Source organism: Cervus canadensis, chromosome 26 (genome assembly GCF_019320065.1).
Source record: "Cervus canadensis isolate Bull #8, Minnesota chromosome 26, ASM1932006v1, whole genome shotgun sequence".
Taxonomy (NCBI): domain Eukaryota; kingdom Metazoa; phylum Chordata; class Mammalia; order Artiodactyla; family Cervidae; genus Cervus; species Cervus canadensis.
The window spans coordinates 4,421,563-4,559,343 of NC_057411.1; the positions used below are offsets into that span (position 1 = coordinate 4,421,563).

Sequence of the window (137,781 nt, forward strand, 5' to 3'; positions counted from 1 at the left end):
CATGAATCAGCCATGGATTTACATGTATTCTCCATCCCGATCCCCCCTCCCACCTCCCTCTCCACCCGATTCCTCTGGGTCTTCCCAGTGCACCAAGCCCAAGCACTTGTCTCATGCATCCAGCCTGGGCTGGTGATCTGTTTCACCCTAGATAATATACATGTTTCAATGCTGTTCTCTCAAAACATCCCACCCTTGCCTTCTCCCAGAGTCCAAAATTCTGTTCTATACATCTGTGTCTCTTTTTCTGTTTTGCATATAGGGTTATTGTTACCATCTTTCTAAATTACATATATATGCGTTAGTATACTGTATTGGTCTTTATCTTTCTGGCTTACTTCACTCTGTATGATGGGCTCCAGTTTCATCCATCTCACTAGAACTGATTCAAATGAATTCTTTTTAATGGCTGAGTAATATTCCATGGTGTATATGTACCACAGCTTCCTTATCCATTTGTCTGCTGATGGGCATCTAGGTTGCTTCCATGTCCTGGCTATTATAAACAGTGCTGCGATGAACATTGGGGTGCACGTGTCTCTTTCAGATCTGGTTTCCTCGGTGTGTATGCCCAGGAGTGGGATTGCTGGGTCATATGGCAGTTCTAATTCCAGTTTTTTAAGAAATCTTGTGGAGAAGTTTTATTGCATCTAAAAACAAATGTTAAGATTCAATGATGTATTTAAGAGACAATACAAATCCTCTCCACAAAACTGTATTTTTTTTCCACTTTCCATTGCAATGAAAGAGCATGAAGATTCAAGTTGTCAGTTTCCTTTCCTATAATAGTTTGAGTGTCGAAGGACACAGTGATTTATGTACCACTAACCAAAGGAGTGGACATTCTTTTGCTCAGACTCCTCAGCTGTAGGGACTTTCTGATGTCCATTATCCTAAAATGAGAGAACTGAATTATCTAAATTTCTCTCCAGCTCTGTAATTTTATTATTTTTAATATTGTATGTTCTACACAATGCCAAGTACAACCAACAGTAACATTTTCTAAAGATCATAAATATTAGAGGAAGGAATCGATAAGCAAGTATATTACATTGTGTAACATTTTCTTTCCCATGCCATCATACCAGTTTTTAAAAGTTGTATAATTCCACTACTCCTTCAATTTTGTACATTTTTAGTACAGTACCTAGAAAAACTGCAAATTTGACAATACAAACACATATTTTTAAAATCCCATGTTGGTATTCCCTTTTTAGATGGAAACTCACGTAAAACAGTAAATCTATAAAATCCATTGTTGCTTGTATAATTCAACTTAATTTTTAAAAAAGCAGTAAACACAATCAAGATTTTTTTTTAAATGGGAGAATATATGGGGATAAGTACAAAGATACCCAAATTTCTTAAGATTTAAACTGATTCTGAACCTGTTGTAGATCATGGTTATGAACATAGGTCTGTCCAGTTAGTTCTAAACATTCACTGAATTTTTGTGCACAATCAGATCTAATGGATCAGATCACATCCCTAGATACTGCAATAGACTTTTATCCTGAGGCCGATCCTTGACTCAGTGAATGGCACCACCCTGTCCACTTGTCCGAGGAAAAGATCTGAAAATCATTCTCGACTCCTCCCCCTTTCCAGTCCCTCTCACATCCGTTCTTCCTGCAGTTACCAGACTGGTCTTTATAAAATGCAAATTTTTATATATGTCCCTCCTTTGCTAAAAACCTTTAATGTCCCTGCTGTCCTGAGGATAAACACCTAACTTCCCTCCATAGACTTCCAAGTCTCTTTCTACTTGCCCCACCACACTTCCCTCTAGGCTCTCCTCTCTTTGCCAAGTCCATCTCTCCATCTCCAGCCATGGCCCTTGCTCAGTTACTCTGACTTCCCCCAGGTACAAGAATGTCTTTTGGCCCACTCCACCTGAAATGCTCTTTTGCCCTTTCTTCCCTGGCTAGCTCCCGCTGTCCCATCAGGCCTCTGATTTGATGACTTCCTCCAAGAAGTCCCACTGGCCCTCATAACACCATATTGTAACCCCACTGCAGCCCTTAGCATACGGTATTGTAATCACTCATTTTCCTCCAGTTGGCCACTAGACTAAGCTTCTCACCTGTGTGTCGTGGAGGAAGCTGTGTGTAGTAAGAGCCCAATCAAGTCAGAAAGACCAGTTCCTGCAAGTATAAGTTGTGTGTACCTCAACAAGTTTTTAACCTGTCTGGGTCTCAGTTTCCTGTCTGTAAAGAAAGAAGACCACTATGAAGATTCATGAGACAACATGTGAAGTATTTGCACACAGCCAAGCACATAACGGGCTTCCCAGGTGGCGCTAGCGGTAAAGAACCCACCTGCCAATGCAGGAAATGTAAGAGACACAGGTTCAATTCCTGTGTTAGGAAGATCCCCTGGAGGAGGGCATGGCAACCCACTCCAGTATTTTCGCCTGGAGAATCCCCTGGACAGAGGAGCCTGGAGGGCTACGGTCCATAGGGGCACAAAGAACCGGACATGACCAAAGCAGCTTAGCATGCACTCATACAAGCACCTAGTAGATACTAAATAAATAGCAGTTACAGATGGTAACAGTTCTGCTGCCAAATCTCCTCCATAAACTGGACTGCTCCAAGAGAATGAACACCCTCTTATCACTACCAAGTAGACATAGATGAAAGAGAAAACTGATTTTTCTGACCCTCTTCCAAAAAGATCCTCATTAGCTGTATATACTTAAGGAGGTTATCTGACTGGTTTTCATGCCTCAGTTTCTTTATTTGAACATGCCTCATGTGATTGATCTAATCATATGATACACATGCAAGTATTTTTAACAAACACAACATCTTGAAATGATACATTGCTTTGCTTATTATCAACTGAAAGAAAATTAATATGGGGGCGGGCAAAATTATTTTGGTTTGTAGGATCTTAGTTCCCCAACCAGGGATTGAACTGGGCCCTCGACAAAGAGAATGCAGAGTCCAAACCACTGGACTGCCAGGGTAATTCCCTCAAAGAAATACGATTTTAAAACATTAAAATATCTCTAATTGTAAGCTAAGAAATCATAAATAATGTAAAGCAGTAAATCCTCACTTTCAGTCATGACCCTTAATATTTTCCTTTCTGTAGTCTTTTTTGCCAGAAAAGAAGTTGTAAAGCAGGTTGTTGGGGATTTCACCATACCTTCTGCCCCATGTACTATGACAGTAGGCAACCAAGCAAGTGAGCAGCTAGTAGAGGAAGCCCCAGTAGTTAGGAAAATCTACATTCTGTGCAGCACAGCCTTGCATAATTGAGATTAGATTCTTTACAATCTATCATCCATCTTAGACTCACAGACTGTTAGAACTAAAAGATACATTAGCATACTGGAGAAAAATGGAAGATCAAGCACATATTATATATTTAATTTCCTTCCCTCCAAATTCTTCCAAAATGACAGTAAAAAGATTGTGTGAAGATACACAAGATAAAAAGGATGAGAGAAGAAGCATAGCAACAAAATACTGCAAGCCTGAAAACAGTGAATGAGTGGTAATTGACTCAGATAGCTCACTGAGACCTAAATCCTGAAGCTGCAGAGGGAAAGCTGAGAAGCAATCCAGTTCCATTACAGAATCCCAGGAAGATCCAGATCAAGGTTGGCAGCACCAGGTGCCTCTGAAATAGGGGCAAATGTAGGACAATTGAGGGAATGACTTGATTTCTGTTTAAGAAGCAATTAGACCCTCAGACCCCTCTCTCCCATTCGATGCAGCAGATCAAGTGTTTCTCCACCACCCCACCCAAATTCTGGAAGCTTACTCTGTGGAGATAGAAAACAAAGCTTCTGGACTCGGGGATGCTCAGCCCAGGGAGAGCACTTCAGTACGCAGAAGTGTTAACAGAATGTATACTGAACGTTGACAGACCCTACACACACCCCTCCCCAGTGTTTTTTCTGAATGAGCTCCAGTTGAAGGGAACCAGGGCTATATCTTTGAAGCAGGAAATTGGAAAATATTTCTCTAGAGAACCTGAGTAGTCCAAAATAATATCTATAGATTTGACAAATTTTTCCAGCCAGGTCATCCTTCGGTGAATCTCTTTTTTTTTTTCCTTTGGTGAATCTCATAGTCAACAAAGAGCTTCCAATCTGCTCAGAGCCCTTAAATATGAGCAGATGACCAAGGATCACCAGAACGCCAAAGGAAAGTCTGTGGCACAAAAGACAGAAACTAAAATAAAGGAAGTGGTTGGGGTGAGCCAACTTGGAAAAAAAAGAGACCATGGAGGCAAAATAATGCCTTAAATAGATGTAGTTAAAGTGCCCAGACAAAGAGGAAAATTTATTTCACCCAAGAAAAAGAACAAGGCACTATCCAACTTCAAGACTTACTATAAATTTACTTAGTAATCACGACAGTAACGTATTGGCAAAAGAATGAGCAAAAAGACCAATGGATCAGAATAGAGAGCCTAGAAATAGACCCTTATAAATACAGTCAACTGATCTCTGAAAAAGGAGTAAAGATGGTCTAATGGAGCAAAGATAGTCACCTCAACAGATGGCGCTGGCACAACTACACATCCACATGCAAAAAAGGAGTATAGACACAGACTTTACACCTTTCACAAAAACTAACTCAAAATGGATCATAACCTAAATGTAAAACACTAAACTATAAAACTCTTAGAAGACAACATAGGAGAAAACCTAAGTGACCTTAGATACAGTGATGTCTCTTTAGATACAACATCAAAGACAAAATCCATGAAAGAAAGAATTGATCATCTGGACTTCATTAAGATTAAAAACTTCTGCTCTGTCAAAGACAGTACCTAGAGAATGAGAAGACAAGCCACAGACTGCAAGAAAATACTTGCAAAAGACACATCTGATAAAGGACTGTTATGCAAAATATATGAAAACTCTTAAAGATCAACAATAAGAAAAAGACCAACTCAATTTAAAAATGGACAAAAGACCTTAACAGACACCCAGCAAAGAAGATATACAAGTGACTCATAAGTGGATGAAAAGATACTCCACATCATATGTCACCGGGGAAGTGCAAGTAAAGAATGAGCTACTACCACACACCTATTAGTGTTGCCGAAATCCACAGCACTGGATGAGGACATGAAATGCGAACAGGAATGTGGAGCAACAGGAGCTCTCATACACTGCGCGTGAGAATGCAAAATGGCACAACCACTTTGGAAGACAGTTTTGTTTTCTTACAAGATTAAACATATTCTTACTCTACAATCCAGCAAGAATTCTCCTTAGTATTTACCCAAAGCAGTTGACAACTTATACCCACACAATCACCTGCATAAGGTGTTTATAGCAGCTTTACTGATAATGGTCAAAATTTGGAATCAACTGTAATGTCCTTCAGTAGGTGAATAAACTGTCTTACATCCAGACAATTGAATACTATTCAGTGCCAAAAAGAAGTGAGCTGTCAAGCCATGGAAAGACATAGAGATAAAGAGTGATCGTAAAATGCATAATACTAAGTGAAAGAAGCCAATCTGAAAAGGCTCTATGATTCCAGCTGTTAATATATGACATTCTAAAAAAGATGAAAATATGAAGGTAATTGATCAGTGGTTTCCAGGGGTAATGGTGGATAGGAGGGGAAATGAATAAGCAGAACACAAAGGATTTTTAGGGCTATGGAAATACTTTGGACAATATTACTGTGATGGGATTTGTCATTTAGCATTAGTCCAAACATAGGGTGTACAACACCACGAGGGAGCCATAATGTAAGTTATGGACTTTGGGTGATTATGATGTTAACGTAGGATTATCCTTGGTTACACCAAGTACCGCTCTCGTAATGCTGATGTTGGGGGATTAGCCTTGGTAACACAAAGTACCACTCTGGTAATGTTGATGTGTAAGGGCAGGGAGTATATGGAAAATCTCAGTACTTCCCTCTCCGTTTTGTTGTAAACTTAAATCTTCTCTAAAAAATAAAGTCTTCTAAAAAAAAGCAATGTTAAAAAAAAATAAGAAGTTCTTTTGAAAAAGAAACATGAAAAAAAAAGAAAAAGAAACATGAATGTTTGATACCATCGACCAAAAGTTCTTGGAAATTACATGTATAATAGCAGAAATTAAAGCTCAGTAGAAAGGCTAGAAGATAAAATTAAGGAACTCTTCCAGAAAGTAGAAAGCAAAATTATACAAAGTGCTCACGTCAGCAGTACATTTATTAAATTGGAATGACATAGAGATCAGTATAGTCCCACACAAGGACAACACACAAATTGGTGACACTTCTAACATTTTTTAAAAAGAAAGGAAGAACAAGTAAGGATGTGGAGAAATTGGAATTCTTGTGCATTGCTGGTAGCAAAGTTAAGTGGTCTAGCCACTATGAAAAACAGGCTGTTAGGTCCTCAAAGAAAATTAAATTTAAGTGTTACTACTTAACACATATGATCCAGCAATTCCACTTTCACATTTATTATACTCAAAAGAATTGAGAACAGGACCTAAACCAGATATTTGTATACTCATGTTCATAGCAATATTATTCACAATAACGAAAAGGTGGAAGCAACCCAAATGTATACTGACAGATGAATGGACAAACAAAACATTGTATATACAAACAATGAAATATTATTCAACCTTAAAAAGGAAGAAAATTCTGACATGTACTACAGCAGGGATAAACCTTGAGGACATGATACCAAGTGAAAGAAGCCAGCCACTAAAGGACAAATATTGTGCGGTTCCACTTATATGGAGTTCCCAGAATGCTCAAATATGTAGAGATGGAAAGCAGAATGGAGATTTTACTAAGGACTGGGGGTCAAGGAAGCTTACACTGTAACAGGTACAGAGTTTCAGTTTGGGATGATGAAAAAAATTCTGGAGATGGGTACTGATAATGATTGCACAACAATGTGAATATACTTAATTAATTTAAAATGGTTAAAATCTCATGTATATTTTACCACAATTTTAAAAATTTTAAAAATGAGAAATTTAAGCATATAACATAGAGACACAGGGGCAAATATTAGAAGAAATAGAAGTTGGAAGTGTTTTCCTTTGAAGATGGGAAGTGGTGGGGGAAGGGATGCTGTTTTCAGACAAGCTTTGTGAAACTATTTATCTTTAAACTATGTGCATGTAAAATTTTGATAATACTTTAAACAACAATCCTAATTAATTTGAAAAAAAATTTTAATCCTTCAATTTTACAGACAACCAAATCACAGAGAGAGTAGAGTCCTTGGCCAAGGTGATCTAAAACAGTGAGTAGCAGATTAAAGAGTTGAACCAACATGTTCTAAATCAAAGTTCAGCATCTCATCATCACAGCACAGTGCTCAGTATTCAGTTATGGCCGACTCTTTGAGACCCTTTGGACCATAGCCCACCAGGCTCCTGGGATTTTTCAGGCAAGAATACTGGAGTGGGTTGCCATTACCTCCTCCAGGGGATCTTCCCAGCCCAGGGATCAAACCGGGGTCTCTTGCATTTCCTGCATTACAGGCAGATTCTTTATCTGCTGAGCTATCGGGAAGCCCATCACAACACGTGGTACCTTATAATAGCATCTTCCTGAATATCTTAAAATAAACTTCTGGGAGTCTTGACTTAAGCCTTCTTAAATTATTTTTCTGCATGTTTTATTGAATGTACAATAATACTATAGATTTCCCTGTTTTTCCTAGCATTATTTGTTAAAAGTGCTTTTTTTTTCTAATCCAAACACACATTTGAAGTACCATACATTTCCAAATTTGCTCCTCTACCCTCATAATTCAAACTGAACAGGATTTTTTGAATCCTGCATTCAGTGTTGTTCTGAATAGCCAGAAAGGCTTTGCTATTGATTAAAAAAAATCATCCTTTTTTGGTACTGAGTCTAAAACTTAACCATGGTGACCTTTATGGAAACAAAACATTTCTACTTCAATAAAACTCAAATCACCTGTTTAATATTAATTTTAATGTTAATTTTTTCATTAGAAAAATGATATAATTAAAAAGAGTAGCTACACTAAGCAACGATACATAATTTACCAGGCTTCATTCAGACTTTAGAATAAAACTCCATGTGGACACTTCTTCCAACAATAATCCATCAGTTATAAGTTGAACACATACTAATGGGTATGTTTAAAATAATTTTTTAAAGAACTGTAAAGACCTGTCATAAGCATGTCCTCCAACACTGACAAAAGTGCCTTTTCCTAGAATAATGTATTTGATAGGTCATCAGTCTTAGAACTCTGTAAATAAAATGTATTATGATTTTAAGGTAACACTCCTTGTTACAGTAGCGTAAATTATTGTGTGTGGTTTCTAATCTTATGTGACTGCCTCAACCAGGTTGGATGGGCCTGAAGGCAAGGTGGCCCAGACTGCATACGTAATAAATGCTCATTAAGCATTTGGAGTGACTAAGTAATGAATCAGAGCATGGAGTCATGGAATGTTAAAGTGGACTGTGTCCCAGGGATCTACAGATCTAACTTCTTCTTTTTACAATTAAGGAAATACTAAAGAAACCCTTGAATGTGTACACTTATGTCACACATTTCATGGGCATTTGCTCATGGCAGCCCCACTAAACAGAGAAGGGAAAACAGTCAGAGAAGTTCAGTAACACGCCCGAAGTCACGCAGGTAGTTAGTGCTAACACTGGGACTCTGACCAAGGTGATGGGAGACCAGAGCATGTGCTTTGATGAAGCCCACAGGCAAATGTCTACTGATTATGGTGATCTTATAGCTTTGAGCTTCCCCACTGGCTCAGAGGCTAAAGCGTCTGTCCACAATGCAGGAGTTCCGGGTTAGATCCCTGGGTTGGGAAGATCCCCTAGAGAAGGAAATGGCAACCCACTCCAGTACTCTTGCTTGGAGAATCCCATGGAGGGAGGAGCCTGGTAGGCTACAGTCCACGGGATCGCAAAGATTCAGACACGACTGAGCCACTTTACTTTACTTTACTTTATAGCTTTGTCAGCAAATTTGGCAAACTCAGCAGTGGCCACAGGACTGGAAAAGGTCAGTTTTCATTCCAATCCCAAAGCAAGGCAATCCCAAAGAAAATTGTGCAAAGTACTGCACAATTGCACTCATCTCACACACTAGTAAAGTAATGCTCAAAATTCTCCAAGCCAGGCTTCAGCAATACGTGAACCGTGAACTTCCAGATGTTCAAGCTGGTTTTAGAAAAGGCAGAGGAACCAGAGATCAAATTGCCAACATCCACTGGATCATTGAAAAAGCAAGAGAGTTCCAGAAAAACATCTATTTCTGCTTCATTGACTATGCCAAAGCCTTTGACTGTGTGGATCACAATAAACTGTGGAAAATTCTTCAAGAAATGGGAATACCAGACCACCTGACCTGCCTCTTGAGAAACCTGTATGCAGGTCAGGAAGCAGCAATTAGAACTGGACATGGAACAACAGACTGGTTCCAAATAGGAAAAGGAGTATGCCAAGGCTGTATATTGTCACCCTGCTTATTTAACTTATATGCAGAGTACATCATGAGAAACGCTGGGCTGGAGGAAGCACAAGCTGGAATCAAGATTGCTGGGGGAAATACCAATAACCTCAGATATGCAGATGACACCACCCTGATGGCAGAAAGTGAAGAGGAACTAAAAAGCCTCTTGATGAAAGTGAAAGAGGAGAGTGAAAAAGTTGGCTTAAAGCTCAACATTCAGAAAACTAAGATCATGGCATCTGGTCCCATCACTTCATGGCAAATAGATGGGGAAACAGTGGAAACAGTGGCTGACTTTATTTCTGGGGGCACCAAAATCACTGCAGATGGTGATTGCAGCCGTGAAATTAAAAGACATTTACTCCTTGGAAGGAAAGTTATGACCAACGTAGACAGCATATTAAAAAGCAGAGACATTACTTTGCCAACAAAAGTCCATCTAGTCAAGGCTATGGTTTTTCCAGTGGTCATGTATGGATGTGAGAGTTGGACTATAAAGAGGGCTGAGCCCAGAGGAATTGGTGCTTTTGAACTGTGGTGGTGGAGAAGACTCTTGAGCATCCCTTGGACTGCAAGGAGATCCAACCAGTCCATCCTAAGGGAAATTGGTCCTGAATGTTCATTGGAAGGACTGATGTTAAGCTGAAACTTCAGTATTTTGGCCACCTGATGCAAAGAGTTGACTCATTTGAAAAGACCCTGATGTTGGGAAAGATTGAAGGCAGGAGGAGAAGGGGACGATAGAGGATGAGATGGTTAGATGGTATCACTGACTCAATGGACATGAGTTTGGGTAAACTCTGGGAGTTGGTGATGGACAGCGAGGCCTGGCGTGCTGCAGTTCATGGGGTCACAAAGAGTCAGACACGACTGAATGACTGAACTGAACTGAACTGATAGCTTTCTGCTGACAGAATCAGGCCTAGAGTCAGATTGGCTGACTGCCCAGGGCAGTAGCTCATTGTCAGATCCATTAGCACATGTATTAAGTTAAAAATGAGCTACTGTCTGGTGATGCTCTTAACTATAATTCCTCATTTTTATATAGTAAAATTTGAGAAGACTGTACGTGTAAATTACTCCTGCAAAATGGTTTCTCTGAAACATATATCTTAGAACTGAAAAGTGTCAGCTTTGATTCTCTTTCATTTCTTAAATAAGGCAACAGAGGTTCAGAGGGAAGAAACAAATTCAAGATCATGCCACAGCTAAGGGAAGACGGGGCAGTGGGATCGGGTCTCCCGTCTCCTGAGGCAGGGCTGCCCTTCCCCTCCACGCCCCTTCCCCAGCACAACACACACTTGCTCCATGTGTTGACAGAGACCTCTGTCTCGCATGCTCTATAAATCCATGTTCCAGACATATGGTCCTGGAACTTTTCATCTCTCCAACTACTTTCATTTGTATTTATAAATATTTCCAACCTCTGATTTACTCCTTACCATTAATAGATGGAAAAGTGGAAACAGTGACAGATTTTATTTTCTTGGGCTCCAAAATCAGAACACACGGTGACTGCAGCCATGGAATTAAAAGATGTTTGCTCCTTGGAAGAAAAGCTTTGACAAACCTAGACAGCATATTAAAAAGCAGAGACATTACTTTGCCAACAGAGGTTCACACAGTCAAAGCTATGGTTTTTCCAGTAGTCATGTAAGGATGTGAGAGTTGGACCATAAAGAAGGCTGAGTGCCAAAGAATTGATGCTTTCAAATTGTGATGCTGGAGAAGACTCTTCAGAGTCCCTTGGACGACAAGGAGACCAAACCAGTCAATCCTAAAGGAAATCAACCCTGAATATTCATTAGAAGGGCTGATGCTGAAGCTGAAGCTCCAATAGTTTGGCCATCTGATGGGAAGAACTGACTCATTGGAAAAGACCCTGATGCTGGGACAGATTGAAGGCAAAAGGAGAAGAAGGTGGCAGAAGATGAGATAGTTATATAGCATCTCTGACTCATTAATAGCAAATTAATAGCACATTAATTTGAGCAAATTCCAGGAGATAGCGAAGGACAGGGAAGCCTGGCGTGCTGCAGTCCATGGGGTCACAAGCAGTCAGACACAGCTTAGTGACTGAACAACCACATTACTTTCTACATCAGATGCAATTTATGTGCATCCTCACCTGGTCTCTTTGCCACTTGTCACTTGAAAAATCTGGCCACCTGCCACCTGCCCCAGCCACCATTGCCTCTCCTCCAAGCACGGCTGAAGTCACATCGTTTTAAGAGGAAGACTGGAGGCTAGTGTGACTTCCATCAGAGCAGAGCCATAGCAGCTTTAACAGACTTACAGAGGCTCTGGGCTGCGAAGCAGGGGATAAAAATTTCCCACTGGATGTCCAATGGGGTCACACAACCAAATGGGGCAAATTTTGACCGATGAGAGCCATAAGGAGGAAACCAACAGATAAATTCACTTCTTTCTCACAAAGAACTGCTTCAACATCCAGGGGCTCCAAAGGGCCCACCTGGAGACAGCTAAAGGGGCCATAGTTTCAGCTGTTTTCTTTTGAAGCCTGTGGCCAGGGCAGTAATGATCCACCCTCCCTCTCTGTCTCACACACCGTTTTCCCTCACTCTTGCCATCCGGGAATTTCACCAGCCTCCCCCAACCCTGCCCCACAATAAAACATTCACATGAATGCTTTGTCTTGGGCCCTGTTTTTCAGCCAACTCATATCATAAGAGTTCAAATTCTGGAGAAGCAAAATTCTAGAAATTAAAAATATCCTCCCTCAATGTCAGCTGGCAATTATTGTGGGTAAATGTTTTCTGCTTTTGCTTTTTTTTTTTCCCCCTGAGATCTCCTAGTGGAGACGCAATGGTGTGGGGGACAGAGGAAACAGAGGAAATAGAAAGTGACTATAATGCTCATCACAGGCCCCCACTTTTGTCTCCAGTTTAAAAAGTGGTTTCACATCTTTGCTATCCACAGACATATGATATTTAGTAATGGACCTAGAATCTAGAAGAGAAAGTCTTCAAGTGAGGTAAGGAGCTGAGTGTGTATATTCTTTTAGGATATCTAGAATACATAAGCAATCACTTCTACTATAGAGTCTTTGAATTGTTACTAAGTTCAGTGAATAGGGCAGAAACTCTCTCCTCTTTGAGAGGTATATGTTAGCTACCCTCTCTGACCCCAAAGGAGGGAGGAGGTTTATAGCTCAGAAAAGCAGCTTGAGGCCCTTGGAACTCAGAAACACCAGCCCAGCTATATTTTTTTTACCATTAAATTATACACTTTATTATTTTTTTGATGGAGATGTGTATTTTTTGGAAGTACAGTTGATTTACAATGTTGTTCTTGTTTCTGGTATACAGCAAAATGATTTAGTTATATGTATTCTCGTTCATATTCGTTTCCATTATGGTTTATTATAGGATATTGAGTATAATTCCCTGTGCTATACAGTAGGACTTTGTTATCTTTTTATACATGGTAGCTTGTATGTGCTAATCCCTAACTCCTAATTTATCCATCTCCCCCCTTCCCCTTAGGTTACCGTAAGTTTGCTTTCCGTATCTATGAGATTGTTTCTGCTTCATAAATAAGCTCATTTCTATTCTATTTTAGATTCCACATATAAGTGATATGATATATGTTGTCTGACTTCCTTCACTCAATACGATTATCTCTAGGCTCACCCATGCTGCTATAAATGGCATTATTTGTTCTTTTTATGGCTGAGTAGTATTCCGTTGTGTTCTGAGATGTACACACCTCTTCTTTGTCCATTCATGGACATTCAGGTTGTTTCTATGCCTTGGCAATTGTAATAGTGCTGCTATTTGAGGTACATATATCTTTTTGAATTAGTTTTCTCTGGATATACATCCAGGAGTGGGATCACAGAATCATGTGGCAACTCTATTTTTAGTTTTTTAAGAAACCTCCATATTATTTTCCATAGTCAGCCCAGTTGTATTAATCATTATTTTTATTTTTTATATTTTATGATGCTTTAACACTGGGGTGAGGGGCTTGCAGACCCCAGAGGACTGCTCTTCCCAGCGTTAGCTAATTTCTAGAGATGGCAAGCAACTTGCCATCAACATACCTTTATATGCAAAGCAACCAATCCAGAGTCCATATCCCAACAACCACCTTTATCAAACTCTCACACCCAAGCCAATATTCCCCCTGCCCCAAATCACTCCAGAGCCAGGACTTGATAGCTAGGAACCACTCCTATAGCCCAGGGCCTGAATAAATTATTCAAACTACTCAATCCTAAACTGTTTAAAGTGCCCTGCCTTGCCTTTCCTAAAGAGACCACAATAAAAGCTTGTGCCCAGGCTTTCTCCTCTTCCTCCTGTCTCCTGACCCACACTGGTGTTCCCTACGTGGCCCTGCATAGGACATTGTGCTGTCTCTTCCCAGACATCTGTAAGTATAAACTTCCTCCTGCGTGAAAATCATTTCTGTCTGCATGTCTTACCATACCCGATTAAAAACAACCCCAGGTACACTTTTCAACACACAAGTCTAAGAGCACCCCTCCTCAGAGACCTGACTTCCAGCTCCAGGGGGCTTCTCCTCTCAGTTTCTAGGTTTTTAATGATTTCAAATTCTTTACTTTGTTCCCCTAGTCCTAGGGTAGCCATTGCTTCCCTGCTGCATCCGTGATGCTGAGTGCTTCCTTTATCTTTCCAGGTAAAGATTCTTTATATCTAGTCAACAGTTGTTCATATTACATTTTTTGCCATCAAAATAACCCGTTGTGTTTTCTGCCTCTTGACTAGACCCTGATGAATACACAGCTTTATGGTTAATCCTGGCACTTCAGTTTGCTTCAGAGCTTAATAATTTATCAATAGCTCATGAGATATTGCCAAGGTTGGAGGGGGGGGCAGGTATGGAATAAACCCAGCCAGTCAAAATTCTGGGAAATCAAAAAGATTCAGATCAACTTACAATATGTTGTTCTCAAGAAAATAATGTTAAATTCCTCATAACTGCCAATTCCTCATCTTAAGCAGAAATGCTATTCTAAGTCTTCACTTTTTACTAGATTGATAATGGAGACATATCAAAGTATCTGTTGTCAATAAAGCTCATGATACATTTCTAATCTTATGAAAATCAAGAGGGTTTCAAAAACACATGTCATTGTCAATTGGGGCCATTATAACAAAATGCCATAAATTAGGTGGCTTATCAACAAGCACTTAACTCTCATCATTCTGGAGGCTGGAAGTCTGAGATCAAGGTGTCATGACGGTCAGTTCTAGTGAGAGCCCTTATCTGGGTTAGAGACAAGTGACTTCTCCTGTGTCCTCAAATGATGGAAAGAGAGTAAGCTAGCTGTTCAGTTCAGTTCAGTTGCTCAGTCATGTCTGACTCTTTGCAACCTCATGGACTGCAGTACACCAGGCTTCCCTATAGCCTCTTTTTATAAAGTCACTAATCCCGTTATAATGGTTCTTCTCTCATGACCCAATTACCTCCCAAAGGCCCTACCTCCTAATAGGATTTAACATCAGAATTTGGGGGCAACATAAACATTCAATCCACAAAAACATCTATAATAGAGAATGAGATCTTGCCCCATGAAAGGACATCCTTGACTCCTAGGATCTAAGAATGACTCAGGAGTGCCAGCTATTACTGTGATGGTAGGTAGTGAGAAGTTCTGGTGGAGCAGGTGGCAAAGTGTCTGGTTCTAATCCAGCTACACTACTTCACACTAACTTGGTGACCTTGGGAAGAGTATTAACCTCCCTAAGTCTCAGTTTTGTTATCCTTCAAATGGGATTATTAGTACAACCTAATCCACATCCCTTACTGGCTTACTCAACTCACTAACTATTTATACATCAACTATAGGCAAGATCTTGTGGCAGGTATTCCAAGATAAACAAAGAGAGGTAAAACATGGTCCCTGACTTCAAGGAAATTATAGCCCACTATTTTTCTATACTGCAGTTCACGGGGTGGCAAAGAGTTGGACACGACTTAGGGACTGAATAACAACAACAAATTCTTCTATGCACTCAACAATACGGAGCACCCGCTACCAGGCACTGTGCTGGGACCTAAGAATGTGTGTTCAGTAACTCGGTAGTGTCTGACTCTTTGTGACCCTTCGGACTGTAGCCCATTAGGCTCCTCTGTCCATGGGATTTTTCAGGCAAGATTGCTGGAGTGGGTTGCCATTTCCTCCTCCAGGGGATCTTCCTGACCCAGGGGTAGAACTCACTTTTCCTGTGGCTCCTGCATTGCAGGTGGATTCTTTACTGGGGAAGCCCAGGAGCTAAGAATACAGAGGTGGTCATGGCTCTCTCCTTCAAGGGGTTCACAGTCTGATAGAGAGCTAAAACAAGGACTCAGATGACTAGAACAAGAGGTTAAATATGCGATTAAACTTGAAAAAAGTCAGTGTGGTGGTTCATAAAAGGGAAGGCCTACACCTAGTTGAGAGGGTCAAGAGAGGCTTTGTGGGTCTGGTGCCATTTGAATTGACCATGAACAAAAGCCTGAAAGAAGGAAAGATGAAGCGGGTGATCAGAAAAGTGAGACTAGGTGATGGTCAGTTAAGAGCCTGAAGTAGAGTGGAGTTGGTAGAACTCAGATAGAAGCAATTAATATAGGCGATATGAGATGAACACTGCTTGGAAATCCGGGGGGATAAATATCTAACAGTAACTGAGTTACTGATAAGGATACAGTGGTGTCTAGGTGGGCATGGCCTCTTTTCCAATGATTAATTAAGACTGGGAACATTTTTAAAAATTCCCCTAATATGGTGTCTGTTTTTAAATATAATATAGAAATAGGACTTTGGAGGTTCAGTAAGATCAGCAGGTCAGGAGATAATTGCCACCAAAGAGACAGTTTGTAATATTCACAGATCTCAAGAGGGGGGTCATGCCATGCCGTGCCACAGGGGACCATTCAGAGAAGCACCGAGCTCTGTCAGGAGGCAGAGGGGGAGGGAAAAACCATGAGCTGGGATGTTTACTATAGCTTCCACAGGAAGGAACAAAATAGGGTAAGCAGGCTTAAGATTGGCTGGCTTGATTACTTTCAGTAGGTGCTGGGGCTAGCAGCTATTTCTGGTGGCTCAGACGGTAAAAAAAATCTGCCTGCAGTGCAGAAGACCTGGGTTTGATCCCTGGGTCGAGAAGATCCCCTGAAGAAGGAAATGGCAACCCATCCCAGTATTCTCACCTGAAGAATTCCATGGACAGAGGAGCCTGGCGGGCTAGTCCATGGGGTCACATTGGACACGACTGAGTGACTAACGCTGAGAGCTGTCCTTAGATGTCTGGTACATGGCCTCAAACGATTGTGACAAGTGGCCCAGAGTATGAGAATCTGATAAGGAAGGTGATGGGGCTGTGGCCCTTCTAGGGTCAGCAAGGCCCCAGATGTCAAACCAAAAGAATACAGAAAATAAAGCATGCAGTTAAAACAGTCTCCTATAAAATGTGGGAGTTTACTTAGTTTTGTGTCCCTAACATCCACCATGATCCTCTGTACATAAAATGCAGAGATACTGTGAAGGTTTGTTAAGTGATCAGGTTAACACATCCCCTCTTTTGACTCTTGAACTTTGTTGGAGTTGGACAACTCCAATATATGATTGTGTGTCATTTGTGGTGGTCACTAAGGAAGGTTCTCAGACTAAGGTAGGTGTCTCTGAGGTGAACACTGCAACGCATGCCACAATCCCCCTTCAGTGAAGAAGGGACCACAGCAGACTCCTTCCAAGTCTGCCTTTGGGAGACTGTGAACAAGAGTTAAATAAGTGATCCTTTTTTAAAAATTAAAGATACTGTTAAAACCAAAAAATAAATGAATGAATGAGTGCTTACTTCTTAAGTGGTAAAACTACTTTCTAAAATAATTAGTGTTCTTTCAATTTCAAGAGACAGAAATCTAATTCAAACTTGCTTAAGAAAAATAAAAGGAATTTACTGATAATAGGACTGGAAAACTGTCTTCAGACAAGGCTGGTTCTAAGAAGTCAAATGACTTCATCAGAATTCTCTCCATCTTCGCTTGTCTCTCACATATATTTATCTCTATGCATGACTTCATCTTTTGTGTGTGTGTGTGTGTGTGTGTGTTTTTAACTCAAAATAGCTTCTCTGCATTTGGGAACCATGGCCTCAAGCTTACTTTGTGCTTACAGCTCTCGATTCTGTAAGGAAAGAACCATCTTTTTTTCCTTAGAATCTCTATGTAAAATTTCAGAGAGGAAACTGATAGACCTTTTCATCAGCCAGTATCCAGTCTGGAGACAGAAACCACACTGGCTATTTGAACAGAGAACAGTTACAAAACAGCAGTTATTAACTTTAGATTAAGGATGGCTGAACAATAAAAGACTAAGGATTACGAAAATTCCCTGGTAGTCCAGTGGTTAGGACTGGCGCTTTCATTGTCAGGGGTGCAGTTCAATCTGTGATCAGGGAACTAAAATCCCAAAAGTCTACCAGGCTCCTCTGTCCATGGGATTCTCCAGGCAAGAACACTGGGCTGGATTGCCATGCCCTCCTCCAGAGTATCTTCCTGACCCAGGGATCAAACCCAAGTCTCCTGCAGCTCCTGCATTGCAGGCAGATTCTTTACCACTGAGCCACCAGAGATCCTGCATTTTAATTCATTTAAGAGACATTTATTAAGCACCTACTATGAGAGGAGCTCATCCTTACTAGTCCTAACATCTTTGTGGACACAGGCTAAATTAAAAAGTCTAAAAATGATAAGGCAGCTGGAAAAAAGGCTGAGACAAGAAAATGGTACTTTTATTTATAGATTAAATGTCCTGAAAGATAGATCTACACCTTCGTAGCAAAGTTTTAAAATACTGCTCATGGGAAAAAAAAGAAATAAAATAAAATAAAATACTGCTCATGGTCAAATCAGAACAAGGCAGCAAGATCCCATGGTTCAGAGGATGAATCTTGAGCACAATTGTAGCCATTCAAATCTAGTCTCATTAAAATGTCACATGAGGCAAGTAAGGGTTACTTGTATGAAAGCTTTCTTAAATGTAAAATTTGAATAACAGTAATACCTACCTCATAGGACTGGTGGGAAGATTACATAAGCTAGCATCTGTAAAGCTCTTAGAATAGATCCTGATGCTGAATAAACAATCAATATGCATGTGTGCTAAGTCGCTTCAGTCGTGTCCAGCTCTTTGGGACGCTATGGACCACAGCCCGCCAGGCTTCTCTGTCCCTGGAATTCTCCAGGCAAGAATTCTGGAGTGAGTTGCCATGCCCTCCTTCAGGGGACCTTCCCACCCAGGGATCAGAACTGTGTCTCTTATGTCTTCTGCATTGGCAGGCAGGTTCTTTACCACTAGCCCCACCTGGGAAGCCCTAGTAATCACTATATGGTAGCTCTTATTATGAAGTTGCTATTACTAGTTGAATATCAAGTAAATGCGACTTTCTCTCTGTTAACTAATTTGAAATTCCTTTATCTCCAAAATTAAAAAAAAAAAATCTTTGGAAGCATCTAACTGCTGTATCTATTTTAGCACTCACAAAAGAGGCCATTCTATAAAAAATAATTTTATTATATTCACTACTTCTGACATTAAAGTAGTCTTTTTATGAACATAAATCATGTGTTTCATGGAACCAAATTTAAACAAAACAAAAACTGGTTCCTCATGTTATTCTATAGCCTATGGAAGAAAATACAAACCTTCCCTTTTTCATCTTTCTTTAAACGTTTGTGAAATTGTATGAAAATACAAACTCTTTCCTGAAAGTGGATTTGTATGTATATCTTGTCAAAAGAAAATTTTTTTCACAGAGTACTTTTAGAACTTCTTTTTCACTTCTAAAAGCAAACTGCCTCTGTAAATCCAATGCTTTATAAAATGACACTAGAGTATTCCGAGCAAGAAATGTACTCCCTCTCTGGCTGAGTCAGAGAAGCCCTCTCCTAATGAAGACTCTGGCACTGGTTGTGAACTGCCAAAGGCTTCCTATTCTAACACATTCTGCAATATTAGTGATAAACCCAAGTCCAAGGCACCAAGACCCTCTGAGAGTCCTCATCACAGACGGTAAGAGGTCAGGGGAGAGTGGGCATGAAAGGAAGGAACAGCATTTCTTTTCCTCTCAGGGACAGAGCTCTGCACTCTAGTGACCCTCACAATAGTCAGAGTTAGGGGACTATGTGGGGTATCCACAGCCAGAAAAAAGCAAACAGAAACAAAAGAAAACATCTTACAAAGTACATCCATTTAGAATCTATCCTAAGTCATCAAAGCACGTACACACACACACACACACACTCATTTAGCCTGTGCAGGCTGCCATAACAATACCACATATTGAACGGCTTAAACAGAAATTTATTTCTCATAGTTCTGGAGGCTGGGAAGTTTAAGTTCAAGCCAACAGATTCAGTGTCTGGTGAGGAACTGCTTCCTGGTTCTTTTCCTGCATCCTCCTCACAGAAAGGGCGAGGGAGCCCTCTGGGGTCTCTTCTTTAAGGACACGAATCAAATTCATGAGAGATCCACTCTCACGACTGAATCACCTCCCAAAGACCTCACTTCCTAATACCTAGTACCTCCTAGTACCATCACACTGGGGGTTAGAGTTTCAGCATATGAATCTGGGGACATAAACACTCCATCCACTGCACAAACTCATATACACACACATGGACACACACATACAATGCTCCTAAACTAGAATTACCAAGCAATACCTTGATTAAAGAGCAAATATTTGCTGGATTAAATAAAATATGATATGGTACAGCAATAGAATTTTTGTGTGTAAAAAAGTTAAATATTTTAGTACCAACATGGTCCTCATTCCTTCAAATAAAAGTTTAAGAAATATAACATAAAAGATTGGCACTTTCCAATCTGGTATATAATCACACAGAAAGGTATCAAGTTCAAGGTATATGAATGCAGATTTAGTTGTAATAACATTTTACTACTAAAGATATTCTTACCAAAGATAGAAGCAATAAATAAGTATGAGACAGAGATGCATCATCTTCCTCATCAAGCTTTGAGGAGGGCTACCATGCTTCCACAGAGCACTCTGCTTCCTAAGAGGAAGACGTGGGGACAATCACACCTCTCTCTTAGCTTTCTTGAAAGGTTAAATGACATATATTGCAAAAGCCAACACACAGAGTCTGACATTTATTCCTGCCAATTAACAGTATTTTGCCTCCTCTCCTGAAGGCTACTCCAAGACCTACTTGTATGAGGATGGACAAAACCGTGACATTTTGCTGAAGCAAAAGGGCGTTGGGACGTGACTCTGACGAAGACAGAGTTAGGGCCCAGCCTGTATCCATGGTATTTACCATGACCTCCTCAGGCACCCACAGAGCAACCCTGAGAAGAGCAGAACTTTCGTCAGTATTCCCCCCACTAGTTCAGGCCTGTAATTCCAGACACCAATGGGTTACCTTAGCCCTGAACTCTGTGGAGACCTACCCTCTTATAATGTGTGAAAGGGAAAAGCCCTGATATCATGTGAACACTGTGATCCTGTTCCTTATGGACAGATAGGCACTTACTCCCTGATTTCTTCAGCAGATAAATAATTCTGTGGTTGCAAGAGAATGTAAAAATTTTAATGACTGTGTTGGGAAGTGATTGAAGCAAGAGTCCACAACTGAAAATTAAAAGAAAAAGAGCTCCTTGGTCTACGAAAATGAATCATAAGAATAAAATAGGTCTGGACAGTTCATAGACTTCGAAATTAGAGTCCACTCTTGTGGGTCTTTTAGAATCCAAGCTACAGTTCCTCAGTTAACACAAAAGTTCCTTAATCTATGAATCTTATAGGCAAAGAAGTCTTTTCTTCTAAGTAATTCGCCTCCCTGTGTCCCCACTGGGTTGTATCTACATGGACACAGCTTCACAACATTCTTCCCACAGAATATGTTCCTCCATTTAAATACTTCCCTCTCCAGATCTTCTACCCATAGCAGTCTCTGATATTCTCCAGGTAAAAATATCTTTTCTATATTCCCTTTCCTCTTGCACCATTTATCACTTTTACATATTTATGACAATTATTTGGTGTGCTCACCTCTTATTAAATTACAAGCTTCTCAAGGATAGGACTTTCAGCCTCCCAAGATACCATGTTTTGCCCCAATAGGCACCTAGGGAATTCTTCTTTGGGAGTAATGAAGTGAATAGTGTTACAGGGAGCCCATTTTAAAAATAATTTGGACCCAGGAATTGATGGTGACTCTCCTGAAACAAAGGTCTGGGTGAATTGCAGAAGGGGAAAGAGAGGAGGGAAAAGACTTGTTGGAAGTGTCAGGAGCGAGCACAGAGGCTTTTTCTCTCACGGATGATAGCAAAGTTCTTAATGGAAGATGATCCCAATCAATAGAGCCAGACAGCTGATTTATATAATGGAATCACACTGAAGGAGTGGTCTTCCCCTGCAGAGCCGTGTGCAGGGGAAAAGGGTTACTAGGCTAGGGAGACCAGGGGACTCCACAAGTGTATCTGCTGGTGTTCATAAATATGTTGCCCATCAACAAACCGCAGGAGAGCTCCAGAGAGCAGCCTCCTTGAGCCTGGAGGCTGGAAAGTGACGGTGGGGCTGGTGCGGCTCCTGCTGCCGCCGCCGCCACTGGGCAGATACCGCAGTGAGGGGTCTGCCCGCGCTGCGTGCTCTCAAGAGCCCGGGTCTGGGAGCGAGAAGTTGAGAGTGAGGGCTGGGAGGTGGGCAGGACTCACCCAGGAGCTGCAAACCAAAATAAGAAATCTAGACAGCAGCAGGAGAAAAGACAGTGAGCTGGAGCCAAGACCTCAGGCCAAGTGGAACTCGAGGAGATGTCATCATTGGTAAAGGAGGACTTGGAGAAGAAACTGTTTAAGCCACTCTCACAGAATCTGTGCGAGTTTATTGAAATAGAGTTCTCGGTCCAGGACAGGTATTACCTCTGTGTATCAGGTAATCTGCTCTTTCTGCTATCATTTCAAAACGTAAATAACCCTGAGAGGCTTAGGTGACAGAGGGGCATTTGGGGGTGTTTACTTTTTACGCATGTATCTTCTTGTGATAGAATTTAACTATGCCAAGATAAAGAATTTGGATTTTACAGCATTTTTGTAAGTGCTAAAATGGAAGACAAAATGTATTGTATTAATATTTTGGTTAATTGTTCAGAAATGAAACTGGGCATGTGCTTTTTCCGATCTGATTAGTCTCCAATCTTTTATTCAAATCACTTGCATGGCAAACAGTTTTATTTGTGTATGAGCTCATTTTTAAAAATTCAACAGAAAGCTCTCTGTATATTTTTAAACATATTGGATAACTGAGTTATACGGCTCTATTTCCAACCAGTCTGGAAAACTAGCGTTCTCTCTTTTCATGCTGGGAAAGAAAAAAAAGACCTAAGATTTCCTTCTGAGGTTTATTTAGACTTCCTGGTGGCTTATTTTGAAAACAGAAATGATCTTTTAAAAATTCTTTCTCATAGTATGCTCACCGAAACAATGTTTTAATAGTAGAAATTAGTTCATGAAGATGGAACTTTAAGGAAATGTTCTCTAAACTATTCAACTAAAATATTTTTCCTCATGTTTTAAACATTCATGAAAATTGTCCAAAGGTAGGTATAAACTTTTTCACTTAATTATGATTTACCTAACCTGTAATTATTGTGCTGAACTTAGAAATGTTTGTGCCACTATTGAATCTAATATACAGCATTTTCTTTTTATAATCCATGATTTTTAATAGTTTTCAGGGGCTTAAGGAAAGAGGTTAGAAAATCTAACTTTCATTGTACACTTTGCTTTTTAAGGCACACAGTTCAACCTTTTCAGAAAGTCTATTATACTTCCCTTCCTGATACTTTGCTTAAAAGAACTTGCAAAAGTTGTGGAGAGAGAGTACTATAACAGAAGTAGAACAACTTTAAAGAAAGTGCTAAGAACTCTTTAAAATCCTGTAATTCCTAACAGGTATACTAATATTTACTTAAGAATAATAAGATTTATCTTATACTTTACCTAGTATATTTTGCCAAATAAAAAGTGTGAGGCTTGGCATATCAGCAAGGTACAAAACTTCCTCAGTCCAGGAAAAAGAAAGTCAAATTATGGAAAAAGATCAAATGAAAAAATTTTAGAAACTGCATTATATTCAAACCATCAGATCACTATATCTTAAAATATTTTGACTTAATGTATTAGAAAAAATGCTTATTCCAACATTAAAATTTAATAGTTAATTTTATTCCTATTGTAATCCTTTATGAAGCTAATTACTCATCACATAACATTTGTATATACACACATTGTTTTAAATCTTATGAAAATAAAGCAATCATAATAATGTTTATGTATTTACCAGGAATTATTTAAATCTAATTTACTAGATGTATCTTAATGCCCCCCTCCAATAATATAATTAGCTAAACTTGTTCTATCTGGCATGGAAAAAAAAAACAATCCTAGAATTAAATTTTTGGAAATGGATGTAATTTTTTTCCCCCAATACCCTCAAGTTCTGAGAAAGACACCGTGGGCTGGGGTCACCTGCTGTCTTTTTTCATAAATGACATGAATCCTTTTAATCAAGATTGGTTAAAAGGTATTGGCATTGTTAACATGTGTGAAGGAAACCTCTTTAGGGGTCACAGTTTTCACCTGGAAAATGATCAAATAAAGTAAATGATCATTTTCATTAGTAAAATTCAATGATTCTCTTATGTAAGAAGTAAGGGAAAAACAAGATTGTCTCAGAGGTGAGGAAGAGGAGATGGTATTGTGCTATTCCAGGTAAAAATTAACATTAAAATTCATTTTCATTCACCAGTTTCATGACTCTCCTCTGTATCACATCCATCAACTTGAGAGCACTTTCCCCAATGTAGCATCTCTTTATGACCATCTCAAATGCATTTAGACAGAACAGTAATTTAAAATAAAGTCAGAGTGATGCTTGCTAGTTCTAAACCTTTGGCTGTGCTTTACTCAGAAAATATCTCCATTGAGAGGAATCAAACAGGCTATATCTCAATTGTGGAGGCAGATAACTCCAGATTTTGAAAGTTGGCCACCTTCTGGGAGTAGAGAGACACATAGTTATGATTTCCTCCTTATAGCCTCTAAGCCAGCAGTTCTAAATTTGTGAGAGCCAAGAGTCTAGAGTCATTAAATCCCACTATACACTTCTCAGATTAAAGAAAATAAGTTTAGGCAGGAGGAGAAGGGGACAACAGAGGATGAGATGGTTGGATGGCATCACCAACTCAATGGACATGGGTTTGGGAGACTCCGGGAGTTGGTGATGGACAGGGAGGCCTGGCGTACTGTGGTTCATGGGGTTGCAAAGAGTCGGACACGACTGAGCGACTGAACTGAACTGAAGACCTTAAAAGAGATCTTATGGTATAGAATAGATAAAGAAATTAGTTCAGTACTATTTTATCTGATTCCATTCAAATATTTCTATTGCACTAAACCTGAAGCAAAGGCTATTGAAACAAGTACAGTATAATACAAAGAGAAAACCTTTGTGTTTTACATATATTATAGACAGTCACATTATTCTGTATAGCACAATCATAAGACATGGAAAAGTAACTCATTCACATCCCTCTTGTACTACATGAAAAGTCAGGAAACAAATTAGAAAGCAGAAAATATGTAGTTATGATATTCATTAATGACGTTTCAAGAATCAGTACAATGATTTGAATATGTTTCTATAATAAAAACAAAAATTTTACTATTGTCAAAAAAAAAAAAGAAGATAAGTTTAAATAAGTTACACTTTCTGTTTATCTGACCTGAGTCTGTCTTTTGCAGGGGTCTCCCAACCAGGTGATTGCAATTTACTGTTACCTGGATACTTGACTTCGTCAAGGTCAAAAAATAAACATTACAAATTCCATCTCCCTCTCTGCAGTTTGCTAGTACTTACCTTGGGAATTTCATGGCACCTCAGGGTTTGCATGGTCATTTTCCCTTGGAATTGCCTTCACCTAACTCAGAATGTCATTATCCTTGGAGTTAAAAGCAGCATCTTCTTATGAAGGAGGGAGGGGCTCTATTATGTACGGGAACAAAAAGAGACAGGTCACTTGTGCAATGATGAGAATGCAAATGAATTAAGGAAATTCTGAAAGACTTGAAATTGCATAGAAAGCATTAGCCATAATTGGATGGGAAGTAGCATCGCATGGTGGGCTAGACCTTGGAATGCTAGGAGTCAGACGGAGCTGGAGTGAAATGACTCAACTTTACCCACCTGCCAGCTATGAAATAGGGGGCAACACTATTACTTATTCAATTTAATATTCAGTTAATATTCAATAACACCTACATTTGCACATGGGCTTTCCTGGTGGCTCAGTGCTATAGGACCCACCTGCAAATGTAGAAGATGGGTTCGATCCCTGGGTTGGGAAGATCCCCTGAAGGAGGAAATGGCAACTCCCTCCAGTATTCTTGGGAAAATCCATGGACAGACAAGCCTGGCAGGCTACAGTTCACAGGGTCACAAAAGAATTGAACACAACAATTAAACAACATTCGCACATAGTGTTCTCTCTTTTTAAAAAATCTATTTTTAATTAGAGGATAATTACTTTACAATGTTGTGTTGGTTTCTGCTGTAAATGATGTGAGTCAGCCGTAAGGATACATGTATCCCCTCCCTTGTGACCCTCCCTCCCGCCCCTCATCCCGCCCCTCTAGGTCCTCACAGAGCGGGAGCTAATGCTCTCTTCTTAAAGCCTAACTAGCAAAAAAGCAAACTTGATAAATTATATTCCAAATAAATAAAAGGTAGGGTTATATTGTTAAAATATATAGAAAAAATGTATTGTGAAAACATATGCTGAGATGTAGAAATATAGTATATACTGTAAATAAATATTTACAATAAAAATAAAATAGTAAATACATAGATATATATTTATGTTATATAATTTATAAATAAATTATATACATATTGCAATACAGATTATTTTTTCAGTATTCACATATATTTTGAAAAATATTCTCCGTAGATAATTAATTTGAAAATAAACAGTATTTGCTAGAATTATGAAAATAGTGTACATAAATTCTCCATACATACTACATTTTGATGCCAAAAAAGAACTTCTCTGTGCATCAGAGAATTGAATAATTTTGTCAAATCATTTATGATATTAACAATAAATGTCAAATAAGAATGTTAACAGGAAAAATAAAATACTAGAGACTAGGTGTTTTATGAAGCACAAACATTAATTTCTCATATTCCTGGAGGCTGGGAAATCCAAGATCATGGTGCTTTCAGATTCAGTGTCTAGTGTGGATCTTTGTCCTCATAGACCACTGTTTCCTCCCTGTGACCTTGCAGGGCAGAAAGGGCAAGAGAGCTCTCTGGGGTCTTTTTACAAGGGTGTTAATCCCGATAATACCTCCCAAAGACCCCACCTCCTAATACCATAAACCTGACTTGAGGGTTAGATCTCAACATAGGAATTAGAGGGAACAAACATTAAATCTGTAGTACCCAGGATTACCCCAAAATCAATCCGATTAAAACATTTCTAGATAAATTATTTGAAAGCTACCTTTTGATTAAATCAATAATAACATTCTCAACAATCCCAAGACATAACTAATACATTGAAACATTTTCAGTGAGGCTTCTTGTCTTTAATATCTCAGGGTAATTTCCCCCTATTACTTAATCTCAATGATGAAAGCAGTTATATAACTCTAGGATTATGAAATGATGGTAGTTTATATGTTTAAAATATTTCTGTGCAGCTTACTTACAAGCTGCTTTTTCCCCTCTTATCTGCCAAATTATATTGGATCATTGGCCAATTTCTTTCCACTTAGCCTCCTGAATGACACTTTTACCATGAGTGACTATTTTACTATGATAATATAGGCAATTATTAACAACAATGTTTATTACAAAATTAAAAGTGAAAATCGATGGCTGGCATGAGGTTAAGATGGTATTTCTGAAAATGCTAACTAAAATAATGACATTGGCGTAGGTTCATTCTGAACTTCCCTGGATCTATAGCTATCACTAAATCATAATTGGGCAGTAATACATCTGATGTCACCAAAACCAACTGTGCAACATTCTAACTATACAAACACATTTCTGTTTTAGGACCATGTGATAAGTTGCCACTTTGCCACTGCATTAATGTGGATATGGCCGCTTAATTTTAGCTGGCAGCAGAGCTCAACATGGAGATGAGGGGTTGGGTCCACTCCAGCCTGAGGAGACTTCAACTCTTGGCTTAAGACAGTTCTTGGAACCTCCTGGACTACAGAGGAGATTGTTTTGCCAAATCAAGGAGGACGTACTGTCTCTCTGCTGCATCATTGTATCAAAAAGTTAACTTTTAAAGCATGATTGCTGTTTTCTTAGTTTGTAGTTAGTGGGACAGTGATCACTGATGTAAGGAAACTTGATAACTAGTAGATCCTACCTTCTTTTCTCTTTCTTCACTCCCTCCCTTCTACCCATCCTTGCAGCGGTCCCCAGCCTTTTGGTCACAAGGGGTCATTTCGTGAAAGACGATTTTTCCCTGGACCGGAGCAAAAGGGGGATGGTTTAGGGATGATTCAAGCACATTATATTTATTGTGCATGTTATTTCTCTTATTATGACATCAGATCCAACCTCACATCATCAGGCATTAGATCCCTGCTTTATACAACTGCTGAAGAAAACTTTCTAAAATGTAAAGTTCAGCTTGACTGTTTACTTAAAGTCCTTTAGTGACAACACACTCCCCTGTAAATCTCCCCACATATATAACTCTCAGGATAATATTTGAACTCCTTAGCCTAGCATTCTAGACCATTCAGGAACCAGGTCCTGCCTTCCCCGTTTCCCATCACCTATTCACCCTACACGTCATGCCAACAATGGTAAATGCCTGTGAGGACTAGAAGATTCAAGTTTCTTATGCTTCTGTGTGCATGCCGTTTCAGAACTCCCCGTACCCCTTTATTCATTCTGCTAACTCCCACGGCCCTTTACAACTCAGAAAACCTGTCAGGAAGTTCTCTCAGGCCCCCAGTGGGATGCAGCTATCCCTTCCCCATGGTCCTATAAGACCTGTTCATTCCTCATTCACAGGACAGTAGTCATGTGTTTTCTTTCTGAAGCCCCACACTCTGTAGTCTCAGTAGGAACATGAATGGTACTGTAGAGGAATACATTTTTTCAATGCCTAGCCCAGGACTTTGTATAAAAGGGGTACTCAGATAGTTATCAAATTAATGAAACAAATCAGTGGGTCTGCAGTTAATGAGCTGGTTATCCTAACAGGTCGATGAGACCATGAATTTGCTTCAAATGACATTTATATACAGTATCCAGTTATTTCTCCCCATCCCCATCCTCTCCCACTTCCTAAGCAGCCAGTGAGACAGCTAGTCAGAACAAGAGCTTTATCATTTGATTCTGAGGTAGAGCCTTTGTCTGGACAGAAAACTGCCTTCTAGTGGAAGCAAACACCTCTGAGAGCTTGTCCTTAGCAAGTATGACAGAGGCTACCATGCCTCCACGTCAACTCACCAACCAAATGGCTTCTTTTCTCCTCTCTTCCTTTCCTCTTCCCAAAGCTAACATCTAGACCGGTGGAAGTAGATCTCTTTTAGGGTTGGATAAGTGCACACGAGCAGAAATCCACCAAGTTTTGCATACAATTTCAGGAGACTCACAGACTTTGAGTCAGTTTTCTTCAGTTCAGTTCAGTTCAGTTGCTCAGTCATGTCCGACTCTTTGCGACCCCATGAATCGCAGCAAGCCAGGCCTCCCTGTCCATCACAAACTCCCGGAGTTTACTCAAACTCATGCCCATCAAGTCGGTGATGCCATCCAGCCATCTCATCCTCTGTCGTCCCCTTCTTCTCCTGCCCCCAACCCCTCCCAGCATCACCGTCTTTTCCAACAAGTCAACTCTTCACATTAGGTGACCAAAGTATTGGAGTTTCAGCGTCAGCATCAGTCCTTCCAATGAACACCTAGGACTTATCTCCTTTAGGATGGACTGGTTGAATCTCCTTGCAGTCCAAGGGACTCTCAAGAGTCTTCTCCAACACCACAGTTCAAAAGCATCAATTCTTCTGCACTCAGCTTTCTTCACAGTCCAACTCTCACACCCATACATGACCACTGGAAAAACCATAGCCTTGACCAGATGGACCTTTGTTGGCAAAGTAATGTCTCTGCTTTTTAATATGCTATCTAGGTTGGTCATAACTTTCCTTCCAAGGTTTTCTTACTCAGGGTTAAAACCTTCCACTTAAAACCTTCCACTCTAGGTCCCCTCAGGACATGCCCCTCAATCACTCCTTTGTCCTCAAAATATGCAATCCCTCCTCTTCCAAACTCTTGGAATATGTGCTGTAAATCATAGTCTTTAGTCTCTTCCTATTTCTTGTTCTAAAGCCTACATAACATAGGAACTGGTACACAGTAGGCACTCAGGGTTAGCCAGTCCATGAAGGAGCCTTCTGCAAGCTGTCTTCTATGCTCCCCGTTATAGAGGAATTGCCCTCAGGGAAGAAATCAATGATCTTCCCCAAGTCAGACTGAATGCCAGGACTGAACTCTGCTTTTTACCCAACAAAGTGACTTCATGGGATTGTCTCCAAATCTTTGAAATTCTCTGTCCTTTTCATTTCTGTAGCATCACACTGTTGGGCTTGTCTCTTTTTTGATGGCTCCTTCTTAGATCTCTCTGCTGGCACCTTTTTTTTTTTACTCTACTCCATCTCACCTTTTTCCTCTGCTTTTTTCCCTGTAAACCTAGTCTTGGAAAACTGACTACACAGAAAAGTCCTAAGTGTATATCTCCATTCCTAACTATCCCCATCTACATATCTCCATCTCCTCCCAGACACTTTATGATGTACAGTCAAAAACTAAACTCACTATTCTGCCCAACCAGTCCACCCTCCACACTTTTGTGTTTTGGTTTCCATCCAGTGTTATTTCCATCAAGTGTTGTCAATGTCTCATTCAAAATCTTATTTAGATTTGCTACTTCTATTTTTACTGCTCACATCTTATGCCTAGAATCCAACAACGTCATGAAACAAAACAAAGACAAAAACAATTACTATAAACTAGACACTATCCTACATCATTTACATACTTTAATCTTTACAGCCTGTGAGTTTGTATCACTCTGAGGTCCACTTTACAACATGAGACAGCTGAGGTTTAATCTCTCTGTGATTAAGTAATATGCTCAGACCACAGTGTAAGAAGTGATGTCATGATTTGAATCCAGAATGTCTAATGCCAGAGCCCACTAAGATTTACTGCCTCTTCTATGGACCTCCAGTTCCTCTTTCTTTTCTTCTTCAGTGTTCTTGGGCATCACTGATTCCAGAAATATACTCCTCTAATGAGGTGCCACTGTATTAGTCTCTTGCTCAAGAAGAAAAGAGACTTACTGAATGTGTGTTACTGTATGACCTTTCACTGAAATCCTGACACAGTGCCCCCTTAGATTTATCAAGCTGCTCAGACTCCCTTCTCTAGGAGACTGAGTTCAGGTCCATTGTGAACTCAAAGCTTAACTGGTTGCCTTAATTTCAGTATCACCTGCACTTTCAGGGGATAACTAATCTCTTCACCAGCCCCAACTCTAGAGCCCCCAGTGTCCAGGCCAGACTCCCATCCTTCCCACCAGAGGGGGGGACTCAACACCACAAGTCCACAATGGTTTCTGTCACTTTGCAGAACATTTTCACAACCTGGTTAACCTTATCCTTCATCATGTCCTAACACCAATCAGTCTATACAATCCACTGTCTCTAATCCTACCTGGTGAAGTTCAGGGTCAATTGTCCTCTCAGTTTGTAATACTGTCCTTCTCCTAGAAATGCCTTCAGTATCATCCCTGTCTTTTGAAACTGGACTAATTTAAAAGCTCCATCTCCAACTCGATCTCTTCCATAATTCTTTCCTTAACTTTTCCAATCCTCTTTCTTCTAAGAACTCCTGTTGAGCATATAGTCTGTTCCAAATTGCTGATCTATTACCGTGACTATATTGTAATACACTGTTTTCATCTTCGTAACTAGGAAGCCATGCCAAAGTGCTACTTTCTAGAACCAAAAGACAGTCTCCCTCAAAGACAAATTCCAGTCTCACTCTGAGGAGACAGAACCAGCCTGCAACACTCCAAGTGACATCAACCATCTTGAAAGCTTAAGATAGTCAATTCCCACTGCCACTCCTCTGTGATATAATTGTGTGCCTTCATAACATATATTTTATATGACATGTCTGTTAGCCTTTTCTCTTCAACAAAACCATAAGTTACCAGAGGGCAGGCAATCATTTACCCCCACTGGCAATCACAACAGTTCTATCCGGCAAACTGTGGATACCTAGGAAATACTCCCTTGATAACTCATTGAGAACTTTCAATTCAGGAGTTCTAACATCAAATGCTGATTCTTCTAGTGTGTTCATATGAGACCAAACTCAATGATTTTAAGGCCAGAAAATTATTTCCTTTGTGTTGTTCACATAAAATAAGCAATGCTTTTCCCCATACACTTCAAAATATAGTACTAAAGTTTTTGTCTCAATAGCGCATTTCAAATACTAGAAGTTTAGATACACTCTGGAGAAGATTAAAAACCTCAAACAAAAACAAATATGTTAGTAAAAGCTGTGTTGCAAGCAGTCCTACATCCAAAATCTCACAGCAACTTTAAAAGAAAGTGTGCATGATATTATTTGCATGCCCTCTCTTCTACAGTTGGTTGCTGGGTGAGCAGAATGGTTTACTTTCCTGACCTCATTTTCCTATATTGTCATAAATTAAAACTCCAACTTGTTCTGGTAAACACTTTGGCAGTGACTGTATGCTCACGCTAAGCCTCTTATTTCCTGCCCTGAGTTGAACCCCATCCTCCACCACAAAGCTCAGAGCTGAAAGCATAGAGCTCAGTGTTCCATCTGGCAGACATTACCGCAGCTGTATGTGACCACAACTGTAGCAAAAATAAAGTTAACACACTGATAGAACAGAGAGCAAATCTGAGGGAACATTCATGAGGCTTCAGATACCTCAGCGTTCACAACTAGGGTGCAGATATAATGTATGTTCAAGTTCATTATATGAAAAGGAGATACAGAAATACAGAAAACTATGACTTGGTGAATAATTTATTATCTTGCAAGAGTCTATGTAAACGAAGTCTTTTTCTGTCCTACAGTGACCAAAAATGAAGAAGTAAAAATAATTATGGTGAAACACTACAGAATAGGTTTAGATGAAAAATATGAAGTAACCAAAAAGTGGTCTTTGAATGACCTGCAGATGATCGATGGAAAAGAAGCAGATACAGTAAGTGTTATATTTTGTAAGGGAGCTATGGAATCAACATGCTGGAGATCTTGGCGGTCAATATCCTACTTCATACATTTTTGACGTATACTGGGTGTTAAGATGACATATTGTTCTTAAGGAGTGCGATTTAATCTACTGGGATGATCTACTGGTTTGTTTTTTCTGTTTCTATGAGTTTAAATTTGAATTTTGTCTATTAGATTTAAAAGCGTCTTTCCCAAGTGCTTCTTAACAGGTAAAACAAAATCTTCTAGTCTGTTCTGAAACTTTAAATGTCTGACACTTTCACACCACTCTCTCCGCATCCCAACTTCCTCCACAAGTTGTGGGAATTCCTTTCCTCACCTTCTTCATATTTTACTGCCGGTTTAGCCGCTTGATCCTCCAGAAGGACTGATAACTCGAGGAAATCCTGCAGCCTCAGTATTGAAAGTAGAGAAAGTGTGTAATCTCTCTCGTGACTACTCGAAAGTGGTTTTCCCAGCCTCTCCTTAACTTCTACTGATGGAACACTCATTACCACATGAAGCAGTCCATTCTGCTTCTGAATTGCCGTCCTTTATCTTTACATGTCCTACTTAGGTTTTATTATTTCTTTATATTTATTTATTTGGCTGTTCCAGGTCTTAGTTGCAGCATGTGGGATCCAGCTCCCTGACCAGGGATGGAACCCAGGCCCCCTGTATTGGGAGCATGGAGTCTTAGCCACTGGACCACCAGGGAAGAAGTCCCTCTGACTTATATTTAACCAAAATCTGCTTCACTATGACATCCACCCATCAGTTCTAGTTTTGCCATTTGGTACAATCAGAACAAACCAAACCCTCCTTTCACATAGCAGCTTTTCCAATATTTAAAGACAATTATAAGGTTCCCTCACGTTTTCTCTTTTCTGGATTAAATGTAACCGTTCATTCTTTAAATGATGTTCATATGAAGATTAAATAAGATAATATGACAGGACCACACAAACGTTGCTACAACCCCTTCCACTATGCTATTTTCTCTCCTCTGAAATGCTTCAGTTTTTCCAGAATTAAATACAATACTTTAGAGTTAGTGTGACCTGTTTATAATTCCTTTGATCTGAATTCTTATTTCTATTAAACACTCAACTGAGCCCTCGGATCTTTTGGGCATGAATTGCCTTTTAACCTGATCTGCCATACCCTCTAAGTACATAGGATAAAATGTAAATAAAGGCCCTTGATCATCTGGCTCCTTTATCTCTGGTCATTCTCCCTAAAACTTTATACAGTGAAAGTACTTAACTATTGACTCTCGGGGCTTAGAGTCCCAGTCACCTCCATCCCTCACCCCATTCTCAGATTCTCCTTGAAGTAAAGTCCTACTCATGTCCCCCAGCCCTACAATCCATTGCATTATGGATGTAAATAATCCAACAAACTGCAGTTGTTGGCTTACTCTGTCTCCCCTCTGAATAAAAAACTGCAACCCTTACTTTTCATCTTTTATTGTAGCCTTCTGCCTAACAGGTATTAGGGACTCAAATGCTTCTGTTATCGTTGGATGAATTAGAATTTAAGCTCATCCTGTTCAATGTCATACTCTTAGTTTGGTCTCTTGTTCCCACCTATAAATCTTCTAATATTTTGATTCGTTAACATTCACAGTAGTATGGTGCAGATTTAGTGTGAACAGCATTTAGCACTTCACCCAAGTCAATAATAAAAATGATGAAGCAGGCAGACCTAAGTATACTTTTGGGTAACTGATAGGTTATCATGACTACTACTATTATTACCATTACTAGTAGTACTGCTACATGCTACCATCTCACACTTAGTAAATGGTTATCAGATGACAAGGACCAAAAAAGCTCTTTCTAGACTTAATTTCATATAATTGTCACAACCCATGAATTAGATTCTAGCATTACTCCTGATCTATAGATGAGGAACATGAGACATAAAGAGATTAATTGACTTGCCCAAGGTCAAAGAACTACTTTAGTGATGGAGGTAGATTTTACCTCCAAATCTATTAATTCATCTTCTTTGGACTTGTTGTTTACCATTTATACAAATTTGTATATTTGTTCATTCACTGAGAATTTATGGTATATTAGGTCTTGCTAGGGTCTGATGATAAGTGGTAAGTTAGATGGACACATGCACTTAATTCTGCCTTATCTAGTGTGAATATCTAAATTTTACCCTTAAGATCTTTACTGAAATCAATATATGTTATCTGCTGTTATCTTCCAGGAATCCTGTTTTTAAAATTTGGTATATTTGACAGGACTTCTTGGTGAAAGTATGCTGGATTTCATTATTTTCTTTCCTAAGTAATCACATAGCATTTTTCTGGCAAGACATTCTACCTAAACATTCAACGCTTTAGGAAATAAATATTTTTGGCATGTCAATATGCTGGAACATTACACGGCCATTAAAAATCATGTTTCCAAAAGAATACCTCAGAACACAATTGTTCATCATTTAATACATTTTGTAAAAGTCACCTGATACAAAACTTTTCTATAGTATTATTTTACATATTTAATCTATCATAGTATCAAAAACTTGAAAGCTGAACCTCAAATTTTAACACAAAATATATAGATGTGTGTATATCCATATATGAAACTAACCAGTACTTTAGCAATAATTATCTCTGTGTGATAAGATTATTATAATTTTTAAATTATTATCTTCTTTATACTTTTATATATTTGCCAAAAGTTCTGTATTGCATTGAATTTTATCAGAAATCAATGTCAATTTCATTAATATGTAGTTTTAGGGATTAACCATTGCCATTTCTTTTTTTTTTTTTTTTACCATTTTCTTCTTTTGTTGTAATTTCTCAAATATTTACTGATGTCATAATTATTTTCTACGAGCTTGGTCAGTGCCCAGGAATGTATTAATCAAGCCTGTCAACTCAGATACACTGGAAGCAGCTAACTCTGCTCTATTTTATCCTCACCTTTCTGGCACTTAATTTCATCTCTATGTTGTTGATTCTTCCCTTTCACATTTGAAGATCATGACCTTTCATAGTGAACTAGATAGATACAGAAGAGAATTTGAGTATTCCTAGTTTTCTCATCTCTTTAGGACCTAAAATACTAAACTGTCAGAAGAAAACCTGTAATATCCAAAGTGTAGTTCTTTTAAATACTTCTTTCCTGTGGATGAAGTAAAAATATCTCAATTGTTCTGGGAATTTCCAGTTCTCTTCCCTCTTGTAATTGAATCCTCAGGAGTCAGCATTTATTATATTTTTCTCAATAGCAATGATACAGTTTTTTTAAAGAGAGCTGTTTCAAGCCAGAAAGTTGTCAGCTTTAAAATGGAGTGGAATTGATACTGAAGTCAATTTATATTGCAGAAATAAAAATGATGGGGGACTTGGAGACTGTTGTGGTGCAACAGGAGAGAGGATGATGTAGCAAGAAATGGGGCTGGGCTGATTGAGAGCTTGGTTCTCACCTTGGCTCTGCCAATAACTACATGTGTGGCCTGGGCTTTAACCCTCTGGAAACTATCATTCACGATTACAGTACATTATATTATAATCTATTATAAACAAGAGATTACAGAATGAACTATGAGATTCCCTTTTAGCCCTATCAAAAGAAAGAAAGAGAGAAAGGGGAAGAGGGAGAGAGGAAGGAAGGAAGCAGGGAAGCAGGAAAGCAAGGGAGGGATGGACAGACGTGTATTCTACGTTCATGCCTGCTTAGGCTTCAATTATTAGACTAAGGGAAAACCTTAATCCTCTCCAAGTATTTCAAAAACATAAGGCATATTTTCTACATGACAAGGAGCAAATGATTCTGTGAGGAAACTACATAAGAAGTGTGATTAGTATCTGGTGATGGAATGGGTGTGATTTCCTTTCATTGAGATTCTCTGCACAAGTGTCTTTCAGCTGGCAATTATGACAGTTACGAAACATTTTGCAAGGTGTGAGTTGGGGAAATGTGCTTAAAATCACATCACTCTTGTACATTCTTTAAATATTGCTTTGTTTTTAAAAAATTGCAAAGCAAGGTGGTATTACCACCAGTATCATAATCTCTGGCGGCAGATCTGGGAAAAGGAACTATCATTCATTAAGCTCCATTCTAGTGTCACAGTTTGTATGATTAACCTCATGTAAACTTCATAGCAACCCTATCTAAAAGGGAAGGCCAAATCTGATAAGGATCTTGCCCGTGGTTATATCAGAGTCAGAACAGTGGTCTAACTTTAAAACCCTTGTTCTTTTTCCTGCCTGCTGCAAGAATTTTCCTATTTAAAAAAAAAAATTGCAATATATAAGTTGTTTATAGACTTTGCACACTATACAGTAACAAATTATTAATACTGTTGTTTGGTTTTGTCTCTCTCTGCCTCCTTATCATTTAGGACAATGTTTACCTCCACTTCCCTTTTTCCCTTGTGGCTCAATTAGTAAAGAATTCACCTGCAATGTGCAAGACCTGGGTTCAATCCCTGGGTTGGGAAGATACCCTGGAGAAGCGAATGGTTACCCAATCTAGTATTCTGGCCTGGAGAATCCCATGGAATGTATGGGGTCCCAAAGAGTTGGACATGACTGAGAGAACTTCACTTTCACTTCACTTTCAGCTCAATTCAACACGTGTTTGTTGAGAATTTCATTGTGGCCATGGATAAGCACCAGGAACACAGAAGATAAATGATTCAAAAACTCTGCCCTCAAGGAGAGTTAGAAGTTAGGCAGATAATTAATTTGAAAACATTTTGTAAATTGAAAAAGCATTTCATAAATGCAAGACATTGTTGTTACTACTACTAGTAACAGTAGCAATTATTATTATTTTACCATGTAGACCTAGATCAGGTATTTGATGCCTACTTTTTCCCAAAACATCTCCACTAGAAGTACAGAGCCTAACTCAATCCAATTAGCCAGTGACAAATTGTCAGTTTCAGTCAAATGATTTAATGATCCTTGTCATTAACTTTAAAAGTAATTCCTTGCTATTAACTTCAAAGCCAACAAGTTGGCAACCTGCCTACCTGCTGTCTGTCTGCTAAATTGCTCCAGTTGTTTTCAACTCTGTGCAATGCTATGGACTGTAGACTGCCAGGCTTCTCCATCCATGGGATTCTCCAGGCAAGAATACTCCAGTGGGCTGCCATTTCCTGCTCCAGAGAATCTTCCTGACCCAGGGATAGAGCCGCATCTCTTGCATCTCCTGCATTCACAGGCGAGCTCTTTACCAGTAGCGCCACCTGGAAAGTTAGAGACTTAGCGAGTATGCATGCATGTATGCCAAATGCTGATTCTGTATTTCCCCCTTCTATCACTGAAATAGCAAAAAGGACCAACTTGCTAGTTGAGAAAAGGTTTCTCCTTTTCTCCCCTGTGGAAGTCTGCTAAGTGGGTTTATTCTTCTCCATCCCCTCCATCCTCTCCAATTCACTACCGTGGGAAGATTTGATAACTACACATTCTAACACACGCTTTATTTGCATATTGAAAAATCAAAGGTGCATCAAAATGATCTTTCTTATTGTTATTCTTTTTAGAAGCAATATGTTTGAACCAGGTAGCTTTGGAAAGCTCATTTCTAGATTTTTGAAATATGTTTGATATCCTACAATCAATAAGCATACAAAAGAATATGAGAGAATCCAGGAAATCTAGCTACTTTCTTAGCTACAAACAAAATCTCGGCTCTCTTTTTCTCCTAGGACAATCCATTCTTTGATCTGCACTTCAAGAAAGTATACAGTTTGGAAGCATATAGTTGTGCTTCGAAATATGCCTTTGCTCGGACTGTAAACAAGCTGAATCATGCATACCTCAAGAAGGACTTACAGATCGTGAACTTTGATTCTACTTACATTAATGATGATTCCATTTGGTCCTCCAACAACAAGGATTGCTTGGTCCTTATGAGAATATGCTTCTATGCCTTCAATCTAGTGTGCCTGTCCCTGTGTCCTCTGCCACTCTGAACACATATCCTATGTTCCTTCATCCGTGTTCTAGGAAAATGGTTCCCTAAGTAAATATTGATAGTCATGATTTTGTTTTTTCCCTTTATCGGTGACTATTATTTATATGAAAATAAAGTGATGCTTTGAGAATTGCCGTGAAATGTGCTTTAATGCAGTCATTCAATATTTGGGACTCTTGCCTGTGTGTTCTTTGGTAACTTTGGAAGGAGTTAGATGGTTTTGCCTAAATTAGTATTCTATGAAAGGGTATCAAGAAGTATCTTGAAAGACCAAAATAAGTAGAAATGCATTCCATGTTCATGGATAGGAAGATTTAATACTGTCAAAATGTCAATATTACCCAAAACAACCTGCAGATCAGTATAATCCCTATAAAAATTCCAATGATTTTTTTTTTTTTTTTGCAGAAATGGAAAAGTCAATCCTCAAATTCATATGGAGTTACAAGGGGCCCAACATATCCAAACAATCTTGAAAAAGAAGTACAAAGTTAAAGGACTTATCTCTCCCAGTTTCAAAACTTGCTACAAAGGTACAGTGATCAAAGCAGTATAGTACTGGCATAAGGACAGATATTTAGGCCAATGGAATAGAATTGAGAGTTCAGAAAAACTCTTACATCCACGGTCAACTGAATTTTGACTAGGGTATCAAGTTCACTCAAAGGAGAAAAAAAAAATCTCTTCAACAAATGGTGCTGGGGCAAAACTAGATATCTACATGCAAAAGAAAGAAACTAAACTCCTACCTCACACTGTAGACATCCCTAAAATGGATTAAAGATTTGACTGTAAAACATGAGAGCATAAAACTTCTAGAAGAAAACATAGGAGTAAAACTTTAGAACCTTGGATTTGGCAATGGATTTTATGACATTGAAATGAAGAACAACAAAAGAAAACAGATAAATTGGACTTCAACAGAGTTCCTTTTGCATTAAAGAACATTATTAAGAAAGTGAAAAACAAACCTACAGAATGAAAGAAAATATTTAGCAATTATATATCTGATAAGGATCTAATACAAAGAACTCCTACAACTCAGTAACAAATAACCCAATTTAAAAATAGACAGGAAACTCCAATAGACATTTCTGCAAAGAGGTTGTACAATAAGCACAAGAAAAGAAACTCAGCATTATTATTCATTAGAGAAATGTAAATAAAAACCAAAATGAGATACCACTTCATTACTACTAGAATGGCTATTAAAAAAAATACACACAGAAAACAAGAAGTGTTGAGAAAGGTGAGGAGAAAATGAAATCCTCTTTCATTGCTTGTGGTAATGTAAAATGCTATAGTCATGGTGGAAAACAATTTGCCTTCTCCTCAAAAAGCAAAACACACAATTACTCAACAACCCAGCAATTTTCCTCCTAGGTATATACTCAGAGGTATCGAAAGCAGGGATTTGAATAGATGTCTATACACCAATGTTCATTGCAGCATCATTCACAGTAGCCAGAAGATGAAAGCTGCCCAAGTATGCATCAACAAATGAATGGATAAACAAAATGTGGTATATTCATACAGTGGAATATTATTTTGCCATACAACATGGATGAATACTGAAAATATGTGAAGTGAAATAAGCCTGTCACAAAATGACAAATATTACATGATTCCACTTATATGAAATACCGAGAATGGGCAAAATTAGAGACAGAAAGTAGATTAGAGATTGTCAGGGGCTGGAAGGAAGAAGGAATGGGATGTTACTGCTGAATAGTTACAGTGTTTCTTTTTGTGATGAAAAAGTTTTGGAGAGAGATGGTGGTAATGGCACACATTGTAAATGTAGTTAATGGTGCTGAATTATACGTTTTAAAATGATTAAAATGGCTAATTTAGTGTTATACTTTAGTTTTTAGAAATAACAATGTAATATGCTAAAAAAATCCAATTATACACTTTAAATGGGTGAGTTGTATGGTGTGTGAATTACACATCAATAAAACTGTTAGAAAAAAAGAACTACTTTAAGTCTACTAGAAGAAAACATGGGTGAATTTTTTTTATAAACTAAGAGTGGGGGAAACTCCTAGCTATCAGTCAAATTCAGAAAAAAGAAAAAAAGAAAAAAATGATTAACCAAATAAATCAAAACCACAATGAGATGTCACTTCCCACCAGTTAGGATGACTACCAAAAAGACATGAAATAGCAAGTGTTGAGGAGGATATGAAGAAAAGGTAACCCTCATGCACTGTTGGTGGGAATGTAAACTGGTGCAAACGTTTTGGAAGTTTCTCAAAAAGCTAAAACTATAACCAACATATGATCCAGAAATTCCACTTCTGGACATTTAAATACCAAGAAAATGAAAACCAATCACAGAAAGATATATATACCCCCATGTTAACTGCAGCATTATTTATAATAGTCAAGATATGAAAGCTATCAATAAATGAATGGATAAAGAAAATGTGATATACATGCACACACACACACAAAAGTGGAATATTATTCACATAAAAAAAGAGATGAAATCTTGCCCTTTGCTACAACATGGATGGTTCTCAAGGGCATTATTCTAAGTGAAATAAATCAGATACAGAAAGACGGATACCAGATGAACTCTCTTATAGGTGGAATCTTAAAAAAGGAAGAAAGAAGATATAGAAAATAGACTGATGGTTGCCAGTGGTGTGGAGTGGCTGATAGTGGGAGAAATGGGTGAAGGGGGTCAAAGGTAAAAAGAAAAAATAAATACAGTAAATAAAAATGAAAAGTTTATAAAATAAGATCAGCTTTCTGAGTCAGGTAAAGGGAAGGAAAACAAAGGGAAAAAATTTAAGGTATGTATGAAAGCGAAAATGTTAGTTGCTGCTTATTTGTGTCCGACTCTTTTGAGACCCCATTTTGTACAATTTCTTGCCTTAATTGACTTTTTCAATTATATGGAAAGCTGTGAAGAAAGGATCTGTCCCAGGCACCTCTCTTTGGCTTGTAGATAGCTGTCTTCTCCTTTACATGATCATCCCTCTTTGCACGTCCCATCCAAATTTCCTCTTTTTATGAAGATAACAGTCATATTGGGTTAGAGCCCATATTAATGACCTCATTTTAATTTGATTACCTCTATGAAGAGTTTGGGCTTCCCTGGTGGCTCAGATGGTAAAGCGTCTGCCCGCAATGCTGGAGACCTGGGTTCGATCCCTGGGTTGGGAAGACCCCCTGGAGAAGGGAATGGCAACCCACTCCAGTATTCTTGCCTGGAAAATCCCAGGGACAGAGGACCCTGGTAGGCTACAGTCCATGGGGTCACAAAGAGTTGGACATGACTGAGTGACTTCACTTATGAAGAGTTTATCTCCAAGTAAGTCACTTTCTGACATGCTGGGGGTTGGAACTTCAACACATGAATTGAAGAAGGGGGCAGCAGGTTGGGGGGAGTCTGGGGCACAATTCAACCCAACTGAGGAGCTGACTGGAAGACACCTAAGGGGACATGACAACTAAATGCAGTGTGGGGTCCTGGATTGGAAACTGCAACAGAAAAAGATTGTTGGTGGGAAAATTGAAGAAAGCTAAATCAGATCTGTAATTTAGTGATATTAAAGTAAAGTACATGTCTTAGTTTTGAAAATTGGCCATGGTTATGCAAGATGTTAGCTTTGGGGAAAAAATGAGCAATGAGTGTATGGAAGTTCTCTCTACTATCTTTGCAATTGCTGTGTAAGATTAATTTTTTTTTAAAAAATCAAGACCTATTTGAGTGGCTTTCTGTGAAATAACTAAAAGATAAAGAAAGTCATCATACAGAGACAGTACCAAACTGGGGGGAAAATGAGTCAGCTGCATCTCACTCCCTGAAACCAACTCACCTGTTAGTTGTGTTTAAAATGGGAAATGCCCTGTAGTTAGGACAACAGGTAAAAATGCCTTTTATCAAAGTAGACAGTTCAAATGATAATATGTTTGAAAATCTCCATCCTATGCCAAGTCTTGCTTTGCCCTCTCCAATTAACAAAAAACTATTAATGTAGCTCATTTGTTTACTTCTCAGGTAAAAAGTTCAGAATGTAGTCAACAAGAGTGACCACTTCCCATATTGGAGTGATCTCTTTAATGATCTCTTTAAAGAGAGACTAAAAACAGTCTTATGTTTGGATTATACACTGGAGGCACTAAAGATTTGTGTATTTATTTTCTTGACATGTTATTCTTACTAAAGAGATCAGACTTCTTAGGTTCAGTTCAGTTCAGTTTCAGTTCAGTTGCTCACTTGTGTCCAACTCTTCGTGACCCATGGACCACAACACGCCAGGCCTCCCTGTCCATCATCAGCTCCCTAAGCCTGCTCAGACTCATCTCCATTCAGTCTGTGATGCCATCCAACCATCTCATCCTTTGTTGTTCCCTTCTCCTCTTGCCGTCAATCTTTCCCAGCGTCAGGGTCTTTTCAAATGAGTCAGCTCTTCACATCAGATGGCCAAAGAATTGGAGTTTCAGCTTCAGCATCAGTCCTTCCAATGAACACTCAGGACTGATTTCATTTGGGATGGGCTGGTTGGATCTCCTTGCAGTCCAAGGGACTCTCAAGAGTCTTCTCCAACACCACAGTTCAAATGCATCAATTTTTCGGCACTCAGCCTTCTTTACAGTCCAACACTCACATCCATACATGACCACTGGAAAAATCATAGCCTTGATGAGGCGGATCTTTGTTGGCAAAGTAATGTCTCTGCTTTTTAATATGCTGTCCAGGTTGGTCATAAGTTTCCTTCCAAGGAGTAAGTGTCTTTTAATTTCATGGCTGCAGTCACCATCTGCAGTGATCTTGGAGCCCAGAAAAATAAAATCAGCCACTGTTTCCACTGTTCCCCCATTTTTTGCCATCAAGTGATGGGACCAGATGCCATGATCTTAATGTTCTGAATGTTGAGCTTTAAGCAAACTTTTTCTCTCTCCTCTTTCACTTTCATCAAGAGGCTCTTTAGTTCTTCTTCACTGTTTGCCATAAGGGTGGTGTCATCTGCATATCTGAGGTTATTGATATTTCTCCTGGCAATCTTGATTCCAGCTTGGGCACCCTCCAGCCAAGCATTTCTCATGATGTACTCTGCATAAAAGTTAAATAAGCAGGGTGACAATATATAGCCTTGATGTAATCCTTTTCCTATTTGGAATCAATCTGTTTTTCCATGTCCAGTTCTAACTTTTGCTTCCTGACCTGCATACAGGTTTCTCAAGAGGCAGATCAGGTGGTCTGGTATTCCCATCTCGAAGAATTTTCCACAGTTTACTGTGATCCACACAGTCAAAGGCTTTGGCATAGTCAATAAAGCAGAAATAGATGCTTTTCTGGAACTCTCTTGCTACTTCAAAGATCCAGTGAATGTTGGCAATTTGATCTCCGGTTCCTCTGCCTTTTTTAAAACCAGCTTGAACATCTGGAAGTTGACGGTTCACATATTGCTGAAGCCTGGCTTGGAGAATTTTGAGCATTACTTTACTAGCATGTGAGATGAGTGCAATTGTGTGGTAGTTTGAGCATTCTTTGGGATTGCCTTTCTTTGGGATTGGAATGAAAACTGACATTTTCTAGTCCTGTGGCCACTGCTAAGTTTTCCAAATTTGCTGGCGTATTGAGTGCAGCACGTTCACAGCATCACCGTTTAGGATTTGAAATAGCTCAACTGGAATTCCATCACCTCCAGTAGCTTTGTTCGTAGTGATGCTTCCTAAGGCCCACTTGACTTCACATTCCAGGATATCTGGCTCTAGGTGAATGATCACACCATCATGATTAACTGGGTTGTGAAGATCTTTTTTGTACAGTTCTTCTGTGTATTCTTGCTACCTCCTTTTAATATCTTCTGCTTCTGTTAGGTCCATACCATATCTGTCCTTTATTGAGCCCATCTTTGCATGAAATGTTCCCTTGGTATCTCTAATTTTTTTGAAAGAGATCTCTAGTCTTTCCCATTCTATTGTTTTCCTCTATTTCTTTGCACTGATCACTGAGGAAGGCTTTCTTATTTCTCCTTGCTATTCTTTGGAACTCTGCATTCAAATGGGTATATCTTTCCTTTCCTCCTTTGCTTTTCGCTTCTTGTCTTTTCACAGCTATTTGTAAGGCCTCCTCAGACAGCCATTTTACTTTTTTGCATTTCTTTTTCTTGGGGATGGTCTTGATCCCTGTCTCCTGTAAAATGTCATGAACCTCTGCCCATAGTTCATCAGGCACTCTGTCTATCAGATCTAGTCCCTTAAACCTATTTCTCACTTCCACTGTATAATTATAAGGGATTTGATTTAGGTCATATCTGAATGGACTAATGGTTTCCCCTGCTTTCTTCATTTTAAGTCTGAATTTGGCAATAAGAAGTTCATGATCTGAGCCATAGTCTTGTTTTTGCTGACTGTGGAAAGCATATCCATCTTCGGCTCCAAAAAATTTAATCAATCTGATTTCAGTGTTGACCATCTGGTGATGTCCATGTGTAGAGTCTTCTCTTGTGTTGTTGGAAGAGGGTGTTTGCTATGACCAGTGTGTTCTCTTGGCGGAACTCTATTAGCCTTTGCCCTGCTTCATTCTACACTCCAAGGCCAAATTTGCCTGTTACTCCAGGTGTTTCTTGACTTCCTACTCTTGCATTCCAGTCCCCTATAATGAAAAGGACATCTTTTTTGGGTGTTAGTTCTCAAAGGTCTTGTAGATCTTCATGCTGCTGCTGCTGCTGCTAAGTCGATTCAGTCGTGTCCGACTCTGTGAGACCCCATGGACGGCAGCCCACCAGGCTCCCACGTCCCCGGCATCCTCCAGGCAAGAACACTGGAGTGGGTTGCCATTTCCTTCTCCAGTAGGTCTTCCTAGAACCATTCAATTTCAGCTTCTTCAGCATTACTGGTCGAGGCATAGACTTGGATTACCGTGATATTGAATGGTTTGCCTTGGAAACGAACAGAGATCATTCTGTCGTTTTTGAATTGCACCCAAGTACTGCATTTCAGACTCTTTTGTTGACTATGATGGCTACTCCATTTCTTCTAAGGGATTCTTGCCCACAGTAGTAGATATAATGGTCATCTGAGTTAAATTCACCCATTCCAGCCCATTTTAGTTCGCTGATTCCTAAAATGTCAATGTTCACTCTTGCCATCTCCTGTTTGACCACTTTCAATTTGCCTTGATTCATGGACCTAACATTCCAGGTTTCTATGCAATATTGCTCTTTACAGCATTGAACCTTGCTTCTATCACTAGTCACATCCACAACTGGGTGTTGTTTTTGCTTTGGCTCCATCCCTTCATTTTTTCTGGAGTTATTTCTCTACTGATCTCCAGTAACATATTGGGCACCTACCGACCTGGGGATTTCATCTTTCAGTGTCCTATCTTTTTGCCTTTTCATACTGTTCATGGGGTTCTCAAGGCAAAAATACTGAAGTGTTTGCCATTCCCTTTTCCTGTGGGCCACATTTTGTCAGAACTCTCCACCATGACCCGTCCGTCTTCGGTGGCCCCACATGGCATGGCTTAGCTTCATTGAGTTAGAGAAGGCTGTGGTCCATGTGATTAGATCAGTTAGTTTTCTGTGATTGTTGTTTCAGTCTGTCTGCCCTCTGAAGCCCTCTCTCAGTGCCTACTGTCTTACTGGGATTTCTCTCACCTTGGACGTGGGGTGTCTCTTCATGGCTGCTCTAGTAACACGCAGCCGCTGCTCATTACCTTGGACGTGGGGTATCTACTCAAAGCTGCCACTACTGACCTTGGACGTGGGGTATCTCCTCTGGGCTGCTCGCCACCTCTTTAGGTACTTACTGAAAATTGGATCACATTACCATTATGTTATGTTTCCTCTCTCTCTGCCTTTGCCTTCTCTTTTTTTCCCCTATTCTTTTAAAGTTTAATTCATCTTCAAGTCAAAATGTCTTTAATTCTCTAGACTCTGTCTTTTATTTTTCTTTATTCCTCTTTTACCTAAGCTACTGCAGTTTGAAATTCCTAGCACCTAGTTGCCAATACTAGCAGAATCACGCATCCAGGCATTCAGGTTGTATACCACACAGGAGGATCATAACTAAAAGATAAACCTTGAAAAAATTAACTGAGATGACAATTTACAGGTGAAATCCATAATTTGAAGTCACTCAGTTGTGGAATGGCTGGGGAGAGCTCCCTCCTTCGTGAACTCCTGTCTGCACTCATGGAGAGTACCAGTGAACTAGCATACACTCTAGCAATTGTCCACACTCCCACTTGACTACAGTCTGAGCGTTTCTTTGTATCAGCTGCCTACTTTCACAAAATGCCATGTAACAAACAACTCTGAGTGGCTCATAAACAACAAGCTTTTAGCTCTTGCTCATATATCTTTAGGTTTGCTGGAATATGGTTGATCTAGGCTGAGCTGGGCTGGACTGGGCTGGGTTAGGCTCCAAGCTTCAGATTGAATTCAGGTTTGCTCCACATCTCTCTTCCACCTTTCACCAGTTACTACTCAAATTCTTCATTCTTATGGTCAAATACAGGAACACAAAGGGCAAATCCAACCGTGCAAGCATATTTCAAACATCTGTCCACATCAGGTTCACTAACAACCCACTGGTCCAAATAAGTCACTACACCAAGTCCAAAGGCAAAGTGCAGGGAAGTAGATTCCATGCACTGTGAAGTCTTATCAAGGATGTGCATATGTATTAGGAACACAAGGGAATGATAGAGACCAACAACTCAGTCTGCTAACAACAAACTCCTCACGTTGCTTTTCTTGCTCTCCTGCTACTCTCAGGAGTCTGAGTCCTCTGACTTTGTCTCCTCACCTAGATGGAGCTGGGAGTTTGGCTGTCTGCCTGGGCTCTGGAAATCTCCCTTAGGGGGAGTTATTCAGGTTGTGTAATAATATACTACCAACTTTTTTTAACTTTAAAAAAGGCATGCTTCTTTAAAATTCATATCAAGGTATTGCATAGGCAAGGAATTGACAGCCCCACAGAGGGGATATGTCCACAGTCACCAGCTTCATTCCAAGGTCCTCAATTGTATATTTACTAGTCAACCATAAAAGAGAATGAAATATTGCCATTTGCAGCAACGTAGATGGACCTAGAGAATACTATACTAAGTAAATTAGACAAAGAAAGACAAATATTATATCACTTGTATGTGTAATCTAAAAAAATAATACAAATGAATCTATGTACAAAACAGAAACAGACTCAGACATAGAAAAAATTTATGGTTAAGGGAAATTAAGGGAAAAGGGAGAAGAGGAGGAATAAATCAGGAGCATGGGACTAACAGAAACAAACTACTGTGCATAAAATAGATTAGCAACAAGGATTTACTGTATAGCACAGGGGACTCTACTCAAAATCTTGTAATAAACTACAATGGGAAATAATCTAAAGATATATATATATATATATATATATATATATATATAAACTTTCATCTTTCAGTCCCTTGTAGCACATACTATAGTACCTGCCCTAATAGATGTCTTAGAAATATAAAGATGAGATGTTTAAAACCACAATGAGGTACCATTACACGCCAGTCAGGTTGGCTGCTATCCAAAAGTCTACAAGCAATAAATGCTGGAGAGGGTGTGGAGAAAAGGGAACCCTCTTACACTGTTGGTGGGAATGCAAACTAGTACAGCCACTATGGAAACCAGTGTGGAGATTTCTTAAAAAACTGGAAATAGAACTGCCATATGACCCAGCAATCCCACTTCTGGGCATACACACTGAGGAAACCAGATCTGAAAGAGACACGTGCACCCCAATGTTCATCGCAGCACTGTTTATAATAGCCAGGACATGGAAGCAACCTAGATGCCCATCAGCAGATGAATGGATAAGGAAGCTGTGGTACATATACACCATGGAATATTACTCAGCCGTTAAAAAGAATTCATTTGAAACCAGTCCTAATGGATGGATGAAGCTGGACGCCCATTATACAGAGTGAAGTACAGCCGAAAGATAAAGAACATTACTGCATACTAACACATATATATGGAATTTAGAAAGGTGATAACGATAACCCTTATAATTGCAAACAGAAAAGAGACACAGAAATACAGAACACGAACTTTTGAACTCTGTGGGAGAATGTGAAGGGTGGGATATTTCAAAGAAAGCTTATACTGTCTATGTGAACAAGATCACCAGCCCAGTGGATGCCTGAGACAGTGCTCGCCTGGTGCATGGAAGACCAGAGGAAATCGGTGGAGAGGGAGGTGGGAGGGGGGATCGGGATTGGGAATACATGTAAATCCATGGCTGATTCATATCAATGTATGACAAAACCCACTGGAAAAAAATAAAAAAATAAAAAAAAAAAATAAAAGAACATTGAAAAAAAAAAAAAAAAAGATGAGATGTTTAGCAGACCAGATTTTTTTTGTAACAAAGAGAACTTTTAAGCAAGTAGCAAATGTGTCTATGATCCTATAAGCCCACTGACTCGTTGACCATGAAGTCTGGTTGTGGGAGAAGCTTACAAGCTTGCAACCTGGGGGTAAGCAGAGCCCAATACTGACAAAGGAGAACTGATGGAACACAGACTAATTTTTTTCCCACAACCTCTGAGAAAAGCTTATTCATGAGCCGAGAGCAACCATTTGTCCCTTCTTGGGGAAATTTGAGCCAAGCAATTATAAATTCATTATTTCCCAGATACTATAGGGATGCTTAAAAACAAGTTTTAAAAATCTTATGTAATATCTTTTAATCATCTCATTCTCTACCCCTAAAATCCTACTTAAAGAAAACTTCACTGCAAGTAGCATGGTGATTGTCAGGGACTGGGAGAGGGAAAATGAGGATTTATTGTTGAACGAGTTTCAGTTTTGCAAGTTTTAATATTTTGCCTGAAGATTCTAGAGAAAAACAGGTAACAGGCTTATTGCAGAAGTACCAGAGTTAATGCACAATTCTAGGGGGAAAAATAATCTTGGGGACTCTCCTAGAAAGCCCTTGACACTCAAAGACCTTCATCACTGGTACAAATTACTTATCTATACTGCTTGTCACTAAGTAACAATAACACCAACAAAACCTTATCTTTGTACAGTCTAAATGCCACTTATCAGAAAGTTACTTACTGACTGGTATTTAAACATTGATTTTCCATAAAAACAAACACAGTCAAGCTATTTAGTATTTATCTTGATTTGCTTAACACTTGTAGGGTACATGTCTAGGCTTGCCAACAGCATTGCTGCTAAATTCCTCAAGTGCAGAGAGGAGAGAAATATTGTGTCCAGGACCTGACCTGAGTATTAACGTAGTCACCCTGAGCATCATTAACCTCTACTTCAAGCCAAAACATGGTGGTGTATTTTTGTCCATAAAAGTGGTCAATTCCCAGAAGAGATTCCAAATTAGATGAGAGATATCTCTGCACTTCTGAGAGAATCTCTGTGAATGTAAATAGGGAGCTTAGCCCTGTGCCTTTTATTTTAATATCACCCTATAATACATACATTGAATAAGGCAACTGCATAAAAAAAAGCTTGATGATACAATGTGATTCTGCAAGCCAACTTCTGCCTTCCTTATGGTATTTGTATGTCTTTTTTTATTATTTTTCTATCTTGTTCAAATGTGCATCTATATCTGCTTAATACCTATTTTTAGTATTTATTTAATGAATAGCAATACAGATACCTACCATCCTCATTTAGTGTCTACCTGACTTCCTTCTACAAGGCTGTAAAGAAGTGGAAAGTATCCTGTGGGGATAATTACATCTGTTTCTAATAAAAAAAACAAAACAAGCGCTGACTGCTTTTTGTGTGTTCCAGCAGAAGCTCTTCTCTCACGCTGTCACTGTTGAGGCCATTGATAAAGAAAGAATCTGGAAAGTGGAGTGCTAGAATCCTCATTGCCCCCAAATAATTTTCTTGGTATTCTTTGTGTTAATACTAATGGTCCGACATCTCTGAAAAATTGTTTTTCCTTCATTAGACAGGTATGTGCATAATGAGCTATAAGAAAACAAAGCTAAGAAATAGAAAAGAGAAATATCAAAGTAACAGATGTAATAAAAAGTCCCCAAAATTAGGAATAAGAAAAAAATGAAATTACATAAACCCATATGATTTCTTCAAATGTATAAAGACTCCTTGACCTACTACCCAAAGTCAATAACTCAAATTAAGGGTCAGTTAGGACTGCAAAAATGTATTATCCCTCAATCTGCTTCTGTGAGATCTACGGAGTTTTCCACCAAAGTCCACAAAGCCCACCCATTTGTACTTCACCAGGCAGAGTCCTGGATTTAGCAGGACATGTCTTTCCTTCTTCCTCAGGGCTCACAACCTGAGAAAAAGGGGCTCCCCCTCTCCCACCAAAAGGGGTGAAATGAGTGTGGGTTACTCTGAGGGCTCTGAAATCAAGTCTCCACAAGCTTCATACCTCTGCTTTACTGGTGCAGATATTGAGAGTGATTTCTCTGAGGAAACGATTAAGTTTCTGCCAATATTATTAGGTAATTTTGCCTATACTGTTCAAATATCAATATTCACTTTTCTCAGAGACTTCCCTAGGAGTGCAGTGGCCAAGACTCTGTGTTCCTAATGCAGGGGTCCCAGGCTCCATCCCTGGTCAGGAACTAGAACCTGCATGCTACAACAAAGATTGATGTTTCTGCATGCTATAACTAAGACCAGGTGCTGCCAAATAAATAAATACTTTTTAAAAAAAGAAAATGAACTTGTTAAAAATATTTGCTACTCTTGGTCATTTATAAAAAACTTTTCCCTTGGAATTCATTAACAACGAAAAGTTTATTTCATGCTATCCAAATACAAGATTGCATCCTACATGATCATGTTAATATATGTGGCCTTTGGCCTATGAAAGGGAAACAGGACCTCAGGGCCTGAGGGACTATTTTACGTCTTTTGAGAACATAAATCTACCCAATTTAATTTTCTAAACAACCCGCATGTAACTACCATTTGTTATGTGCCAAGTAAAGTGCAAGAGCTTCACATGAAATATATCTCAGCAAATTGTAGGACAGTCCCAAAAGATGGTGATTATTATCTTAAACTTACAGATAGTAAACTAAAGCTCAGAAGAGTTATTTGTCTGTTGTCATTGAACTAATAAAGACCAGATTGGAACCCAGGTCTGCATGACCCCAGCGACCGTATACTTTCCACTATCTCACGCTGCTTCCCCAGTCTACTTTATGCAGAGGACTACAGTAATACGAAGAGAATATGAATAGTATTCATATTTATATGAAGAGTAATATGAAGAGAATATGAATATTCACTGAAATATTACTATGTGTCCTTGGGCTAAATAATTAAACTTTGTCTTCATTTTCTAATCTTTAAAATAAGGATAATAAAGATTCCTACCTCATTAATTATTACTAGTTATTACATGTAAAGTGAGATGAGTGCAATTGTGCAGTAGTTTGAGCAGTCTTTGAGATTGCCTTTCTTTGGGTTTGGAATGAAAACTGAGCTTTTCTAGTCCTGTGGTCACTGCTAAGTTTTCCAAATTTGCTGGCATATTGAGTGCAGCACGTTCACAGCATCACCTTTTAGGATTTGAAATAGCTCAACTGGAATTCCATCATCTCCACTGGCTTTGTTTACAAAGCCAGTGTTTACAAATCACTACAGTGATTCTTCCTAAGGCACACTTGACTTCACATTCCAGGATGTCTGGCTCTAGGTGAATGATCACACCATCATGATTAACTGGGTTGTGAAGATCTTTTTTGTATAGTTCTTCTGTGTATTCTTGCCACCTCATCTTAATATCTTCTGCTTTGGTTAGGTCCATACCATATCTGTCCTTTATTGAGCCCATCTTTGCATGAAATGTTCCCTTCGTATCTCTAATTTTCTTCAAGAGATCTCTAGTCTTTCCCATTCTGTTGTTTTCCTCTATTTACAGATTTCTCAAAAGGTAGGTCAGGTGGTCTGTTACTCCCATCTCTGTCAGAATTTTCCATAGTTTATTGTGATCCACACAGTCAACGGCTTCGGCATAGTCAATAAAGCAAAAATAGATGCTTTTCTGGAACTCTCTTGCTTCTTCAATGATCCAGTGAATGTTGGCAATTTGATCTCTGGTTCCTCTGCCTTTTCTAAAACCAGCTTGAACATCTGGAAGTTCACGGTTCACATATTGTTGAAGCCTGGCTTGGAGAATTTTGAACACTACTTTACTAGCGTGTGAGATAAGTGCAAGAGAACTCACTGGTTATAACAAACACCCTCTTCCAACAACACTTGAGAATACTCTACACATGGACATCACCAGATGGCCAACACTGAAATCAGATTGATTAAATTCTTTGGAGCCAAAGATGGATAAGCTCTCTACAGTCAGCAAAAAACAAGACTGGGAGCTGACCGTGACTCAGATCATGAACTCCTTATTGCCAAATTTAGACTTAAATTGAAGAAAGCAGAGAAAACCACTAGTCCATTCAGGTATGACCTAAATCAAATCCCTTATAATTATACAGTGGAAGTGAGAAATAGATTTAAGGGGCTAGATCTGATAGACAGAGTGCCTGATGAACCATGAGCGGAGGTTCGTGACATTGTACAGGAGACAGGGATCAAGACCATCCCCAAGAAAAAGAAATGCAAGAAAGCAAAATGGCTGTCTGAGGAGGCCTTACAAATAGTTGTGAAAAGAAGAGAAGTGAAAAGCAAAGGAGAAAAGGAAAGATATACCCATTTGAATGCAGAGTTCCAAAGAATAGCCAGGAGAGATAAGAAAGCCTTCCTCAGTGATCAGTGCAAAGAAATAGAGGAAAACAACAGAATGGGACAGACTAGAGATCTCTTCAAGAAAATTAGAGAATTCTGAGACACGTTTCATAAGGATTCTCAGAAAGTTCCACAGTATCAATCAACACATGGCATTTGTTAACTCAATAATGCATCCTTGTATTGACTTTTTGTGCCTTCTTTATTTTGTTTCCCCTGAGCCCTTTATTCTATTCCCTGGACTCATATTCTCAAACCAACCACCAACACATAAGCCTTTGTTTGGGGCTCTGCTTTCAGGGGAGAGCTTCCCTGTGGCTCAGCTGGTAAAGAATCTGCCTGCAATGCGGGACACCTGGGTTTGATCCCTGGGTTGGGAAGATCCCCTGGAGAAGGGAAAGGGTACTCACTCCAGTATTCTGGCCAGGAGAATTCTATGGCCTGTATAGTCTATGGGGTCTCAAAGAGTCAGACACAACTGAGCGACTTTCACTTTCACTTTCAGGGGAGCCCTGGGCATCAAAAGTGACTCCAAAAAGCAAAGCCTCAGTATGAGATTTTGGAGGCAGATCTTACAACACTGATCACAAGACAATAAGGACCCCTGCTGGTGGTTAAGTGGTTGTTGATAAATTGCAAGTGGTGCCAACTCCTGGCATACAGTAGTAGCAAAGCTAATTACCAGGACTTTACTATAGTAGATTAGAATGAAGAGCAGACAGAAAATGAAGCATTGAATTACACGGTGGCTATGGTACTTGAGCATTGTGTAAGCAATGTTAGTCTATGGGCTAACAATGATAGGGCTGCTGCTGCTAAGTCGCTTCAGTAATGTCTGACTGTGCGATGGAAGCCCACCAGGCTTCCCTGTCCCTGGGATTCTCCAGGCAAGAACACTGGAGTGGGCTGCCATTTCCTTCTCCAATGCATGAAAATGAAAAGTGAAAGTGAAGTCGCTCAGTCGTGTCCGACTCTTCGCTACCCCATGGACTACAGGCCACCAGGCTCCTCTGCCCATAGGATTTTCCAGGCAAGAGTACTGGAGTGGGTTGCCATTGCCTTCTCCGAATGATAGGGCTAAAAATAATCAAATCATGGCCCACTGTGAAAGCCAGAAGCCTCTAGGGCACAGTAACCAGCAAGCAGACTGTGCTAAAAATCAGTTTCAGTATATAATCCTAAGGGTGGCAGAGCTGCAAAGCAGTCTAAATGCACAGCCTTGAAATATCACCCACGTCAAAACTACAGCCCTAGTAGGAAAACAATGAAGTCTTGAGATCTAGAATGACGATATTTGTGTGCCCATGTCTTATAATCTTAAAAGCTCAGATTTTTTTGTCATCCTCTCTGTCAACAGTCTCCTTCGTTTTGATAAAGGAAAGCAGCCTCTCCTTGCCAGGAAATACTGCAAAGAGTATATCTGAGGCAAGTGCCTTATATATGACCTTATTTTCCCCAATATCCTCCCAACTGCCACTGCTTCAAGCCTGTAACCAGTGTCAGATCTCAGCACAACCTAAATGGGGATTGCAATCCCTGCTCCAGGGACAATCAGACCAGAATTATTCAATCTCAGTATTAGTGACATTTGGGGCTGGATAATTCTTTGTTGTGGAGGCTGTCCTGTGTATTATAGGTGTTTAGCAGCATCCCTGGCCTCTACTCGTTAGATGTTAGTAGAACTCTCTCAGTAATGACAATCAAAAATGTTTCCAGACAGTACCAACTGTCCCTTGGACATCAAAATCACCCCATTGAGAATCACTGAGCTATAGATAAAGACCTGCAAAACTGTCTAACATAACCAATAGAAACCAGGGGATTATATACAAGAGTAAATATTTAGAGTGTTAAAACAGAGGAATCAAGTTTTAAGGCTAGGTAGGAGAGAATTTATGACATGGGGCCATTTACTTGTGATTCTGGATTTAAAGTTCGACAAGGATGCCTGGACTCAGTCCTAATACAATCCCTTCATGCCTCCTTAAAGCTTGGCTATGCTGATGGCCTGTGCTAAATGAGATGTTAGAACAACTCTGAATGAGTATTGAGAAAGGAATCAGAAGACTCAGGGGAGCGGGAGTGTTAGAATGAATTTATTATGTGAGACAAAAGAGCCACCAGAATATGTTTCCCAGAAGTAAGGATGTTGAAACAAACTTATTGTAAAACTAAAGTACCTATCAGCTGGCTATGTTGCCCAGAAGGGCCATGATGCACGTTGCCTAATGCTCAGACTATTTGTTCCTGCAGATCTAATGGTACTTGAGGGATCTGTGATGGATAAGAGCCCTGTGTGAAATTTCTGGAAAGCTCCCAGTAAGAGAGTTGCAGCACAGAACCTGAGTATTCTGCAAGGCCATGCGTGAGCCAGAAAACTATTCCCCACTGGGAACACTAGCGCTGTCTATCATGAGCTGGATGTTATCAGATCCACGACGTCATAAGTGCATGAGTGTAGCCGCAATTGGTTGAAGAATATGAACAGTGTAGGGCTGAGCCCGAGCAGGTCCAGAAGACACAAGTCAGTTACACGAAAGGGTGACTCAGACTTCCAGGGAACTTCCATAGCAGTGGCGCCTCTTCTTCAACGTACTCCTCTGCCCTCCTGGGACTCCCTACAACTAACTCCCCATCTCAGAATGAAAAGTTTAAGTGTGGTTCACGGATGTGTTGGTGTGTAGGAAAAACTGAACTGTGGCTGTGCAAAGCCCCACTCAGGGATGGCTTTAAAGAACAAAGATGAAGGGAAATCTTGCCAGTTGGCAGAGCTCAGGGCAGTATGCTTCATCGCATGTTTTTAGAGAGAAGTGGCCTGATGTACAAACATTCAGAGACTCCTAGGTTTGTCTTTCTTGCCTGAAGTGACTCTGCCAACATTCACAATCACCAGAATTATAGCACTCCTGATACCCTAACCGAGGAATATATTTTACAGCCATAACAAAAAGTGACAATACACACATGACCATAGACTCCACTGATATGGTCATATCCCTCATCACTCAGAAGCAGCCAGCTTCTGATGTGGTAAATGCTTCCAATCAACCAATAAAGACATAGCTAAAGACATAGCTCTGGAAAGCCTGGAATGGGAGCAGGACTGGCCCATTTTATCATCACTCCAAGTGACTCACAGAATTTGTGTTTCCTGCCTCTCAAATCCAGGCTTTGCTGGATTATATTAATTAGCTCTCCAGGGGTTGGGTGGGGGCTTCCCTGGTGGCTCAGTGGTAAAGAATTCTCCTGCCAGTGCAGGAGACGTGGGTTTGATCGCTGGGTCAGTAAGATCCCCTGGAGAAGGAAACGGCGACTCATTCTAGTATTCTTGCCAGGGAAATCCCACGGACAGAGGAGCCTGGTGGGCTACAGTTTGCAAAAGAGTCACAAAACAGTTGGACACGACTTAGCAATTGAACACCAACACAAGCATGAGGGGTTGGGTGGAGGAGGCTTCACTGAACTTGAAACTCCCTATCATTTGGTTGCTTTGAGTTTCTCATGATAGTAGTCCAGCCAGCAACAGAGGAGTGACTGCTGGTGGGAGTAATCGACTGTGACTAGCAAAGGATCTGGGATTGTTGCTATACAATAGCAGTAGGGAGGGTAAGTCTGGAATCCAAAGAATTCAACAGAGTTGAAGCTAAGGGGCTTCCCTGGTGGCTCAGAGGTTAAAGCATCTGCCTGCAGTGCTGGAGACCTGGGTTCAATCCCCGAGTCAGGAAGATCCCCTGGAGAAGGAAATGGCAACCCACTCCAGTATGCTTGCCTGGAGAATCCCATGGAGGGAGGAGCCTAGGAAGCTACAGTCCATGGGGTCACAAAGAGTCGGACACGACTGAGCGACTTCACTTTATCTGGGATAAGTTGAACAGGCAATCACACAAGCATGGCCCAACAAGAGGGAGGGAAACAAAGGCTGAAGGTTCCGGTTGCCTCACATCAGGTGATGCGCTGGCTAAGGGTGAGGGGAGGTAAGGATGGGGAGTAGAGCGGGGAGCCCCTAAGAACAAGTACAGTCTTGGCATCAGTGAAGCAGCAAGGACTGAAGTTTATTCCACCAACTCTCTTATGTTAAGTCTTTGCAGAGGTTGCAGGTGTCCCTCACCTTGAAGGGGACTGTAAAGGACTAGACTTAACAAACAGCCAAGCAGATATGAATGGTACAAAGACTGGACTGAAATGGACACCATCTGTGTATCTTCTGTCACCGTTTCAAATCCTTCAGCCTCTCATTCCAACCACTGCTGCAGCAACCTGCTCTAAACAGTCCGATGAACTGTGGGCAAGTACACCATGGCAGCGCATCTCCTCCTCCTTCCTGCCTCAGGACTTCTCTGCTGCGGGAGTCAGCCTGACCTTCACAACTGTGCATTTGGGAAGTGTGGAGTACTTAACGGCTAGGGGCCTTCATGTTTGATCAAAGGTAGACCGGAGCTGACAGATAAATGCTTCTCCCACTCTTGGTTTCAGTGGACAGTTTTGAGACTCACCTCATGACTTTTCCAGAAGGTACTAAAGGATCAAGAAAACAGACATGGTGGCGACCAACTGAACAAACATCCTTACACAGCCTCTATCTCTTCCTTGTTTTACTTCCCCTCCCTCATCTCTCACTTGTTGCCTGGGATCAAAACCCCAGATAAAATACTGTGCCTCCACTTTGAGAGGACTCCAGGAGAGGAAGTGAGAAATGGCAATTCACTTCCCAACTCTGAAGAGAGCTGTAAACATACAAGTTAAAATAATAATAATAATAACAGGACAAAATAGCACATGCAATTGTCATACAAAGAGTGATCACAGAGTAAGTGTTCTGGGCCTGAACAGGAAGGACCCAAGAGGCCTTTTTAAAGATCAGATCCTGCTCTTAAAAGGGAAGTCATTCAATGAAACTGAAAAGTATTTCAAGTAGTATTGACCAGAGTATATTGATCTCAGCAGCAAACAGGTCCCTACTATTTCTGCAGACTTTTCCACCAAATTGTATCTTCAGATATAAGATACACACTGCAAGATACTTTGCATATCTCATTTTGTCCCTTTCTCAGTGAACCCATCTTGAAAGAGTGAGTTACACACTCTTTTGCATTTCCATGGTGTTTCATCTTTTTTTTTTTTTCTACTTTTATTGTTTGGTTTACCACACTCGACTGTAATTTATCCATCTATTTAATTCTGTCTCTCCAATGACAGTGGGAGAGACAGACCCCCTTCTCAGCGGGATCCCCGACTTTGTTTCTCCAATCCCTGGCACTTAGGTGTCTCTGTTTCTCAAATAAATAAATGCTTGCACCAAAGGGTTCCTGCAGAACCCTTGCAAAGGATGGTACTGAGCTGAAGTAAATAAATCACTCCTTTGAAATACCAACACATTTATCTGGCCTGTATCTCTCCTTGGTCATTTATTTTGTCTTATTTTATATGTATTTATACGTATATCTTATTTGGCCCTACCATACCATGAACCTCTTCAGGGTAAGAGTCATATCAAATCACCTCCACATCTCCATCAGAGTACCTGGCATAAAACACGTGCTAGGAATATGAACTAAATAAATAACTTGCCTTGCAACCAACAACATTGGCATTATCTGTGCTTCCTAAACTTACACCTGCATAGGTGTCATCCTGTTAAGACACAGATTACCATTCAGTAGATCTGAAGTAAGCCTGAGAGCTGCATTTTCTAAAGAACTTCCAGATGACCCTCAAGAAGCTGCTCTACACACCAATTTTAAAATGTGAACATCACTACATCAGTGGATCTCTACACCACATGAGACTCTTCCTGAAAGATATTAAATGCGCTGGTGGGGACTTCCCTGGTGGTCCAGTGGTTAAGACTCCATGCTTCCACTCCAGGGGGTACAGGTTCCTTCCCTGATTGGAGAAGGAAGATCCTGCATACTGTGGGGCCTAAAAAAAGTTAAGAGAGAAAGAAGAAGAAAAAAGTGCTGGTATCTTGGCCCCAGCAAGATACCTCCTTCCCCCTCCCCCATTCTGATTTAACTCATTTAAACTCTCCATGCTATAATCTGCAAGTATCTAGATTTAGATTTAAAGCAAGAGAGTTTGAGAAAAACATCTACTTCTGCTTTATTGACTACACCAAAGTCTTTGACTGTGTGGATCACAACAAACTGGAAAATTCTTCGAGAGATGGGAATACCAGACCATGTTACCTGACTTCTGAAAATCTGTATACAGGTCAAGAAGCAACAGTTAGAACCGGACATAGAACAACAGACTGGTTCCGAATTGGGAAAGGAGTGTGTCAAGGCTGTATATTGTCACCCTGCTTATTTAACTTATATGCAGAGTATATCATGTGAAATGCCAGGCTGGATGAAAGACAAGCTGGAATCAAGATTGCCAGGAGAAATATCAATAACCTCAGATATGCAGATGACACCACCCTTATGGCAGAAAGTGAAGAACTAAAGAGCCTCTTGATGAAAGTGAAAGAGGAGAATGAAAAAGCTGGCTTAAAGCTCAACATTCAGAAAACTAAGATCATGGCATCCAGTCCCATTATTTCGTGGCAAATAGATGGGGAGACAATGGAAACAGTGAGAGACTTTATTTTGGGGGGCTCCAAAATCACTGCAGATGGTAACTGCAGCCATGAAATTAAAAGACGCTTACTCCTTGGAAGGAAAGTTATGACCAACCTAGACAGCATATTAAAAGGCAGAGACATTGCTTTGCCAACAAAGATCCCTCTCATCAAGGCTATGGTTTTTCCAGTGGTCATGTTTGGATGTGAGAGTTGGACTATAAAGAAAGCTGAGTGCTGAGGAATTGATGCTTTTGAACTGTGGTGTTGGAGAAGACTCTTGAGAGTCCCTTGGACTGCAAGGAGATCGCACCTAAAGGAAATCAGTCCTGAATGTTCATTGGAAGGACTGATGTTGAAGCTGAAACTCCAGTACTTTGGCACCTGATGCGAAAAACTGACCCACTGGAAAAGACCCTGATGCTGGGAGAGACTGAAGGCAGGAGGAGAAGGGGATGACAGAGGATGTGATGGTTGGATGGAATCACCGACTCGAACGACATGCGGTTTAAGCAAGCTCATGGGAGTTGGTGATGGACAGGGAAGCCTGGTGGGCAGCAGTCCATGGGGTCGCAAAGTCCATAGCGACCGACTGAGCGGCTGAACTGATCTAAATTTAACTGAACTTTACGCGTGCAAAAAAGAAAACATTTGATCAGATCTCTTCTTAAGTGAACTGTTGAAAATGGCTGAATAAATAAGTCTTCTAGAGAAAGAAATACGCACTCCAAATCCCCCAGGTCGGGAGTCATTCTCCAGCGACAAGGCCCGCCCCGGCCTGTCATAGACACGCCCCTCCGGGGAGACCTGATCCCACCCCCTCGCCAAAGGCCAAAGCCGCGACTGCTTCCGTCTCAACACAACCGACTTCCGGCGGGGAGGTGTGTCACGTGCCCGGATATGGGAAGTGGTGGCCGGACGGCTGCTTCCCAGTTCACTGCTTAACTGAGGGGTTCATCTTAGTAACGGTGGCCGCCCCAGTCCTGTCCGGTCTCCGTCTTGGAGGACCCGCCTCGGCACAGCCGGGCTCGGTCCGGCCTTGCGGTAAGCCTTCGGCCGCGGCTGCCGGGCGGTCCTGGCGGCGGCGGACAAATGAACGTAGGAGGGGTGGACGCCAAGGTTCTGAGGCGGCTCCTCAGTCCCCCTGCTGGCTCAGCGCCGGGGGCTGGGTACTGCTTCCTCCGCCGTCAAGGCCTCCTTCTCTTCCCAGCCTTTCTGGCTAAGGGGGAGAGGCCGGTGGGAGGATCCCGTTACCCCTTGTTATCCTGGGGGGCTGGGAGGGCAGCCCTGACATCCTTTTCCGGTTCCGCCCATGAAAATCAGATTTCATCGTGAGAAACGGTCTTGAACAGTTTGTTCTTTGGCTTGGACCAGGAGAGGAGGGCGTGGCAGTACCTTCCCCTTCTTTGTCCAAATCCTCGTTTTTTTCTAAGTCTCCTAAGTGCCTTTCCCTGTTGCCATGCAGTGGCGTGTTCTCTTCAGGGCTCCATGTACTAAGGTGTCTGGATAGCAGACAGGGTACTGCCCACACACACTCACTCACATGACACTGCTAGTTGCAAGTTATCTGTCACATCCTGTAGTGATCCGGCTGCATTTAAGGGAACAAGGACCGACATAGAGTATTGTGGCTGACTGCCTCTGGAACGTGGTCAGACATGGGTTCTTATACCTGGGAAATAATTCTAAAGAACCTCTAATGATTTATTCACTGACTTAACCAAAAAAGTACTGTAAACACTGGAGAGTTACTCACGCCATCTTTATAAAGTAGATGCCGTGGAAGGCAAGAATCTTCCTGTCTTCGTGGATATGTCTGTCATATTCACCATGGTAACCTAGAATTTTGCCTGACACTTAGTAGGCGTCAGTGTTTGCTGAACGTGTAGTGCTTTTCATTCTGCCTAACTCCTTTATCAACTGTGCCTAGTTCCTCTCTTGTTTTTACCGTTTACCATACTGTCAGTCCTTGCTTTTGACCAAAGAGGGGCTAGATGATAGATGCTGGCCACTAATAGTCATTCATTCATTTAACCAGTTTTTATAATTCAGCTGAGATTTCCTCAAGAGGTATTTGTTTAGTACCTACTAAGAAGGAACATGAAACTGCTAAAACACCTCCTCCCCCAGCCATCCCCCCGCCCCTTGAAGAGGGTTCTTGAGATCCAGGAACTTGTGACTTTATGAACCAGTTGGACAGTAAGTGCTGGGTGTTTAACAAATGCAGTGAGTGGTATAGCAGTTGAGAGATCAATTTGGATTAAGGTATGTATTGAATCAGTTCACTTTATTCGCTCAGTCCTGTTCAGCTCTGTGACCGCCATGGACTGCAGCATGCCAGGATTCCCTGTCCATCACCAGCTCCCAGAGCTTGCTCAGACTTATCTCCATCAAGTCAGTGATGCCATCCAACCATCTCATCCTCTGTCGTCCTCTTCTCCCTTCAACCTTTCCCAGCATCAGGGTCTTTTTCAAGGAGTTCTTTGCATCAGATGGCCAAGGTATTGGAGTTTCAGCTTAGCATCAGCCCTTCCACTGAACATTCAGGACTGATTTCCTTTAGGATTGTCTGTGTTGAATCAAGTTCATGTAAATTATGGAATGTAGTTAGGATTTGGGTAGATGATACCCTCTGCATAGAAAATCTCCTAAGCAAAGATTTAAAGGCTGGAATGAGCAAAACAGAAAAAGAGACACAGAAGTACAGAACAGACTTTTGAACTCTGTGGGAGAAGGTGAGGGTGGGATGTTTCGAAAGAACAGCATGTATATTATCTATGGTGAAACAGATCACCAGCCCAGGTGGGATGCGTGAGACAAGTGCTCGGGCCTGGTGCACTGGGAAGACCCAGAGGAATCGGGTGGAGAGGGAGGTGGGAGGGGGGATTGGGATGGGGAATACGTGTAAATCTATGGCTGATTCATATCAATGTATGACAAAACCCACTGAAATGTTGTGAAGTAATTGGCCTCCAACTAATAAAAAAAAAATAAAAAAAAAAAAATAAAAATAAAATAAAGGCTGGAATGATCAGAGGGCTTGGAGTGAAAGTTTTGTCTTTGGGAGCATTAGGAAAGTGTTGAGCAAGGGCACATTATGATGAAAGGTATGTTTTAATATTATTTACCGAGCATTTTGGGGTTATGGAAGCTTGCAAAAAGGTAACCAGATGCTATGGTGTTAAATAGATGTAGTTGGTGTGAACCTGGATTGTACCTTGGCAGTAGGACCAGAAAGGATAAATTATGTGTGAAGTGAAGTCGCTCAGTCGTGTCCGACTCTTTGGGACCCCATGGACTGTAGCCTACCAGGCTCCGCCATCCATGGGATTTTCCAGGCAAGAGTACTGGAGTGGGTAAATTATGTGTAGATGAAGGAAAATTAGCAAAATACTTTAGCTGTCAGATTATTTGGTGCCTTTATTTTGGTGAATTTATTAACTGTCTGCTATGTCTTTGCCAAGTTCTGGGAATATAAGGATGAATAAGACACAGGCCTTGCCTGCGAGGAAATGTTCTTAATGGGGAAAAGAATACAACTAACTGGACAATATGGTTTGTAAGTGCTGTGCTAGCAGAGTAGAGGGGAAATGTTAGAGAAGTAGGAAAGGGATTTTTTTTTTTTTTTTGGCGTGTGTGACTGTTTCACAAAAGAGGTCATATTTTAGCAGGATGAATTGGAATTTCCCAGGGAGAAAAGAATTTGAGAAAAAAGAAATTGCATGAACAAGAGCCTGGAGATAGAAAAGCAAACTGGCCAGTATCCAGCGTGGCTTCGGCAAAGGATAGAGTTGAGCTTTTAGCATATGGGTAGGATCTAGAACATGTGAAGAGATAGTAACGTAGACATTTTATAATGGGTACAATGGAGGTTAAAATGGAATGTAGAAAGATGGAGAAGAAAGCAGTTGGGGAAACTTGCTCTTCATGGTTTTATATTCTCTCCAGGGTAGATGGTGAAGTCATCTGCAGAGAGGGAGTAGACTGACAGAGTTGGGGGTTGAAGGAGAAAAAAAGGATTTGCAACACCGATGGAGCAGAAGGAGGGATCATCAAAGGAAGTGTTAAGGAATTGCTGAGCGGCATTGAAAGTTTAGCATTGATTGAATTTAAAATTAAAAGTTGTAATGAGTACAGTGGGCATGGATATGAGACCTTCTTAAGTGCTAGATGGTAGCCCAGGAGAAGGAGAGAAAAAAGACAGTTTATGGAGATTGATGAGCAGGGTGAACTGGCCTACAAATGGAGCAAAATCATTGAAAGGAATGATGTGGGTGTATGGAAATAAACACTGCCTCCAGGCTAGACTGGGAAGGAAATTAAGCTTGGAGAGGCCAGATGGTCTAAGAGAACAGGATGAAAGGGGAGATCAGAAGACTGGAGGCTGAGATGAGGGGGAATAGGGATGGAAGTGGGAAGATGTGGTTTTTCTGAGAAAAGCAATTTTTTTGAATTGGAGCAGAGATAGAAATGTTACAGATTGAGTAAAATAGAGGAGCTTTCAAAAGAGTCATTGTATTATAAAAATACATTTAAAGTCACTTATTTAAAACTCATAATTCCTTCATTTTCCCACAGAAACAGTGTTAGAAGTAGAAGTTAATTTCCTAAGCCAGCTCACATGTACTAAATACTATACACCTGCATTGGAAATAGTGATACACACACACACACACACACACAAATATGTATTCAGTACATTTAACAAATAAAATTGAAAATATTTAAGTTGCTATTTGAAAAAAGACACTGAATTAGATGGATGAGAAAAGGAAGACGAGTGGAAAACTGTTTTATAACAACAGCTTTTTAAAGATATAATTAATATACCATAAAATTCACCCTTTTTGAGTATATAATTCAGTGGTTTTCAGTATATTCACAGTGTTATACATCCATCAATACTGTCTAATTGAAGGACATATTCATTATCCCCGAAAGAAGCCCTTACACATTAGCAGTCACTCCTTATGCCTGCTTGCCCCCCACCCCTGGCAACCAGAAATCAGTCTGTCTGTGTGGATTTGTCTACTCTGGACATTTCATATAAAAGGAATCATGAAATACGTGGCCCTTTGCAACTGATTTCTTTCACTTAACATAATGTCTTTAGGATTCATCTGTGTGTCAGTAGTATGTATTAGTACTTTGCTCCTTTTTATGGCCAAATAATATGCCACTGTATGGATATATTTCATTTTGTTGTTCCCCAGGACATTTGAGATGTTTCCACTTTGGGCTATTGTGAATAAGGCTGCAGTGGATGTTTATGGGCGTGTTTTTGTGTGGACAGACATTTTCAGTTCTCTTGAGTATATACCTAGGAGTGGAATTGCTGGGTCATGTGGTAAATTCACATTTAACTGTTTGAGGAACCACCAAATTATTTTCCAGAGCAGCCGCAGTATTTTACAGTCATCAGGAGTATATGAGAGCTCCCTTACCAACACTTGTCTTTCTAATTTTAGCCATCCTAGCAGGTGTAAATTGGTAGGTATCACATTGTTTTCATTTATGATTCCCTAATGGCTAATGATGTTGAGCATCTTTCCATGTCATTTTTAACCATTCATATGTCTTCTTGGAGAGATGTCTCCCAAACTCTTTGCTCAGTTTTTAATTGGGTTATTTGTTTTTTTGTTGTTGAGTTGTAAAAGTTATTTATATAAGAAATTTATATTTAAATATTGGGAATGGGCCTTTTAATTTTTCTTAAATCTTTTTAAGAAATATTTAATATTTGGTGAGCACTTCCAAAGATCTTAGAGTTTGATAATACTGGTTCTCTAATTTCTTTTCCAAACACACAGTGTCTTATCTTTATGATGTTAGTGTACAAATGTATGAAATTACTCCCCCATGCTTATTAACCATAAATAAGGTCTTTTCCTAATCCTAAATGGAACAATATAAGAAGAATGATTTTGACGAGTGTAATATCTATACTCTGAATTTTTCAGCTGAGTAAGCATGACAGCAATCAAGCATGCATTACAAAGAGACATTTTTACTCCGAATGACGAACGCCTGCTGAGTATTGTCAATGTCTGCAAGGCAGGAAAAAAGAAAAAGAACTGTTTTTTATGTGCCACGGGTGAGTATTTAATAAGGAAAGATTTCTTTTATTCCTTGGAGACATTTCCTGGTTGTTTATAAAATATTCTCATTGTCTCTATGATTGGAAAAACTGTTGGGCCAGCAAATTCATTTTTTTCAGTTGTCTTTAATTAAATCTTAAAAAGATACAAAAGCACTTCCATAACTTATAAAGGTATGAACACTTGTGTAGCCACCACCCAGAATAAAAGGAATATTACCGTTACCTTTGAAGTCGCTTGTGTACCCTGCCCTGCTCCCATTCCCTTTCCTCCCTCATTAAGAGGTAACAAGTATCCTGAGTTTTGATTTACTGTTTCCTTGCTTTTCTTTATCATTTTGCCACATATGTTTGTAATCTCAAATAATATATTATCAGATTTGCTTTAAACTGAGCATAAGTTGAATTGTAACACATGTATTCATTTGTGACTTCCACTCATCAGTAGGTTCATGTTAGTGAGTGTTACCTCTGTTTTTCTCCCATGGCTGTAAGTCTTTTATTTCCATTGCTATGTAGTGTTCTATTCTGAGAGTACAGCTGTTTACTTACCCATCCCACTAGTGATGACCAGGAGATTTGTCTCCAGGTTTTGCTATTCAGGCAACAAAACATGTTTGTCCTTGTCTGCCAGTATGTAGGCAAGAATTTTCTGGGGTAGATAGCTAAGTATGAGATTGCTGGGTCACGGGCATGTGAATGTTCAACACTATAATAACAGATTATTTTCAAAAGTAGTTGTACTGATTGTACTCCCACAGGCAGTGTGTATTTTGGGTTCTCCACATCTTACTCTAAACTTGGTTTTGACACTGGGTTTTGACAGACTGTCAATTGTTTCCAATCTGGCGAGTGTGAAATAGAATCTCATTGTGGTTTTAAACTGTATTTCCCTAAATAAAAATGAGATTACGTCTCTGTTCATGAATTTGTCAGTCATTTATTGCCTAAATTTGCCTGTTTAAGCCTTCTGTTCATTTTTCTACTGTATTGGTTGTCCTTTTCGGTTGGTTGATTCTTTGAGGTCTTTATATAATGTGGGTGCTAATTTGTTGGTTATATGCATCCTGGTTTGTGGCTTGTGGTTTCTCGTTTTAAGATGCCTTTTGATGACATAATTTTAATGAAATCAGATTAGTCAATCTGATCGTTTATCTGACCACTTACGGCCTTTTTGTCTCTTGTTTAAGATGTCCTTCCCTCCCCTGTCATGTGTCATGTCGTGTGTGAGTCGCTCAGTCGTGTCTGACTCTTTGTGACCCCGTGCATTGTAGCTCACTAGGCTGCTCTGTCCATGGGATTCTCCAGGCAAGAATACTGGAGTGGGTTGCCACTCTCTTCTCCAGGGGATCTTCCCTACCGAGGGATGAAACCCAGGTCACCTGCATTGCAGGCGGATTCTTTACCGTCTAAGCCACCAGGGAAGCTCTTAAAAGTATTCTCCTGTATTACCGTCTACAAGTTTTATAATTTTACCTTTCATATTTCAGTCTTTGATTTACCTGTGTCCATGTTTGTAGTGATGTGTTTGTTTTTTTCTGGGCCCTTTCTTATATCTGGTTTTTAATGTTGTCTTGTGGGTATTTCATTGTTCTATCTAAATTTTATAATCAACCTGTCATGTTCCAAATTTTGTTAGGATTTTTATTGGAATTGTTTTGAATCTGTAGTTCACTTTGGAGAGAATGTGCATTTTTATATAAAATCTTCTTGTTCATGCATATGGTGTGGTTCTCTTGGTCTTTAATGCCTTTCAACAAGGATTATAGTTTAAAAGACTTTAAGTAAGTTTTATAATTTTAAAGGCTTTTGCACATGTGTTGTATTTACTCCTAGGTATTTATTTATTCCTAGATTTTTTTATACCATCATAAATGATAATTCTTGTTAGCATTAATACATTTTAAGACTTTATTTTTTTTTTAGAGCAGTTTTAGGTTTACAAGAATATTGAGAGGAAGGTACAGAGAATTCCCACTTATACCTTTACCCTTACATGCATAGCTTTTCTCCACCACTCACCACAGTGTCACATTTGTCACCAAAAATAAACCTACATTAACAAATTATAATCACCCGAAGTCCATAGTTTACCTTAGGGTTCAGTCTTGGTGTTGGTTTGGACAAATGGATAATGACATATATCTGTCATTATAATGTCATAGAGTATTGTCACTGCCCTAAAAATTCTCTCTGCTCTGCATGTTCATCTCTTCCCCAATTCCTGGTGACCACTGATCTTTTTACTGTCCCCATAGTTTTGCCTTTTCCAGAAGACCAAATAGTAATTGGAATCAAATAGTACGTAGCATTCTCAGACTGGTTTCTTTCATCTAGTCATATGCATTTAAGTTACCGCCACTGGTTTTCATGGCTTACAGCTTACTCGTTTTTAGCACCACATGACATTCCATTGTCCAGATGTACCACAGTTTACTTACCATTCACCTACTGAGGGACATCTTGGTTGCTTCCAGGTTGTCAGTTTTGAGCAAAGCAGCTATAAACATCCGTGTGCAGGTTTTTGTGTGGACATGTTTTCAGATTCTTTTGGTAAATACTATGGGACATGATTGCTAGACTGTATGGTATGAGTTCATTTAGTTTTGTTAGGAAATTGCCAAACTGTCTTCCAAAGCGACTATACCATTTTCAGTTCCCACCATCAGTAGGTGACAGTACATGTTGTTGTACATCCTCACAAGTGTTTGGTCTTGTCAGTGCTCTGGATTTTGGCCATTCTAAGCAGGAAATGACCTCCCACTCCAGTATTCTTGCCTGGGAAATCCCATGGACAGAGGAGCCTGGCGGGCCACAGGCTGTGGGGTCACATAGAGTCAGACACGACTAGTGACTAAGCAACAGTGGGTGTGTAGTGGTATCTCCCTATTGTTTTAATTTGCATTTTCCCCATGAGAAATGATGTGGAGCATCTTTTCATATGTTTATGTACCATCTGTATATTTTCTTTGGCTGGATGTCTGTCAAGGTCTTTGGCCCTTTTTTTAATCAGAATATTTTTTCTTATTGTTGAGTTTTAAGAGTTTTACTTCTTAAGGAATCTCCCTCTGACCCTGTAGTCTGATTTAGATTCTTTTAGTAATGTGTGTATTCCTCAGTCATAGCATTTGTTATGAAATACTATTCCTACTTTAGTATCATGTGGTGGCAGTCAAGAATCTGCCTGCCAATGCAGGAGACACAGATTCAGTCCCTGCATCAGGAAGATCCCCTGGAGAAAGAAAGAAATGGCAACATACTAAAGTATTCTTGCCCAGGACATCCCATGGTCAGAGGAGCCTGGCAGGCTACACAGTCCATGAGGGTCGCAGAGAGTCAGAGACCGCTTAGCGACTAAACAACACCAGGCATTTGACAGCTGTTTGCAATGAATGAATGAATGAAGAATGAGGAAATGAATAAAGTCTCTAATGAAAGTGTATGTTTTATTCAACAGTGACAACTGAACGCCCTGTACAGGTGAAGGTGGTCAAAGTCAAGAAATCTGATAAAGGAGATTTCTACAAAAGGCAGATTGCTTGGGCCCTTCGAGACCTGGCTGTGGTAGATGCCAAGGATGCTATTAAAGTATGTTTTTCTTTTTTTCTTTGACATGTCTTTCATTTTAGAACATAGTATATTGACTTCTAAGATGATCTAAACTTATTTTGTGACCCAGTGGTTCACCACCTAACCTTGAATTAGACTACAGTGTATGGTCCAGCCTTCCATTCTCCCACTTCTCAGTCTCAGGCTACTGAAAATAAGTAAATATGTAAGCTTGTTTCATTGTTTGTGGGTTTTTTTGAGCTGCAGTTATGTTTGTTCATAAGCTACATAATTAGAGCAAAATAACCTTGACTGTACATTTCTTTGTTTAGATTAGGAATACTTAGTATAGAATCCGTGAATTAGTATGGATTTTAAAGTGGTTTGTAGTGTGAGTTTTTAAAAAAATCATTGTTTTGGTAAAACCTTATTCAAAATCACATAAAAAAAGAAAAAAGAAAAAAAAATCACGTAAAGTATAATCAAAGTGAATCTTCCTCAGGTAGCCCTCACAAATTAATGCAGAATCATTGGCTGAGGCAGCTGAGCTGGCCCTGTGAAGCCGTGGTTTGAACATCGTGGCTCAAGTGAAGGCGCTGAGTTACACCCCTTATTCTGAGGACTTTAAAGAGTACAGTTGTTGTTAAGTCACTAAGTCGTGCCCAACTCTTCTGCGACCCCATGGACTGTAGCCCACCAGGCTCCTCTGTCCATGGGATTTTCCAGGCAACAGTACTGAAGTGGGCTGCCATTTCCTTCTCCAGAAAGAATAAAATGTAAGATATTAAAGAAATAAGATATCACACCTTTCGCTTAAGTCACTCTCAAATTCCAAGAAGGTTGAATAATATAATCATGATAAAGGAGCACCTTTATTCCTGACAGTTCAAGGCTCTTCACAGCTGTACCCCTTAAATTAAAAAAAAAAGAAGTCAAGTAGAGCTCTCAGGTTAAAGCATGTGCCTCCTCCTCCTCCTCAGCCTCTCTAAGCCTGCCCTCGTCTTCCTCTGCAGCCCACGGGCCCTCCCAGAGGTGCCTTGCAGCATATCCTCCGTACTGTGGATGGGGCAAGGCTTACAGTACTGGAACTGCAGGTGCCCTTTGAGTGAGCTCTTCAGGTCCTTACATTGATTCAAAAGGCACAGGGGAGTGAAAAGCTCTGCCTTTGTAGAGCAGTCTGATAAAATACAAGTCTGGTTTTAGGCTGACCCTGATTCAGACCTCTGAGGATCTAAAAGCTGGACAGAATGACAAGCAGTTGAGTCAGGTGCAAACAAATTTTTTAAAGAGACAAAAACAAGTTTAGGAGAGTCCTGCGTATCTGTGGAGTTGTGATTTCTTTCAAAGTGGAGAGAATGCCTCTTTAAGTATTTTAGGGAAACTGGGCCTTTGTTCATTCCTACAAAGCACCCAATTTTTTAAAAAATGTGGAATGTGGAAAACGGTGTCTGACAGGTGCTTTGAGTGTGGGTGCATGTGTATGTATTTGAAAAGAACATGAAAATGAGATTTTTTAAAACACTTTGCATTATATAATAATTTCTGTTAACATGGGAAGCATCAAGAGGAAAGATTTTCTGTTTAAGACAAAATACTTTAAGGGCTTTTTAGAAACTCACCTTGATTAAAAAGCTTTCTTCTCTTCAATAGTTTTACATTTCATAAGCCCATTGACTTGTGTAATTCACTAACATTGCTGAATGCTTATTTGAATACGTTCCTCAGCTGACACCTCATTGCTGACTTGCTTAATGGATTTTTTTTTTTCATTTTATGCAAGCACCTTCGTATGTGTATGCTATATATGGATATAAAACATAAAAATTTTATACACAGCCTAACAGCCATTTAGCATCACACATTGATTTGTGTGAGTGTTGGTGCTGGAGCACTCAGCTTCTTTTATGGCATTATGGGAAATATTCCCGGGGAAGAGGTCATTTCCCATCAAGTTTCGTGTTAGTTGCCAAGACTGTTAGATTTCTTTATAGATTACCTTTTTTTTAAAGTGTATTTTACTGAAGTACCGTTGATTTACAATGTTGTGTTAATTTCTGCTCTACAGCAAAGGGATTCAGTTAGACATATATATATATATTCTTTTCCATTATAGTTTATCACAGGATATTGAATACAGTTCCCTGTGCTATACAGTTGGACCTTGTTTATTCATTCTCTCTCTCTCTCTCTCTATATATATATATATAGTTTGCATCTGCTAATCCCAGACTCCCAACATGTCCCCCCCGCCCACTTTTCCTTCCCCTTGGCAACTCCAAGTTTGTTCTCTGTGTCTGTGAGTCTCTTTCTCTTTTGCAGATAAGTTCATTTGTGTCATGTTTTGTATTCCATATATAAATGATATATGGTATTTGTCCTTCTCTGACTTTCTTCACTTAGTATGACAGTCTCTAGTTGCATCCATTTGTTGTAAATTGCATTGTCTCATTCTTTTTTATGGCTGAGTAGTATTTCAGTGTATATATGTACCATGTCATCTTATCCATTCATTTGTTGGTGGATATTTAGGTTGTCTCTATGTCTTGACTATTGTGAATAGTGCTACAGAGAACATTGGGATGCGTGTATCTTTTCAGATTATAGTTTTGTCCAATACATGCCCAGGAATGGGATTGCTAGATCATATGGCAACTCTGTTTTTAGTCTTTTGAGGAACCTCCATACTGTTTTTCATAGTGACTGCAACAATTTATTACAATTACTTTTTCATTGTAAATGAAAGTTTTTAATCTCTTGTCATTTTAGTTCTGCTTATTGAGCTATAAATTAATTAATACAACCATCCTACTGTAATATGTCAAGTCTTAATCATTAAATTATCTCAGATCTTCATAATAAAAGTCTGGTATCACTTTTCTTCCATGTTTGTGGTCTTTATTTATATTTTACCCCCCTAAACAACACTTTAAACTAATGGAATGTATGATTAGCCTTCTACAGGACATTAAAAACATTTGAGACTATTTTTTAATTCCTTAGATGTGAAGAAAAGTATACATCTATGTGTTTTCATTTTTTATATAGTAATCAAGTAGTTCTGCATTCAAGGGAGAATATCAAGGCATGAAATTATTTATGTAATAATTTTTCTGCAGTTCTCTCACATCAATTGAACTTCTTTTTCATTAAAATAAGGCCACCAGTACTTTTTACTTTTGAAACACTCTTAATTATTCTGTGTTTTCAGAATTGATCAGGAGCAGTCCCTCGTTTCCGCCTCATGTGTTCTTGGAAACCACACTCAGATATAAATTGTATTTTTTCTCATATGTTATAAGGAATTAGTGTCAAATCACAGTTATGAATAATAGCACATTATTAAAGAAAAAGTGTAACTCTGAAACCCCAAAAGGCAATTTAAAAAGAAAAATCAAAACTCAACACCATTGTCATCTTATAAATTAGGGAGCTGAAACACCTGCCGTTAAGTAGACATCCTGTACTTTCACGTATAGACCTAAGGGATATAGAAGGGAAATTGCCAACTATGTTGTTTTTAATTCAGCTTCTTTTGGGAGGCAAATAAATTTTTGCTATAAGTTGAATTTTCTAAACCATTTTCTACAAGTTACTTAGTTGATTTTTAATGGTGATTTTTGTTTCCAACAACAGCTTCAGCTTTTTGTTTTATTGAATTATAGATATTGTGTATTTTTATTGCAGGAAAATCCTGAATTTGATTTACATTTTGAAAAAATATATAAATGGGTTGCCAGCAGCACTGCTGAAAAGAATGCATTTATTTCATGCATTTGGAAATTGAATCAGCGATATCTTCGGAAGAAAATTGATTTTGTCAATGTTAGCTCACAGCTTCTGGAAGGTAAAGTTAAATAAAAATGTATATGTAAAATAAAGTATATCTGTAAGTGAATATATAATTTGGCATTCTTCAAAGTAATTAAAACTCTGAAATATCTTTTTTAAAAAATAATTTTCCTTATGCAGAAGTGATGCTTATTTGTTATAGAAAATTGATTCAGTCACTTAATAAACTTAATCCTGAAATATAACTACTGTTAACATTTTGTTAGATGTTCTTCTAGTCTTTTTTTTCTATGCATATTTAAATACTTGTTTTTAAATAAATTTACGTTGTTACCTCCCATTCTTTTTCATATAATGTGTCGTGAACATTTTCCATGTTATTAAACATTTACTGAACAGTATTTTTAATGGCACCATAGTATTCCATTGTATTGGATATACAATGTATTGGATATTTTTTAACTAGTCTCTTTTTAAAAGTTTTACAATCTTTGCTTATTTTAAACAACTCTGAGATGAATATCTTTATAGCTGTATTTTTGTGTAGTATATAGGTGTAGTATTTAAGAATACAAGTCTGGAGTCAGACTGCCTGGATTCAAATCTTGGTTTTGTCCCTTACTATAGTTTTGTGACCTTGGTTTACTCTTTGTTTCAATTTCTCTTATCTCAGAAACAGAGATAATAGTATCAACTCCATAAGAGTATTGTAAGGGTTAAATTACTTAATATATGAACATGATGAGAACAGTGCCAAAGCTGTGTAAGTACTCAATTGTATATTAGTGATTATTATTCTGTTATATAGGGTAAAGTCCTTAGACATGAAATAAATTAAGGTATTTTAGATCATACATCTTCAGGAATATCACTAGGGATTATTTTGTATTATAAGACAAAAACTCTACTGTTATTGAAAATGTACAATGAGGTGTTTTTTTTTCTGTATCTTTAAAATTTCTTTTATAAGGGCACACATGTTGTGAGAAGATGGTTCTGTGTGCCTTGCAGATACAATTTGTTGTATTCCTCATCTCAAGGAAAATAATTGAAGTAGCAGCAGGTGGACAGAGTTGTAGCCCCTCTTTACTAAGGGGAAGAAAATAAGTAGATTTGTCCTAAGTTATATGTTAGAAAGATTTGTCCTAAGTTGTATATTAGTACTTAAAAATAGAGGCTTCTGTTCTGTCAAGTTGAAACATCTGAAATTGCCAATATTCAACCATTCTGACCTATAAAAATGTCAACTTCAAGTGTTTCAGACTGTTGTTTGGCTTAACTGCTGGCCTCTGTCCTTTCTCCATTTTGTTTTACTTAATTCCTTTGTTGCTCGGCCGCCTATCTTTCTCTCCTTAAATGTAGCATTCTTGACCATCACTTGTTAATTAGTGTGCCCCTTACAGCTTTCGGGCTTGAGGCTTGGAACCGGCGGGGGCCCTGCACTCCACTGTGCGTTGGGGCTGGCCTCGTGTCCAAGATCTCGGGGCTGCCATCTCGCCAGCGTTAGCCTCTGGTGACCTTTAAGGAATTTATGGTGATTTTCCATGCCTTGAATAATAGCTTAATGTGCTCTGAGTGAAAGTGAAAGTCATTTAGTCGTGTCCAGCTCTTTGCAACCACATGGACCATACAGTCCATGGAATTCTCCAGGCCAGAATACTGGAGTGGGTACCCGTTCCCTTCTCCAGGGGATCTTCCCAACGCAGGGATCCAACCCAGGTCTCCCACATTGCAGGCAGATTCTTTACTAGCTGAGCCACCAAGGAAGCCCAAGAATACTGAAGTGGGTAGTCTATCCCTTCTCCAGCAGATCTTGCTGACTCAGGAATCAAACCGGGGTCTCTGGCATTGCAGTCAGATTCTTTACCAGCTGAGCTGTTTAATTTTTTTTTCTTTTTCAGCATTTCAGGATTGAACATTCTGATCAGTGAATGATCCATAAGTTTTCTGTTCCATTTTCAAATATTATATATTTCAAGTTGTTACTTATTGCCTAAAATGTATTTTAAACCAGTATATATGGGAAAATACATACTCTACCTGTATTTATCTCATTGAGGAATAGCACCAAAATCAATAAAAAGAGTATTGCTGTTTTTTGAGAATAATGTGACTAGCTTTAAAAAAAGAAAAGACATTTAATTTTTCAGAGCCTTAAGCAAAGGTGTAGACATTTTTATAAACATTAACCTAATTGAGATCAATTTTAAGAATACTAAGATCCTTAAGTATCTCATTTTGAAAATCACTTTCTATATATCAGTAGCTACTGCTTTGATTTAATTGAGTTTATATAGTAGTTTTATTAATGACTATAAACTAGTTTAATGTTTTACTGGACTTTAAAATAATGGCCACTGGTTGTTTTTTTTTTTAAGTCTCTAAGCTTTGGGTTATGTTAGAAAACAAATGAGAAATTATCACCATTTCCTTTTAAGAGCTAAATAATCATTCAAGTAAGACTGTTCATTGCAGTAACAGCTTTAGTAGTTTTCATTGGTGACAACTGAATGTTCATGCTAGTAACTGGGGCTTCTTGGTAGAATATTTTTAAAACAGGGCTTTGTTAACAGGTTAAGTTAGAAGATTTTGTTTGGCCTTTTCTTTTTCATTCTTACAGCCAGATTTTTTTTTTATTTAATCTTTGACTTGAATTCTTAAGAGCCAGCTTGAACTGATATCCTGTGTGTTTTTTTAAATTGCTTCCATTTTGTCCTTTCTAACAATGTTTTATGACTAATCCATTGTGAGGGAGTGTCTGGGTAAAGGTTTTGGGTCTTGAGTGAAAATAACTAGACTAAATGCATGAGTCACAACTGACCTAAAAATAATGCCCAGGAAGTAATCTGTTTTCCAGTTTTCTCCTCCAAGGTCTCGGCAGTACTGTATGTTACTAAGAGAAAATAGAAAGATAAATGTATTTTTAGTCACTGTCAGAAAATTAATAAGAAAAATGAACTCTGGAAATTTAGCTTCTTATGAATATTTCCAACTGGTAGTTGTATTTGACATTGTCTTTTAAGCTTTAATTTAGCATGAAGTACAAATGAGATGTGGGTAGTATTTTTAATATTTAAACCTGTGTACATTTCTACCCAGCTAATATTCTTTGCTTACTTTCCTCTGCTTTTTTCATACCTTTTTACTCTCCAGAACTGCCTAAAGTTACAGAAGGTGCGTAACACCTTTTCTTCTTATTCTATTCCATATATTTTTATTACTTGCCATTGTTCTTTACTGTTGGTTGGATATTTTATGAAATTGTGTGCAGGGAAAAGTGTATTACAACAAAATCCATATGCTAATAAAAATAATTAATGATAGTATTCATTATTGACTTCCAAAGAACTGTTTTATGGAAGAGAAAATACTCATGAAACAATTATGATCATTTAAAATATTTGTTTATTTTAAATGTTTACTTGTGTAAGGAGCTGTGAAGAATGATCTGGGCGTCCCCTGCCCCCTAGTGGCTAAAATGCTGCACACAAAACACTTTTAACATTTCCAGAGTGACTGTTGGAAAGGACTGGGAGCTGGGAGATGCTGCTCTAAGGGACTTGTGTTTGTGTACTGCAGTCTGTAATTGCCTGTGCCGAAAGTTTTAGCCCCTCCTTTTTTTCTGGCATGTTATCTAAACCTGCCTAATTAGCATTCTTAAGAGTAAATCATTTGTTACTTTGAATTAGGTGTGTTTTGTTCAAGGACAAGTTAACATATGTCAAGTCATGCTGAATGTAGATTCTCATTTTCATACAAAATAATGAATATCTAAAACACTTGGAATTTGTGTTTTAAATCGTGTCCTGTGAATTGTTGAAAATCAGTAACTTAGGTTCATTTAAGGGTAAAATTATTTTTTTCATTTTATCTCTCCATCTCAAGATTTATATAAAATCCCATATGCTGAGTCTGTTCTTTCCAGAAAGTGAACTGAAACATTTATCTAGAAAGCATCTCATTCCTGACCTCCTGGTCTTTTGTTTTGAAGCAGGAAGACAGCTGAAATTTTTGTAGTTTTACACAGCCATGATGTTGTTCTTACTATACAGATATTGAGAAAGTTTCTATTAGCTGATCCTTAGAAATTTTATAAACACATGTGAAAAATTTTTACAGAGAGAAATGGAAAGTTCAGTTAATATTTTCATTGCCCAAAATAAATTATGAATTGTAGATGCGTTTTAAAAATTTCAATTGAAAGTTATTTGGAGGAAAACACAAAACATAACAAAGACAAAATGAACAAAAATAACAGAAGAAGGTGTTACCTGGGAAAAAAAGGAAAGCAAATTGTTTCTCATGTGTCCTGAATTCATAAGCATTATTGTATTAGAGCAACAGTTATCTCAGGTAGGAAAAAAAAAAAGGTTAGGCTTGTACACGTGTTTCATTTCCAGTTTTATATTTGTTTTATAGTTTAATTATGTTTTGGGAAAGTGTGACTAAGGCCTGTTTTAACACAAGTCAATAAATTAGACTGCATGCTTTTGTTATAATAGACATTATGTTAACGTATGCGGTTCTTCATAAAAATAAGTTTTTTTTCATATATTTTGAATCATTTTTTTCCTATTTTTCAGCCACTAAATGTGACCTGTGCTTATAACTGACCTTACCTATAAGTACAATGCTGTTGTACTTCCTAGTTTTTTACTACCTTATTTTAAATTTTTACCCTCTTTTAAGAATCTGTTCCAAGTGGAGAAAATCAGAGTGTGACAGGAGGTGACGAAGAGGCAGTGGATGAATACCAAGAGTTAAATGCAAGAGAAGAGCAGGATATTGAGATAATGATGGAAGGCTGTGAATATGCAATTTCCAATGCGGAGGCCTTTGCAGAAAGGTTGTCCAGAGAGCTGCAGGTGTTAGATGGGGTAAGCCTTTCTTGTAACGTGTGACTAGTGATGTGTGGTAAACTGAGGACACTGGTGATGCTCACCTAGGCAGTGTGATTGTTGCTGTCTTTCCCCAGAAGTGCATTACCAGCTGCCCTCCCTCTGTCTTTCACTGTCCTTGGTCCAAAGACAGAACCATTCCTGTTAGGCCAGTGAAGGCAGTTGGCTGAGGTTCTGGATTTGGGGAGGTTCTTGATATGAAGTGATGGAAGTAGAAAGTAGCCAACCAGAAACCACCCTGGGTTGATTCCCCCAGCCTCTGAAACACTTAAGAATAGTTCAGGGCAAGAGAATAACATTTTTGTGGTTTGGGGGGAAAAAAATAGGTACAAGTTAGAAGGAGAGAGAGTGAGCTGAAAGAAGTGAATCCTTTACCCAAAGAGAGCAAAATAGTGTAGTGAAAACAGGAGAGCCAGGGCAAAAGGATGTTTGACTCCTCCTGTGAACTGCTTTGGAATAGATCCTGTTTATTTGTATGCACATATCTGAGCTTGTATCTAAATGTACATCTTTAGGAAGTAAAAAGCTACAAGTAGTACCTCTCTTATGAGAAAAATCTAAAATGAGTGTTTTGTGGGGGGGGGGGGTGTCCTTTTATTAGGCAAAGTATGCATTTACGAAAAACTCTCAGAGAATAAGGAATGTTTTAAAGACTTAAAAGAGTGTTGGCATTTTATACATGAAAGGTACAGAAGTTATAAGGTTGAACTGAGGTCCAGAGATTACACCAATAGTCCAAGCTTACAAATTTGTAAAACTCTCTGAAAGTAAAGCCTAGAAGAGACTTCAAGATGTTGAAGTGAAAATTGTCCTGGATCAGTTCAAGTCACAGCTCTGCTGCTTAAGATTCAGTGGGTCAGAGCTCTGCTGCTTTATAGTTGGGCTGCACCTACAAGGGAGTTATTATGAATAGTATATAAAATAACATGTGAAATTTTAGCATCACCCATACAATGATATTATTTTAATTCTTTATCCAAATTTTTTCCTCATATCATGTTATCTGCCTTCTTAATGTGGCTTTGTGGTTTGTATTTTCTAGTGAATGTTGCATCTGTTCCAAGTCATCATATTACTTTGCAGTTTAATTTTGGATTTGAAAGCTTCCATATTTCAGGGAATTCAGAATCAATAGAGTCTTTAGAAAATATTAATAAGGGGTGGGTGGTTTGTTGCTACTTTGTCTGGGAAAAAAAAGTAGTTGCAAATGAAAGAGAAAAGAAAGAATATTGTAGAAGGAGCTATCTTATGGCAATAGGCTCTTCCACATCCTATTAGTACAAATCATGCTACAGTTATAAATTAGTTCCATGTATCTGTTAAAGACTGGCATGCTACTGCTACCCTCTTAACTAACGTATTAGCATAGGTGATTATTATGCTTTTGTTTAGGGTTTTACATAAATGTTGCAGATTATAGAAAATGTCTATAGTTGATAGAGCTGGAAGCAGTGTCAGAGATGGTATAACCTAACGCCACTAAGCTTACAGAAATGAGAGTCCACCATTGCTGATGATGCATCATGGCGCATGCCCTAAATATGCGGTATTGAGATCTGGTCCCTAACCTCCACGTAAGGGGACGTGTGCTTCCCTGAAATACTGTGTGAAAAAGTGGAGTGTAAACACAAAGCAGCCAATTAAAGTAGACGTGTAGATGTGTATGTCAGCCTTGGTTACCGCTGCTGCTGAGTCACTCTGCTGTCAAAGATTTATGGATATTTCATTTGAGAATATAAACTATTACTTCTCTTTTTAACTGTGTAGGCCAACATCCAGTCTATCATGGCCTCTGAAAAGCAAGTCAACATCCTAATGAAGTTACTGGATGAGGCTCTCAAGGAGGTGGATCAGATTGAATTGAAACTGAGCAGTTATGAGGAAATGCTCCAAAGTGTAAAAGAACAGATGGATCAGATCTCCGAAAGCAACCACCTCATTCATCTCAGTAACACTAATAACGTAAAACTCCTGTCTGAGATAGAGTTCCTTGTGGTAAGCATGGTTATAAACTACTAACAACAATTAAAAAAACAAAAAAACAAAAAACTAATGATCTCTAAAGCCCATTTGCAAATATTTTCTAATTTCCTTAGGAGAGCAAGATTTAAAAATACTGAAGTTTCAAACACACAGTAATAGGATTGCCTAGCATCTTACCTATAAACTTCCTAAGAGTGCACAGACAAATGGTGTGTTTATTTACATTCCAGAACCACATGGACCTGGCCAAAGGTCATATAAAGGCACTTGAGGAAGGAGATCTTTCTTCTTCCAGGGGCATTGAGGCCTGCACCAATGCTGCAGATGCCCTGCTGCAGTGCATGAATGTAGCTCTGCGACCAGGTATGACCATAAAATCTGCCCAAGAACCTAGGATGAAGCTTCTGACTTAGTGTAAAGCTTTTGACAAGAAGTCCATGAGGCAGTTGGTTTAGGGTTAGATTATTAGCTATTGAAACAAGTTTCACTTACTATCAAACATAATTTATATTGGCACGAAGAACTTCTTCATTTCAGTACCTTCTGATTGACCATCAGTGACTCTACGTTAGCACCAGGATTTTTCTTCAGTGCTGTTCACAGAACCTAGCACAAAGTAGATGCCATAAGGCTTTGCTAGACCAGCGGTTCCTAAACTTGAGCTTGCATCGGGATCACTGCTCGGGGCCACCCCAGAAGCAGTAGGTCTGCTCTGAGGCCTTACAATCCATGTTTCTGACCGTTCCCAGGTGAGGCTGAGGCAAGACCACAGCGTGAGGATTGCTGAGTTATGCTGTTTTTTCCCCTTTACCTTTCTTTTATAAACACACGCATAAACCAGTAAAAGGTTGAGTTCTTCAGAACTGAAATACGGCTTCTGTTATAAATGTGCTCGTTAGACATCCGGGAGCTCTTTAACCCGTTGAATAAGCTGTCACGATTTCAGGCCATGACATGCTTCTGGCAGTTGAGCAGCAGCAGCAGCGGTTCAGTGATTTGCGAGAGAAGTTTGCCCGCAGACTGGCCAGTCACCTTAACAATGTTTTTGTTCAACAGGTAATTTTATGTTGTTATAGTACTGTCATGTTCCTGTAGCTTGAAATGAAATTGTCACAGAAAAAAAATTTTAATGTATTTAATTGGGAGCACAATATGTTCCTTTATATATTTATTTGATTTTAATATTTTTAGATATGTGTGTATTTGCTCATAGATGTTTTGGGGGCCTCAGTGGTCTCCTATGAAGACAGTTCCTTTTAGCCAAAATTCCCTAAGTTTTAAATAATTATGCTTGCAAACATATACCCCATTTAGACAATCTTGTTTATAAAAATAAGTCCAAACTTGTTACGTGTTTAATGTTTGGCCTGTTTTATTTTTCAATATTTTCAAGTGAGAATAGGGACTTGATTCCATGTTTTCAGTGTTTCATTGGCTCCATATACTTATAAATATGAGAAAAATGACTAACTCAATTGTAAATTCTAGTTGATTTAATCTTATAGAAAACTTTTATCTCTATTTTTATGTGGAAAGGGTGTTATAATTAAGGTTGTGGCAATGATATAAATGTTACTATTAAGTATACCTTAGAGGGGTTTGACTAGAAGGTGTTTTATTTAATAAATAATAAATTAGACTTAATATTTCTTGAATAATTAGGTGTCATAAATTAGATTTTGTGTATTTATCATCTCTTTAATAGGGATTTGGGGCCAAAAAAAAAGTTGAGTGAAATTTTGTTCATCAAGAAATGCTGACTGATATTCTAGGTTCTTATTTTGTTTTCACTTTGTAGTATTCTGAAACAATTGTATTTACTCTATTTTATTTCTGATTAGTTTACTCAGGCCCTCCTTCAACTCTATAACAGGTCCTACTTTCTTTCCGTGCCTGTGAGTACATCAACTTTGGCTCCAGCTTCTCCGATTCTTTTTTTTTTTCCCCTGTAAAGTTTACTAAGCTTAATAGCAGCAGAATCTTTATAGTTATAATTTACTGATTTGAGCTACCTGTTAACCATATTTGTGGCAGTTTTTTTAATGTCCCATAACAGAAAGTTTATTTAGATCCAAAAGGCATTTAATCTCATTCTGCTTGCCTTTCTTTCTGTCATTCTTTCATTCACTCACTCACTCCTTTATTTGGAAGTCATTTGCCAAGTGATTAAAGATGCATTCCAGACATTTCATTGGAATAGATGAGAGGCTGATTCTTTCCTCTAGTTGCTCACAATCTAGAGAAGGGAGACAGACAGACTGAGGGAGGGTGTATGTTATGGTGGTACCGTGGGAGTAAAGGAAGGCCAGCTAACTAAGCGTGCAAGGGGGAAACAGGGGAAGACTCTCTTAACATTCCACTTGACTTGAAAAGCTTCAGGAAAAAAGTAAACCTAGGAATCACATAGGAAATACTAATGCACATTTTTCTTACACTATTATTTCAATAATATCTATTTTTACACAATTCCCTAGTATTTTAAAATTATCCTGTTGGCAGGGTGTAGTCCACATTTGTAGATGGTACGGAAAATACCAGTCAGTAAATGATAATCCTTTCTCCACCCTTAATTGTTTGTTATAACATGCTATTATTTGTGATTTTGCTTCCTTGCCTTATAAACTAATGGCTTTGTTTAAAATGAATGCATCCCAGTTCTGAAAATCTAATATGCGTTGTTACATGTGAGTAATGCATGTTAAAAACCAGAATGTTGCAACAACCTGGAATGTGCTGAAGAAGATGAAAGACAGTGTCCCAAGTACAGATAAGAGATTTTCTGTGTGTTAAATTTAATACTTCGTGTCACCTAGCAAAGAGTTGGGAAACAAGGGGATTTCTGTTCCTGGTTGTGGGACACACTGGGAGGATTTGATTACCGCATTGGGTTACATGTCTTTGTTCATCATCAAATTTTGATTGTGTATCTGATTTGTGTGTCACATTGTGTGACAGGACTCACTGTCCTCCATATGTAAGAGTAAGAAATGGCTGCTACCCTCAAGATGCTTGTGAGGATGTGGTAAAAGTAGTGTACTTAAAACTCTACAGCACTGTATACGGGCTACCTTAGAGACACCACAATGGAGTGAATGTGTCAGTAAAGCAAGTCACACAAATTTTTTGGTTTCCCAGTGCATAAATAAAGCTATGTTTACACAGTATTGTAGCCTATTGTGTGCAATAGCATTATGTCTAACAGAAGAATGTACACATTTATTTTAAAAATACTTCATTACTAAAAATTGCTAACCACCCTCTGAGCCTACCATCTGAGTCATCATCTTTTTGCTGGTGGAGGGTCTTTCCTCAATGTTGAAGGTGCTGGGGGACCAAGGCAGTGATTGCTGAAGATTGGGGTAGCTATGGCAATTTTTTAAAATAAGACAAGAGTGAAGTTTGCTGTAATGATCAACTTTTCCTTTCTCAGACAACTTCTCTGTAGCATGCAATGCTGTTTGATAGCATTTTACCCACAGTAGAACTTCTTTCAAAATTGGAGTCAGTCTTCTCAAATCCTGCCACTTGTTTTATCAACTAAGTTTATGTATTAATTATAGTCTAAATCCTTTGTTGTCATTTCAGTAGCCTTCACAGCATCTTCATCAGGAGTAGATTCTCTTTCAAGAGATCAGTTTCTTTGTTCATCTGTAAGAAGCAACTTCTCATCCATTAAATATCTGTTAAATGAGATTATAACAGTTCAGTCACATCTTTAGACTCCACTTCTAATTCTAGTTCTGCTTTCTACCACATCTATAGTTACTTCCTGTACTGAAGTCTTAGACCCCTCAAAGTCATTCATGAGGGTTGGAATCAGCTTCTTCCAAAACTCCTGTTAATGTTGATATTTTGACATCTTCTCGTGAATCATGGTGTTCTTAAAGGCATCTAGAATGGCCAGTCCTTTTCAAAAGGTTTTCAGTTATCATTACTAATTTATTTATCTATAATAAGAAACTTTAAACAATGTCTTAATTTTTAAAGTATATAAAGAGTAAAATTCTTAGCACAATTGAATTCTAGATAGGATAGTTATCTATATTATTGATTGGATTAAGCAATTTAAGTATTTTATTTTCCTCCTTCCTATATATTTTGAAACCAGTTTCTCTTAAAATCTTTCTGTTAACACTAACAATATTTAATATATCTTAATAGTCTGAAAGTAATAATGTTTTTATATCAGTGAATTTTCACATGATGATGATCTGAAAATGCTACTTACAGTAGGAAGTTTTGAATAGTAATATATGTAGAAGAGCTTTGTGAACCGTAAAATTCTCTATAAATGTTGGTTCTTCCATTTTGCAGGAGAGATGAAGGTTTTTAATTGAAGAGCTTTCCTGACATTAAATTAAATAATATAACTTAACATGCAGTGACCTGAGTAAACAGCTATAGAAGAACATAAACCATGATTTTGAGTCTTGAATTATTGAAAAAATTAATAAGGAAGGATAATGGAAATATATCTAATACTATTATTAATAAGGGTAAAATATTTGAAAAACATTTATCAGCAATAACAAGTTTGTCAAATACTCCTTCCTTTTAGTTAGTGTAACTTAATTAAGACACAATTTGGAGACATTAGCAGACTTAAAACTAATCTCTATCTGTGTACAGTATCTAATATCTGTGATTCAGTGGAATCTCAGTCATCCTTCTGATGTGGTAAACATTTCTAAAATGTAATGTTTGTAATGACGTTTGGCAGTTTTTGAGTCTGGTTAAAATGATTTTGTTTGGCATGTTTTTAAAAGAAAACAGAAGTGAGACACATGACTAAGGTTCAGATTCTAGCCTTCTGCCTGTGTGACCTGTGTGACCCTTTGAATTTCAGTTTGTTCTGTTGAATCAGCTGATCTACTGGATCCATAGACTAAAAGAAAAGTCAGGATGCATCGTCTGTCTCAGGCTGATTGAAAATGTACTAATTTATATGTCATGTCAAGGATTAAAAACAAAATTATATAGTTGCTTCTGTAGAAAATTAATGGAAAAATTAAAATTACATTATTATTAGGGGTTATCCTGGAAAGGGCTTCCCAGGTGGCTCAGTGGTAAAGAATCCGCCTGCAGTGCAGAAGACATAGGTTCAGTCCCTGGGTGGGGAAGATCCCCTGGAGGAGGAAATGGCAACCTACACCAGTACTCTTGCTGGGAAATCCCATGGACAGAGGAGCCCGGCAGGCTACAGACAGTCTCTAGGGTTGGCAAAGAATAGGACATGACCCAGCAGCTGAGCACTGAGCGCTGTCCTGGAAAGCCCAGGAAGCAGTCATCTGCAGTTCTTCCTCGTTCTGACATTCTGTGTCCTGTGCATTTTCACCTGCTGTTTAAATATCGTAGACTCTAATGGAAATATCATAGATGTAGACAATTTGTTTTGAATGACTTCCCCTGTTTGGTGTGTGTTTCTTAGTAACAGTTTATATCATGATATTTATTTGCTTAGTCAATTGTAAAATGTTATGGGAGAGGTAAAGTTGATTCAAATATTCATTCTCAACTACTCTAAAAGATAAAATGAGTCAATTTATCAGAGAGTCATTCTTGTGTGTTTATGACTATTTTATGGTGGTGGTGTTCAGTTTGTATACACAGGATGATTAAAAAAAGACAAGTAAGTACTCAGTTCTTATATTTCTATGTTCTGTTGTTTTTGCTTGGCCATGCTTGATCATTATTAAGGATATTTAGTTACAACAATGTTTCTTTATACTGTCAGTGATATTTATGTACTTATTTATTCACTCTAGGGTCATGATCAGAGTTCAACTCTTGCTCAGCACTCTATTGAACTGACTTTACCTAATCATCATCCATTTCATAGAGACTTACTCCGATATGCCAAGCTGATGGAGTGGCTAAAGAGTACCGATTATCGAAAATATGAGGGACTAACAAAGGTATGGATTTGATGTCAGTTACTCACTGAGTATAGAGCATTATCTTTTAGAACCGAGAGGTCATGTGTTCAGTTCCGCAAGTGACATTTGAAGCACTATTGTATATTCTTAAAAAAGCAGCAAGTAGTTGAATTTCTTAGTGCTCATTAGCTAAGGAGAACATTTTTTTTTCTTTTTTTTTTTCCCCATTTATTTTTATTCGTTGGAGGCTAATTACTTTACAATATTGTAGTGGTTTTTGCCATACATTGACATGAATCAGCCATGGATTTACATGTGTTCCCCATCCCGATCCCCCCTCCCGCCTCCCCTCCACCCCATCCCTCTGGGTCTTCCCAGTGCACCAGCCCTGAGCACCCGTCTCATGCATCCAGCCTGGGCTGGTGATCTGTTTCACCCTTAATAGTATACTTGTTTCAATGCTGTTCTCTCTGAACATCCCACCCTCGCCTTCTCCCACAGAGTCTAAAACTCTGGAGAACATTTATTTTATTTACTTAGATGGAGAATAGCTAAATTTTGAACTTCAGTATAGTATTAGGCCATACTGTAGCTTGAAGCATCATTTAGTTTAGTTAAATAATTATTTCCTGAGTTGCTTTATGTGCAGTATAAAAACTAGAGAGTATGAAGTTATATTTTCAATGAGGCATTTGCTTTATAAGAATCTGTAATCTGTTCTTTTAAGCACATGCAGTGTGCCTCTTTATTAAGCAAATGTTCCACTGTTCCAGGCACACAGAAACATGGGTATTTCTGTTCCTGATTGTGGGACACACTAGCTGGAAAAATTGGATTATCATATTATGGTACATCTCTTTGTCACTCACCAGATTTTCACTGTGTGCCTCTTTTGTACTCACTAATCCGTATGTAAGAATAAGAAGTGGCTCCCACACATGCTCCTGCTTCCAGAGAGTGTCAGGTCTGCCCGGGAAGAGCAATTGTCCTTAAAACAGCCGGCCAGAGTTAAGTGCTGAACTGGATATGAGTTTAAATGTATAGCATGTTAGAGAAAGGAAATTCATTACCTGTAGCCGCAGGAGAAAACTTCATAGGAAACATTGGACTTGACTCTTTTCCTGGGACTTTAAGAAGGCCAGCCTGACTGAAGCTGAAATTCCATATTCTAGAAGAGTGAGAAGTTAGGTTGAAAAATCTGAGTTGTGAGTCCTAACAGCATTCTTCACACATAGGAAGAGACTTGATAGGGGAAACTAATTAAAAACCTAATACAATAATGAACTGAAATGAAATCTTGAACGAAGAAGATGATAGTAGGAATAGAGATTATAAATCACAAGAGAGAATCCAAAAACAAGGGACAGGATGGTGCCAGACTTGTGAGACGTAGAGATTAAAACAGTGATAAATACCACTTGGGCTTCCCAGGTGGCGCAATGATAAAAAAAAATCCACCTGTCAATGTAGGAGATGCAGGTTTGATCCCTGGCTTGGAAAGATCCCCTGGAGAAGGAAATGGCAACCGACTGCAGTACTATTGCCTGGAGAATCCCGTGGAGAGAGGAGCCTGGTGGCCACAGTCCGTGGGGTCACAGAGTGGGACACGACTGAGTGACTGAGCACACACACACACAGGTGGCCACAGCCGGACAAGAAAGAGCCATTCACACGTTCACTTAGCAAACGCGTTGAGCATCTGCTGTTTGCTGACGCTGTTGTATGCACGAAAGATAACAGCGCTGAAGGAGACAGGTGAACACGTGCCTGTTCAGAGTACGCATTCCAGTGGAGAAGGACCAACACAAAAGTCAGTGTCCTAGTCTGCTGGAAGGAACTGCTGAGAACTCTAGAGAAAATAAAGCAGGGAATGCTAGGACATCAGAAAGGTTGCGGTTTCAAAAAGGATGGTCAGAGAAGGCAACATTTGAGCACAAATTTTAAAGATAAGCAGGGGTGCGCAGTGGGAATTTCCGAGGAAAGCTTTCCCAGCACAGCACAAGTGCCCCAAGGCGAGAGCAACCTGGAGCACTGGAGGAGCAACCAGGCCGTGGTGGTGGGAGCACCGCGAGTCAGGTTCCGGATGGGAGGGCGGGCGTGAGAGGTGGGGGGGGCAGGGCAGATGGGAAGGGACTGCGCACCGTTGTTGAGAACTTGGTTTTTACTTGCAGAGAGATGAGGGAGGGGTGTTGATGGGCTTTGAGTAGCAGAATGACATGCTCTAATTTAGTAAACGGCCATTGTAGCAGGAACCCTTGGGTTCAGGACTCCACTGTTGTGTTGTATTCTGATTTGTTTTGAGTCAGCAGAATTCTGATTTGGAGATAGCTTACAGAAGAATATTTGCATGACTGGAATCTTTGCCTTCTGAAGTTTTAAGAGGATTAATACTGTATTTTGAATGATTAAATATTGTTACATCTTAAGAGTTTTGTGCCAACAAGTGCCTTGTCCCCTAGTGAATATTCAAATGAGTAAAATAATCAATAAGCTTTTTGCCTGATTGTGTTCTCAGTGAGTATTATTGCCGTATCTTTATATATATGTAGCTTCATGAATGTAATTTAAAGTGAAGAAGCAAGACAGTAGCCAGTCTAGTGCTGAAGTATGGAATCATTCTCTGCTCATGGTATATTTTCAATTGACAATATTGATGTGCTTTTTTAAATGAAATTATCTTATTTCCAAAGAATCTTACTTTATCTTGTGTTTGAACTTGTGACAGACCATGCAGTTTTATGCCTGATAATCTAATTTGGTTGCTCAAGTGTTTTCAAAAATAGGAATCTTATTAATATGACAAAGGAATGAAAGGAAATGGAAAGAAAGGAATGAAAAAAGGAACCTGACAAATCAGTGTTTCTTTGGTAAGAAATAATAATTAAATCCAGATACTATTTGTACTTCATACTTCCCATGTAGTGTGTGCTAGTGGTAAAGAACCCGCCTGCCAGTGCAGGAGACATAGGAGATTCAGCTTCAGTCTCTGGCTCAGGAAGGTCCCCTGGAGAAGGAAATGGCAACCCACTCCAGCATTCTTGCCTGGAGAATCCCATGGACAGAGGAGCCTGGTGAGCTATAGTCCATGGGGTTGCAAAGGAACCTGATTGAAGTGACTTAGCACTCACCTTTGTACTTGGTTATTTGTACCCAGCTCACACTTTTTGGCAGGACCAGGAAAAGCTTGTCTTCATTTCTTTAGGGAAAAGAATAACTAGGCCCTGCCCCAACTCTACTTATGGCTGAATCTAAGCAAACCCCTGATTTGGGGTGTATGTAATTAGAGCCTAAGGAAAATAGAGGTGCGTTGGGCATGTAATAAGCTCGGCTGCCCAGAATCCCTTCTGTCTAGCTGGGGCTCTGAGTTATGCATGTAGAGCAGTTGAGCAGGGAGATGGTTTATCCTTGTTTAGGTAGGAACAATCTTTCCTCTCCTAATAGCCCCTTGAGGCCGACAGTCTTTAAGACTGCTCACACATTGTCTCAGCCTCAGTCCTATATTTGTAAATATAGAAAATAAAACATGGTGTTATCTGTAAGACTCTAAAGTGAGCACAAAATAAAGTTGGAAATACTGCCTGAGATAACAGTATTTAAGCTCAAGATAGTTGGATTTTAAGTTAGGTGCTGTATACAGGGTGCTAAGAAAAATACTCCCAGTGAGAAGCTTCTCTCTGAATTCAGTAAGTGAATGAGCTGGGAGTCACGCCTGTCTGTGGGCTTTCCCACCCGTGGGTTCTGTTGAGAACCTGGGGGAGGGTGTTCAGTCATTTGAATTGTATTGAAAAAGAAGGTGATTTTCGGTAGTCTGCTCAAATCACTGTTTTAAAAATAGCAAAATAGCTGTTTTGAGACTGTTTAAATTGCTTGGGTAGCAGTGTGCACTTAATTTGGGTATTGGAATGCAGTCTGTTATATTGAGTGAGTTGAGTAGAAATCTAATGAAGATTTTATGAATTATAAGTTGGTCAGTCATTTACATTGATTTCCAGTGATCAGTGTGTGATAATTTAAAATTCAAAGAATGAGATGCTAAAAAGTGAAATAGCTCAATGAAATAGGAATAATTTTAGTGTCTGTTTAGCTTTAGATTTGCTTTTAAAGTTACACACAAAGATCACAGGAAAAAATTTCCTATTTAACTTTCCTTACGGAGAATCTGTGTGAAATGTATGTGGCATACAAATTGGAAAAAAGAAGGCTCTATATTATGTTTCATCCAAAAATTTTTTATTAGGACATATCTATCTATAAAATATCTAAATATATATAAATATATCTAATATATTTTTATATATTTATAAAATAACTTAAAAAATCAATAATGAACTATGAGTCCAGTATACAAATAATTTAAGTGATATACCTCTGAAAGTTACATCTGATGTTTAAAGCAAAGTTCTAAAACTGGATGTGTTTGAAATTGAAGTGTAGATTTCATGATAAATTTAAAAGAATAACTAGGCATAGGAGTTTTTCTGCTGTGGATTTATTTAAATTTAGTTAAACTCTACATAAGGCATTTAACATACGATTTGGAAAAATACATGGTCTCCTACTGTTGACTCTTTTGTAAGGGTATAAAATATTTTTGTATGATAGTAAGCATAGATGATGAGGGAATGAGTTTGCATGTTAAATAATAGATGTTTTCATTTGAACTAGAATAAATTTTGTTTTTTTAAAATAAATTATTTGATTATGAAAACTGTAAGATGTAGTAATTAAATTCTTATGAGAGTAACCTATTTTGGGCTAATTTAATACCCCATGCTGGCAAGGTATGGTAAAACTCAGTGTCCTGCTTCAATGTCATTGATCCTGTCTATTGGTATAATAATTTTTGAAACAGCATGGCATTATGGAAGAAGAGTTAAAAGATTCCCTTATTCCTTAGCACTGTAACTTTACCCTTAGGAAATTATTCCAAGGAAGCAGTTCATTAGAGATGAAAAGCTTATTGTAACATTGTCTATCACAGCAAAACATCGAAACCACTTATGTAGTCTGTGTTAGGAGGTTGGTTTACTAAATTGTGAACATCAACAGAGCATAATAGCGTGCAGTCATTAGCATATGACACTGGAAAAGCGTGATTGTGCTGACCCAAACACCCAGTACAGTATGAATGCAGCTATGTTTAAAATACATGAAAGGTAATGTGTAAATTACCATTGGATCATTGAAAAAGCAAGAGAGTTCCAGAAAAACATCTACTGCTGCTTTATTGACTACTCCAAAGCCTTTGACTGTGTGAATTACCACAAACTGTGAAAAATTCTTCAAGAGATAGGAATAGCAGACCACCTTATTTGCCTCTTGAGAAATCTGTATGCAGGTCAGGAAGCAACAGTTAGAACTGAACATGGAACAACAGACTGGTTCCAAATCGGGAAAGGAGTACGTCAAGGTTGTATACTGTCACCTGCTTATTTAACTTATATGCAGAGTACATCGTTTGAAATGCTGGGCTGCATGAAGCACAAATGGGAATCAGGATTGCCAGGAGAAATATCAAAAACCTCAGATAAGCAGATGACACCACCCTTATGGCAGAAAGTGAAAAACTAAAGAGCCTCTTGATGAAAGTGAAAGAGGAGAGTGAAAAAGTTGGCTTAAAACTCAACATTCAGAAAATGAAGATCATGGCATCCAGTCCCATCACTTCGTGGCAAATAGATGGGGAGACAATGGAAACAGTGAGAGACTTTATTTTGGGGGGCTCCAAAATCACTGCAGGTGGTGATTACAGCCATGAAATTAAAAGAGGCTTCCTCCTTGGGAGAAAAGCTATGACCAACCTAGACAGCATATTAAAAAACTGAGACATTACTTTGCCAACAAAGGTCCATTTAGTCAAGGCTATGGCTTTTCCAGTAGTCATGTATGGGTATGAGAGTTGGACTATAAAGAAAGCTGAGCACGGAAGAATTGATGCTTTTGAACTGTGGTGTTGGAGAAGACTCTTGAGAGTCCCTCGTACAGCAAGGAGATAGAACCAGTCAATCCTAAAGGAAATCAGTCCTGAATATTCATTGAAACGACTGATATTGAAGCTGAAACTCCAATACTTTGGCCACCTGATGCGTAGAAGTGACTCATTTGAAAAGACCCTGATGCTGGGAAAGATTAAAGACTGAAGGAGAAGGGGACAACAGAAGATGAGATGGCTGGATGGCATCACCGACTCAATGGACATGAGTTTGAGCAGGCTTCAGGAGTTGGTGATGGACAGGGAAGCCTGGCGTGCTGCAGTCCATGGGGTTGCAAAGAGTCGTACGTGACTGAGCAACTGAACTGAACTGAATGTATAAAAGTGAAAATGTGAGTGTAATTATTAACTTCATATTTTTACAAATTGTTAATATTATGATGCCAGTTCAGTTTTTTTAAAAGATGGAAAATAGCCTTCTTGTGTCCTATGAAATGCATCAAATATTTTAAGACCACAAAATTCAAAACAAGTACAAAGGATATGGGGGGATTGAGAAATGGAAATTGTTATATTTGTTTTATTAATGAGTATGTGTTGTTTTCACTTTTAAGAATTACATGGATTATTTATCACGACTCTATGAGAGAGAAATTAAAGATTTCTTTGAAGTTGCAAAGATCAAGATGACTGGCACAACTAAAGAAAGCAAGAAGTTTGGTAAGCTTAGGCACCTCAGTCCCCTTGTTTTCTCTTCTATTAAAAATTATTTTATTTGTGACACATAATTTTAAGACTTTTTAGGCAAGGTGGAAGGAGATACAATAGAATTAGTAAAAGAATAAATCTAATGCATTGGTTTGATTTATAGGTTTTTCATGGAACAAGTATATCTCTAAATCCTTATTTTTACTAATTAAAATTCTGCAGTATGTGAACTTGACAGCAATTGTATATACATGCCATGTCTAATAAAAGTACAGTGCACCTCATATCCGCAGACGCGGAGCCCATAAATATGGAGGACCAACCATGGGACTTGAGCATCCATGGATTTTGGTATCCACGACTGGTGCTGGAACCAACCCTGCACAGATACCAGGGACAACTGTGTATAGTCATAGAAGCAGCAGTTGGCCAGAGAATGAAGTGCAGTCTGGAGAGAAAGTACTAGATTAAGAGACAGATGTTGGAAGTTCAGTTTCTGATTTCCTAAAAGACCTTTTATAACAGTTGGAGGCAAGTCTGTGATCTCTTAAGTCATTGCACTCCACAGGGAAGTGAAGTGATTCCTGGCTTCTTACTTGTCACTGGCTATTTTGAATCAAAAAGAAAGTTGCTAAGTGTTTTCTCCCCTATGAAGGGGCTTTAAAAATGTCACCAAAATTTCTCCTGCAATTATACTTTATTTTTCCAAAGAGTTATTTTTGAAACAAGAGGGGTTTTTGTTGCTTCTAAATATGTTAAATAAACAAAAAACTTGATTTAAAAGGATAACCAGTGAAAGTATCAAGTTGCAAGGAAATGATTTGCCGAGGCCACATTCTGCTCTTGCATGTACCCATCTCTGGACTTCTTTTTGGATGGAGTTCTGTGCCTATTGGAGTCAAAACCTGGCCTTAAATGGCCACAGTGTGTCCTCTGTGTCTGCATAGTTCCCCTTTAGAACCATGAGTTTAGCATTTGCTTGTTGAAAGGAGCCTGTGCCCTGATTGAAATTGATAGCTCATCTTTCCATTCTTTTCTTTAGGACAAAGAAGACTATCTTTAGTAGTGGGTAATTATTTTGTGATTCACTGGTTTGTGGTTGTTTTTTTTTTTTAATACAACACTAATATATTGGTGATACTAGTTCAGATTTTTTAAATGGTTTGAATCTGTGTATTACACTTTGGTAAAGATACTGATAAAAATACTGGGACAATAGGCTTTTGGAAACAGAAATGCTAACTCATCCTAAAGGTTACTTGTTCTTAAACGGTGTGTTTATATCCTTGTTAATGTTTCACCATGGATATGTTAAATCAGTTTTTCTTTTTAGTAAACAACATATTAATACAGTTACATGTTTAATGTTTTCATTTAGTATATTTGTCATCACTTGTTACTGCAGTAAAAGGGAAATCTTTCTAAAACTACCTCCTTGGAAGGTTATTAATGCCACTATCATAATATTAATTTATCAAGCTTAAGATTCTCATTGAGATAAATGACATAATTGAAATATAATTTAAATCAAGTACAATACTATCTTAATGGTATCATTGCATTCACCTAAAACCTTGATTTTTTTTCTTATTCCTTGAAGTTCTTAAATTATCTTGTTAAAAAATTTTTAATTAACCTAAGACAAGTTTAGAAGATACTTTTAAAACAGGGTTAAAATTACATCTCTGGTATGTACCTATTAAGTAATAAGAAATAGGAGAGTAACCAAAAAATTATAGTTTCTATTACTTTGATGTTATCAGTTACAAGAAAAGAAAAACTAAATAATAAACAGAATTCAGAGGATAAAAACTATTTTGTTCATCTTTGAAAATATAGCTTGTTGGTCAACATTTAAAAATAAATTTCAAGTTAAATACAAATGACTTCAGAAGTTCTAAATAAGTAGAATGTAAGCTTTTTAAGATACCTTTTCAAGGATTCAAATTATGTTTAAATCAGTTCTTAATAGTAATTACAGTTAAAAGAGAAACCTAAAATTTGGGGAAGATAACTTTTCAATGGATCAAAATTAAGTAATTATGAATAAAATTTTAAATTTGTTTTGTTTTTTCCTTGCTCTGAAAATGCTGCATCCGAGATACTAATAAGAATAAAAAGTCAGATTGAATGTATTTTACAAAAGGAAATTGTGTATAGTCATAGAGATTCAGGGGAATTCTCTCTTTTTGAACCATTCTTTACTCAAGTCTTTAACATCTACTTAGTTTAGATAATTTAAAATAATGTTACAATGCCAGTAAAGTACTTTTTCTTTGTGGTAAGGTTTTTATAAAATCTTTGCCTTTTTTAGATCAGAAGGTTTACCCTGATATTTTCAGAGGTGTGGAATTGTCCCCCCAAGATTGATACTTTGGTGTTTTGTTTTTCTTTTGTATTCCTCAGATGTACTTAATGAAAAGACAGGCAAAGGATACTTAGTAATAATTTTTTAAATTGCCCATTTTTTTTCTTTTTACTACTAAGACACACAAATATTAGTTGAGTCCATTTACATAATAACTTCCTTATCTTTAGTAATCCAAAACTTAAAAAATGATACGCCAAACACATTTTTTTCAGTGTTTCTCCACTAAATTAAGAAATCTTGTTGACTCCAAAGGGAGTCTTGAACACAAGACTACATTCAGTCCTGAGGGGAAGATTCATTCAGTAAATGTTTATTAATTACCTATTACATGATCATCGCTGCTCGATACTGAGAATGCAGCAATGAGTGAAGACCCTACCCTCTTGGTGCTTATACTCTAGCAGGAACTGTTTAAGGATATTTAAAATTTACCAGAATATTGTTACTTCTTGCTGATAAATAATATAGACTTTTTTATGAGCCCAAATAGGACACTAGTAGTATTTATTAACTACTTTAAAAAAAAGAAAAATATATACAGAATTAGGCTTTGCTCTGAAACTGGTGAATTTAGTAGAGTGGCACCTTAAGACCACCAGAAGGTACTGTTCAGATTGACAAGCTAATAGCTCCAGTGCATCCCTCCCTCCTGGTTGCTGTAATGTCCAGCCTTATCATTTCATATTCCTTTAAACTTCAGGCAGACAAGGCTGGGAAGATTTACATGTTTTTGGTGTGGCAAATTAGTAGTTTATACTCGAGCTTTTGCCTAGTAATAGCAACTATCACTATCCCTGATTGGCAGGAGTTGACACCTTGTTTTCTATTTCTTAAATATTTCTAGAGTTATATTCATTAATTTTCTGTTTTATTCTATAATTTCTTTCTTTGCCTTTCAAATTAGATTCTCATTTGGGTTTAGAATGTTTGACAAAACGATCTCTACAATTGATCTAACAAATACTAAAGAGAGGTTTTAGATAAAGGAAATACCAAATGACCCTGAAAGAGCTCCAATTCCTACATTAGACCTGTCTCTCAGCTTTACCCTTCTACCTACCCATCTCCCAATAATTAGTATTTTGATACATATGTTTTATTCTCAATGTTCACAGAGCCAGTTAAGTTACTAAACAGTTTAGCTTATTATTTCTAAAATGGTTTTAAAACTCCACTCATAATTTTTTTATCAGAGGGAGTATAAAATTATTTAGTACAGTGGAGATTCCTTCCAAGAGCTTTCAGTGAATACAGGATTGTTAATGCATTTAATGTATAAATGTGCAACTTCATTCTATTAAATTTTCACTGTATTAAATTATTTACTTGACCTCTGTTTTCTTCAGAAATCAGAACTTGGAAGTATAGTCTTTAAATTTAAGTACATCAGCTTAGGAGACTTAAAAACATAAACGTGTGGGGGAGGTTTACAAATGTAGATATTTTTACCTGAATATTTGCATAAAATAGTACATTAAAAGACTAGTAAAGTTTTTTCTGTCATGTAATTTCTCAAGCAGTAGCTGACCAACTAAACATATGTTGCATCTCTTGTTACTTGATGCTCATGGTTCTTTGCATGTGTCTTTTAAACTAGAGCTTTAACTTCCTCTTGTGCATGGTTTGTGCAAATTGCAGTTTATTAACTTGTCTTTGTCTTTGATGCTTGCAACCTAATCCATCACAGCTACACTGCCTCGAAAAGAAAGTGCTGTCAAACAGGAAACAGAGAGTGAGTATGCTTAGTGTATTAGTAGGTATTCTCAATGCATGTTTGTTTAATGTCTAGAAACTAGTTATTTATCTTGAAAAAAGTTACACCAGAAATATTGATTGCTCTGGGTTGCCAGGTTTTGGCCAGAAAGAAAACCAACAGAAAGGAAGTGGTATGACTACATCCAAGAAATACGTGGTATGGTTAAACATGTATGGTGGGTAGTCAGAAATTTATAAAAGTCTTAACCATTATACTTTTGTTTTCAGGCTGTATTTAGAAACTATAAAATTTCTTGTACGTATGGTCAGATTTTGCATAATGAAACCAAAGTTTGTCTCTAACTAACTGTATATCATATTTTTTATCACTTATTTTATTATTTGTCCCTTCTGACCATCAGCGAATAATACAGGTTTAGCTGAGAAATAGTCAAGAAGAATAAAAATGTGTTACTGTTTAAATTTAATTCTGAATAAAAACATCACATTTTCTTGTAAAAATAGAATCCTTTAATAGTTTGATGTATGTAGGATATTGTCCAGACATATTGTTCTCATTTTTCCTCATAGCTATGATAGATACCTGTGTTTATACCTAAACTCAGATGTCCCATATTAATATAGTTAACTATGTATGTGTTATGGTAGTTGTATTTTAAATACAACAAATATTCAGGGTTTTGTTTTTGTTTTTTGTTTTTTCTTTTTGTTTCGTTTAGTTTTTAAAAGAACTTTAATCAATTCACTTGCTGAAAAAACAAGGGTGACTGAGTTCAGGAATGTATTAAGTTGAGTCGTATGTAATTGACATTTTTAGTAGGACAAGAATAATTGAGTGTTGGTAGTTTCATATGGTTCAGCCTAATATGTTGATTTAATGTAGAGGCAAATAATATTGGAATATGGCAGTTTTTTTCTAGAAATACAATCATTATGTTAGCCAGTATTCTAGGGGGTCAGTGACTTTCATCCATAGTCATGTCTTCTGAGTGGAAAAGAAATCCTCATCTACTTTAGAAAAATCATCAGACAACTGTGATGAGACTGGGCAGGGCACAGATGTGATCTTTAAGATCCCTTTCAATCTTATTCTGTAATTCTGTATGATTTCACCTATCTTTACATAGGCTCAGAAGTACAACAGAAATCTTAATGAAAGAGTCTTTACACTCTACGTCCTCTTCATGTGGCAGAGTTGTGCCCTCACCCACATGAGCCCCAGAAGAGCAGGACAGCAGAAGGGAGCCCTGATTTATGCCATGGACCTTTTATTCATGAAGGTCACAGCTTTTAAAGGTTTATCGTTTCCCAGGTCTTCACGGGAGTTCTGGGAAATTAACCGGATCTACTTCCAGTCTAAATAAGCTCAGTGTTCAGAGCTCCGGGAACCGCAGGTCTCAGTCATCTTCCTTGCTGGACATGGGAAACATGTCGGCCTCTGATCTCGATGTCGCCGACAGAGCCAGATTTGATAAGGTAAAATAAAATGACGCATGTTTCTTACACATTACTGTCAGTTTTCTAGCACCAGTTTGTTATTGCTTTAATTGTGTTCAAAGATTTGGGCTCTATTGACTCTTTTAATTAACCATGTCTTACTTTCCATTTCTGAATCTAAAAAAAAAATACTGGTCAAATGGCAACTGAAATGTGATCCATCAATTAAATGACATAACAGCTTTATTAAAATTTGTTATAAATCATAAAGAGCTTGCATTGTCAATCCAGTTATTTGAGTGACTACACAGAGGAAACAGCTTTTATGAAGCTAAATTGTTTAAATAAAAAGTTTTATCGCTATGTTCCTCTTTCCAGATTCCAAGTGAATAATTGTTGTCAGTTTTGTTTTAGGTATGTTCTGACCCTATTATGCCTCATTAATACTGCATTGTCCTGTCAATCTTGGAAGTATTCGTTTGGGGGATTCTATTAAGATTATAGATAAAGCTTCCCTGGTTGCTGCAGAAAAGTGATTAAGTGTAGAATGTTATTTTAAGCGTTTTGTTCAGTTCTTTGTAGAATCATTTTGGTTTTCTTCAGATCTTTGAACAGGTACTGAGTGAACTGGAGCCCCTGTGTCTGGCAGAACAAGACTTCATAAGTAAATTTTTCAAACTGCAGCAACATCAGAGTATGCCTGCAACTGTGGTATGGGTGGCATTTATTTACTAGCTCATATTTATGATCTATATCATAATTAGCCTAATCAGTATGTTGTCATAATTTCAATATCAGAACAGAAAGAATTTACATTGTAAGGATTTTTTTAATAATTTTTATCATATAAGATAATTAAAAAAAGGATAGGGTTTGGGCATCTAATCTAATATTCTAGACTATCTTAGGCCTAAACATTCTCCAAATTGATGAATGGGGGACATGTCTGAGTTTACTTGGCAAAAAATATTTTTAAAAAGTAAATTTATTGTTTTAGTGATCAAGAAAAATAGAATTAAAAAATTAAAAAATGATGTTTTAATGTATATTTGTTGTTATTTAGTCACTAAGTCATGTCTGACTCTTTGCGACCCCGTGGACTGTAGCCCACCAGGTTTCTCTATCCATGGGATTTCCCAGGCAAGAATACTAGAGTGGATTGCCAGTTCCTTCACCAGGGGATCTTCCCAACCCAGGAACTGAACCCGTGGCTACTGCGTTGACAGGCAGATTTCTTTACTGCTGAGCCACCAGGGAAGCCCCCATGGTCTTAAAAAATAAATGAAAGCAAGCAAGAAAAAAATGGTGAAGCCTCAAATCAGAATCTTTCTTATGGCTTTCTTACTATGAGACCATAAACTAATTATTTAATCCCTATTTTTCCTCATCTATGTAATGGGTATAATAATGCCTATTGAACATGGCTCTCTGGTGGCATAAATGTAAGAAAATAAAATGAGACATTTGCTAGAGTATTTTAAAGAACTTAAAAGCACAATGCAATCGAGTGGTTTTTTTTTAAATTAAGATGATCTTTAAGAGAACTAACATATAAAAACAGTGCTCAAATGACTGAGAAATTAAGTCTTTCAGATGATTAGGGGATTTGTTCTTGTAGATGGTATTGCTAGTAAATTTGTTTGTTAGTTTCTGTAAGAACTTCTGACAGCATTTTTTATGCTCAAGTTTTATTAGAATGTTAATTTTATTAGAATGATCTTAATTTTCAAAATTCTCCCTTGAACATGTCCCTAGATGTTTTCAGCTTTTTATTAAATTGCCCCCTCGTTCTGCACTCCCTCTGAGTCTCCTCTACCTTTCTCTCCCGCCTCACCCCCCCCAAATGTGCTCACAAGCAAACACAACTTCTCATTCTCAGATAAAATCTGAAAACAAAGCTTCTCCTGAACATTCTGAAACACCATATTAAATTATATAATTTCATTGATAATATTACCTTTAAAAATCATTATTTCTCGTCATACATTCTCTCCTAAGAATTTTAAGACTGAGCAGGCTATTGCTATATAAACTAAACTAGTCAATTTGTTAGTCTTTTATTATGTAAAGTACCTGAATAATTTTTGCAGACTGAAGCAGAGGACACAGATGGAGGAACGTTGTCACGGCAACATAATGCTGGCACACCGCTGCCTGTTTCATCTGAGTATGTGTTTGTTACTATCTGTTGTTTATTGTGAAAAAAAACTTTCAATTGAGCAGGAAGGAATGCTGCCCAGTGAGGAGTCCAGATTACTGTCCATAGCTGACAACACTCAGAGCACCGATCTGTGTGCCCAGTGTGTTACAGAACTTCTCAGTGAAGTAAAATTGGTCCCCTTCATGGCTCTTCGGCTTTTCTTTGCTCCTGTAATCACACAAATGCAGTCAATTTTGATGTTTGCTGGTAGGAAGTAGCATTTGAATTGTAGTGTATTTCTCAGAAATCACAGAGCACATTTCAGGACCCAGTTCTACAAAGGACGTTATTTTGAGTGATAAAAATGCAGCCTCAAAAAAAATATGTTTATATTGGAAGCCATTCTAGAATAATTAACTATTTGGACAGTGTTAGTTGATATATCAAATTGTAGTCATTTGTGTATACCGAGTGGATTAAAGTTAAAGATGAATACACCTGAAGCTTGTACTAACTTTTTGTATTTCTGAACAGGAAAGATATGATCCGCCAAATGATGATTAAAATATTTCGCTGCATTGAGCCAGAACTGAACAACTTGATTGCATTAGGAGACAAAATCGATAGCTTTAACTCCCTTTATATGCTAGTCAAAATGAGTCACCATGTGTGGACTGCACAGAATGTGGACCCCGCTTCTTTTCTGAGTACTACACTGGGAAATGTTTTGGTGACTGTCAAAAGGAACTTTGACAAATGTATTGTAAGTTGGGTATTTTTTTTTTCAGTAACTTAGAACTCTTAACCATTGCAGAGTGTGTGTGTGTGTGTGTGTGTGTGTGTGTGTGTTTAAAAGACTTCTGGCTTTCCACCGGGGGATCTACTGTTCCTATCCCCTAAGCCTCGCAGCAGGGTATTGGCTGCAGTATACAGGAGCAGGTTAGTTGGATGGCGCTGTGCCAAGTTGTGTCCCGTCTACACTGTGAATCATGGCAAGTTCTGGAGTAGCTGACACAGAGGCAGCAGCGATTACACCCGAGATCCACTAAGTAACTGAAATCCCAGGTGACCAATTAGTGACCATAGATTTAATGAAACAACTGAAACTTGAATTTATTGTTTTTCTTCTTTTAATATATTACAATAAGATAATTAATAGTTGGATTATTTTAATTGATTAAAGTATTTTTTCAGTTTAATAGCTTTAATCATATTGCTTTAAGAATAAATTGTTCTTATGACAACTTTTGGCAGTTATCATTTTTCTCCTTCTAATAGGGAAAAAATCATTAACTTTATTTTTTCTGTTAGGTTTTGGTAAGCTCATAGATATGAACAGGATTGGGCCAGGTTCTAAAAAGAGTTTCATTTTATTAATATATTTAGTATTAATATGTAAAAATAGATATTTATCATCTGAATTATTCTACTATGTAACCTCTAAGTTAAATCCAGTGCTTGAATAGCCGTAGAATAATGAGTGAGTGAAAATCGCTCAGTCATGTTTGAGTCTTTGTGACCCCATGGTCTGTAGCTTGCCAGACTCCTCTGTCATTGGAATTATCCAGGCAAGAATACTGGAGTGGGTAGCCATTCCCTCCAGGGGATCTTCCCAACCCAGGGCTCGAACCCAGGTCTCTCGCTTTGCAGGCAGATTCTTTACCGGCTGAGCCACCAGGGAAGCCCATAGAATAATGAGAGGATAATAAAAATATTAAGGGTAATTAAAATCAACATCATCTTTTATACTTTTTAAAAATAATGCTTACTGATTTCTGAAAGTTTAAAAGCCATCTGTAGAAACGTAAATGTCACCTCAACAGACTTGTTAACCCTCCTTCCCCACCAAATGATTGCATGGCATTTGAAATATTATGAAATTTGTCCACTTATCCTCTTCCCTGCCCAGCTTTCTTCAGAAGTGATGATAAACCTGTAAGGTCTGATTGTAAGCTGATTGCCAAAAAGAAAATAAAGAATTACTAAAGTCTAAGATAATGAGTCCCATGTGACATAGAATAAGAATAGCTAGAACATTAACCATGAGAACACTGTACGTTTTTAGAATATGAAGATTTTCTTGCTCTTATCAGTGAATAAAACTAGTATATAAAACTTTGATATAATACCTCTCAATCCAGTTGAATGTAATTATTATAAGTGTAAGACATAATAGTGTCAGGGAGATGTAGACATGGGTTCAAATGAAGTGCTTAGCACATTGCCTGGTACAGAATAAGAGCTTGTAACTAATTGCTTGTAATGATGGTGATGATGATGGTGATGATGACAGTAATGAAAGTGAAAGTGAAGTCGCTTAGTCGTGTCCGACTCTTTGCGACCCCATGGACTGTAGCCTACCATGCTCCTCCGTCCATGGGATTTTCCAGGCAAGAGTACTGGACTGGGTTGCTATTTCCTTCTCCAGAGGATCATCCCAACCCAGGGATCGAACCCCGGTTTCCCACATTGTAGGCAGATGCTTTACCATCTGAGTCACCAGGGAATAATAGTGGTAATTAGTAATAGTTTGCTGAAGAATGTTCATATTACTCTCAAAACTGGGAAGTGAAGAAATTTAGTAAAATTAACCTAGACGAAGGTATAAAGTCATGTTTTTTTCCTAAATTGCATGTATTTCTAAAAGATGGACCTTTTGTCACTAAAGGGAGAAGGATGGTTCCTTCTGTTGGTTATCATCAATCTGTTTCTTAATTTAAATCAAGTCTTTTCACAGTGTCCAGTCAGTTGTGTGTGCTTAGTAAGTGTTACATGTTTTGGTACTTGGGACAAGATCTGGACCTAAAGCATACCTTGAAAAAGTAGTGAATGGTTCTTTGTGTATTGAGCCAAAGAATGAATGTCAGACAACTGCAGAAAGTGGAATAGATGGCATCTGAGTTTAGTACTTTCATCTGGTGGCCAAGCCCAAAGTGTTCTTCAAGGAACAGGGCTAAAAAGATTAGCCTGCCAAGAACTAGGGATAAAATTAGAAATATATCAAGTACTACCAAGCTGGACACTGCACTCCAGTACATTTCTTACCTGCATTTACTTTGCTTTTCAGGATTCCTCACACTATAGTGATGTGGTTTTGTACCCTTTAACCTTTGAAAATGATACGGTCTGGGTGTCTCTTCCTCATTGTATATTCTTGCCTTCTTTGTCATAGATTAATTAACCATATAAGGATGGGTTTATTCCTGGGCGCTCTGTTCTGTTAATGTACATGTGTGTTTTTGTACCAGTACCATATTGTTTGATGATTGTAACTTTGTAGTATAGTTTGAAATCAGGGAGCATAATACCTCTGATTTTGTTCTTCTTTCTTGAGCTTGCTTTGGCTATTATGATCTTTTGTGTTTCCATACAGGTTTTAGAATTATTTGTCCAATTTGGATTCCTTTTATTTATTTTTCCTGTCTGATTGCTATGTCTAGCACTTCCAATACCATATTGAACAAAAGAACGGTTACTTTTCTAATCTCTACATGTCATATGGTTTTCAGGTTATACCCCCAGAATCTCAGCACAATGAAATTTTAGGTAGGAGTTGAAAATGATTCAACATTTTGGCAATGTACTTCTTACTGGGAATAGAACTAGATCCCCTGGAAGTACACAGAATCATAATTGATTATTTTGAACCAAAGTGTCTATATTCTGTCTATGTCTGTTTGTACTTTGTATCCATCTTACACAAGTACTTTGCTATACTGATTTAGAGTAAATGACTAATAGGTACATGGGAAACTATATAATGCAAATCCACAGTAGAAGTACCTGTTCTCCTCTGTTCTCATACTCCCAAAACATAGAACTTCTGTATCCAAACAAATTTTAGGCTGACGAGATTTGAAAATGGTTGTGGTTCTCAACTTGACTATATAGACACCAACCAGAAATAATCTTGAGAGATCCTGTGTGTGCTCTGGTATCTGCTCTGCCCCAAAATGGGCAATCATTATATACTTACCTTTTATAAATGATAGAAGTGTTCATTGGTTGTTTTTACTTTAAACAAAGACCTGAGGTTCACAAGCTTTGAGTGCATTTTGTTTTGAATAATTTGGATTTTTTTCCTTGATTTTAGTTTCTTAAATAATATATATGTACTTTTTAATCTCTAGAAATAGTTTTTCTTAGTTATCCATATTGTATTACTCTTTGATTAGTAAATGTCCAAAATGTTCTAGGTATTAAATTACATCATGCCTTTGTGGTATATATATTTACTTTTAATTGTATGTTGTTTCTAAGTTGCTTAGCTGTTTTTCTCCCTTGCTTTCTGCCTAACTTTAGAGTAACCAAATAAGGCAAATGGAAGAAGTAAAGATCTCAAAGAAGAGTAAAGTAGGAATTCTCCCGTTTGTTGCTGAATTTGAAGAATTTGCTGGACTCGCAGAATCAATCTTTAAAAATGCTGAGCGTCGTGGAGATCTAGATAAAGCATATACTAAACTTATCAGAGGAGTATTTGTTAATGGTAAGCTTTTGTTACATTATGAAGAAGTTTTTGGTGGTGGTTTTCCTTATTTCTGGTATTTTTGGTCTGTTGTTTTCATTATTTCTGATTAAGTTAGAAGTTTGGGGACAGATGTGTTCATTATTTTCCATAGTCTATAGTCTTTTTTAAGTTTTCTGAAATTAAAGATTTCTTAAATTTGGGACTTCTCTGGTGGTCCAGTGGCCAAGACTCCACACTCCCAATGCGGAGAACCTGGGTTCAATCCCTGGTCAGGGAACTAGATCCCACATGCAGCAATGAAGACCTGGCACAAGTAAATAAAAATATATATGTATTAAAAATAATAATAAAGATTTCTTAAATTTGAAAAACAGTATGTAAAACCCTTTTGTATTTACCAGGAACTACTTATCATATTGGCTCTCGGTATGCAAAGTTGAAATTCATTTTTTAAACACAAAAATGACCTTGTGGATTACATTCGCATTTTAGCAAGAGTCTTCTTGAGCTGATCAACAGTGATGTCTGCATGTGTGTTTGCTTAGTCACTCAGTCATGTCCGACTCTTTGCAACACCATGGACTGTAGCCCACCAGGCTCCTCTGTCCATGGGATTCTCCAGGCAAGAATACTGACACGGGTTGCCATACAATCAGCCAGGGGATCTTCCCAACCCCAGGATCAAACCCAGGCCTCCCACATTGCGGGTGGTTTCTTTACCATCTGAGCCACCAGGGAAGGTCAAGAATACTGGAGTGGGTAGCCTATCCCTTCTCCAGGGGATCTTCCCGAGCCAGTTATTGAATCTGGGTCTCCTGCATTGCAGGCCGATTCTTTACCAGCTGAGCTACCAGGGAAGCCCAAATTAATGCTAAAATAGTATAATTCATCATCTTCCTACATCAGATCACACAGCTAAGTTACAGAAACAGTGTGGATGTGTTTAATTTGAAATAAATGATCTGACTGCATCAATTCAGGAATTTTTAAAACTAAAAAAAAATGACAAAAGTAGAATTATCTCAACAGTTACAGATAATACATTTTTGGTAGAAACAGGTTTAGGGGAAAGATGATAAATTATATGATTGAATGTTTACATGGTTGATATTTCTTTTAAAATTTAAAGTAGCTTTGCTTTGTCTGATTGTAAAGTAGTATATGCTCATTACATATCCCCCAAAATCAGCAAACTGACTTTAAAAATCAAGAAGAAAGTAAAGGTAATTTGTAATCTCATCATACAAAGGTAACATTTAATTTTTACCTGTGTGAACTTTTCAGTCTCTCTCTCTCCCTGGCATATATGCACATATTGTGTGTTCTGTAATTTAAAATGTTTCTCACGCCTTACAGCCTGTTTGGAACCTGCTAGACTCTGTGATTCTAGTGTCTGTCCTTGTCTCCTGATACAGATAACCGTAGTCACTTTTAATGATTACATAGAGTTCCATCTATCATTGTTTACTTAGCAGATCTTCTGTTAACAGGCATTTGGTTTGTTTCCAGTTTTCTGTATATTTCTGTATATTGTCCAATAATTTCCCTAGGATCAATTATTAGAAATAATTACTGGGTCAGAAGTTTTGTGTCTGTTGAGTTTCTGCCAAATAACCACACAGAAAGATTATACCTGTTTGGTCCTTTGAGCGTTTGGTGAAAGTTTCTGTCACATCTGCCTCTAGACCCAGTATTTCTTGGTATTATCAGTCTTGTTATCCTTTGTTAACCTAGAAGGATATAAATCAGTTTTGCTTATGGTATGTTTTACTGTGTAAGAGCTTCCAAATTATTTATATGTTAAGTTTATTCATCTTTCTCTTTATGACTTCTAAGTTTTGGGCCATTCTTAGAAAGTTCATACTACCACAGAATTATTTCTTTAATTAGGTTTATTTTTCTTAGTACTTACAATTGCATTCATTTATTTGCCTTTGACATTTTAAGCACTTGAACGATTTAGAATTTGTTTGGCTAAAAGATGTGAAATAGGAATCCAAATTTAGACATATATATATATATATATGACTGTTTTAGAATGATTTATTATTTAGGTTTAGGTAGATCCTTCAATACAGTATGTTTTATTTGATTAAGTCCAGAAATGTGCTTACTTCTTAAACTTATAAATGAAAAAAATCATGTAATTTTTCCATAGCTAAATGTGGTCATATTTATACCAGGTCATCATTACATTTTTTCCATTTTTGTTTTAGTGGAGAAAGTAGCAAACGAAAGCCAGAAGACCCCCAGGGATGTCGTTATGATGGAAAACTTCCACCATATTTTTGCAACACTTTCTCGTTTGAAAATCTCATGTCTAGAAGCTGAAAAAAAAGAAGCCAAACAAAAATACACAGATCACCTTCAGTCTTATGTCATATACTCTTTAGGACAACCTCTTGAAAAACTAAATGTAAGCATATTTTCATTCAGTACATTTTTCCTGGTTTTGAACCTGTGTTTAGATGTGAGTACCACAACAGACATTTGAGTTTGCTCATTCATTGGTGCAGGAGGATAAGGAAGGATGGACTGAGATACTGAAGCTGCTCAGACACTGCTAGATGTTTTACATATATTATTTCTTTTAATGCTTGTAAACGATGATGTGGGGTAAGATAGCATTATCCTTGTTTTACAAATGAAGAAACTGAAAGTAAATAAAAAGTTATAATAATTGACAGGTAGCAAAGCAGGGGGATTAACCATAGATTTAGCCTTTTCCATTATACCAGTCTTCCATTTCTTACCTCATAAATGGCTAACCTTTATCCCTAGCTCAGATGAAGATTTTGAAAATTCTATCAAGATAAAAAGAAAATAAAAAATTGTTTTATTCTTTGCCTTTTTTTTATCCTTCCTTTCTTGACTTGTCATTCCCCAGAGCAAATCTGATCTTTAAACATGAGAAATGGTAGTTTTAGAGAACTTTGCAACATAGTAGAAGCTTAAATGGACCCTTCTAACAAATTAGGTCCACAGTGTGATTAGTCATCTATGTTTTGAAGTTAGAGTCAAATAAAAATTGTCTATCTGTTGTCAGCAATTCAAATGCAGAACCAATGCCTTGTAAACTGAAGAACAGACAGATATTCCTTTAGGGTAAAGGGTCTGTCTCAGACCTAAAGCCTGCATGATACGTAACTGCAACATAAAGGAACTTCCTTTGAAATCAAATTTAGAGCAGAAACATTGATAAATCCTTTATTATTTAACATTGTTATAGAAGCTCTAGCCAACGTAGTAAGACCGAAACATAAAGATATATGAAAAGAGAATCATTCTGGAGTGGACTGCCATTTCCTTCTCCAGGGAATCTTACCAACCCAGGGATCAAATCTGGGTCTCTTGTGTCTCCTGCGTTGGCAGGCGGAGTCTTTGTGACTGCGCACCTGGGAAGCCCTCAGGGTTATAATTACCTGTATATAATATGTTGAGGTTATTTTATCTGGTAAAGTAAAATAGGTTTTTTAACCTAGTCAAGATATATATATATATCAAAAAACAATTTGTTTCCTATATGTTATAATAACCAATTAAAAATCTGTGTAGAAAAATAAATTAATTAATTAAAATCTGTGTAGAAAAAAATTTTAAATATCTGGAACAGATTTGTCTAGAAAATTATTATTAAAAATGTAATAATTTAATGAAGAATAAATAAATAATTGCTAAGAAAATTTTAGAGAATAGTAGAGAGGGGATTTGACTTGTCAGTATTGAAACATGTTGTGCTCAAGTAAAGACTTGCCAATATACATGTTAAAAAACCAATTACACTTAAAAGGCAACCTGAGAAGAATATTTATAACAGCACAACAGTCAGTATACTTAATATAAAAGATCTTTTTAAAATCAATCAGGAAAGCACTAAGATCCCAATATGTAAATGGTATGGGTTCTGAATGTACTTACTGAGCATATGAAAAGCAGATAAACTTCATTTCTAGCTGAAGAATATTGAAATAAAATGACAAATAAACCTTTCTTACCTTTTTTTTTTGGCTACACCACTTGGCATGTGGGATCTTAGTTCCCTATCCCCGTCCGTCCACCGGGGATCCAATCCATGCCGTCTGCATTGGAAGGGCAGAGTCTTAACCACTGGACTGTCAGGAAAGTCCCCCTTTTTCACTTTTCAAAATGACAAAGATTTTTTTTTTAATTATGATAATGCTGATGATAGTATGATAAGATAAAATAGTGTCATATACTGCTGACAGAAATATAAAATAATTGAACTTTTCTGGGAAGCAATTTGTGTATATGAAGAATCTTCAGAATACTTAACAATTACACTCCTCAACTGAGGAATTATAGTCCTAGAAATTTATGCTGGACAGTCATCAAAAATGTGGGTAAATACCTATGTATGAAAGTTATTTATAGCTGTATTTATAATAGATTTTGTTTTTGATGAGTAGATTTTGCCAACTTCAAGAGAAAAAGTAAAAAATATTAAATACTTAATACTGGAGGAATGAATAAACATAGTATAGTCATTGGATGGAACATGATGCAGCCATTAAAATTTATACTTTGGGAAAAACATATAAAATATTAAATGAAAAATATACCATACAAAATTAATCTCATTTTCATACTCACACATCAAAAGACTAGAGGGAATTCTAGTCTTTTGACAGTGCTTATCTCTGAGTAGTGTGATAATAGCTGATTATTATTTTATCCTTTATATTTTCACACACTGTCTGATTTTTACACAGTGGATATATACTATTTTATAATCAGATTTTTTTTTTTTTTTTAATTTAAGTGGTAATGAGAGCTGTTCTTAGCCGTTGTTTCTTTTCATTTCCTTGAAGCATTTCTTTGAAGGTGTGGAAGCTCGGGTGGCACAGGGTATAAGAGAGGAGGAAGTGAGCTATCAACTTGCGTTTAACAAGCAAGAACTCCGAAAAGTTATTAAAGAGTATCCTGGAAAAGAAGTGAAAAAAGGTCTCGATAACCTCTACAAGAAGGTTGATAAACATTTATGTGAAGAGGAGAACTTACTTCAGGTATGCTTTAGTTCTCTTAACCTACCTAGATTGCACATCCTTATATATATCTATTTTCCCCTAAATATTCCTCTAGAAATGCTATACATTTTCTAACTTTAGTGCAGGAGGAAAGCGCCATATAAAATGCAGACAAGATTAGTAAATTGAGAGGAAGAAAGGAATATTTATACAAGTTTATATGGCTATCTCTGTGTCTTTTATATTTCTGTTGTATCATTTTGAGACATTAAGTTGTTTTGCTTTTGTTTGGGGGTAGGTTTTTCATTACTTTCTGTGTTTTGTTTTAGTTTGGAGGGTAGTAAGGGAATGGAATGTGGAGTGATTGTGAGCATGGGAGCCTGGATATGGGTTCATAATCTGCCTCCAGGTAAAACTGCCTGGTTTGGAGCAAGTTAGTTCAGCTGTCTGAGCCTCAGTTTCCTTATTTGAAAAGCAGAAATAATACCTGTACTCTGTAGGTGGGCACTAATATTATTGCCATTGCCATTTTATACATGTGAAAATCAGAGCTTAGAGAGGTAGAGTGATGTGACCATGATCCCATAGCTAACGTATGATAGAGTCAGGTTTAAACCTCAGTTAGAGATGAGTAAGAATTACTCTTGATTTTAGCATCATGGAAGGTTCATGAAGGAAAGCATTTATGTTAGTCTCTAGAAGTCAGATACTAACTTAACAGATAAAATAAAAGTGGCATTCCCAATGGAAGAAATACTGTGAGCTAAAAGATGAGAAGCAAAAAGTGTAAGTAAAGCTGTTTAGTAAAATAGTCTTAAGCTGACTATTAGGAATTTAAGATTTGTGACATTTAGGATTTACAAGGAAAAATCCTAGAAGAAGGCACTCTTTGAACTGGCAGATAGAAATGGTGTTCGTTCATAGTACCCACCCTCACCAGGTTGTCATGAGACTTAAATAGAATAATACATACATAAAGCACTTTGTACTGTGCTGATATGAAATAAGTCGAATAAATGTAACCTATTGATATTACTAATATGTCAGTGTGTGTGTGTCAAATTCTGTCTTGAGAGTTGTCTAAAATTTATTTTCTTATGGGACTGTTCATTTGTTTACTTTTTCTTGACTGAAGTATAGTTGATTTACAGTGTTGTATTGATTTCTGCTTATATCTGTCAGCAATTTAGTTTCCACTTCTAGATTATAGATTCCTTTGATTGCTCATGATTAGTCTGACTCATCTTGGTATCCTGCATGTCATCAAGAAGTGTTTTGCATCCTTAATTTTAGATAAACTTTCATCTGCTGTGAAATTTCATTTAATCCTTAGTCTTATTTCATACATAGTAGTGCATAGCCACATCTGTGTTGGGTATTGGAACAGATATAATAACAGCTAGAATGTAATAAACATTACTGTGTTGAACACTGTTTTGAGCACTTTACATACATTCACTCATTTAATCTCATTTGAACCTGTGAGGAAGGTATTATTATCACTACCCAGTTTACAGATAAGGGCCTTGAGGCACAGAAGAGTGGTGTAACATACTCAAGGTCACTCGAGTTATGAATCTTGCTTCAGGATGTACATTCTAACTGTTATTGTTCAGTCACTCAGACATGACTCTGTGACCCTATGGACTGTAGCACACCAGGCTTCCCTGTCCTTCACTCTCTCCCAGTTCAGTTCACTGGCTCAGTCGTGTCCGACTCTTTGCGACCCCATGGACTGCCCAGAGTTTGCTCAAATTCATGTCCATTGAGTCGATGATGTTACCTAACCATCTCATCCTCTGCCACCGTTTTCTCTTCCCACCCTCAATCTTTCCCAGCATCAGGGTCTTTTTCAGTGAGTCGGCTCTTCACATCAGATGTCCAAAATATTGGAGCTTTAACTTCAGCATCAATCCTTCCAATGAATATTCAGGGTTGATTTCCTTTAGGACTGACTGGTTGGATCTCCTTGCAGTCCAAGGGACTCAAGAATCTTCTCCAGCAGAGTTCGAAAGCATCAGTTTTTTGGCACTCAGCCCTCTTTATGGTCCAAGTCTCACATCTGTACATGACTACTGGAAAAACCATAGTTTTGACTCTACAGACCTTTGTCAGCAAAGTGAAGTTTTTGCTATTTAATATGTTGTCTAGGTTTGTCATAACTTTTCTTCCAAGGAGCAAGCATCTTTTAATTTCATGGCTGCAGTCACCATCCACAGTGATTAACTATTATGCTATCCTGCTGCTAAGTCACTTCAGTCCTGTCCGACCCTGTGCGACCCCATAGACAGCGGCCCACCAGGCTCCCCTGTCCCTGGGATTCTCAAGGCAAGAACACTGGAGTGGGTTGCCATTTCCTTCTCCAATGTGTGAAAGTGAATTATGCTATCCTAAATGCTTAGAATATGTCTTGACAGTATTTCTACATTCTTGTTATGTATTGTTTCCACTTGTAGTTTAGTGACTCTCATTTTCATGTTGTAGGTGGTGTGGCACTCCATGCAGGATGAATTCATTCGCCAGTACAAGCATTTTGAAGGTTTGATAGCTCGCTGTTATCCTGGATCTGGTGTTACAATGGAATTCACTATTCAGGACATTCTGGACTATTGCTCTAGCATTGCACAGTCCCACTAAACCTTATAAAAGAAGAAAAGATAAATGGAAAGAAACACTCTGAGTACACCAGACACTATTCAAAAATACCAAGCAACCATTTTGAGAACTCAGACTTGAAATTTTACGTATTACTTAATGTCAGATAATTGGGTAATGTGTGCATGCTCAGTTGTGTCTGACTCTTTGCAGCCCCATGGACTGTAGCCCACCAGGTTCCTCTGTCCATGGAATTTTCCACGCAAGAATACTGGAGTGGGTTGCCATTTCTCCAAAATGGATAATACCATACCACATATATTCAAGAGCAAAACTACCAACCAATGTGGCAGTTTTATTTGCCCAGTAGGTTGTGTACTAACTTGAAGCATTTATCTCATCATAAATGCCTTTATCATTTTTCTATGACTGAACAGAAAATTTTCCTTTATTGTCTCACTTCTTGTATTTGAGAGTGGTTATCCTATATGTAATTCATTGAGAGTTCTTCAGCTTTCAGTAATTCATTATTGGTTACAAATCATGTAACTACTAAAATACTGTATCAAATTTTTCCTTCTGAATAACTAATGTGTATATGGATAAGGCTCTTGTGAAGATCAGTTGTAAACTTGAGTTTTGAGGATCATGTGATTCTGTGTAACAGTCTGAAATACATTTTCCAAAAAGTTGAAATGTGGTAATATTATTCTTAAATTTATCATGTGCTGTCATTTTTATGAAAGCAAGTCCTTATAAAATCAATATAGAAGAATTATTACATGTCATTTATCATAAAACATAGTGGTACTCAGTGAGGACTGAATCACTGCCATGAAGAGACTCGTGTCCTTGATGCATAAACACAAAGACCCTGTCAGGGCAGCGGCTTCACTTTTTTGACATTTATTTTACTTTTGGTTACATCAGGAGCCTCACTGCAGCCTGTGGGCTTCTCTCTAGTTGTGGCGCTCAGGCTCAGGTCCCATGGCATATGGGATCCCAGTTCCTGGGCTAGGGATCAACCCGCATTCCCACATTGGAAGGCGGATTCTTAGCCGCTGGGCCCCTAGGAAAGTCCCTCAGTACAGTTTTAATAGCAAAAAATTGCAAATAGTCCAACTTTCCATTAGTAGTAGATGGATAAATTAAGGTATATTCAGTATTTGCCAATAGAGTATTGAGAATTAGTGAATTTTATCTACAAAAAATACTGCAGATAAATACCAGGAAAATAATGTCAGGTTTAAAAAAAAAGTCAGTCACAGAATATATATCATATGATTCTATTAATATAAAAGTTCAAAATAAACAGTATTTAGAGTTACAAGTGTGGTATAACTGAGAAAAAGCAAGGAAATGATCATAAAATTCTAGAGTGATTATGGAGCAGGAAGGGAAGATTATGCTATCTAGCAGGGGCAGGATTTTAAAGGTATGTTATTTTACTTAAACTGGGCAGTGGCTACATGGATTTCATTGTACTATGATACTTTATACCTTACACATACCTTATAAATCTTATTTTATATTAGCTCAATGTTTAATTTAAAAACAAAATCAAACTCGTGTGTGTGTATATTCTTTACTGACATAGGAAAAAACCTTAACATTTGTAGATGATCTGGAGACAAAGAAGATCAAAGGTTGGTTGGATTGCTCGAGGTTCAAGCCAAGTATTTTCAGAGCTGATATTCCACACAGCAGTGACCTCCCTCTCAGGAATGTTACAGATATAAATATATTTAAACATCTAAAGACCAAACACTGTCTATTGTTTCTGTTAACAGACCAAGGTTAATTTTACCTGAGGTGGTATGGCTCTTATTTAAAGAAAAGGCAGATAGCAAAATACTTCTTAGAAAAGAATCCAAAAAAGTAAGCACCTCACATAACAAAATTATCTAAATAACTGGATAGAAATTTTGAGAAAGTAAGATGTACATGATTCCTATTAAAGATATACATTGGTTAATTAATATGTCTCAGTTTATATTTGTGTTAGTATCTGTTTATTCTAAGGAATTAGAAACTAGCAGTTTAATACAGCTTTTCAAAATAAGATATTTTGAATGAAGAAAGAAAAGGCAGTGGATGACTGATCAGCTACAATTTTCTAGATCTTAGAGATATGTAATATTTTGTGCTACAGATGGAATGAGAAAAGTAACATATGATAACTTAGAGAATATAAAGAAATGAAAAAGTGCTGAGAAAGCAAAAATGGCTATGCCAGGAAGGTTAAATATACAATGGTGTCTAAGAAGTAAGATTATTAATTCTCAGAACTCTATGTTCTGGGATCCTCTGCATCTGCAAGTCCCCAACTTCAATGTACATATGAAACAACCAGGAATCTTTTTGAAATGCAGGATTTGTGTGATCTGAGACTCTGCATTTTTAGCAAGATCCCAGGTAATATCAATGCTACAGGCCTATAACCCACAGCTGAAATTGCAAAGTTTTACAGTGCTGTCAGTTCAATTCAGTCGCTCAGTCATGTCTGACTGCGACCCCATGGACTGCAGCACACCAGGCCTCCCTGTCCATCGCCAACTCCTGGAGTTTACTCAAACTCATGTCCATTGAGTCGGTGATATCATCCAACCATCTCATCCTCTGTCTCCCACTTCTCCCACCCTCAGTCTTTCCCAGCATCAGAGTATTTTCCAATGAGTCAGTTCTTTGCCAGGGTGGCCAAAGTATTGGAGTTTCAGCTTCAACATCAGTCCTTACAATGAACACTCAGGACTGATCTACTTTAGGATGGACTGGTTGGATCTCCTTGCAGTCCAAGGGATTCTCAAAAGTCTTTTCCAACAACACAGTTCAAAAGCATCAATTCTTCAGCGCTCAGCTTTCTTCACAGTCCAACTCACATCCATACATGACCACTGGAAATACCATAGCCTTGACTAAACAGACCTTTGTTGGCAAAGTAATGTCTCTGCTTTTTAATATGCTGTCTAGATTGGTCATAACTTTCCTTCCAAGGAGCAAGCATCTTTTAATTTCATGGCTGCAATCACCATGTGCAGTGAGTTTGGAACCCAAAAAACTAAAGTCTGCCACTGTTTCCACTGTTTCTCCATCTATTTGCCGTTAAGTGATGGGACTGGATGCCATGATCTTAGTTTTCTGAATGTTGAGCTTTAAGCCAACTTTTTCACTCTCCTCTTTCACTTTCATCAAGAGGCTTTTTTTTTTTTTTAATGGTTATCAAAGGGGAAAGGCAAATAGTTTTTTTTCCATTTATTTTTATTAGTTGGAGGCTAATTACAATATTGTAGTGGTTTTTGTCATACATTGACATGAGTCAGCCATGGATTTACATGTGTTCCCCATCCTGAACCCCCCTCCCACCTCCCTCCCCATCCCGTCCCTCTGGGTCTTCCCAGTGCACCAGCCCTGAGCACTTGTCTCATGCATCCAACCTGGACTGGCGATCTGTTTCACACTTGATAATATACATGTTTCAATGCTATTCTCTCAGATCATCCCACCCTTGCCTTCTCCCTTAGAGTCCAAAAGTCTGTTCCATACATCTGTGTCTCTTTTTCTGTCTTGCATATAGGGTTATTGTTACCATCTTTCTAAATTCCATATATATGCATTAGTATACTGTATTAGTCTGTATCTTTCTGGCTTACTTCACTCTGTATAAGGGGTTCCAGTTTCATCCATCTCATTAGAACTGATTCAAATGTATTCTTTTTAATGGCTGAGTAATATTCCATTGTGTATATGTAGCATAGCTTCCTTATCCATTGGTCTGCTGATGGGCATCTAGGTTGCTTCCATGTCCTGGCTATTATAAACAGTGCTGCGATGAACATTGGGGTGCACATGTCTCTTTCAGATCTGGTTTCCTTGGTGTGTATGCCCAGGAGTGGGATTGCTGGGTCATATGGCAGTTCTATTTCCAGTTTTTTAAGGAATCTCCACACTGTTCTCCATAGTGGCTGTACTAGTTTGCATTCCCACCAACAGTGTAAGAGGGTTCCCTTTTCTCCACACCCTCTCCAGCATTTATTGCTTGTAGACTTTTGGATAGCAGCCATCCTGACTGGCGTGTAATGGTACCTCATTGTGGTTTTGATTTGCATTTCTCTGATAATGAGTGATGTTGAGCATCTTTTCATGTGTTTGTTAGCCATCTGTATGTCTTCTTTGGAGAAATGTCTGTTTAGTTCTTTAGCCCATTTTTTGATTGGGTCATTTATTTTTCTGGAATTGAGCTTCAGGAGTTGCTTGTATATTTTTGAGATTAATCCTTTGTCTGTTTCTTCATTTGCTATTATTTTCTCCCATTCTTAAGGCTGTCTTTTCACCTTGCTCATAGTTTCCTTTGTTTAAGTTTCATTAGGTCCCATTTGTTTATTTTTGCTTTTATTTCCAATATTCTGGGAGGTGGGTCATAGAGGATCTTGCTGTGATTTATGTCAGAGAGTGTTTTGCCTATGTTCTCCTCTAGGAGTTTTATAGTTTCTGGTCTTACATTTAGATCTTTAATCCATTTTGAGTTTATTTTTGTGTATGGTGTTAGAAAGTGTTCTAGTTTCATTCTTTTACAAGTGGTTGACCAGTTTTCCCAGCACCACTTGTTAAAGAGGTTGTCTGTTTTCCATTGTATATTCTTGCCCTCTTTGTCGAAGATAAGGTGTCCATGGGTTCGTGGATTTATCTCTGGGCTTTCTATTCTGTTCCATTGATCTATATTTCTGTCTTTGTGCCAGTGCCATACTTCTTGATGACTCTGGCTTTGTGGTAGAGCCTGAACTCAAGCAGGTTGATTCCTCCAGTTCCATTCTTCTTTCTCAAGATTGCTTTGGCTATTCAAGGTTTTTTGTTTTTCCTACAAATTGTGAAATTATTTGTTCTAGTTCTGTGAAAAATACCATTGGTAGCTTGATAGGGATTGCATTGAATCTATAGATTGCTTTGGGTAATATACTCATTTTCACAATATTGATTCTCCCAATCCCTGAACACGGTGTATTTCTCCATCTGTTTGTGTCCTCTTTGATTTCTTTCATCAGTGTTTTATAGTTTTCTATATATAGGTCTTTTGTTTCTTTAGGTAGATATACTCCTAAGTATTTTATTCTTTTTGTTGCAATGGGAATGGTATTGTTTCCTTAATTTCTCTTTCTGTTTTCTCATTGGTAGTGTATAGGAATGCAAGGGATTTCTGTGTGTTAATTTTATATCCTGCAACTTTACTATATTCATTGATTAGTAATTTTCTGGTAGAGGCTTTATGGTTTTCTATGTAGAGGATCATGTCATCTGCAAACAGTGAGAGTTTTACTTCTTGTTTTCCTATCTGGATTCCTTTTATTTCTTTTTCTGCTCTGATTGCTGTGGCCAACACTTCCAAAACTATGTTGAATAGTAGTGGTGAGAGTGGGCACCCTTGTCATGTTCCTGACTTTAGGGGAAATGCTTTCAATTTTTCACCATTGAGGATAATGTTTGCTGTGGGTTTGTCATATATAGTTTTTATTATGTTGAGGTCTGTTCCTTCTGTTCCTGCTTTTTGGAGAGTTTTTTTTATCATAAATGGATGTTAAATTTTGTCAAAGGCTTTCTCTGCATCTATTGAGATAATCATATGGTTTTTATCTTTCAATTTGCTAATGTGTTGTATTACATTGATTTGTGGATATTAAAGAATCCTTGCATTCCTGGAATAAAGCCCACTTGGTCATGATGTATGATCTTTTTAATATGCTGGTGGGTTCTGTTTGCTAGAATTTTGTTAAGGATTTTTGCATCTATGTTCATCAGTGATATTGGCCTGTAGTTTTCTTTTTTTGTGACATCTTTGTCTGGTTTTGGAATTAGGGTGATGGTGGCCTCATAGAATAAGTTTGGAAGTTTATCTTCTGCAATTTTCTGGAAGAGTTTGAGTAAGATAGGTGTTAGCTCTTCTCTAGATTTTTGGTAGAATTCAGCTGTGAAGCCATCTGGTCCTGGGCTTTTGTTTGCTGGGAGATTTCTGATTACAGTTTCGATTTCTGTGCTTGTGATGGGTCTGTTAAGATATTCTGTTTCTTCCTGGTTCGGTTTTGGAAAGTTATACTTTTCTAAGAATTTGTCCATTTCTTCCAAGTTGTCCATTTTATTGGCATATAGCTGCTGGTAGTAGTCTCTTATGATCCTTTGTATTTCAGTGTTGTCTGTTGTGATTTCTCCATTTTCATTTCTAATTTTGTTGATTTGGTTCTTCTTCCTTTGTTTCTTGATCAATCTGGCTAACAGTTTGTCAATTTTGTTTACCTTTTCAAAAAACCAGCTTTTAGCTTTGTTGATTTTTGCTATGGTCTCTTTAGTTTCTTTTGCATTTATTTCTGCCTTAATTTTTAAGATTTCTTTCCTTCTACTAACCCTGGGGTTCTTCATTTCTTCCTTCTCTGGTTGCTTTAGGTGTAGAGTTAGTTTATTTATTTGACTTTTTTCTTGTTTCTTGAGGTAAACTTGTATTGCTATGAACCTTCCCCTTAGCACTGCTTTTACAGTGTCCCATAGGTTTTGGGTTGTTGTGTTTTCTTTTTCATTCGTTTCTATATCAAGAGGCTCTTTAGTTCCTCCCTGCTTTCTGCCACAAGGGTGGTGTCATCTGCATATCTGAGGTTGTTGATATTTCTCCCAGCAATCTTGATTCCAGCTTGTGCTTCATCCAGCCCAGCATTTCTCATGATGTACTCTGCATATAAGTTAAATAAGCAAGGTGACAATATACAGCCTTGACATACTCCTTTTCCTATTTGGAACCAGTCTGTTGTTCCATGTCCAGTTCTAACTGTTGCTTCCTGATCTGCATACAGATTTCTCAAGAGGCAGGTCAGGTGTCTGGTATTCCCATCTCTTTCAGAATTTTCCACAGTTTATTGTGATCCACACAGTCAAAGGCTTTGGCATAGTCAATTACAATGGTGTAGGCTACATCATTCATACCTCTGAACAAATTAATATAATTTTGGGGTTTTGTTGTTGTTTTGTCTTTTGGAAGACAGCTCACATGTTTGCTTGTGGCTTTAAGAGTTCTCAGCTTTTAATATTTGGCAGCACCATGATATGGTATGCTGGTATGCATAGGTGCTGAGTTGTGTCCATCTCTTTGCAACCCCATGGGCTGTAGCCTACCAGGCTTCTCTGTCCATGGGATTTTCCAGCCAAGAATACTGGAGTGGGTTGCTATTTCCTTCTCCAGTGCATGAAAGTGAAAAGTGAAAGTGAAGTTGCTCAGTCGTGTCCGACTCAGCGACCCCATGGACTGCAGCCTACCAGGCTCCTCCCTCCATGGGATTTTCCAGGCAAGAGTACTGGAGTGGGGTGCCATTGCCTTCTCTGAGTGCTAAGTGCATTTAGGAGTAATTCATATTTTGAAAAGAGGAAGACAAAAGACAGTGGGGCGGATGAAAAGGGGGAGAGGAATATATGAATAAAAGGGAAATCAGATGATAAGAAACAATGGAGAATATAGCAAGCAAGACAAACATGAGTCTATGAGCACAGTCTTGCCCAAAAAATCTTGAGAAAGCAGCTTCTCTGAGATAACATCTTGATCAATTTCACTTGCAAGATGGTGAGTCTTTCTAGAAGTTCCATCGTAGTCAGCTAGAGGAGAAGGTAGTGGAAAAGAAATTAAGAAAATGAAGGAATGTGCTTTAATCTGAATTTAAATTTGTCTCCATCTCACTTTAAACAGTTAGCCTTTCTGGATCTCCTTTCATTTCAATTATGTTGCCCTGTAACTCTCTCATAAGAGCCTATTCTCTTCCTTCATTGCACTTAACTATAATATGAAATATGTTTGTCTTTCTACTTCTTTAGTATATCTCCCCTATGTCTAAGCCTGCAGCCTTCATGACTAGGATTATTTTGTGTAACAGTATCTGTCTAGAACATGTACGTACTTAAATATTGAGTTTAAACAGTAGAAAGTGAACAGGCAGCCTTGAATTGTTAACTCATGGAAGGAGGAAACCATTGCATCTATTTCTTTACAATTCTCTTCAATGTTTAGAGCACAACTGTATTCTTGAAAGTAAGTTGCATTAGGGCAGAATCTCTGTTCTCTGCTTGAACCTAGCACCTAATGTAATTAGATGTGGAATCTCATTCTAGGCGCTGAGTGAAGGTTGTTACAAGGAAATTGGACTTACAAGATAAAGTATACTCTACTCCTAGTTTTTACCTTATACATATACAGGGTCTTCACAGTGGTATACATTCTATAAAGATTGATGAATTAAATTCATGAAGGGCCTAAATGAACAATGTCTTCTGTAGATTTCAGATATGCTCTCTTAGGGAGGCCGTTTACCTGATCTACTGTCAGCTCCTCTGGTAGACACTGTGAGCTGTGGGGTCTGCCTGCTTCTCCTGCTAACAGAGCTCTGCTTTTTACAGAGTAGGAACAGGCCAGACAAAAGTGAGAAACCAAAGCTGGCATAGACTCTTGGATCCCAACCTGCTGCATATTTAAGTTGTGGAAATGTTTAAAAATCCTGATATCTGCACCCTACTCTAGCCAAATAAATATGAATCTCTGAAGATGGGGCCCAGGTTCTTACAAGCCTCCCAAACCGTAATGGGCAGCATGCTTGGCCTGGTCTCAGCAGGCCATGACAATCCAGCTCTCCTTTGCCTATGTTTGATTGAGGAGTACACATTTGTGTAAACCCAGCTCTAGTCAGTGAGATCTAGGAGGAAGTCTGCTAAGAGATCTCGAAAGAGATTGTCCATCCTGAAAAAAAAAGAAAGTTCATGAGACATACAGAGTCTTTAGCCTCTATATCTTCTTCCTTCTTGGTATGTTGTGATAGGAGATGAGAGCCACGGCTGCTGTGATCATGAAGTAGGATTACCAGAGCCATCAAAGAAAAAGGTAAAACATGGAATGATATGTGTGTATTAAAACATGCAAGCATGTCAAAAAGTATGTATATAAACAGAGTAGGTGCAATTGTTTGAAAATTTAGGGTATTGAATGTAATTTCTTTAATGATTATCCATATGTTACTATTAATCTTTAGAGGTTTCTATTTAATTTTCATTACACAACCATGATCCTTATGGTTTTGCAGATGATTTTAAAATATGTGCAGAAAGATCTGAGAGTTGTTTGGAAGAAATTTTGTATTGTTTTGTTAGAATATATGCATTTGCTATAGTTTAAAAGAACCCTTTATCGTGGGTTGTTTTTCTGGACCAACAGCTCTTATCTTACCTCCCAGTCTTTGCCAAGCTGTAGCTAAGCCAACATTGATCCTCTGCAACTACTTTGAGGTCAGGTTGGCCAGTCAATACTGTAGCACTTAGGGAAAGAGAACTTTCTAAAAGGATTTCTAAGTAGTGGAGTAATACAAAATTTAATCCAAAACACTACCTGCTTTCCTAAGGCAATTTGTAGGCCCAACCTAAATTTAAATTTGAAAAAAAAAAAATTTTGAAGTGGTTTGTATTAAAATTCACTCATTATAATTTTACTTAGCTTTTTTAAAGCCAAGTTTATTTAGCTACAGCTATAAATGAAATGAACTACATCTAACTTGTGTTCATAAAAATTCATTTCCATATTTGTTTATTCAGGAGGAATAATCTGATGTAAGATTGCTCAAACCATAAAATTTATCACAGGGAACAGTTCTGTAAGTAGAAGAGAGCAGAGGAACAGCTAAAAGAGTATAATAGATGAATACTTTAACTTTTACTGATGGAGGCTGAAATTATGTGCCTCTTCCTAGGGCATCATCATTCTAAGAATTGTGATTTCTCTGCTTATTCTCTGGGTCTTTTGTCTTAATAATTTCCTGCCTCTTAGCCTTGTCTTTGTACCATAGATTGTCTTTTCTGCCTGAAAAATTATAATATTGCACCAGGGGATATAAAATTAATCACAATAATCTAGACATGGATTGTGTCTCTTCCCATATCACAGTAGGATCATTTGGATCCTGTAAGATTATCCATCACAGTCCCCATGCTCTGCAAAGATTAGGCAGATGATTGGTCTAACTGGGCCAATCAGACTCTCCATCTCTGCCAGGAGTGTGAATCTTGGGCAGGCGACACTGCTTGAATGAAGGTACTTAGAGTTAAATCATCCCTGTTTCACACCAAAAAAGAACACCCATAAATGTCTTCTATAAAGATCTCCAAAGTTGCCCTTGTTTGTGATCTTCCCAAGATCAAGTGGTTCTCTTTCCTTTTGATTTTGTGAATCACCCAATATTCTTCCCATATTGCAGTTGGGGAGTAGTAGGGAGCCCTTAAGTTAGTTGAAGTTAGTTTCTGTAGCTTGCAACCGAAGATCCCCAATTAATGCAAACTAAAATATGTTTATACACAGAATCAAATAAACTGTATAAGACAATAAATGGTATTTGCCAAATGAATGATACAGACAGTGTTGTAATAGCTCAGAGGAGTTAGATGTATCTGTAGTCTGATAAAGTCAAGGAATTGAGACATGCATCACTGAGTTACTGCCACCCACCCATTGGGCAGCACCCGTGAAGATCAGTTAACAGTGTAACCTGAGCTAAGAGTTCAGACTCTGAAGTTAGCACAGGCCTCACACCCTGCCTCTCTCGGGCTGTCTGATCTTGTTCAGGTAAGTTAGTTCTGGGTCTCAGGATCCTAATTTGTAAAAGGGAAAGAGTAGTGCTTCTCTCATAGGTTCATTGTAAGGATTAAATCAGATGATGTTTGTAAAATGTTTAGCACGGTGCTAATAAGCATTCAATTTTAAGAAGAAATGAATCAATGATGCATTTCTGAGCAATGGTTGAGCAATCAGACTCTGCTCTCCAGGGTGAGTGGTTGAAATGGAGCAACATCCTTGGGCCGAAAGATGACAACACCTTACAGGGGTCCATTCCTCACCCCAACCCAGTCACCCACCAGGCAGGCGCACCCGCATTTTCCCAGGACAGAGGAAGTCTCTCAAGGCCTTTGTCTGTGAAGCCATTACCCGCACAGTCCTTAGAAACTTGCTAATGTTGTTTCATTAGCCTTTCAAAATCCTGTGAGGCAAAGCAGAGAAGAAGGCTTCAAGCCTCAACCAGCCTTCTAAGAAATGTTAATAAGGTTAATATCTTAGACATCTTCAACAAATTCTGTTGAATGACCTGGGAAAGAACCTCATTCACTGAACCTGAAAACTAGATATGAACTGGGTCCTGTTTCTTACTCATAACACCAGTAATCTATTCACTAGGTTGGTTTGTCTCTTCCTTCATTTTAATCAGACTGCCAAAGTTATGTCTTTTTTAATTTAGAATTATATTACTACTTTTTAAAACATTGACTAATCCAAATGGTCAATCAGTGCATTTCATTTTACTTGAGCACATTAGTTGGCAGAGTATGTATTGACTGTGCTTTATAACACATCGAAAGTAAAATAAGCCATGAAAATTCTGGGCATTACTGCTACGAGATCAGATAGTCACGTAAAAACACAAAAGCCTTGATGAATTGCCTTGTCATCATCCAAACTTTTCATTCTGTTACTCAGTAGAAGGTTCCTGAAGCATCATGGGAAGCATTTAAAAGAAAACTGTAGACAAAACATCATAATTAAATCGCTTTTATATTTGAATCACATGTAATCCTATGAAGAAAGTCCAAAAGTAACTAAAGTAGCATCCTAACAAGTTTACATAACAATACATTTTAAAGATATTTCATTTACTTATATTATCTGGTAATTCATTATTCAATCATTTATTCATTCATCAAACACTAATGACCTGTAGGTCTACAAAGACAAGATCAAAAACTTATTGTGTGATGGTAGAGATGGGCAAGTAAAAATACCCAGCCAAAACGCTTACAGTCATTGTTTTTAGAGAAAAGTGTAAAATAGCAGAACAGAACAAATGAAATTTTAAAATTTTATTGGGACTTTTCTATTTGTAATCTCCTATATATTTTGACTTCCTCTACAAGCATATACTAGTTAATAATTTTGAAATATGGTAAAATGAAATGTTAATAAGGTTAATATTTTAGACATTACCAACATAATTTTTCTCTTTTGCTTTTCCTAGCACATATTCTTCTATGTGTTGGCCAAAGACATCAACCAGTCTCAGGATACTAAAAGATCTATTACAGAATGAGAATATTGATTGCTCACCAGGCACCAGGCACTGCTCTAAGCAATTTACATGGAATGCAAAGAGAAAGAATGCAAAGGTCAGAAACACTCAGTTTCTGACCTTAAGGGGAGCCCAGGTGGCACTGGTGATAAAGAACCCACCAGCCAGTGCAGGAGACATAAGAGACGCATGTTCGATCCCTGTGTTGGGAAGATCTCCTGGAGAAGGAAATGGCAACCCACTCCAATATTCTTGCCTGGAGAATCCCACGGACAGAGGAGCACAGGGTCCCAAAGAGTCAGACTACAACTGAAGCGACTTAGCGTGCGTGCACAACCTTCAAAATAAGATTGTGCAGCTAAACAATAGATTAAAAGCCAGGCTATTATATTGGGAGGGGATTTTCCAAATTCTTTTATCTGCTTTCATCCTCCATTCATTCGATACTAAGCCTAGATGACATGGCTCAGTCATTTCTCTCCTGGAGTGGAAGTGAGGTGTGTTTCAGAAGAACAGAGAGGAAAGCCATTAATCTTCAGCCCCAGGACTGTGGGAAGGAAAGAGCAACAGAGGAACAGAGCTGCCAGACACAGCCTGGGCATGTGATATGAAATTGGGGAAGACCTCTACGGTGGAAGGAAGTTCTTATCTCCACTCCCCATTTGAGACTCTGAGAAGAGGCCTCATTCTAGGCTGCTTCATATCAACCCTAGAGGGTCCAGCATGACCAGACAGAGGGAGGTCATAAGGTTTAACTTTAGAATCGGCTACACTCTCTTCACTGGGTCCAGTGACCGAGACTCTGAGAATCTGGTGGGGATCCCCAGGGCCAGTGAGGTGGGTGAGGGCCTGTAGGATGGGCTGGGATGAGGTGGGAGTCACAGCTAGAAGTCAGAGGAACAGGTTGTTTTGGGAGAAGCCCTGAGGAGGCAGAGAGAGTCAGAGAGGGCCAACTAGGAACAGAAAGAGACCCAGACATCACACCAGACACAGGCGTCAGCTGCAGTGCCAGAGACACCAGGAACAGCCAGGCAGGCCTACAAGAGGCTCCCGTGGAGCACAGTCTTCCCTCATCTACGAGGTCAGGCAACCTTCCAACCCCACATGCACACATCCTGTTCCCATCGAAGAGCTCCGGGTGAGAAGTCTGACAGACTGTGCTCTTACCTTCTGGAACATTCTAACATCCCTCATGAAATGTATTTCAATCACTCGGTTGCTGCTGTTGCTAAGTCACTTCAGTCGTGTCCAACTCTGTGCGACCCCATAGATGGCAGCCCACCAGGCTCCTCTGTCCATGGGATTCTCCAGGCAAAAATACTGGAGTGGGTTGCCATTTCCTTCTCCAATGAGTGAAAGTGAAAAGTGAAAGTGAAGTCACTCAGTCGTGTCCGACTCTTAGTGACCCCGTGGACTGCAGCCTACCAGGCTCCTCCGAGATTTTCCAGGCAAGAGTACTGGAGTGGGATGCCATTGCCTTCTCCAATTACTCGGTTAGATTTAGTTGATTATTTTTACTTCTTACCAGCAGGTAGGGATGGGGGAAGAAGGCTGGACTAGTTAACAAGGGACCACACTTGCTCCAAACTTCTGAGGTGTGATGTGAGTTAAATTCACAGTCTTGCTAAGTAAGTCTAAAAATCAATTATGATTCAGCTCCCTATGGGAGCTCTGTGCACAGAAATAATTAATGTATCAGATCAGACCCACAGAGTAGCCCCCCAGGACTTGGTCCTCCCAGTGAAATCAATGCATATGTGCTGAGGGGCTGAGAGAGAGAGCATGGTTGATTTTGACTGGGCATTTCATTAACTGGAGACTTAAGGGTATTCCTTAAAATATCACTGGATTGGCTTCCATTGATTTCTAAGACTCTCCTTGAACATTTTTTCCCTTGAACATTTTTATACATCAAAAGAAATCTGAGCACTGAAGAATTGATGCTTTCGAACTGTGGTGCTAAAGAAGACTCTTGAGAGTCCCTTGGACAGCAAAGAGATTCAATCAGTCAATCCTAAAGGAAATCAACCCTGAATATTCATTGGAAAGACCGATGCTGAAGCTGAAACTCCAATACTTTGGCCACTTAACGCGGAAGAACCAACTCATTGGAAAAGACCTTGATGCTGGGAAAGAATGAGGACAGGAGGAAAAGGAGAAGGGGACAGAGGAGAAGGGGGCGAAGAGGATGAGATGGTTGGATGGCATCATTAACTCAATGGACCTGAATGTGAAAGTTGCTCAGTGGTGTTTGACTCTTTGCAACCCCATGGACTATATATAGAGAACCCCATGGGGTTCTCCAGGTCAGAATACTGGAGTGGGTAGCCATTCCCCTCTCCTGGGGATCTTCCCAACCCAGGGATCAAACCCAGATCTCCAGCATTGCAGGTGGATTCTTTTCCATCTGAGCCACCAGGGAAGCCCAAGATTACTGGAGTGGGTACCCTATCCCTCTCCAGAGGATCTTCCCCACCCAAGAATTGAACTGCAGTCTCCTGCATTGCAAGTGGATTCTTTATCATCTGAGCTACCAGGGAAGCCACGAGTTTGAGTAAACTCCAAGAGACAGTGAAGGACAGGAAAGCCTGGCATGCTGCAGTCCACGGGGCCGCAAAGAGTTGGACAGGACTTAGCAACTGAACAACAGTAATGCTTCTTTGAGACCCTAAATCTCTGTAGAGGATATTCCTGAAGGTTCTGTTCAGTATCACCCAATTTTGGTGAGTTAGGAAGAGTGAGGTAAGGCAGGTTCTCTGTGAATGAGAAACTTCCTCTTAACATGATTTTTCCTGACTTTGAGGGAAAAAAAGCCAAAAGAAGTCACCATGCTTATTTATATCAGAGATTTAGATAAGAAGTATATAGTTTGCTCCAAAGGGCTCAAAATATGTGTTATTTCCTCACATCCAGTTCTTCTTCTTGCCCCTGGATAATAACTGAGGCAGAACCCGTGACTTTTTTGGTGTCTGTGAAGTGGAATAAGTCCTTGGGCAGTCACTGAAATGCCTCTGGCCGTTCCCTGTCATAAGCAGAGCCCGAAACATGGCTAGAGTCAGTGTTCTCACTCTTTCCAGCGTGGGCTCAACGTGGGCAGAGAAAGAAGGAGAAGTGACCCTTGCTTTCTCTTTTTCCAGGCCCACTTCAACTCCTCCTCTTCCCAAACTGCTAAGGAGGGAGAGGAGGGAAGAGGCTGGGACGTTCTTATCTGACCAGCATTTCTGGGCCCCAGCGTCTGCGCTCAGGTGTTTAAACCTGACTCTTCGTTGGAGACACGCCTCCCTTCCCTGAGTGTCATCACCTGCAGCTCGCCTGCCAGGAGTCAATGCATCTCATTGGTCTCTTACACCTTCCTCTGGCCCTGGACTGGCAGCAGCCCCAGCTTTCCTCAGCACAAGACTCCTAGTCTTCCTGCAGACCTTCCGAGACAGGACCTTTTTCTGTTAGGGTTTAGTTGCAGGCCAGGGAAAGCCCTCTAGATCTCATTTCAATGGAAATGGACTTAAAACCAGGTTGGAAGACACTTACAAAATTTTATGCAAAGGTTGGAAGAACAGGCTCTAGGAAAAGCTTCTATAAACAGCTCCCACTCCCAAGACCACGTCTCCTTCATGGTCAGGCAATCCTAAAGGAAATCAATCCTGAATATTCTTTGGAAGGACTGATGCCGAAGCTGAAGCTCCAATAGTTTGGCCACCTGATATGAAGATTCATTGGAAAAGACCCTGATGCTGGGAAAGATTGAAGGCAGGAGAAGGGGACGACAGAGGATGAGATTGTTGGATGACATCACCGACACAAAGGACATGAGTTTGAGCAGACTCCAGGAGGTGGTGAAGGACAGGGACGCCAGGTGAGCTGCAGTCCACGGGGTCGCACAGACATGCCTGAGCGACTGAACGGCAGGGCCACCAGCAGTGCCTGGAGCCGCCTCCCCCACCGCCCGTCCAGCCAAGTGGGTGCCTCCACCCCACGCTCTTCCTCCTTCATCCGCTTCCTAAGGCGTGTCTCACATAACTGCATGACGGCGCGACCACGGCTGAAGGCAGTCCTGGAAACACAACCCTCAGCTTTCCAGCCTCTCGGACATGTCAGGAGCCTGGAGTGGATGCCAAGCAACCCAATCCACAGGATCTGGTACAGGAACCAAGATCTCACATCTTGTGTGGAAGTGAAGTGAAGGGAAGTCGCTCAGTCATGTCCGACTCTTTGCGACCCCATGGACTGTAGCCTACAAGGCTCCTCTGTTCATGGAATTCTCCAGGCAAGCGTACTGGAGTGGGTTGCCATTTCCTCCTCCAGGGGATCTCCCAACCCAGGGATTGAACCCGGGTCTCCCGCATTGGCAGGCAGATGCCTTACTGTCTGAGCCACCAGGGAAGCCCTTGTGTGGAAAAGGGACCACAACGTCTGAGAGGGAACCCTTAACTGAGGGTTCTCTCCTTTGTTCAGTGCACAAATTTATGTCTTTGCTCTCTTGATTTGAGATGGAGAGAGTTCTCTAAAAATTCATGGCTCACTTCTAATACTTGTTCATAGAACCCTAGCTTGGTGTGAGACCATGTCATAACCGATTCACATTTCGTTGCCAGAGACGGCTCTAGGGTTGGGCCTGGAACCTGGTTCTGGCCCATAAAGGAAACTCCACCAGTTGCTGCTGGGAGACATTTCTCTTTGATGAGAAAGAGGCCTATGAGGAAAAAACCTTGTCATGAAATCCCTGTTGCCGGCCCTCACTTCTGGTTTTGGGAGCTGATACATGCAGACCTGTTTCTTAGACTTGTGGCAGCTATCTTGTGACCATGGGGCAAAAGGTCCCAGGATGAAAGTCACCTACTGAGAAGAAAGAATGGAAGCATGACAATTGTCAGGATGGCTCCACTGAACTGCAAACCAAACCAGGGCTGGCTACTGTATTAAACTATACTCGCTACTGTACAAAATACTGTAGGTATTTTGTTAAGTGGGCTTCCCTGCTGGCTCAGACGGTAAAGCGTCTGTCTGCAATGCGGGAGACCCGGGTTCAATCCCTAGGTCTGGAAGATCCCCTGGAGAAGGAAATGGCAACCTACTCCAGTATTCTTGCCTGGAGAATTCCATAGACAGAGGAGCCTTGTAGGCTACAGTCCATGGGGTCGCAAAGAGTTGGACATGACTGAGCAACTTCACTTCACTTCACTTCACTTCTTCATTTTGTCAAGCGAGACCACGAAATGCTTTTATTACCTAACCGCTTCTTAGTCAGGCATTCTGACCCTTAGTCAAATGCATGTTGACTGGTGAAAAGTGAAAGTGTTAGTCACTCAGTCATGTTTGACTCTTTGTGACCCCACAAACTAATAGCCCGCCAGTGTCCCCTGTCCATGGAACTTCCCAGGCAAGAATCCTAGAGTGGGTTGCCGTTCCATTCTCCAGGAAATCTTCCTAACCCAGGGGTCAAACCCTGGTCCCCTGCACTGAAGGCAGATTCTTTACTTTCTGAGTCTCCGGGGAAGCCCCTATTGATTGGTACTCAGGCTGAATCCCTGGAAGCCATGAGAGGTGACAGAGCAACAAAGAGACAGAGAGACAGATTTGGAGTCCAAGTCAGCAAGTGCATATTTCACGTTTCTGCACAGTTAGGACTTTCCAAGCAAGTTCTACCAGAACCTGGGCTTAACAAGCATTGGAAGTTAAATCATGACTATGACAGAATAGTGAGACGACTCTGGAAAGATTTACCTCCCTGGAGGTATGTGTTTACATTTCAAATGGGGGAAAAATCTGGAGTCAGGACCTGTAGACCAGAGAGGCTTCACTTGTCTTCATCCCCCAGAGACATCTATTTATATTCCAGAAGGTAAGAGCACCGGACCTTTCCCTTATCTTCCCAAGGAAAATTAGTGTTAATTAGGCAGAAGAGCTTTCCCTCCCTTTCTCGTGAGATGAAGAAGGGAGCTCTTCCTCTCATAGATAAATTCTGAGATTCTTATTGGGATAGACTCTGTACTCTCCTGCAGTACAGAGTTGGGAACATACAGGGGAGCATCTGACTCCATTCAGCTTACCCTGGGCAAAGAGAGCAATTGATGTAATAAAAACTGATCTCTGCTCCAGAAACCCCATGTTTGCATTCAGGATAATATAAATAAATATAGATACTAAAAACTGATCAGCTGTAGAAAGAGGCTCATACATGGTTCTTCACTGGAGAATGTGACTCAGTGATACTAGGACACATTGGAATAGGTTGAAAGTACTGTGCAGATATAGCAAAGGAGACAGATATATCCCTGGCCTCAGTCCTCATCTGATTCAAACATTTCTGGGTACATTTCAATAAGAAAACTGAGAAACTAGAGTATTTCTAATCTAAAGGAGATAGCTGGAGAAGTGATGGACTTGGAAACCATATCATATGAGCAAAGGTGGAAGAATCTGAGTACGCTGGTAGGTCATCCCACAGATAACGGGAGATTCACTTTCTTTTGACTGCTCACATACAGGAAGAGGCATATTTTAGCATCATATAAAGAAGACTTTTTCTAACAGAGATTTCAGCAACACAATGAGCTGCTTTGAAAAGTTGTGAGTCCTCTTGTCATTGGAGGTGGCAGCTGCGATGGCCATCTGTTGAAGGATTTGCAGAAGAAATTTGCGTTTGATTTAGAAAGTTGGTCTGTTTGAGATTTTAGGACCCTGACAATTCTATATATCCACCAAGTTTAACTGAGCATCATCTGAATATTCTCTTTCTAGCCATTATCTTATAGAGCTCTCTTCCTTGATAGTCTGCTGAATTCAGAGTTGTTTTAACTTCTGGAGTTGAAGTCAAGACTTTATCACTTACATTGTGATTTCTAGTAAATTATTTAATCTTGTCTGTAAAAGGTGGATATCAATACTTCCTATTTTATTGGGTTATTATGGTGATTAAATTAAATAATACCTGTAAAGCATGCATAGCACTTAGAACAGAACCTAGCAAGCACTCAATACCCAATGGTTATTACTAGTTTATTAGCCTCTTCACTTGTCTTACTCCATCTTTCATTTAGCTACCTACTCATCCTTCACGTGTCTATTGGTTTAATTTATATCTCTTACTTTTAGTGAGTCTGTCTTGTCACATGATTAAAGAACCACTTGAGCAATTGAATTTTCATACCTTTCGCATTTAAAAATTGTTTTCCTGATATAGTCTATCATGTTAGTCATTTTACTATCAATTTATAGGAGTTTTTTATATATTAGATTTATGGAAATAGTTGTAACATTTCCCCCAGCTTATCCTTTGTCTTTTGGCCATAGAACTATTGAAGATTCTTTTGAAAGTTAGAGCATGTAGAATATTTTCAAAATATATAATGTTTATCAATCTTTATATTCATGCAGAGCCCCCACTTTTATCTTTACTCTTACTGACTCCAAAAGGGAATTTTTAAATATATAAATTTTTTTATTGTAGTTGACTTACAATGTTTCAGGTTCACAGCAAGGTGATTCAGTTATACAAATACACATTTATTATTTTTTAAATTATTTTCCATCATAGGTTATTACAAGATATTGACTATAGTTCCCTATGCTATAGAGTAAACCTTTGTTGCTTGATGCATATCTACAAAAGGGGATTAAAAGAAGTAGCTCCTTGCATTAACATTATGAAATGAGCATTCTGATGTCTTTATAGATACATAAAATAAAGTATTCCATCATCAAGATGCTTCGGCATCATGCTTTTAAAAGGGGCTCACCCTTCTTGACAGTAATTTTCCCAGGGTCTCTGCTGCTAAAGAATAGCTTTTCTTAACATTTTGTAGCTAAGTCACTACAGAGGCTCACTGCAAGTCTCCAGACAGACTGGAACTATTGTAACCATTATCCTTCAGTTCAGTTCAGTCGCTCAGTCGTGTCGGACTCTTTGTGATCCCATGGACTGCAGAACCTAAGGCCTCCCTGTCCATCACCAACTCCTGGAGTTTACTCAAACTCATATCCATCAAGTCAGTGATGCCATCCAACCATCTCACCCTCTGTTGCCCACTTCTCCTCCTGGCTTCAGTCTTTCCCAGCATCAGGGTCTTTTCTAATGAGTCAGTTCTTTGCATCAGGTGGCCAAAGTATTGGAGCTTCAGCATCAGTTCTTCCAATGAATATTCAGGACTGATTTCCTTTAGGATTGACTGGTTTAATCTCCTTGCAGTCCAAGGAACTCTCAAGAGTCTTCTCCAACACCACAGTTCAAAAGCATCAATTCTTCGGCACTCAGCTTTCTTTGTGGTCCAACACTCACATTCATACATGTCTACTGGAAAAACCATAGCTTTGACTATATGGACCTTTGTCAGCAAAGTAATATCGCTGCTTTTTAATATGCTGTCTAGTTTGGCCGTAACTTTTCTTCCAAGGAGCAAGCGTCTTTTAATTTTATGGCTGCAGTGCATGTGCAGTGATTTTGGAGACCAGAAAATTAAAGTCTCTCACTGTTTCCATTGTTTTCCCATCTCTGTGCCATGAAGTGATGGGACTGGATGCCATAATCTTCATTTTTTGAATGCTGAGTTTTAAGCCAGCTTTTTCACTCTCCTCTTTCACCTTCATCAAGAGGCTCTTTAGTTCCTCTTCGCTTTTTGCCATAAGGGTGGTATCATGTGCATATCTGAGGTTATTGACATTTCTTGTTAAGTACCATTATCCTTAACTGCCAGTAAATGATCAGATTGCCAGCCAAACCTACACTTGTGGCAACAGGAAAATTAAGTCCCTGCTGCTTAAACAAAAGGACCTGAATTAGTTGGCAGTAATGCTGATATTTTTTAGCCCCATCTTCAGGCCAGTCCCTGAAAGGAGGCAGCCGTGCTAAATGCTGGACTTGTATCGAGGCCAGGTTCACCCAGTTCCATTCAGTTCTGTTCAATTCAATTCATACTTCCTGATCTCTCATTAAGTGCCAGACACTCTGCCTGAGTTACGGACGCAAAGAAGAACCCGTTAGTCTTCTGTATACTGTCAGGAGCCCACAGTCTAAAAGGGGAAACAGAATAATCCATGACAACATTAGAGTCAGCAACATCCAGATATAAAGAACATGTTTCAAACATATAGAGCAGAAACCTGAAAGAGAGGCCTCAGTTTACTGCTAGATTTCTCCTTAATGTTACCTGCATACAGCCAACTCTTCCCTGGTGAGTTATCTTTACTCACAACATTTTAAACACCAAATGCAACTTTGTTTTTTGGGTTTTTTTTCTCCTCCTAACATCCAAATACATGGTATCTTTTCCAAAACCACATCTCCAACTCTCTGGACACCAACTGGTCCAAAATTCAAAGTCAATTTTGACATTAACTACTTGGAGTTAGAACAGACTCCACAGGTTAAGGGCTCAGTCCTACATGACAGTCCTACTTCAGATGCCTGTCACAAGTTCTGGGGCCCACATACCTCTTACTGACTAGCTATAAATTGGGGGTTCCCATAACCCCCTCAGGTTAGATAATTTATGAGAACAGAACTCAGGAAGATACATTCCTTACTATACCAGTTCATTAGCAAGGATACACTTCAGGAACAGCCAAAATGGGAAAGAGGGCAAGGAAGGAGGGAAGGGGCAGGGAGAGCCCAAGGCCTCTCCGGGAACTCCACCCTTCCTGTTCCTGATGTGTTCACCAAGCTAGAGGTTTTCTGATTCCCGAAGTGTTGAGTTGTTACAGATTTCCAGTAGACAGGCATGATTGCTTAAATCGTTGGCTCTTGGTGGTTAAGTCACTCTCCAGCCCCTCTCTCACTTTTAGAGACTAGGGGTGGGGCTGAAAATTCCAAGCGTCTAATCAAGTCTTGGCCGTTCTGGTGGCCAGCCCCATCCTGCAGCTATGGAGGGTCCTGCTGGAGTCATCTCATTCGGACAAAGTTGCTCCTGTTACCCTGTCACTCAAGAAGTTCTAAGAATTTTAGATGTCCTGTTCCAGGACTGAGGACAAAGACCAAGCATCTTCCTTATTGTGCCATGCCAGGACATTTTTTGCAATACATTGAGCCTCTTACCTCCCAGACCACACTTACCATCCACCTCTTACCCCTTTCCTGCCCCAACACATTTCTTTTTCTTTTTCTAAAAGATTGATTTTATTTTGTTTATTTTTTTTTGGCTGTGGTAGGTCTTTGCTGCATGAGGACTTTCTCTAGTTGAGGCGAGTCAGGGCTACTCCTCATTGCAGCTTCTCATTGCAGTGGCTTCTGCTGTTGCAGCTCACGGGCTCAGAGTTTGTGGTGCACCGGCCTTGTTTGTTGCCCCACAACATTTGGGATCTTCCCAGACCAGGGAATCTAAACTGTCCCTTGCATTGCAAGGCAGAGTCTTAACCACTAGACCACCAAGGAAGCCCCCCATCACATTTCAAGGTGGCCTCCTGACTCTGCACCCAGGGGGCTGCACAACAGCACATTCTTCAGGCTCTGAAACTCAAAACCTTAACATTTGCCTGGATTCCTTCCACTACCTCTCTTCGAGAGGCTGACCCCTCACTGTGCCCTGCCCGCTCTTTCTTTGTAGTATTTCTCACTTTTCCCTCAGGCCTTAATCTCATCATTAAAATAACCTCTTGTCCTCAATAGTATTGTTCTCTGCACCATTCACCCTTCGATTTTTCTACTACTCAGATTCACTTTCCCTAGACTAACTTCATCTTGCAATTTTCAGTTTAAAACATGTTGAATAATTCTCCACTGTATATTGGATAAAATTCAAGCTCTGAAATCCATCCACAACAGTGAAATGGACAGGAAGGGTAGGAGGAATTCCATATGGACGGAGAGGAAGGGAAGCCTAAGAAAAGTACTGGCAGTCTCTGCTTTTCCATTCAGAATGGATGGAGCTGGGTCACCTGTGGCACTAAGACAGGAAGGGTGTTTAAAATATGTGTAATAGTGAAAAGATGCTTATAATGGACACCTGAACATGTATGTCCTCTAGACTCTGTAGGACATCCTCATGGTTGATCCCAAGGGGAGCAGAGGACGGCCTCACCCAGGTGGGAAGAGATGGGCTCCACCTTCAGGTAAAGGGCCCTGAGCCTGAGTCCTGAGTGACCTGGTCACAGGCGGCTCACCGCACAGCTAGCCCCTTATTCTCTACAGCATCCCACCACTCTCCTGATTCCACATGAAAATCACTTTTGGTCTGGGCTTCGAGTTTTTGCTTTGCTTTGTTTTGTTTTAACATTAAGATAGACAGTATTTGGGGGTACACTGGAGCAAGAATGGATATTCTGTGCTAAATTCACCAGATTCTCTAATTTTGCAGTGTCCAGGGATTTTGGTTTTAAGCACTGGCAAGCACTCTCTTTGGAAATTTCATTCTGGCCAAATGACTATCCAGCATTACAGCACCTCTCTGCCAGCCTCCCACTCAGAAAGGTGGCAGGGTGAGAGCTTTTGCTTTGTTTTGTTTTAATGGAAATATAGTTGATTTACAATATTTTGTTAGCTTCAGGTGTACACCAAAGTTATCTGTTTATATATATATATATGAATCCACATTTCCCTAATTCCTTTGCACTATAGTTTGTTACAAGATATTGAATATAGTTCCCTGTGCTACACAATAAACCCTGCTGTTTATTTTATATATGGTAGTTAGCGTCTACCAATCCTATGCTCCCAACTTATCCCCCCTCTCCCACCTTTCCTCTTTGGTAACCAGAAGTTTCCTTTCTATGTCTGTGAGTCTGTTTCTATTTTGTAAATAAATTCATTTTTACTATTTTTAGATCCTGCATGTAAGTGATATTAGGGAGTGTTTGTCTCTGACTTACTCCACTTAGTATGATAATCTCTAGGTCCATCCATGTTGCTGAAAAGGGCATGATTGCATTCTTTTTCATGGCTGAGTCAGGATGAAAGTTTATATCCCCCAGGAACTGTGTTTCCACTTGGTAACATTTTCCACAGGGCATTCATACGGAGTAGTTCGGCAGGGCTGCAGCCCAGACTGTCTGAATTGAGCCTCAACAGACTCCTAAATCCAAGCTGTGTCAGAAGAGATCCATCTCCAGAACCAGCCCAGGGGGAGGAATTTAAACTCCAGAGTTTGAGGAAGTGACATGAATGATTATTTGAAAAACCAAGAATGTGTCAGTCATCCTCAGAGTCTTCACTAGGAAGTGTCTGTGAGAGAGACTGCTTCAAGGAACTCCAATACTAGATGGAGAAGCCGAAACTAGAACCAGAAATGCCCCCAGGGTAGAAGCATTCTGAAGAACAATGACCCAACAGCTTCAACATCTGATTTTATCTTTTATTAAAAAGTGAGAGGAAGGAGGAAGGGGGTACTCTTTTGCCCCCTTCTGATGCCTATGTCAGAAGCTTTCTCTATCTCCTTTATACTTTAATAAAACTTTAAAAAAAATAAATAAAATAAAAAAAATAAAAAGTGAGAGGAAAAATAAATAAATAAAAAGTGAGAGGTAAGGGATGGGGGCGTATAATCACACTCCCTTCAAAATCCAGATAGAAATTACCCTCTTAAAGAAACAATGCTTCTTTAAAAAAAAAAAAAAATTTCTTTATTTGGCCGTGCCACGTCTTCATTGCAGCATGCATCATGTGAACCCTTAGTTTCAGCATGAAGCCACATGTAGAATCTAGTTCTCTGACCAGGAATTGAGCCCGGGCCCTATGCATTGGGAGTGCAAAGTCTTAGCCAATGGACCACCAGGGAAGTCCCTTAAATTTTGGGTTTTTCAATTTTTTGGCCTCACTGTGCAGCATATGGGATCGTTAATTCCCTGCCCAGGAATCCAACCTTTACCCTCTGCATTAGAAGGACAGAGTCTTAACCACTGGATCATCAATGCTTCTTTTTAACTCATTTATTATCAAAGTATCGTTGAACCACAATGTGTTAATTACTGTTGTACAGCAAAGTAACTCAGTCACACACATACATTCTTTCTCATATTCTTTTCCATTATGGTTTATCACAGGATATTGAATACAGTTCCCTGTGCTATACAGTAGGACTCTATTGTCCATTCATTCTATATTTACCAGTCCTCATCTTCTAATCCCAAACTCCTACTTCTCCCCTCTGTCACCCACTTCCTCCTTGGAAACCACCAG

The 137,781-nt window shown here is 38.8% G+C and overlaps 2 protein-coding genes and 1 non-coding gene across 7 annotated transcripts; all 3 read left to right on the forward strand.

Annotated features, from left to right (window-relative positions):
- The first annotated feature begins 6,155 nt into the window (after positions 1 to 6,155).
- On the forward strand, positions 6,156 to 6,257 carry LOC122428558. The gene has a single exon (XR_006265772.1). It is a non-coding gene; the product is annotated as a U6 spliceosomal RNA (small nuclear RNA).
- Positions 6,258 to 22,026: 15,769 nt separating this feature from the next.
- Positions 22,027 to 38,883, forward strand: EXOC1L (exocyst complex component 1 like). Its single transcript, XM_043448561.1, has 3 exons — positions 22,027 to 22,373; positions 32,654 to 32,784; positions 38,481 to 38,883. Exons 1-3 carry the CDS (start codon positions 22,253 to 22,255, stop codon positions 38,745 to 38,747), a joined length of 519 nt encoding a protein of 172 aa, XP_043304496.1. The 5' UTR covers positions 22,027 to 22,252; the 3' UTR covers positions 38,748 to 38,883.
- A 22,013-nt stretch (positions 38,884 to 60,896) lies between these two features.
- EXOC1 (exocyst complex component 1) lies at positions 60,897 to 113,259 on the forward strand. 5 transcript variants are annotated; one of them, XM_043447791.1, is made up of 20 exons: positions 60,897 to 61,063; positions 65,980 to 66,113; positions 69,574 to 69,704; positions 73,350 to 73,509; positions 78,144 to 78,331; positions 80,120 to 80,347; positions 80,566 to 80,698; positions 81,282 to 81,391; positions 82,177 to 82,230; positions 86,101 to 86,250; positions 92,758 to 92,863; positions 93,894 to 93,920; positions 98,251 to 98,414; positions 98,979 to 99,086; positions 100,466 to 100,542; positions 101,050 to 101,278; positions 104,818 to 105,001; positions 107,200 to 107,399; positions 109,813 to 110,007; positions 112,453 to 113,259. In XM_043447791.1, the coding sequence occupies exons 2-20, from the start codon at positions 65,990 to 65,992 to the stop codon at positions 112,603 to 112,605; spliced, it is 2,721 nt and encodes a 906-aa protein (XP_043303726.1). In that variant the 5' UTR covers positions 60,897 to 61,063; positions 65,980 to 65,989; the 3' UTR covers positions 112,606 to 113,259. The 5 variants fall into 5 exon arrangements, with proteins under 5 accessions (XP_043303726.1, XP_043303725.1, XP_043303728.1 ...); XM_043447790.1 differs by lacking the exon at positions 93,894 to 93,920 and adding an exon at positions 96,910 to 96,954; XM_043447793.1 differs by lacking the exon at positions 93,894 to 93,920.
- Positions 113,260 to 137,781: the final 24,522 nt, after the last annotated feature.

Bases quoted from the DNA above. Each gene is read 5' to 3' on its own strand.
- EXOC1L (XM_043448561.1), top strand. From the start codon at position 22,253: ATGTCATCATTGGTAAAGGAGGACTTGGAGAAGAAACTGTTTAAGCCA. The intron at 22,374-32,653 runs GTAATCTGCTCT...TCTGTCCTACAG, and splicing joins GTATTACCTCTGTGTATCAG to TGACCAAAAATGAAGAAGTA. The intron at 32,785-38,480 runs GTAAGTGTTATA...TTTTTCTCCTAG, and splicing joins ATGGAAAAGAAGCAGATACA to GACAATCCATTCTTTGATCT.
- EXOC1 (XM_043447790.1), top strand. From the start codon at position 65,990: ATGACAGCAATCAAGCATGCATTACAAAGAGACATTTTTACTCCGAAT. The intron at 99,087-100,465 runs GTATGGGTGGCA...TAATTTTTGCAG, and splicing joins AGAGTATGCCTGCAACTGTG to ACTGAAGCAGAGGACACAGA. The intron at 100,543-101,049 runs GTATGTGTTTGT...ATTTCTGAACAG, and splicing joins CCGCTGCCTGTTTCATCTGA to GAAAGATATGATCCGCCAAA.